The sequence below is a fragment of the Taudactylus pleione genome, unplaced genomic scaffold (assembly GCF_031769625.1).
Source record: "Taudactylus pleione unplaced genomic scaffold, aTauple2 ptg000061l, whole genome shotgun sequence".
NCBI lineage: Eukaryota > Metazoa > Chordata > Amphibia > Anura > Myobatrachidae > Taudactylus > Taudactylus pleione.
Window position 1 is genome coordinate 14652299 of NW_028284463.1, and position 121896 is coordinate 14774194.

The 121896-nt window shown below is 45.0% G+C and overlaps 2 protein-coding genes across 2 annotated transcripts; both read left to right on the top strand.

The window, feature by feature from the left end:
- Positions 1-35509: 35509 nt before the first annotated feature.
- On the top strand, positions 35510-55203 carry LOC148535092 (NADPH oxidase organizer 1-like). The gene is made up of 8 exons (XM_088464782.1): positions 35510-35611; positions 41673-41753; positions 43277-43352; positions 47251-47431; positions 48243-48433; positions 49537-49650; positions 51242-51359; positions 52212-55203. Exons 1-8 carry the CDS (start codon positions 35510-35512, stop codon positions 52750-52752), a joined length of 1404 nt encoding a protein of 467 aa, XP_088320908.1. The 3' UTR covers positions 52753-55203.
- Positions 55204-76855: 21652 nt separating this feature from the next.
- LOC148535093 (NADPH oxidase organizer 1-like) lies at positions 76856-121678 on the top strand. Its single transcript, XM_088464783.1, has 8 exons — positions 76856-76915; positions 79931-80011; positions 84829-84904; positions 95147-95324; positions 113174-113373; positions 113460-113570; positions 116989-117106; positions 120640-121678. The coding sequence occupies exons 1-8, from the start codon at positions 76856-76858 to the stop codon at positions 121268-121270; spliced, it is 1455 nt and encodes a 484-aa protein (XP_088320909.1). The 3' UTR covers positions 121271-121678.
- Positions 121679-121896: the final 218 nt, after the last annotated feature.

Here is a 121896-nt window from a genome sequence, read left to right on the forward strand (position 1 = left end):
CAGGAGCTCATGCCTTAGGCAGGAATAGGAGGGTTGCGTGGCTGGGGAGTTTAGTATAAATAGTGGCTGGCAGCCGTTGCTGTCCAGTCTGCTGTTTAGATGACAACGGTGATTCATTATCTTCAATGTAAGACATAGTTCATCTTCATCTTCTCTGGGGAGCTCTCGTTTCAATAATGCCCAAGTCTTTCAATTTACATTGCAGGCACCCTACTGCAGTCTCAAGTCCATGCACAAGCCAAAGAGCCTTTATCTAGGTCTTGATTTATATACCATAGTCTGGGTGTTGGCTTTCCGGATATTAAGCCCATATTAGTTGCATACTGGGTCTCAAGCACTGATTGGTACAACATAGCATGGACCATTCTTATCTCTTGCACATGCTCAGTAAGCACTAAGATATACTCAGACATAGAAATACAGTTATGATGTCCTAGAATGTCTGGAATTAAACTCTGTTTCAAAGCCCCTTTGTGTAGAATATGGACATCGCTGTCAGTAACCCATAATGCTTAGCATCTCTACACAGCTTACAATGGTCACCCCACTGGAATGTGGCTAACTGTCTACAACTAACACTATATAAGGTCTTAAAGGCTCATTATACATCTTTGCTAATGACAGGTACAAGTTGGCCCCTCAATATATGTCTTGTCTGACCCCAAAGGTGATCTGACCAGTCTATGCATAGACTGGAACTACACCTCTCCAGAGCCAAGTCCACTGACTTATCAGCAGTGCTGCGCCAGAGCTATTAGAGGTGGCAGCTGGGAGTCAGCTGGATAGCGGCCAGTGTCAGGCATTTCGGGAGCCTCTGGTGAGCGGCACTATAGCAGCGTAGTGCGGAGGCTTTCAGCAGTGGCAGTGATGGGGCAGGAGGACCAACAGTGGTGATCCAGGAGCCGTGTCTTTTGCCAAGGAAGCTGCGTCATTGGACGAAGTTGGGCAGCAGATAGTCACTTCCGGGGTGAGCTGCTAGACCTCAGGTTGTGGGGGAGTTCTGGGAACACTCCTCTAAACAGAAGGATCAGCTGCCAATCATAGCTCGCATAGACGATCAAGTGGAGCGAATACAAAAGGCGTGGTAACTGTGAGTAATACTGAAATATGATCCACTCACATAGCTGCACTACCCACAATATTACTATAGTAGCAGGATCAGTGGGGATAATACAATTAGACTGCACCAGAACGGTTGCTGCTAGATCCTAGGATCTCTCTGATGTTGCAACCACGTGACAGCTTTGGCAGTGACGGACTGCTCCAGTGTTACCATCCACGTGGGCATAGAGGGGGAATCTACTTTTGAGGCTCTCTATGCTCGCCACAGTGCCCGAAGTGCGGCGAGCAAAGCGAGTCCGTGTGGGGACAGTTTTGCCCTCCCGTTTGGATCTTTGCCCCTCCCCCTTTGGTCGCGGGTCACGTGGGTGTGACACCAGACGTCCTTTACAGCACCCAATTCTGGACCTTAACATATTGGAATTGATTCCTAGGGCTATATACTTCAGTCTGGTGGCTCTACTAGTTAATTACAGCTCAGTCTGTCAGCTGCCAAGGCACTTTGCATTGCAACATTGTAACTGTAGTATTACTGCCTGAAGAAATACAGTATATCCAAAATAGAAATATAGTTGGCTTCAGGGTATTTAAAGTCCAGGACATGAAAACTTTAGGATACTAGTCTGATTGTGATAGCAGTTTCCTTTACCTTGATGTGGTGAGGGGAGACCTGTACTGTAACTTATAAAACAGGTTGGTTATTCCTGATGTTGGTGAAGGCTGGAAACCTGTCTTAAAGATGTGACGTCGGATACACCCCTGACTGCCCTTTGGAGCAATTCTCTTGACTAAGTGCAATGCGTTCTCATTTAAATTCATCAGAGCCGTAACTAGACCTTTTGGTGCCCTGTGCCAGAGAGAGCATTGCCATATTGTTTTCCAAATAGGGACATGATAGTGCACCTGAGAAAGGGCCATGGCTTTATGGAGAAGGGCCAAGGAAGAGATAGGGGAGGTCAGGAGATGCCGATGATAAAAGAAAAGGAAGCTACAAGTGAGAATGATAATAAACAGGAAAATTGACAGGCCCAAACAGCGCCCCCTGCCCTGCGGTGCCCTGTGCCATGGCACTGGTCGCACTACCCTAGTTACGGCCCTGAAATTCAGTCACTCTGTGGTACTTGCAAAATGCAGTCTGAAAGGACTAACAGGGATCTGTTAATCAGCAACCTCTGTGATGTCAGAGCTGCTCCATGATGAAAGCTGGAGCCAGTGTGACAGTTTATGGCAGTGATTCCCAACCACGGTCCTCAAGGCACACTAACAGTCCTGGTTTTAGTGATATCCATGTTTCAGCACAGGTGGCTAAATCAAAATAACTGAAGTACTAATTGAGTCACTTGTGTTCAAGTGTGGCTATCCTTAAAACATGGACCGTTAGTGTGTCTTGAGGACCGTGGTTGGGAACCCCTGGTCTATGGTGTCAGAGTGCTGATGTTACCTGGAGGGTTCAGTGTCAGAAGCAGGCTCCCTCACACACATGCTGCACTCCTTACAGAAGACCTGGGCTGCAGTCGGAATCTCTGAGCACAGTCACCACCCTACTCACATGTCGCTACTACAGGGGTCGGGTCCGGTGGCCCTCTGCCCACCTTTAGATAGGGATGGCAATTGGAGTGTCCTCCTTTGATGGTTGCCATCGAAGGTGTAAGTGAACACACCATCAATGGTACAACAAACTATGGGCCTGATTTAGAGATGGACGTAATGCAGATATTTATGCAGAATGAACGATTATTTGCCATTGCGCATGCCCGTAAGCCACACTGTACACACGCAGCAATTGAATTGTGATTATGCTCGCACAGAGTATTCACTCATAAAATGAGTGACAGGTAGTCAGAGGGGCTGCTTAGAAATATGTAGGTGAGTCTGACCACTTAAACACTGTTTGCTGGGCATGCATAAATTAGCCACTGCATCTTTGCTTGCAGCAGGACAGCTCTCTGCGTGTCAGGAGGGACGCTGTGTTTGCGGCATGTTAGACTTACTCAGAAGACTGATGGCTGTTTGATCTGCGTTCAATGTTTTCGAAGTTTCCAGTTTTGGGCTACCGTCGATGTCAAGAAACCATCTGATGCTCCACCATCGATAGTAAAACCACCTACTATCAACGAATGACCGTCAATGGTTTCTAACCTACAACTGTCGATGGCCATCCCTAGTCACAAGTGCCGGAAGATGTCAGATCTTACTGCTGGGCGGCTCCGCTGCTGCTCTCCTGAAAGACAGCGCTGCCTGCAGATCTCCTCACAGAAGCAAGTAGGCTCCTCCGCTATCTCAGACCTTTGTGCTGCTCCCTTAGGTCACTTTGTCGCAGAACCATCTTAACGGTCTCTATGCCTTTCCCTGATGGCTATCTTCCCGCTGGATCCACGCAACCACTGGCTGTCAACTGGTCCTATCCCGGCCAGTGGGATAGATATATGAAGCAGTCAAAAGATTAGGGAAGTCTGCCATGGCAACCAATCAGCTTTGAGGTTGCATTTATGAAGCACATTCTATAAAATAATAGGTAGGAGCTGATTGGTTGCCATGGGTAACCACCGGCACACTTCTTCACTTTTTTCACTGCTTCATACATCTACCCCCAGAGTGCGGGAAGGGTCCCCCCAATCCGTTCACTTCTGTGGAGGCTTCTGTTAACAGTCTCTGATAACTTATGAAGGGCATTTAGGTGGGGGATCCACATTAACCACCCTCTGGGAGGCAGAAAACACCCAAATAAAGTGAACTAACAAACAGTGGGGTGTATTACTACATTCCCTGGCCATTGTATCACATCATATATTGTATAATTATACATCATCTTAGGTATGTACACCCATGGTCACACACTTGGCCTCTGGTGGGGTACCACAACATTATATCAATATATCTAGGACTTACTGTACCTATAATAGTCCCCACTTTAATATGTAGACAGCAATGTAGGAACCTGCACTGATTAAAGTCACCTAAGGGCAGGTGTGATTGGTGCTAATACCAAGCAGGAGTCTCGTTACTTCATGTACATAAAGTATTACCAAACTGTTCTGAACATTAAATATATTTTGCTAGTAACAGTTTTTATTCTTTCCCTCTTCCTCCTCTAATTGCCAATTCCTGGCTTCTCTGAAATGTTTACTGACCTCTGGCAGCTCTCAGGGGTGCACGGCGAGGTCCTGCTTTTCCACTCAGTGCAGAATACCAATGAGGTTTATACCTGAACTGTTCTGCCCCATTAGCTCATTAATACAATATAACCTTTCAGCAGTGGGTTCATTCCCTGAGTGGTGTACGGTATGGTCAGAAATCTAAAAGTGATAACTGAGGTAGTAAAACAATGGCAAACGGAAAAAAAATCACATTTTACAAAGATTCTGCCTCTGATGTTTCATCATTAGTAGTCATCAACATAACAGGCGGTAGCTGCCAGAATTTTTAGGAAGTGAAACAAGATTTTGGGGTCTATGTACTAAGCAGTGATAAGTGACAGAGTGAAAAGTGATAAGTCTGTGATAAGTGCCAGCCAATCAGCTCCCAGCTGTCATTTTTCAAACACAGCCTGTGAGATGACAGTTGGAAGCTGATTTTCTGGCACTTATCACAGACATCACTTTTCACTCTGTCACTTATCAGTGCTTAGTACATAGACCCCTTTGTCTGAAATGCCCGTGGACTGATCAAGGTATTAATACGCCCATGACACTCCCATAACACGCCCATAAGACGGCCTCTTTCTGCGTTCACTTCAGGTCACCTCCCAGAACATCCATTATTCATAGTGGCCTTTTCGAATGTTACCGATCTTGTACGCAACTGTGATCGCCATCGTACAGTTAGGTTCGTGGATGCGCAGTACGGGCTTCTCTTAGTTCCATGTCGTCTGAATGACTGGCCAATTCCATATTTCTTACCTATGAATATCTGCAGGTGTTCACCAATGTCTGGGTGCCTCTAGTCACATTCCGTGTTTCACTGATCTCTAAGGGGGTAAATAAATCAACACCTCTAGAGAGGACCAGTTTGGGTACTGCCCATAGGAACCAATCAGCTGCTAGCTATCATTTATCTAGTACATTCTATAAAATGATATCTACACTCTGATTGGTTGCTATGGGGAACACCTCATCTTGTCCTCTATTTATCATAATCTGTAACTCAGATGTGGATATGGTGTGATAATATCGCCAGCATTCGCCATGCGATATTTGGATACATCACAAGGATGTATCAATATATCACATGTAGGGACCGAGCTTGGGAGAAAACTTCGTCCCTGTGAATCCTCTTTACCTACTTTTACGGGTATTTTCTGCAAAACATACCCAGACAGTGTGACTGCGCTTGTGCTGCCGGCTCTCACCCCCGCCCCCCTTCGATGCCCGTGGCACTCACGCCCGATTAGAACAATAGAATTGCTCTATTGGGTGCCCATTACTGAGCAGCATGCAAAAAACCAATTGAATCTCCCCCTAAGGGTTGTAAAATATACTTTTAGGATTTCTTTATTTCCCACTGTACTGTATTCAGCAGAACTCAACTAGCCCATAATCCCAGCACATAATCGATCCACCCCTATGCTTGATGGTTGTCAGGATGTTGTTTTATTCTGTTGGAATCCAGGAGGATCTTTGTTGTTGTGGTCAGTTACATGTTTGGTCATCAGCCCACACAACGTGTTCCAAAGCACTTCTGGCTCATCCGAGTCATACTTGCCGACTCTCCCAGAATGTACAGTAGACTCCCCAAATAGCCAGTGACCTAGCAATCTCCCTGATGCTCAGCTAGCATGAGATATGGCAGGCATAACACAGCGCCGTAACGCAGTTCGCTCTGTCATGCTCCAACCTCTATGGTGCAATTGCGCACTTTGCGTCATCACACTGTAGTGTGCTGAGCGATGCAAATTACGTCATGAAGTAGCAGCTGACCTGACTTTACAGGACTCCCCCCTCCCATACTGGAACTCAGAAATGTAGTCCAGCATGATCTTAGGGGTTGTGTACGGGATGCCGACTGGGATACCGACACCTGTCAGTAAGTGCCCTAACCCCACCCCTACCCCTAAACCTCCCTCCCCACAGCCTAAACCTAGCCCTCACCTCCTGCAACCTAAACCTCACCCCCTGCAGCCTAACCCTCACCCAGAGCAGCCTAACCCTCACCCCCTGCAGCCTAACCCTCACCCCCAGCAGCCTAACCCTCACCCCCAGCAGCCTAACCCTATCCCTCACCCCCTGCAGCCCAACCCTCACCCCCTGCAGCCTAACCCTCACCCCCAGCAGCCTAACCCTCACCCCCAGCAGCCTAACCCTCACCCCCTGCAGCCTAAACCTAACCCTCACCCCCTGCAGCCTAAACCTAACCCTCACCCCCAGCAGCCTAGACCTAACCCTCACCCCCTGCAGCCTAAACCTAACCCTCACCCCCTGCAGCCTAAACCTAACCCTCACCCCCTGCAGCCTAACCCTCACCCCCAGCAGCCTAACCCTCAGCCCCTGCAGCCTAACCCTCACCCCAGCAGCCTAACCCTCACCCCAGCAGCCTAACCCTCACCCCCTGCAGCCTAACCCTCACCCCCTGCAGCCTAACCCTCACCCCCAGCAGCCTAACCCTCACCCCCTGCAGCCTAACCCTCACCCCCAGCAGCCTAACCCTCACCCCCTGCAGCCTAACCCTCACCCCTGGCAGCCTAACCCTCACCCTCACCCCAGCAGCCTAATTGTAACCCTCACCCCCTGCAGCCTAACCCTCACCCCCAGCAGCCTAACCCTCACCCCCTGCAGCCTAAACCTAACCCTCACCCCCAGCAGCCTAACCCTCACCCCCTGCAGCCTAACCCTCACCCCCTGCAGCCTAACCCTCACCCCCAGCAGCCTAACCCTCACCCCCTGCAGCCTAACCCTCACCCCCAGCAGCCTAACCCTCACCCCCTGCAGCCTAAACCTAGCCCTCACCCCCAGCAGCCTAATTGTAACCCTCCCGTTAGTGCCTAAACCTAACCCTCACCCCCAGCAGCCTAACCCTCACCCTCTGCAGCCTAAACCTAACCCTCACCCCCAGCAGCCTAATTGTAACCCTCCCGTTAGTGCCTAAACCTAACCCTCGCCCTAACTGCATTACTTACTGTTGGGATGCTGGCACCGGACTCTGGGCCTGGATCGCTATTCTGTTTATACGCACACAACGCAGGTGCTAATATCAGTGGTGATATGTAAATGTTGCATTCACATTGCGATCTCAGTCTGACATCAGGACGTCCACTTCCCCTTACTCACATCCGTATACTTTGGCAACATAACAAAATAATCGGTAACATCGGATCCATACGCAGTTAGTGCAGGTCAGACCTCACTCAGGAGTTGCTTACTTCAGCGCACGCTATGAGGCCTCAGGGGACGTCTGGTATCGCAGTGGATAATTTATGCATGCCCCCGCAACGGCGTTGAAACGCACTGGCTCGCCTGCGTTCGCCCGACATCCACTCATCACCACCCACAAACAGCACTTCCTGTCAATCACTCTGCCATGGGTCTGCGTATCCTCTGCGATCGCAGTCCCATTCGCACTGTCTGGTTTGCGCATGTGCACTGCGATCCATATGCCTTCACATGCGAATTAATCAGCTGATTGCGTGTGTATAAGCAACTGCGTTCCTTACTGAACGAGGCCCTCTGACTGGTGTCGGGATTCTGGCACCGGGATTCTAAGCACCGGCTTCCTGACCGCCGGGATACCAGCTATATCCTGATCTTAGTATTGTTTTGCATACTTTAGACACTGCGGTTCGTGATGAGGGTTAGTTCTGACAACACTTCTTTAAAGCTTATTAATACACAAAGTGAAATACATAAAATGACGTGTAGGGGGGGTGAGCGGATTCGGTTCTAATCGGTTCCGTTCGGATTTAAAAACCGAATCTTATTGGGTATCAACTGTCACGAGTTTTGGATAGCCAATAAGATTCGGTTTTTAAATCCGAACGGAACCGAGTAGAACCGAACCTGCTCACCGGGCCCAGGTCATATCATCAGCAGAGAGATGAATACACGAAAATATGAAAGAACAATCATAATATGACAATAAACAATAATGGACAAGTGTTCCATGTACATGACCTATGTGGTGAAAGATGGAAGTAAACATAACTACCCACGAATTATGATGTAACAAGAGACAGGGAAGGAAAGGAGGGGATGAGGGTGGAAGGTAGAAAGAAAGAGGCCTAATCTGGGTCCCCAGGATACAGTAGTGTGGAGGAATGAAAAGCTTTTTAAAGCAGCGTAAACCCTATACACAATGACTTATAGACAAACCAATCACACCAAACCTGTATCCATTTATGAGAGGTATTATGTAACTGAGCAGAGGATGTCTCCATGGATGCCAATTGTTACATTTTATTCAGGAGCTATTGACAGGAAGGAGGGTTTGGGCATTTCCATTGTCCAGCAATCAAGCATCTAGTCATATTCAGGATGTACTGTATGTAGAGCTTGTCAGCATATTTATCCAAACCTTCCAGTGGGCAGCCAAGGAGAAAAGACGAAGGAGACGTGAATATTGGTACTTTAAGTAATTCAGAAAGCAGATGAAAAACCACATCCCAAAATTGGGCTATTTTCAGGCATGGCTATTTATATTGGGCTATTTTCAGGCATGACCACCACATATGCCCCTCCAACACCGGTCTGAGGCACATCCATACATTCTCTGTAACCAAGTGGGTACAGTGACGTGCAGTGAGGTCAGTGGTTGGGGAGGCACACCTGTACAAAAACACAGTTCTTATACCAAAACTCTGGAGCATGACACGGAGTATGATAGGGGAGGGAGTATGACAGAGGAGGCTCTGCCTCACCTGCCCAACCTGACTGCACATCCCTGCTAGAGACCATCTATAATAGATCCTATATGCAATATCCTTAACTAAGGAGGGGATAGAAGGCTTAGACACCCTTTCTCTAACCACGGACCAAGTGTTTTCATCTAGTGGGGTTCCCAAGTCTCTCACCCACTGAAACCCATGGTTTGGTGTGACAGGCTGCCTAGAATGGAGCAAAAAATTATAGAGGACAGAGATAAGTCCCTTCAGGAGAGGGTTAGTTAGACATAGAGAGTCTCAAGGGGAGTCAGAGATCTCTGGATGGAGCAAGGGGGCAGAGAGTAAGAAAAGTGTCTTACTCGGAGATAAGCAAAAGGACTGATAGATGGTATCCCAAATTTGTTCTGTAAAGAACCTTGAGGAGCACATCGACCAGTCCAGGAGATCAGACACCACCCTGACACCTACCTCCATCCACAGAGAGATGCAAGTTCAACAGAAATCTGAGGGAATATCTGGACATTCAGATCATTGTTGTGGAAGCCACCCTGCCCTGTGGGCCACTAATCTGGTGTCAGCGAAGCCTTTCTGCAGATCTTCTGCAGTAATATGTGGGTGATGCTTTCCATTCAGTTCTATTACATATTTGTCTTGGTCCTGCAGATCTTTAACAGTTCTCTTCAAATGCTGTTTCTTAGTGATGTTTCTAACAGTTAATTATCTTTATTAATTTATTTATTTGTTTATCAAGTCCTCGGTCAGCTGCTTAGTCCATAGCTGTTGCTGCAAACTAGCTGACTGACTGGACATCGGAGTGGGACCTTGTTGGCCCACCTGCCACCATTTTGTTCTTTATAACCACAGGAGGTCCAGCCGCGATCGGGAGAAGGGGACTGCTGAGATGGAAAAATCTGCGACTCTGTCTCTTCTGATGATGTATTGGGGGATGGGGAAGGCAGGCTCTGTTGATTGGCTCCCATATGTACAGGAGATATGCACATCTTCAGTTACACCCCCCTTGTATTTAAAACACACATTTCTCAGCAGGGACTTGAGTGGTCAGCTTAAACCTTTGCCGCTAAGCAGATCTATGTAGTGTGTGACTGCATGCAGTGTGTGGCTTTGGCTGCACACTACATAGATAGCTACAATGGCTTTGAACTGACAGTTATACCTAGCTTCATATAGCTAGAATTTCCAGGCTTCCTATGCACAAGCCATGTGTTCGGTGTCTGACTGTAATGTATGAGGTTTGGTTATGGTCTCACCAGAACTTAAACAAGCTCAAATGATATTCTCTATGAGGTGATCTGAAGTTCAAATTCTTTGTCACTGATTCCAACAACCCGGCTGGTCCGTTTACTTCACTGATAAAATCACCTTCTCTTTCACTCAAATTCAGCATCCAACATCAAGGAAGGGGAGAAAATTGGAGAACAGGCCGCTCTCCTAGTGTATTACATTTTTTATATAATAGGCAAAACAAAAATAATATACTGCAGACAGGGTGAGCTGTATTTAGAAACACATGTACTTAAAAGAAATTCCCCATGGGCGTCAAGTGCTCATATTAGAAGAAGGTGGACAGCTCAGCATATAAGTAGATGATTCTCTTACCAGAACTTGGTCTCCATTATCTGGCTTTCCTCTTGCTTTTCTTAGAATTCACAGAGACTCTGCTGCTCTAGTTCTAGTCAATCAACGCGTTTCACTCAATAGTTGGTCTTTCTCAAGACTGAACTGGATTCTTCCGAGCTGAAAATTTAAGCTCCCTTCTTAATAAATGAGATTCTTCTGCTGTGTGTGAAAGGGAACTGCCCATATATTACCATACATATGTTGCTAAAAAGTTATTCCTTTTATGTTATTAATTATTAAGTCTTTGAAAATAATATGTTAAAATATCTTAAAACTTTGCCACATTATGTGGTTTAAAATACGACATATTTTCACTTGCTACTCTACGCGATTCATATCGTAACAACATAACCAGCCTCATATTGCCACCGAAATTAAGTATATATATATGGGCAGTGCAGAATTAACAACAGGGTGGCTGGGGAGGTCGCCCGGAGGCTCCCAAACACTGTAGGGCCCCCCACAAAGAGCTACATCACCAGCGTGGAGGGTACTGTGGCATCATTGGAACTGGGGTCTCTGTGTGGCATAATGTGAACTGGGGTCTCTTTGTGGCATAATGTGAACTGGGGGGCACTACAGTGTGTATAACACATTTGTAGTGCTGGGAGTGCGACCTTTAAATTGCATACAAAGGCCACAAAAATAAATCAACAAATTCAGGATAAATATTATTCTAAAAAGAACCAACGCACGCTCATTGGCTGTGACCCACATGTGTCATAGCCAATGAGCGGGCGCTACATGTAAAGCGGCCTCTGATTGGCTGTCAGCCCATGGGAATGTCAGATGACTGTCATTTTGCGAGGTATAAGTATGTGTGGTAATTTGTCTGGCATGGAACAGTATTCATTTTTTTTGCCACGTGTTGTGGATGCTACGGAGACTGGCGCAAGGAAGAAGGTGACAATATTATCTTTTTCCAGGTACTCCCATTGGATTTCTACTTGGAGAAGGAGACAGATCACCTGGCAGCAGGTATGTGTGAGGTAGGTGTATGTAATAACGTTATACTTGACATGGTGTGTGAGTGTTGTGGTTATTTAACAATTTATTTTACAGTGGGGGTACGGGTGCCGCCCACCTGCTGGCACTTGTAGTTCCACAAGTGCCGAAGGGCAGGCATGCTGGCACCTGTAGTTCCACTGTAAAATACAATTGTCTCTCTATTTTTACACTACTGTTACCCCCATACCCACAGCCCAGGGGTGCGGGGAAGAGCCCCGGGTTTCAGACTAAGCCTGGGGTGCCTCGTGAGAGGGGGGGGGGCTTTATTGGGGGGTCCCCACCTCCCCTGAGATCCCCGGCTTGGGTTGACCAGCTTGGTGGTGATAATGCTTTCGCCGGGGAGACCCAGTGATAGGATCCCTTAGCTGTGGCATTACACCCTGGTCAGGTTTTGGTCTGGTGCTGGTTTTAAATATAGGGGGACCCCTACACAAATGTTTTCCCCTATATTTAAAACCAGGAATGACCAGCAGCCAGGTGCTGGTTCCTACAATACGGGGGCCCCTGCACATTTTCCCTCGTATCCCCGTATTTTTAGGAACCAGGACTGGGTGAGCAGCCTGGGGCTGGTTATGTCTTTGGTCGGGGTAACCCTATGTTTTTTGTTTTATTTTTATTTCTAACCATTTTCACACTGTTTCCATGCAGAAACATACACAAACCACACTGATCTGTGTATGTTTCAGGGAAACTCGCAGCTCAGGAGGTGGTCTATTTGCAACTTCTATTTACTCCCCGACTTGCCTGCAAAACGGCCGAATGGTACAAAACGAATAATGGTAAATTCCTGTGTTATGCTGAAGTGAATGAAAAGTACTTCCGTATTGAGTCAATGGTGTATTCTTTGAGAAAAAAAAAAGGGCCGAATTTGCGGGATTAACAAGGCCGAATTCACCCCCCTAAATGAAAAAACACCCGATTTTAACAATAGTAAATACCCGTGTTGATACACGATTGCAATTGCAATGTCGGACCAATACGAATCTTAGTAAATTTACCCCTTAATGTTAAGTCCACTGTAAACCAACACAGTAATATCTAAAATATAAAAAGCATGGCCAACAAAATAAACAGATTCCCACTGTTCCACAGTATCAACCCAAAGCTCAGAAACCATAATAAGAGACAACCAAAGTGAAGAAAGGTAAAGGAAGGACCCTGTAAGAGTCTGGCAGTTCCCCAAATGTGAAAGTACAGTTAGAAAGTGGCGTTATTTTGTATGACCTCTAAATTAAACCAAAAGGTTAGGGAAAAGCAGCGTGGTAGGGAGTCTTTGATGTGTGGGGGGGGAGGAGACGAATATACAGAATCCATGTTTCAAAGCAACGTTCTGCCCTTCCCTCCTTATTAATGGTAGTCTCTCTCCAATCCATTGAAAATAAGGAAAACCCTGGGGTAACATTAAAAAAATATCAGGGACATCAGTAGATATCCATTGAGAGAGGAGTAGGGGTTTTTCTAGCAGCGGCTGCTATTTTGATCAATAATATCTAATTACCTGGAGATAAACCAGGGGAATAAGCAGAGGAGAAAGAGCTCCAAAGAGCTCATTCAGGGGTAACTGTAAACTATGGACTTCATTCAGAGCCGCTCGCTATTTGCGCTCGTTCGTTCCAAAACAAGGGGTGGCTATTCAAATGATCCGTTCGCTCATTGCGGTCTGTTCACACTTCTAAGTCTGAACGAGCGAACAAAACTTGCGGTTGTAATTTTGAAAAATACGCCCCCTGGCCGCTCGCACCATACGTCATGTCCGCTATTTATGTGATTCATCGAGTACATCGACCTGCGTATGAACTGGTCGCTATTCTTATGGTTGGTTTTTCCTACCACTATATTGCGAGCAGTTCTGACTATCAAATAACCAAGTGATGTGGTCAATGACGCTGCTGTATTAATTATGCACACCCTTAAAACGCCCGTTTTGACCTTTAAGCACGCCTGCGTTCTGATCTCCACTCCCTGTTTTCAAGCACCTTCCCGTTACCACCCACATACGCCTCCTCCTGTCACTCAAAGTAGCAGTCATTCGCTTTATATAGCGAACAAACGATTTTCGGCCGCACTGACTGGTTCGCGCATGCGTATTACAATCCGTACGCATGCGCAGTTGTGCGAACATCACTCAGTGCGAACGAGCGGCCGCTTATGAGCGGCTCTGAATCAGGCCCTATATCCCAAGTTCGGAACCCTTGGACAGGACCATAGACAATGGTAGATGTTCGCCCCTAGGCTGCGGTGTTTATAGCAGTGTCACCTATGAGAAATTTCAACTTGGGAGTAAAATAGGTCCTATGAAGTGTTGTATGTTATTTCTGCAGAAGAATTGGAAACTGCTGTAATTGTTTATTCATCCTCTATTGTGTACTTTGATACAATTTTGCTACACAACTTTCAGCCTATGTAGTTTTGTTTTGGTTCTATAGCTTATTGGAGTCTTTGACATTTTCATCAATAGTTTAGAGCAGGGGTGGCCAGACTTTTGGACTCGGTGACCTACTTTTAAAACTAAAAAGCTTTCATGATCTAAAAGCCTGAAAAAGGGGGCATGGTATGCAAAAAATGGTGCGTGACCTCGCAGCAAGGGGCATGGGGTCTGTCCTGCCGAAATCACACATAGGGGTCTATTTACTAAGCTGTGTTAGGAGAAAAAGTGAATAAGGTACCAGTCAATCAGCTCCTAACTGCCATTTTCAAACACAGCCTGTGACATGGCAGTTAGGAGCTGATTGGCTGGCACCTTATCACCGTTCACTTTATATCCTAACACAGTTTAGTAAGTAGACCCCATAATATTCCCAATTCAAATTACGCCACACAGCAGCACAATGACCACTGTAGTATTGCTGCTTATGCAATGCCCCTAGTAGTGCCCATTATGCAGTTCCCCCTGTAGTAGTGCCCCTTATGCAATGCCCCCTGTAGTTGTGCCCCTTATGCAATGCCCCCTGTAGTTGTGCCACTTATGCAATGCCCTCTGTAGTTGTGCCCATTATGGAATGTCCCCAGTAGTTGTGCCCCTTATGCAATGCCTCCCTGTAGATGTGACCATTATGACATGCCCCATGTAGTTGTGCCCCTTCTTTAATACCCCCTGTAGTTGTGCTCCTTATACAATGCCCCCTGTAGTTGTGCTCCTTATACAATGCCCCCTGCAGTTGTGCCCATTATGCAATGCCCCCTGTAGTTGTGCCCCTTATGCAATGCCCCCCGTAGTTGAGCCTATTATGCAATGTACTCTGCAGTTGTGCCATTATGCAATGCCTCCTGTAGTTGTGCCCCTTCTGCAATACCCCCTGTAGTTGTGCCATTATGCAACACCCCCTGTAGTTGTGCCATTATGCAATGCCCCCTATAGTTGTGCCATTATTCAATGCCTCCAGTAATTATTCCCCTTGTGCAATGCCCCCTGTCGTTGTGCCTCTTATACAATGCCCCCTGTAGTTGTGCCCCTTCTGCAATGCCCCCTGTAGTTGTGCCATTATGCAGTGCCCCCAGTAGTTGTGCCCCTTATGGAATGCCCCCTGTAGTCACACCCCCTAAAGTAGTGCCCCCAGTACTAGCTCCCCCTCCCAGTGCAGAACAGCCCACCCACACCCCTCTGAAGAAACTTACCTGTCCTCACGCTAGCACTGCTTCATGCCACCGGGGCTCCCAAGTCCCACCGTCGCTGCCTGCTGGATCTAACTAGATCTAGCAGGCGCGCAGACTCCTCACATCGCGGGTGACGTCATGACATCACCCTCGCACTGCATCACTGGAAATGCTGGTCTCTGAAGTGATCAGAAGTCTCTTTAGCCTCTGATCACTTCAGAGGCCAGCATTCCCAGTTGCTGTGATTAAGTTGGTCGCGATCTACCGGCAGGAGCCCCACAAGCTACTGGTAGATCACGAAGGACCTTTTGGCCAGGCCAGGTTTAGAGTGTTCCATTTTTCTCCGCCAAGCCATCTTTGTGTCATTTATGTCTACTTTAATGCTGATCTTATTCCTCTCTAGGGGCGGAATGCGTCAAGTATCGCATTTTGCATGTGATGCATCCCGCCACTGATCTCATGCACAGCGGCATTTAGTAACGCCGTATGATTGCACAACTACATTAAAATTACAAAGGATAATAAGAGCTATAAATAACAACTTCTAGGTTTATGCCCCGGGAGTCCTCCTGAGCATATACGGCCATCGGCCAACACATAGGCGAGCCACGGTGGACACTAGGATGGATCCTCCCAAGGAACAATGCGGAAAGAAGTCCATAAGCTTCTATTAGGCGACGCTATCTATAGATGGTGCTGCCTATCGGGTCCAAGTTCCTGAGAGTTTGGCTTACCAGAGATTGGGGCATATGCGGAATGCGGTCAAACCTCTGAAAGCGCCATTTTTGGAGGTCTGACCGCATTTAGGTGTTAATCCATCCTGCCTTATATGTTTGTCATACACAATCTGTCTGTGGGGGAGATGTACTAAGCCTTGGAGAGAGTTAAAGTGGACGGAGATAAAGTACCAACCATTCAGCTCCTAACTGTCACTTTACAGGCTTTGTTTGAAAAATGACAGTTAGGACTTGATTGGTTGGTACTTTATCTCCGTCCACTTCATCTCTCTCCAAGGCTTAGTACATAGACCCCTGTATGTTACACTCTGTCACCAAACATAGGGGTCAATCCTATTAGGTGCGAATGGCGAGCAGTGAGATTGTTTCTTGAACCTCGCACACTTCGCAGCGAAGCGCACTCCCGAGAATTCCCCAATCCAATTAAAAATGACTATTCGCGGTAATCATATCGGAGGGGTGCGAATTGACTGCCAAATGAGATTTGTGAGAAATGCATGAAAATGTGGGGAGACCATCCAGGACCCCCCAAAATTGATAATTTCGTTAGCAGGACCATATAGAAGGCATTTTGTAGGCAAGGAAGGTACTGGAAGTTTTTAAATGGTGTCAAATGGCTGATTTGTGCTTTATTTTTTTGAACGCAAGAAAATTATAAAAAAAACAATCTTTTTTCGTTTAATCTCAAACGAATTAAACGAAAAATGCAAAAAAAAAAGTAGGAAAAAAGGGTGATTTTTGGGTACTTTGAGGGCACAGTGAAAAATTTTAAAAAAATTATAAAAAGAATTATTTTTCAACTAAAAAATGAGTGTAATTAAATTTTGGGGTGCCTAAAGTAACAAAAAAGTTGATTTGGGGGTAATTTGAGGACATTTTTTTTTTACCCTCAAAAATTACATGTACTCATTGGAAACTTTCAAAAGCCTAATTAGTCCAACTTCCAAATGCCTAATTAGTCATTAGGGGGTGTCCAAGGGGTTCAGCGCAGTATCCCGACATTTTAACCTTAAAATAAAGATTTTCCTTTCCATCTCTCACCCTCAGGGAGGTGCAAGTGGAAAGTTGCGAATTCGGTCTGACCGATTCAGTGCGAGTTGCTAATTGGATTGCAAAATTAATTCGCTATGTGAATTCGAAGTGAAATTAGCAAATCGCACCTCGCCACTCGCACCTAATAGAACTGATAAGGTGTTAGGTGTATGTTATACACCTAACATAGACTATTAAAAAAAAAAAAAAAACTTTTCTTCTAAACTTCTGAACTATTATGTATAATTCTTCTAAACTTACTGTACTTCCAGGATTCATCCGGAGGACATTGTTGTGATGCTGAGCCCTCCACTGTGGAATATATCAATTGGAATCTGTAAGTTTGACATCAATTGTTGTCAAAATCTGTCCATCATTTATATATACAGTATATCGTTACTTGTCAGAGATGAGCTTCATGACTGATGGAATATCTGACATCGATATTGTACATATTATTGTTTAAACATTCACAAAACTCTTTTTGCCACAAAGGCCATGAATAGATTTGCATAACTAGGGGCTAGGGGCAAACCCCCCCCCCCCATCGCTGTGCCCTGAAAATAAAAATGTGTTCTTAAAGTAAAATTAATCTTTTAGGTATGACTGGGCATCTTTACCTAGAGGCTGTTAGTGGTAGTCTATGTAAACAGAGAGGTTGGCTATTATCGATTGAACTCTTCCATAATGGGTCTTCCAGACAGGGCCGGGTACTATTTACTAGGGACTGGGCTGGTTGGAGGGGCCCGGCTGGGGCCAGGGTCAGCTGCTGAAAGGTACATTATCCCCATATGCAGTGCTTCTGAGACAGGGGCAAATACAAGGGAGGGGTGATCAGTGCGATCACCCCCACCTGTAAACCTTCTCCTCTGCCCACTATCGCTGGCGGTGGTATAGCAGCAGCAGTGGCACAGAGAGAGAGAGAGCAGACCGCTGCTGATCAGTGACAGCAGCCTCCCTGGACCCTCCCTTATCAATGTGATGGAAATCTTTACAAAAAGAGAAATATCTTTCTGATACTGGGGCCTCAAATATTAGAATTTATAATATCGTTCATTATTTTATTATGCAGCATTTATTCTATTTATAAGTACTGTATGAACGTGTGTAATGTTATAGTAAGTTATAAACAGCACAGTCAGTGAAGAACATGGAGTAAGAGACTGAACAAAGAGTCTAATACGCTGGTTATAAGCCCTTATAACCCAAAAAGTCCTTTAAGTTGGCAATCTTTCAAAGTACTTTTCAGGTACACTTTCTCCCCCCATAAACAGGTGCATCTGACCCCTAAACGGGTGCATTCTCATAGAATAGAACCAACACCAGCACCGATTGTCATTGATGACTTGGGCAGACAGGAGAACATTATCCTCACAGTGGTTGATACAATTGTGCCTACAAAGGAGACAATACAAGAGGACATTTTTGAGCCAGAGGAACGGGAGCAGCCGCAGGCTACACCCACACCCATCAGTGGAATGATTGGCTGACTCCCTGCAGACCTTCCGGGACGTGAAGGTGAAATTTATGGAAGTGCAAACTAACTAACTTAACAATTTTACCACACAGATTTGCAAATGTAACCTCACTAATAGAGTAACCCAAGGTACTCGCACCTGAATGGCTACAAATCTGGATCGTCAACTCATGGACATAAATAGCACTATTAATTCACGTCTTTTGGACATTTCATAAGCTATTAGAGCCCAAAGTACCACACCACCAACCTCTACAACCAATACTCTCCCCTCCAAGGCGCACTGCTAGAACACGTGGCAGTGTACGTAACGGGCTAGGAAGGGACACAGGTAGCACCCAACACACCAAAAACTTATTGTTGTACCATGTTGTGCTAAATATAGTTTGCTGTAATTTGGTGTGTAAAGAAGTAAAGTAAAAATTTTGGCAAAAACATTTGTGACTGTTATATGTCACATATTCAGATAAGGACTTGTGTGTATATACAGTATAGTAAACAGTAAGTTATTGTATGGATATTTTACACATGGTATAAGTTATTTACATGACCGTAGGCTTTTTAACATTACAAATGTGTGTTCTAATCCTAATTTTTTTTTTTAATAACTTGTTTGTTACCTGTCACTATTTTAAATACTTACCATAATCAGTTTTCAAAAGTTACATGACAGCACCTCACATGGGTAGATCTTAATTCCCTCTATGTTAAAAGTTGAAAAAATTACTTTACAGCCCTGTTAAAAATCAACATTTTCACACTAACAGTAACTCAAACTTACATGTAAAGTACTGGCCAAGATCCTCTATCGAACTTCATAACCCCTCTCTGTATTGCCTATGTCTACAGATGTTGAAGGGTCACTTATGGCTGTATGAACCCCAGATCAAATGTATCTTGACCCAGGGTGATGTTATGTAGCATACAATATGCTGAAACAATGTCACCCACCTTCTTGGGCCCGTAGAGCAGGATCCTCCTGGAATGATCCAGACACCGGAACCTACTCTTCAAAAGCCCAAAGGTATGCTCAATACCATTCCTTGTGCTGATGTGAGTATCATTATGTGCTGAGCCAAGTCATGTGGTCTCAACAGAGGTATCACGAGCCAGGTGTGACACCCATATCCTGAATCACCAGGGACATTTTAATGTGTGAAAATGACCAAATTATAAGAGAACATGTTTGATTAAAAGCATGTTACATGAGGGATGTGTTATGCAGATTGGTAAGGAACAGTAACAGGTTAATGTGGTAACTATTTAAAGCCCCATCACAGTAAATCCTTCACAACACACATGCATTAAAAATAACACATATAAACCAAAAATCACTGCGCTGGATTTTTCTATGTATATATATGTAAATAGTAAAACCACAGTTAGAGTCTGCTTCCTATTAAGGCACACAAGAGGCTTGTATATCAAATAGCATTTATTACTGTATAAAAATATGTAGATCTTAAAATCAATGCACAATCACAGGAATAGGCCTATTCAACAGCAATCTGTACTTATAAAATGCATATATCAGTTTGGAATTTAATAAAAAGCAATGTTACAAGGTTAAGTCTCCAATTGATACTATGTTTTAGTGTTAGTAATATGAAACAATTGCATGCAAACAATCAGAAGTTAGTGCTCAGACTGCGTTACTCAAACAGGTTATAATATCCAAAGCAGGTTTATAAGGAGAAATGCCTTTAGGCGGCGTTTAGAACAATGGCCCTCATTCAGAGCCGTACGCTCTGAGCAGAGCGCACGCTCTGAATGAGGGCCGCCCTCCATAAAAATGGAGCGTCCTCCTGGACACTCGTATAGCTGTGGGTCACCACCCACAGCCTATACGAGCGTGCAGTTTGATGGCCGCGATGGTCGTGACCATCGCGACTATCGAAACTGCGAGCCGGAGCCTGCGGTTGAGGTTTTCAACCGCAAGCTCCGGAGTGATTTTGGCTCTATCAGAGCCAAAATCACTCCCACTGACATCACTAATGATGTCAGTGGGCCGGCTTCTGACGGGAGGCGTTCCCGTGGGAACACCCCCGTCAGGGAGGCACGCCCACCAAAGGGGGCGTGCTGTCAATCAACATCGACAGCACGCCCCCTTTGATCAGACACAACAAGCGAAGGACTTTCCTTCGCTCGTCGCGTCTGGCGCATGCGCACGACGGAGCTCCCTCCGTCGTGCGCATGCTCAGTGCAGAACATCGACACACTTGCGAGCGGACAGCCGCTCGCGAGTGGGTCTGAATCAGGGCCAATGTCCAGTGTTTGTAGCACTTTTCACTGGTGTCCCAGTAAGACAATTAATAGTGCTAATTCGTTAAATAAAGGTTAATTAAATATATTTACCCTTCCAGGTTTTTATGTATTATCTCTGCCGGGCAAGTGATGTAGCCGCTTTTCATGACTGATGGAATAGCTGAGATCAAAAGGATTTACTGCGCTGATATACTTTCACAAAATTATAAATTATACTGATAATGTTAAACAAATTGATTTATTAATACACATACAAATACATAGAAAAGTAATAATAATAATAATAATAATAATAATAATAATAAAATAAATAAATTGGCAGACGGTGTTGGTCTGTACAGGAATTGCTGCCAGTAAGGTGACGTAACCAACAGACCTGATCTGACTTGGACTGATATCGATATCGTTATAATTACCATTATCTTTCAAATCGTTTTTAAATGGTCCCTACCAACTTACCTTCGACCAGCGATGCGCGATATCGTCCATCGGCCGTGCATGCCGGTCGACTTGCGCGATTTTGAGCAAGTTACTACAGGGACCCGCGATCGACGATCACAGATCGCTATAGTAGTCGGTAAATTGGTGGTGTGCTGGATGATCGATATTGATCATCCAGCATACCAGGGAGGGTGCATAACGATCTGTCAGCGATATCGTATTGCTGACAGATCGCTACATGTGTACGCACCTTAAGTTTGCACCCAGTCTCCTTTTGACTGGAAGCGACTTGTCTCATTGCTGTATATGTGCTGCTAACAACACGAGAAATACACACATATATATGCAGACCTGTCAGCGATGGCCCCATTTATTCATTTAGTATTATATACTGTGTCCGTGTGTGCTGAAGGGAATCCCCAGCTCGCAAAGATCCTTTCAACCTGATACTCTAACTCGCCACTATGTATCATCTGCGCGTGGGAACTTAGAACCTTGGTTCACTTCTCAACATTTTATAGCAACAAAGTGTTCTTCTATTACATAAGGAAATCGGCCGAGTTCAACACAAATACCACTCTATATTCACCTGGATAACCATAAGATTTTTTAGGTACCGTATGTACTGTAATACTATATGATTTAGGTATTTTTTATTTTTATTATTATTATTACTGTTATATATATATATATATTTGTATGTGTATTAATAAATCAATTTATTCAACATTATCAGTATAATTTATAATTTTGTGAAGGTATATCACCGCAGTAAATCCTTTTGATTTCTGTTCTAGTGAGGTTGGCAATGACCTCCTAATTAGTACTGCTGCAATAATGGCTTCTGTCCCTTTGGTCTAGCACCTGGGTGTTCCTATTTACTGATGAAATAACTGAGATCTATATATCTATATTATATACTTTTCGCCTCAAATTGAATACCGGCCAGTAGATAGAGAACACTTTTTCGTCAAACTTAATTTGACAGGTACCACGCCCCCAACTCCTCCCCTAACTCCTCCCCCTGGCACTCCCACTTTACCACCCCTTTTGATATCTTTTTGATAGGGTTTTGTTATAAAAATTTAAATCAAATGTATATAAATGCAATAGGATTTGATATAAAATGATATTGGGTTCAATGCTTAAACAGGCAGTATTGTTGTTAAACCTTCGTGATATCTATAAAAGTTAATACATCTTTATTTAGCAGGTCACTATGCCAACGAACAAAATATTAGAAAAAGAAAATGATAAATGCATAACTGCAATAGGGACATTTTAATAACCCTTAGATGGTGCAGAAGCAGCACCTCTAAATGATTAATATTGAAATAATTGTAAAATGCTTGTTCTATTTCACCAGTGCTTGGGGGATGTAAATTCTCACAGATGGCATTGCAATGTGGGAAACAGGAATCAGTGCACAGAATACCTACAGATATATAGATTTTTACAGGACTTCATATACAGCTATAATAACACATATCATTGAACGATTAAGTGTACGCCGTGTGATGTGAACGCCTCTAATGCTTTGAGCATTTTTAAGACGACGTACGGCGAATACTTTAAAGCTAATAAAATACAGCCTCGATTAGCCATTGGTGCGCACTTACGCATCTCCAAATATAAGGATATTGGCCCTCATTCAGAGCCGGACGCTCTGAGCACGCTCGCTCTGAATGAGGGCCGTCCTCCATAAAAATGGAGCGTCCTCCTGGACGCTCGTATAGCTGTGGGTCACCACCCACAGCACATACGAGCATGCAGGATGATGGTCGCGATGTCTTGACCATCGCGACCATCGCCAGTGCGACCAGAAGCCTGTGGTCGGGGTTTTCGACCACAAGCCCTGGAGTGATTTTGGCTCTATCAGAGTCAAAATCACTCCTACTGACATCACTAGTGATGTCAGTGGGGCCGGCTTCTGACGGTAGGCGTTCCCTTGGGAACGCCTCCGTCTGGCAGGCACGCCCACCAAAGGGGGCGTGCTGTCAATCAACATCGACAGCACGCCCCCTTTGATCAGACACAATGAGCGAAGGAAAGTCCTTCGCTCGTCGCGTCTGGCGCATGCGCACTACGGAGCTCCCTCCGTCGTGCGCATGCGCAGTGCACAACATCGACCCACTTGCGAGCGGACAGCCACTTGCGAGTGGGTCTGAATCAGGCCCATAGTTCAGAAAGGTTATGAACAGAATTATTCTGAGGAAATATTCGTCATACAGGCTGTGAACACCAAAGGGCTTAGGCCGCTTTATACGTTGGCGGATCTGTACGGTGAAGTTATAACTGGCAGTTTTTACCCCGAAGAACTTCAAAGCATTCCCAAAAACTATAACAGAACTTACAAGGTGGAAAAGATTTTAAAAAATAAGACGGTCGGCTGTCGGAAATACGCGTTGGTCAAGTGGCGCGGATACCCCGCAAAATTTAACAGCTGGGTCGCTGCATCAGAGATAAAAGATATATAAAACACAACATCTACTAAACAAGGAGAGATGGATGACAGATCGTTCTACATATCCTTACCCAGCAATGCCTCGGCGGACACATTCCCACAAAATAAGATTTCTAACTATACAACAAAACTTGCAAAACCGATACACTTAAACGGCGAATGGGAGGTAGCTCTTACAGAAATACAATACCCCCACACCTGGAATACTTTGGATATACACGATTGTGTGTTGCAAATAACAAAGTGGGGTAGCCAGCGCTTGGATATCACGAGGGTGTGCATTAAACCCGGTTTTTATGAAACAATCGAGGCGCTACTTGTGGTAATCAATGCAGAAATTGCGCAACATAAACTGGAGGGAGGGTTAGAAGTATGGTACGATCCGCTCGAACGCAGCGTATCTTTCGACAATAAGCCCTTCTACCAGATCACAGCAGGCGCTAAGCTGACAAGAACACTGGGTTTACAACCTAAAACTATGTTTTTAAAGCCATGCGCCGACATCAACGGAGGACAATATACGTTGTACGTGTACACAGACATTATCGAACACCAGAGGGTCGTGATAGTTATGTCCCATTGCTACGCACGGTTGAAATTAAGGGGTGTAACAACGAAATGGTCACAATTCGATACGAGAAGCCAGATTACGTACCTTTGTGCAAAGCGCATTTTGACACGATTACCGTAGAGATAAAGAACGACCAGAATGAGAACATAGCATTGACGTTTGGGAAAGTGATCGTAAAACTACACTTTAGACGACGCAAAAACGATTTTTATTAACCGGGCAGAATGGTTGCTGTTAAAAATTATGGCGATCCGGCGCTGTACGCGCAATATTATAAAGTGCAAGCCGGTAACGGATTACCCGGTTTGCACGGCAGCGCTTACATGTACGGCTGCGGTTTAGGTGGTATTTTTCGAAGCCTTTTCAGAAAAGTGGTGCTTCTTTTCCGGAAAGGTCTAGAGTTAGCTAAACCGCACGTGAAGACCGCGGTGCGCAATATCGCAAAAGACGTTATTGGACACGCCACAACAGCGGTGGTGAATAAAATACACGAGGCGAACCAATCCAAACAAGATGGTTCAGGGATAATATATACACGAAAAGGCGTGTCTAAAAGAAAACGGAAGCATATGATAGCACTTCCTCCTTGGGGCATCCCCCTTTTTTAAATAAAAGCAGGAGACGCCGCAGCTTAAAGAAGAAGAAGAGAGAACCGAAGCGCGGTGCTGGTGATATTTTTTAAACAACATGTCTTTCATACACACCGAGTCCGTAGAATGCACAAAATCAGAGCTGGATCTTTTTGACGTGCCCCCGACACAAACTAGCGTAGAGAAAAGTCTATACGTCGAAGTTCAGCCTTTAGCGGCGTTATCCGACACAGTGCCGCTTGTATTTTAAAGGCATCCGCTTCAGCAGACATTAAGCAGAATGAGTCTTTGTTTCTGGTGAGTTTAATCTTCAGGTCAATGGCGTTTAAAATTAGTTTATGCTGGTGGAAAAGGTCGCAGTGAAGCGGCCCTAGCAATTCAACCGTGCGACTCTGCACGGTCGCTCCTGCTCGTTTTCTGAAACCAGTGTTAGGGCCGTCCAGAACCCTGTGGTTATGTTCTCCAGCCACATCTTTATAAAATAATCCTGTGGTGTGCTTTGTTGACAAAGCGTCGGAGCTATAATTCAATATAGTCTCAATGTACGCGCGGTAAGCGTAAAGATTGTTGGATTGTGATATGAGTCTGTCGCCCAAAGTAACATCCACTTGGCTGAATAATGTCGCTATGCGGTAATTAATAAGGGCGACCCGGGCCCCTTGGGCTATCGCCGTGTTATCGGTTCGTACGATCTTGCACGTCACGTACAGCAGGGTGTTGTTCAGATCGTAGTAGTGTTCGCCGCTAGCCGCTATAAAAAATTCAAGCGGCACTGTGTCGGATAACGCCGCTAAAGGCTGAACTTCGACGTATAGACTTTTCTCTACGCTAGTTTGTGTCGGGGGCACGTCAAAAAGATCCAGCTCTGATTTTGCGCATTCTACGGACTCGGTGTGTATGAAAGACATGTTGTTTAAAAAATATCACCAGCACCGCGCTTCGGTTCTCTCTTCTTCTTCTTTAAGCTGCGGCGTCTCCTGCTTTTATTTAAAAAAGGCATGCCCCAAGGCGGAAACGCTATCGTGCGCTTCCGTTTTCTTTTAGACACGCCTTTTCTTGTATATATTATTCCTGAACCATCTTGTTTGGATTGGTTCGCCTTGTGTATTTTATTCACCACCGCTGTTGTGGCGTGTCCAATAACGTCTTTCGCGATATTGCGCACCGCGGTCTTCACGTGCGGTTTAGCTAACTCTAGACCTCTCCGGAAAAGAGGCACCGCTTTTCTGAAAAGGCTTTGAAAAATACCGCCTAAACCGCAGCCGTACATGTAAGCGCTGCCGTGAAAACCGTGTAATCCGTTACCGGCTTGCGCTTTATAATATTGCGCGTACAGCGCCAGATCGCCATCATTTTTAACAGCAACCATTCTGCCTGGTTAATAAACATCGTTTTTGCGTCGTCTAAAGTGTAGTTTTACGTTCGCTTTCCCAAACTTCAATGCTATGTTCTCATTCTGGTCGTTCTTTATCTCTACGGTAATCGTGTCAAAATGCGCTTTGTACAAAGGTACGTAATCTGGCTTCTCGTATCGAATTGTGACCATTTCGTTGTTACACCCCTTAATTTCAACCGTGCGTAGCAATGGGACATAACTATCACCGACCCTCTGGTGTTCGATAATGTCTGTGTACACGTACAACGTATATTGTCCTCCGTCGATGTCGGCGCATGGCTTTAAAAACATAGTTTTAGGTTGTAAACCCAGTGTTCTTGTCAGCTTAGCGCCTGCTGTGATCTGGTAGAAGGGCTTATTGTCGAAGGATACGCTGCGTTCGAGCGGATCGTACCATAGTTCTAACCCTTCCTCCAGTTTATGTCGCGCAATTTCTGCATTGATTACCACAAGTAGCGCCTCGTTTGTTTCATAAAAACCGGGTTTAATGCACACCCTCGTGATATCCAAGCGCTGGCTATCCCACTTTGTTATTTGCAACACACAATCGTGTATATCCAAAGTATTCCAGGTGTGGGGGTATTGTATTTCTGTAAGAGCTACCTCCCATTCGCCGTTTAAGTGTATCGGTTTTGCAAGTTTTGTTTTATAGTTAGAAATCTTATTTTGTGGGAATGTGTCCGCCGAGGCATTGCTGGGTAAGGATATGTAGAACGATCTGTCATCCATTTCTCCTTGTTTAGTAGATGTTGTGTTTTATTTTTCTTTTATCTCCGATGCAGCGACCCAGCTGTTAAATTTTGCGGGGTATCCGCGCCACTTAACCAACGCGTATTTCCGACCGCTGACCGTCTTATTTTTAAAAATCTTTTCCACCTTGTAAGTTCTGTTATAGTTTTTGGGAATGCTTTGAAGTTCTTCGGGGTAAAAACTGCCAGTTATAACTTCACCGTACAGATCCGCCAACGTATAAAGCGGCCTAAGCCCTTTGGTGTTCACAGCCTGTATGACGAATATTTCCTCAGAATAATTCTGTTCATAGCCTTTCTGAAATATATCCTTATATTTGGAGATGCGTACGTGCGCACCGATGGCTAATCGAGGCTGTATTTTATTAGCTTTAAAGTATTCGCCGCACGTCGTCTTAAAAATGCTCAAATCATTAGAGGCGTTCACATCACACGGCGTACACTTAATCGTTCTATGATACGTGTTTTTTTGCTGTATATGAAGTCCTGTAAAATCTATATATCTGTAGGTATTCTGCGCACTGATTCCTGTTTCCCACATTGCAATGCCATCTGTGAGAATTTACATCCCCCAAGCACTGGTGAAATAGAACAAGCATTTTACAATTATTTCAATATTAATCATTTAGAGGTGCTGCTTCTGCACCATCTAAGGGTTATTAAAATGTCCCTATTGCAGTTATGCATTTATCATTTTCTTTTGTAATATTTTGTTCGTAGGCATAGTGGCCTGCTAAATAAAGATGTATTTACTTTTTATAGCTATCACGAAGGTTTAACAACAATACTTTCAATATTAATCATTTAGAGGTGCTGCTTCTGCACCATCTAAAGGTTATTAACATGTCCCTATTGCAGTTATGCATTTATCATTTTCTTTTCTAATATTTTGTTCGTTGGCATAGTGACCTGCTAAATAAAGATGTATTAACTTTTATAGATATCACGAAGGTTTAACAACAATACTGCCTGTTTAAGCATTGAACCCAATATCATTTTATATCAAATCCTATCGCATTTATATACATTTGATTTAAATTTTTATAACAAAACCCTATCAAAAAGATATCGAAAGGGGTGGTAAAGTGGGAGTGCCGGGGGGAGGAGTTAGGGGAGGAGTTGGGGGCGTGGTACCTGTCAAATTAAGTTTGACGAAAAAGTGTTCTCTATCTACTCGGGCCTAAGGCCCGTATTCAATTTGAGGAGAAAAGTCAGAGGTCGGACTTTTCGCCAACATCGCCATTTTGTCTGGGATAAAGTATCAGGCGCGTGCCCGCTTTATCCCAGTATTCAATTAGGCAAAAACGGGACCCGGCGGAAAGGTAAGTATCAAATTCCTGGGAATTTTCAGGAAATCATCCTGGCCCCCCCCTAAAGATGTCCTGACATGGGGGATCACTATGGGTACCGCGATTTGGCCTGCTGAAGGTAATCTGTTTTTTTAAATAGCCACGGCAGGTGCATAAATGTGGCTTTGCTAAAGTGGTGAGGAATAGCTCTTAGCCTTTTTTTGGGTGGGGGAAATAACTATGCCCATCAAATTTGGGGTACACGAAAATGGATGCAAGCATATTTTTAAGTCCCTAAAGTTATTTTTAAAAATTCTTCAAAAATGCACCTGCCGCTATCACCCACAATGAAGAAAACACCTGCCGCATACTTATGGACCCTCCCTGAAAAGGCTGTAGGCTATTTTTTTTCAGCCTGCACCCCTTAACCCCAATTCTGCACTTTTTTTCGCCATGTATTACATGGTAAAAACTTATCCCCGTTTTTTAACAAAGACTTTTCGCACCTGCGAAAAGTCTTTGTAATTGAATATGGGGATAAGTGAAACAGGCGAAAATGACGTCATCAGCGATAAATTATTGCCGATAATGGGTTTTCGCAGACTAATTGAATACGGGCCTATAATGTATGAAACTGATGTTCTCAAACTATTTCATTCTGAATCCACCTACAAAGCTTTGGGTACTAACCCCACTTAGAAAATTAAGAGAGAGCTTGAGATCTTATTGAAAAATAAATACATAAGAATTTTATAGACCAAGTTACCTTTGAGTTCTTAAATGCACTTGATCCACCAATACCAGCACTATATACAGTGCATTACCTAATGTGCACAGAGATATAAAACATCCCCCCTTGAAGCAGAGTTGTCAATAGCTCTTGTGGGCCCGGGTACTGGGGGAGGCGTGCCCAAATCTGGGCGGTGTGGCCACACCCTCTCCATTTTTTTTTTTTATTTTAAATACAGGGACGCGCTCCAGGGGGAAGTGTGGAGGGAATGTGATCAGTGCCATCGCCCCTACCGGTAAAGCTTCTCGGCCCACTACCGCTGGTCACTGTATAGCAGCAGCACATGGGCAGCAAGAGAGAGAGAAAGAAGGAGAGAGACTGGACTGATAGCAATCTTTACAAATAGAGAAATGTCTTACTGAAACCGGGGTCCCAAATATTACAATTTATAGCATCAGTAATTATTTTGTTATGCAGCATATATTCTATTTCTGAGTATGAACATGTGTAATGTTATACTGAAATATAAACAACGCAGTCAGTGAAGAACATGAAGTAAGAGACTGTACAAAGAGTCTAATACGCTGGTCATAAGCCTTTACTGTATATCCCAAAAGGTCCTATAAGTTGCCAACCTTTCAAAATACTTTATAGTTACACTTTGCCCCTAAACAGGTGCATCTGAGCCCTAAACAGGTGTATCTGATCCCTAAACAGGTGCATCTGAGCCCTAAACAGGTGTATCTGATCCCTAAACAGGTGCATCTGAGCCCTAAACATGTGTAATGTTATACTGAAATATAAACAATGCAGTCAGTGAAGAACATGGAGTAAGAGACTGTACAAAGAGTCTAATACGCTGGTCATAAGCCTTTACTGTATATCCCAAAAGGTCCTATAAGTTGCCAACCCTTCAAAATACTTTATAGTTACACTTTGCCCCTAAACAGGTGCATCTGAGCCCTAAACAGGTGTATCTGATCCCTAAACAGGTGCATCTGAGCCCTAAACAGGTGTATCTGATCCCTAAACAGGTGCATCTGAGCCCTAAACAGGTGTATCTGATCCCTAAACAGGTGCATCTGAGCCCTAAACAGGAGTATTGAGCCCTAAACAGGTGCATTGAGCCCTAAACAGGAGTATTGAGCCCTAAACAGGTGCATCTGAGCCCTAAACAGGTGTATTGAGCCCTAAACAGGTGCATCTGAGCCCTAAACAGGTGTATTGAGCCATAAACAGGTGCATCTGAGCCCTAAACAGGTGCATCTGAGCCCTAAACAGGAGTATTGAGCCCTAAACAGGTGCATTGAGCCCTAAACAGGAGTATTGAGCCCTAAACAGGTGCACTGAGCCCTAAACAGGAGTATTGAGCCCTAAACAGGTGCATATGAGCCCTAAACAGGTGTATTGAGCCCTAAACAGGTGCATCTGAGCCCTAAACAGGTGCATCTGAGCCCTAAACAGGAGTATTGAGCCCTAAACAGGTGCATTGAGCCCTAAACAGGAGTATGAGCCCTAAACAGGTGCACTGAGCCCTAAACAGGAGTATTGAGCCCTAAACAGGTGCATCTGAACCCTAAACAGGTGTAATGAGCCCTAAACAGGTGCATTTGAGCCCTAAACAGGTGTATCTGATCCCTAAACGGGTGCATCTGAGCCCTAAACAGGAATATTGAGCCCTAAACAGGTGCATTGAGCCCTAAACAGGAGTATTGAGTCCTAAACAGGTGCATCTGAGCCCTAAACAGGTGTATTGAGCCCTAAACAGGTGCATCTGAGCCCTAAACAGGTGTATTGAGCCCTAAACAGGTGCATCTGAGCCCTAAACATGTGTATCTGAGCCCTAAACAGGTGTATCTGATCCCTAAACAGGTGCATCTGAGCCCTAAACAGGAGTATTGAGCCCTAAACAGGTGCATTGAGCCCTAAACAGGAGTATTGAGCCCTAAACAGGTGCATCTGAGCCCTAAACAAGTGTATTGAGCCCTAAACAGGTGCATCTGAGCCCTAAACAGGTGTATTGAGCCCTAAACAGGTGCATCTGAGCCCTAAACATGTGTATCTGAGCCCTAAACAGGTGTATCTGATCCCTAAACAGGTGCATCTGAGCCCTAAACAGGAGTATTGAGCCCTAAACAGGTGCATTGAGCCCTAAACAGGAGTATTGAGCCATAAACAGGTGCACTGAGCCCTAAACAGGAGTATTGAGCCCTAAACAGGTGCATCTGAGCCCTAAACAGGTGTATTGAGCCCTAAACAGGTGCATCTGAGCCCTAAACAGGTGTATTGAGCCCTAAACAGGTGCATCTGAGCCCTAAACAGGTGTATTGAGCCCTAAACAGGTGCATCTGAGCCCTAAACATGTGTATCTGAGCCCTAAACAGGTGTATCTGATCCCTAAACAGGTGCATTAGAGCCCTAAACAGGAGTATTGAGCCCTAACAGGTGCATTGAGCCCTAAACAGGTGCATCTGAGCCCTAAACAGGTGTACTGAGCACTAAACAAGTGCATCTGAGCCCTAAACAGGTGTATTGAGCCCTAAACAAGTGCATCTGAGCCCTAAACAGGTGTATTGAGCCCTAAACAGGTGCATCTGAGCAATAAACATGTGTATCTGAGCCCTAAACAGGTGTATCTGAGCCCTAAACAGGTGTATCTGATCCCTAAACAGATGCATCTGAGCCCTAAACAGGTGTATTGAGCCCTAAACAGGCGTACTGAGCCCTAAACAGGTGTATTGAGCCCTAAACAGGTGCATCTGAGCTCTAAACAGGTGTATTGAGCCCTAAACAGGTGCATCTGAGCCCTAAACAGGAGTATTGAGCCCTAAACAGGTGCATCTGAGCCCTAAACAGGTGTATTGAGCCCTAAACAAGTGCATCTGAGCCCTAAACAGGTGTATTGAGCCCTAAACAGGTGCATCTGAGCCCTAAACAGGTGCATCTGAGCTCGAAACAGGTGTAATGAGCCCTAAACAGGTGCATCTGAGCCCTAAACAGGTGTATTGAGCCCTAAACAGGTGTATTGAGCCCAGTGGCATAACTAGGGTATTTTGAGCCCAGGGCAAATTTGAAAAGGGAGACCCCCCCCGCCTTCGGCGCGCGCAGAAAAAAATGGGCGTGGTCACTTAAAAATGGGGCGTGTCAACATGACACACCCCTTTATTTTCACGCTCAACATTCCTATCCATATGCACCTTAACCCCAGTAGTGCCCCTTATACAGTACCCCCAGTATGCAGTTGTGGTCCCTCTTACGCAGGCCCATACTAGTGCCCATTATACAGTATCCCCAGCAGTGGTCCCCCTTATACAGCCCCCAATTAGTTCCCCTTATTCAGTGCCCCCAGTTTTGGTCCCTCCAAATGCAGTGCCCCATGTAGTGTTCCCCCTTATGCAGTGCCCCAGTAGCAGTCCCCACAATGCAGTGTGCCCAGTAGTGGTATCCCCTTATGCAGTGCCCTTTATATAGTGCCCCCAGTAGTAGTCCCCCCCTATGCAGTGCCCTTTATATAGTGCCCCCAGCAGTAGTCCCCCCCCATGCAGTTTTCCCAGTAGTGGTCCCCCTTAGGCAGGCACCCAGTAGTGATCCCCCCCTATCTAGTGCCCCCTGTAGTGGTCCCCCCAGTGCAGTGCCCCTAGCAGTAAGCCCCTTATATAGTGCCCCTAGCAGTAGTCCCCCCCCATGCAGTGCCCCCAGTAGTGGTCCCCCTGATGCAGGCCCCCAGTAGTGATCCCCCCTATCCAGTGCCCCCTGTAGTGGTCCTTCCTATTATTGCCCCCAGTAGTGGTCCCCCCAGTGCAGTGCCCCTAGTAGTAGGCCCCTTTTATAATGCCCCCAGTAGTAGTTCCCCTCCCACAAGTAGTAGTCCCCAGTAGAGGTTCCCCCTCCCGATTAAGTGCCCCCAGTAGTAGCCCCCCCCAGTAGAGGTCCTCCCAGTAATGGTGCCCCCAGTAGTAGCCCCCACCCCCAGAAGAGGTCCCCCCAGTAGTAGCCACACCCCCCCCCCCGTTGTGCCCCCGGTAGTGCAGACAGGTTTCAAAAATATATATACAAATATACTTACCTGAATCCACGCTGCTGCTCCGGACCGCGACACCGCTTCCACCGACGACGACCGCCAGTCCTCCCGGGCTGGCGCGCTCAGCATTATGGGAGAGACGTCATGATGTCATGACGTCTGTCCCATTACCCATTGCAGGAGCCGGACGGAAGCCCGGCTCTTGCAGTGGGTGCTGCAGCAGTCAATGAGAGTCTATCTGAATTTCATTGGCTATTGTTTAACACACGCATCGCCGCCAGCGCTGGCGGCGATGCATGTGTTATGCACAGCCTGAGCCTGCCTCCTGGCACTATTTGGCAAGCTCTCAGGGGGAGGGAACGGGCTCAGCTGTGCAGCACAGGACCGACGCTGGAAGCCTAGCGCCAGTCCTGTGCAAATGTGTAGCGCTGACCGCACTCACTGCGGTCGGCGCTACACTGGCTAACTAGGGCGGGCCGGACCGTGGCCAGCGGTGCCCCACCGCGCCGCCAGTCCCACGGCGCCCAGGGCACACACCCTGCTCGACCCCCCCTAGTTACGCCACTGATTGAGCCCAAAACAGGTGCATCTGAGCCCTAAATAGGTGCATCTGGGCCCTAAACAGGTGTATTGAGCCCTGAACAGGTGCATCTGAACCCTAAACAGGTGTATTGTGCTCTAAACAGGTGTATTGAGCCATAAACAGGTGTATTGAGCCCTAAACATGTGCATCTGAGCCCTAAACAGGTGCATCTGAGCCCTAAACAGGTGTATTGAGCCCTAAACATGTGCATCTGAGCCCTAAACAGGTGCATCTGAGCCCTAAACATGTGCATCTGAGCCCTAAACAGGTGTATTGAGCCCTAAACAGGTGTATTGAGCCCTAAACAGGTGCATTGAGCCCTAAACAGGTGTATTGAGCCCTAAACAGGTGCATTGAGCCCTAAACATGTGTTTTGAGCCCTAAACAGGTGTATTGAGCCCTAAACAGGTGCATCTGAGCCCTAAACAGGTGCATTGAGCCCTAAACATGTGTTTTGAGCCCTAAACAGGTGCATCTGAGCCCTAAACAGGTGCATCTGAGCCCTAAACAGGTGTATTGAGCCAGGCTGTGGAGGGTCCAGGAGACTGCTGCTACTGAGCATAATTAGGATATTTTTATTGTTCTTTAAATTTTTCAATGCCAAACCCTCTTTCTTTGTTACATTCCATACAATTTGGGATTATGTTTTATGTGAACCAATTCCTTGCACACCGTCCTCTTTAATGTGTATTTTTGGGGGGAAAAAACTGGAAGCAAATAACAATGAGTCTCTGGCTATAATTCTGTGTGTTAGTAATATAGTGAATTGTTGTTTTTCATATGGCCGAGAAATCTGAGGATAATATACATTCACATTAGGGGGGGGGGGGTATATTTACTAAAGTGGTTCCTATGAGAATATTATACCTGTGGCAAAGTTTTAAGATATTTTAACATTGTATTTGCATAGACTTAATAATTAATAATATAAAAGGAATATCTTTCACTGACATTTTTATGGTAATATGTGGGCAGTTCCCCATGACACACAGCAGTAAAATATTATTAAGGAGCTTTAACATTCAGCCTCAAAGAACCCAACTCAGTCTTGGGAAAGATCAGCTGTTGAGTGAAACGCGTTGACTGACTAGAACCAGTGCAGCAGAGTCTCCTGCCGAGAGGGGCAGATTATACACAGCATCGGATGCAGATCATGCTAACATCGACTCCCTGTGTGAGTCTATGGGAATTGAACCCAAGACATCAGTGCTGCAAGGCTGTAATGCTAACCACTACACCATCTGCGCTGCCCATATATATGTCATCCTGTACGCAGTATATTATTTTTTTATGTTTTGTCTTTTAAATAAAAAATGTAATACACTAGGACAGCAGTCTGTTCTGCCATTTTCTCCCTTTCCCTGAGGTTGGACACTGAAATCGTGTGAAAGAGGAGGTGATTTTATTAATGATGCAAACGAACTGACCAAGTTGTTGAAATCAGTGACAAAGGGATCTACTTAATAAACAAAAATATGGCTTTCCCCCAGCATTTTATCTGCCTCTTCAGTCTTGTGCATTAATGTGCAGAAATGTGTTTGATAAATACACAATAGAGGAATAAAATGTCTCAGCGTCGCCATCTCCTGGTCACAGTTAGTATGTCCCAGCCAAGCCTCAGCTGTGACATCCAGTTCTATCACAACCTGAAGAGATTCAGACATATTACTGCACCCAGACTATAATATTATCCCTTTAATAGAGTTATAGATTTAAATATAAATAAAGGTTTAATGATCTGTAAATCTAAATAGGTTTTTAAAGAAATAACTGAAATGACAATCTTGGGGCTCTCTGCTATCCCAGGAACGTCCCCTGGATGTGATTTATGGCAGTCAGCACAGATTACTATCAGCTCTGTTACTGTGCAGCAGGAAGGGCAGAGTACAATCATTTTCCTTTTATCTGTTTCCCAAAGGTACCAGAAACTATTCTAACACTCTAAGTGAAAGTAGGAAGAATAGCTGAGCCCTGATTGGCCTGTGCAAGGGAAGCCACGCCACGCCCCCAGTCTTATAGATAATTAGCTGTCAGAGAAGGTTCCCTGCAGCATTAATGGAAGAAGTCAGCAGCATTACTGCAAGTATGGGTCACAGCAGCAGGCGGCATCCTGTGGATGTTGAAGCCATTGGATTAATGCAGAATGGCAACCATAAGGTGAGACTGAGTATTTCCTATCTCCAGCTGGATAGAGAGCATCTCCTGCATTCATTTATTAATTGTATATAGCCATTTCTGTGTTGAGGGATCTATGTCAGCCTGGATAAGAAATGATGTCTGTCTCTTTCTTGCTAAACACAGCTGTTATGCAATAATGCATATTACCAACCAGCAGTTGCTTTTCTAAAGGGGCTGCTCTGGGGTATGCAGAAACAGGAATGAATCAGTGAAATAATTTCAGAAATGAATAAGATAATTTCTGCACACTAATCGATAGCAATCGATAGTGCGGAAGCTGCTGTAAATCTTGTATCTGCTAAGTAGTGTTTCTGACTGGCATGTACCAAATGTTTTATATGGGGATGTGTCCTGCAGCTCAGGGGAATAGGAACTTCCCAAATAGTCCCAGGGTATACAGCAAGATAGATTCGTCTATCCCCAGCGCTGGACTAGGGACCCCCCCCAAAAAAATTATATGATAGATGTATGATGTACCCCCCAAAAATGTGCAAACCCAAAATAATTCAGGGATCTAATTTCAGGGTAATTCTAATAAACAATGTTTAAAAGTGGGAGATAGACTAATTACTCATTTTCATGAGATCAAGTACTAGAAAGATCATCCAATAGTAAAATATTATTTCATTTAGAGTAGACCATAGGAGTATATTTACTAAAGGTCAATTTTAATCGATTTTCAACGATTTAAAATCGTTCAACATCGATGTTGTGTGTCTGAGGCCAAATCACACATTTACTAATACTTCAAAAAAAAAAACTAGCTCAAAGTTGTCTGTTAGTGAATGTGTGATTTAGCCCCAGAAACACGATTTTAAAATCGATCAAATTCGATAAAAACAGACCTTTAGTACAGAGGTTCCCAAACGTGGTCCTCAAGGCTCCCCAACAGTTCAGGTTTTAGAGCTATCCATGGTTGAGCACAGGTGACTTAAGCTGACCATACACCAGACCAAGGAGGTAATTCAGCAAGGCACACAGGCAGCTTCACAATTCTGTCCTTGCTATTATGCAAATGGAGCAGGAGGTGTATGATAACCCCCTCCTGCATTTGCGATCCCAGCACTGCGACGTGATAGTGGACAGCGTCGGGCAGCCAGCCAGCTGAGTAAGCCTCAGCTTACTCAGGCTGGCCAGCTTGCGAGCCCAGGACACTGCGTCAGTCGACGCAGTCTCTGGGCTTGCCACTCCTGGAAAACGGGGCACACACGCCCTCATTACTGGGAACGCCAGCTGCCCCTGAATAAGGCCCCAACTTTTCTTCATCCATCCAACTAGTTGGTTGGTCAGAATGAAAATTGGGTAATGCATGGGAGGAAATTGCAATCGGCAATTTGCTCCCATGATTGGAGGAAAGTTGGTCTGGTGTATGCCCAGCATTAGTACCTCAGACAATTTGATTTGACCACCTGTGCTCAACCTTGTATATCGCTAAAACATGAACTGTTGGGGAGCCTTGAAGACCACATTTGGGAACCTCTGCATTAGTAAATATACCTCATAGTGGGCGAGATGCACTAAACGGAAAATGTGGTAAAAACCCTGTTTCCGGGGTTTTACCGCATTTTCCGTATGCACTAATGTCCTGGCCGCCGTAATGCTAGCCGCCGGCCATGATGCTGTAATGCTACAGTACAGCACCGAGCAGGAGTCTGCATTTTGGTGTCACCCCTCAGTGGGTGCGGCCCGCACCCCCCTTGTGACACTACTGCTCCGATGGCGAATCTGTATGCAACAGAGGAACGAAAAGCTGAGCTTTCCATTCTTCTATGAATCGCACTCCCTATACAATAGTACGGTGATGCGATGCAGGCATGGAGCCGGGGAGCCACTGGTAAAGTTATACATTCTCTACGGTAACTTGCTCCATGAATTGCTGGAAGAGAAGAGCCCTGATTTCAGCTAAGCAGGGCTCTTCTCTGCTTCATGAATAGACCCCTTAGAGCTGTAAGCCATTGCTACTGCAGCTGCAATTTCCGCAGCTGTGGATGTGTGAAAATATGCTAATGGGACATCCGCCAGAACTCGTACTGAGACGCCAACCGGAGCCATCGCAGCTGTCCACGACTGTGTATACATACGCAGCATCGGATGCAGATCATGCTAACATCGACTCCCTGTGTGAGTCTATGGGAATTCAGAATGGCCGCAGTAACCGAGACGCCGGACCCGTTAACTGCGCACGGGATCACAGACACAGACGGAAACATGCCTAGAAAATGTCTGGAACACGCCGTCGTTTTAGCTGTCACTCCCCGTTACCTCCCATAAAACGTTCACTTCATGTCAATCACTTGTAAATGAATCCTCGCTGCTCCGTAATCGCAATCCTCCGTAATCGCAATTCAATCGCCACACGTGCGAAATGCGGCCGTGAAGCAGACCACCGATAATCGCGCAATTGCGTGAACATCGTAATAGTGCACCACTCTGCATTAGGCCCATAGTTATTATGCAAACAGGTTACAACAGGTAACGATTAGGGATATATTTACTAAAGTGCTGGTTTTTAGAAGTGGAGTTGTTGCCCATAGCAACCAATCAGAATCTAGCTATTATCTTCTAGAAGGTGCTAGATAAATGAGCAGTAAAATCTGATTGGTTGTTATGGGCAACATCTCCACTTCTATAAACCCGCACTTTAGTAAATATACCCTGTAGAGAGGTGCTAAGCTCTTCATTCTCATAAATAGGAATAATGTTTGCCATTAAGTAACCATCTAGTATAAATGTGCAAAAGTGATTATAAAAGTAAAACCGTTTCTGAACCAATCCGTCACTCTCGGCATAATGCAAACAGGTTACAACAGGTAGAGAGTGTTAATCTCTTCATACACACAGAGTAAACCATTGATAGAGAGTGTTACATTAGTTACCGACTTGGAAACATTTATTTTATGTGGAACATTTTGATCCTATAATACAATAACAATAGATCCATATGTCTATTTATAGAGGTCGCTCCGATTGACTCGGAGTTTATACAGGATTGTTTTCCCATGTTTAATCACTTATTGGCTATGTCATTTATTACGGTTGCAATCTTGTTTTTCTTTTTCATTGTTTTAAATATTTTAGTAATAAATGACCTTATATGTAATAACAGCTCCTGTGAGGATCATTTAAGAATTTTTTGTTGAATGTTATTTTAAGTGCTGACAAACATTGGGGTCTATGTACTAAGCTTTGGACAGAGATAAAGTGGAAGGCGATAAAATACCAACCACTCAGCTCCTAACTGTCACTTTACAGGTTGTGTTTTAAAATTACATTTAGGAGCTGATTGGCTGGTACTTTATCTCCATTCTCTCCCCAAGGCTTAGTACGTAGACACCATTCTCTTTTATCTCTCACTTTTTTGGGATGGGAGCCAGCGGGGCTCCCTTTGTGGTCAGCTGCTATGAATAACACAAGTCAGCTTCTATCTATAAATGCACTTTAAAAAAAATAAAAAAATAGAATTAATCTGAAATTAGAGCCCTCAACTATTTAGGGTGTGCACTTTTTTGGGGGTTACATCATACATCTGTCATATCATTTTTTTAGAGGTCCCTAGTCCAGTGCTGGATGTAAACAAATCTATCTTGCTGTGCATTTTGTACCAACGTGTAACTTTAGATGAGTACCGGCACCTTTTTTCATAGAAAAAACATTGCCAACTGCTGATCTGTTTTTATCTTCACATAACACTGCACACATCACATTACAACACTGGGCAGCACAGTGACAAGGTGGTTAGCATTGCTGCCTCACGGCACAGGGCTCACGGGTCTGATTATCACCTGACACTATTCCCCTGCGCTATGGAAAACAGACGTTTCCCATATATGGGTAGGAGGATGCTACGTGCCCTATTACATCCATAGTTAAACCTGTACATGTGGAGGGCTCACATATGAAAGCGGTGAGTCCCCGCTTTCAAATTATGTGACCCCTTTACCAGACAACAGGGGCAGAACTATGGGAGACACTGGAGGCGCCTGCCGCCGGGCTCCAGCTCTGAAGGTGCTCCTCCTCCATTGTCCACAACATATTCACCTCCCTTTGGGGGAGATTTAATAAAGCTTGGAGAGAGATAAAATTGGAGATAAATAGCACCAACCAATCAGCTCTTAACTGTCATTTTTCAAACACCGCCTGTAAAGTGACAGTTAGAAGCTGATTGGCTGGTGCTAATTACCTCCAATTTTATCTCTCTCCAAGCTTTATTAAATCTCCCCCTTAGGGCTGTAACTATGTACCCGGAGTGTACCGTCACAGCCGCCCAATACATGGCACCCCTTCCTGGCACCTGAGAAGCCACCATACACTAGTGGAGAGCTCCATGTCAGACCATCAGCTGCTGCCTTCATCTCTCTATAGCCTGTCTGCACGCAAATTGCTACATTACAGTGTGAGCTGCTGTGACGGGGGAGAGGCACCAAATTATAACTTGCCTCTGGGCGTCTGGGATGAACTTACACCACTGCCAGACAATATTGCCCAGTGCTACGGCCAAAAATAGTTTTTCGTAGTTGGGGAAAGGGCCCAGTGCGCCCTATATCTCCCATACTAGCCCCATACACATAGAATCCTGATTTTTACTATTTTGAAAAGATGGATTATTGGTGCGAAACAAGAACCGCAAAGTATTTCTTTGTGATGTTTATAAGATAAAGAAAAAAATATTACATTTACTTTTGGTTCCTTTCTTGAAATTAAAACAAAACAAAACAAAAAAACAAACACTTTTTTGCCTATTTGGAGTAAAAACAAGGTGTAACATTTGTGTGCCACTTAAAGCACCCTGCTTACCGGAAGCAAAGGCCGTGGGGCAGTGACGATGCCCCCCATAGAGGCCCATGCAGTAATGGTGCCCCCCATAGAAGCCCATGCAGTAACGATGCCCCCCATAGAGGCCCATGCAGTAACGGTGCCCCCCATAGAGGCCCATGCAGCGGGACCAGTAGCACATAAAAAAATCAGTGATATTGTTGTTGGAATGTGACGAGCACTACCGTCAGAAAATGGCCTCAGCCCCAGGATATGTCTGACATTTACAATGGAATTAGTTACTAAACAAACTACAGCATATTAGGTCTAACCGTATAGTAAACACCAGGAATACCAACACTTGTCACTTATTTTCTGGATATTTAAGAATAAGGAATAAGGGGATCACAAGTAGGGCACAATTAACCAGATTGGGGGGAAGGGGATAAAATGCTATTAATTTCATTTAGCACCCTAAATAACTGGATGGGTAGAAGTGACAAAACGAAAATTGACGTCACACGCTGTACATCTCGTACCCGGTATGCAGCTAGGAAGCCGACGGTCGAAATGCCGACCGCCGGCTTCCTGACTGTGCAATCCCATCAGGGGACTAATGATAGGCATCGAAATCCCGACGTCTACCATTATCCCTACGCCGGGAGCCTGACGCCCGGCATACCGAACGAAGGTAAGCTGGGCAGCAGCCGTGGACAGCCGTGGGGGGGGTTAGGTTAGGGGCTTCCGGGGGGGCTTAGGGTTAGGCACCCCCCTCAGGAAGGTTGGCTAGTGGAAGGGGGGGTTAGGCAGCCCGGGGGAGGGGAGGTTAGGGTTAGGCACCCCCGGGAGGGTTGTTTAGGCTGCGGGGATGGGCTGGGTTAGGTTTAGGCACTTACGGGGGGGGGGTTAGACACTATGGGGGGAGGTTAGGGTTAGGCAGCACCCCTAACGGAGGGTTAGGGGAGGGAGAGGGTTAGGTATAGTTACTTTACTTACCTATTGGGATCTTCACTGCTGCCGGTCTTCCGGCGTCAGGATTTGAACATAGGTCCGGCGGTCATTCATACCGATCCCCTCGTACCCGTCCCATGTACACAAAGGGGTTATTTGTGCTATTACAAAGTCAATTATTTTTTTTATTAATGGACAAATACTGGTCTCATTTCTTCTGAATGTCAGTAAATTTACTAACAGTTGGAAACCATGATTTGCATAGGTATATTTGTGATTGGCGTTTCTTTGTTATCGCTTAGGCTACATTATGCTTTTCTTCTTACTTGTTTCCCAGATGTACATGTTTTCGGTTATGTGGTCTGACCACAACAAGGTCCTTATCTACAGAACGTTTGGAGAGTTTAAGAAGTTCCAGGTAAGACTGTCTATGTAATGTCCACGTACAATGGTGCCGTATTGGATCCATCCTATTGAAGTACCATGCGATTAAAGTGTCGGTGCGGGTTGCTGGTTGCATGAACAGGGTCCCAGAATTTCTACTGCGCAATCTAACCCATCATGCACTAGTTTGGCGGGATAATTCTGGTGCATATAATAAACTAGTTGTGGGCATGTGAATACCTGCATCATTTATAGCACAAGTTTATTTAAGCCCAGTTCTCCGCAACCCTTATGGATGCAATGTGACAAAGTTTCCAAGCCTCATGCAATATAACGGTCCACGGCCTATACAGCACTTTTCGTCGTAACAGGGCTCAAATGTGTCCTGTGCATGTCTGCCCGCTGTGCGTCAGGCATCATGATATCACGCAGAGGGGGCGGGGCTTACAGCATCCGGAAGTAAAGCGCTGGCTGATGGTCTTGAGGATGCTCTGATTGGCTGTACAGGCTGCAGGGTGCCTGTCTAGAACATATAAAAGCCGCTCCAGTGGCGCTGCTGCGGTAATCCTGGCTGCAAGGTTCCATTTAAAGCACCCTGCTTACCGGAAGCAAGGGCCGTGAGGCAGCAACGGTTCTGCCCATAGAGGCCCATGTGGCGGGACCAGTCGGAAACCCCTAGTTATGGCCTTGGCTGCAATATGTTTGTTAGCTCGGAAGCTTTGGCTGTATACTGTGGATGCATTGTAACCTGTTACTCAGGGCCATGGCTGGTTAATATATGGATGCGCAGAATTCAGATTACCGGGCTGACACTAACTTGGGAGCATATCATGGGAAAGCCAGTAACTTTGCACCTGGAACAAACCATGTTGCACTGCAAGAGGAGCGAATACATTTATTATATCTGCATGCAGGGTAAATACTGGCTGCTTTTGCATGTAGTCTAGGAATGCTGGGCAGCTTTATTATTACACTGCAATTTTGATCTGAGTTAGGACACACCCCTCCCAAATCTGTCTGCACATGTTACATCTGCCCCACCTGCAGCGCAGCCTGGTGTTACCCAGGTGCACAGGTACTTGTTACATCTGCCCCACCTGCGGCGCAGCATGGTGTTACCCAGGTGCACAGGTACTTGTTACATCTGCCCCACCTGCGGCGCAGCATGGTGTTACCCAGGTGCACAGGTACTTGTTACATCTGCCCCACCTGCGGCGCAGCATGGTGTTACCCAGGTGCACAGGTACTTGTTACATCTGCCCCACCTGCGGCGCAGCATGGTGTTACCCAGGTGCACAGGTACTTGTTACATCTGCCCCACCTGCGGCGCAGCATGGTGTTACCCAGGTGCACAGGTACTTGTTACATCTGCCCCACCTGCGGCGCAGCATGGTGTTACCCAGGTGCACAGGTACTTCTTGTTTTGCTTCCAACACAGAGTCAGCCGTTACAGTATGTACTTGGACGCTGTGTATTTCTTACTTCTGTGGTATCATTGAGGCGGACGCTATGAACGCTATTCCCGATCTGACGTAAAGGTTTGTCTCCTGTGCACAGACAGATCTTAAGAAGAAATTCCCTTTGGAAGCCGGGCTCTTGAACAAGTCAGAAAGAACTCTGCCCAAGCTGAGAGGTGAGAACAATTGCAGGTGGGAGGGCCATGGGTCATATTCATTGATTTGTGAGAATTCCATCCTGACATTGACTGTTCTCCTAAGGTAATTCATTGGGCTACTTGACTAACAACCCTGCTCTGCGCAGTGACAGAAACAATTCATTAATCACACTTCTATTGCGGAACTCTTGTGTCTATAGATTTCAGTTGTCAAGTCTTGTTTACCTGTCCTTTAGCCCACATCCAATCCAATTATAGCTGTCATCTGTCTACTGCAGTTTATACAATGAGAGCAAACATCACATTGGCTGTAGAAACTTCCTTTTATGTAGAGTGTATTATAATGGAGAATAATATTTACTTAAGGACCACAAGATATCCGAGGACAAAAAGGGCAATAAACGACCTGATTCAGAGATGGACGCAGTTCATGCACGGCGGCATTTCCTCACAGATACGCAAGTGCGAAAATCTGCAAATGTCACCTGGAGCGTTCCTCTTGTGTACAACCGTGCGACAGACTGCGCTAACCCTGCCACGCCCACTTTGCATATGTGATCAGGGCCGGATTATAGATGGGGCAGCCGCTTACTATCCAGAACCGGCGTACAGCATTTAGCTGTCTCCGCTCCAGTCCATGGTCTCCTCCTCGGCGGCTCTCCTGTTCCCTTCCGGGCTATTTCACACACGCTGGTTTTCACCAGACGGCAAAAATCCGGGCTTTTTTTTTGTGTGTGGATATTTTCCTTTCACACACAACGGTTCTGTGCCATGTGTGATGGTTTTGCCGTGTGTATGTTTTCATTTCCAATCTTTAACATTGAAACCATTTACGGCAGCCGTCTATTTCAGTGGATATTCCCGGCTGTAGCATGGTGACCCTGCCGTCTGAAAGGACCCATTTATTTTCATACTTCAATAAAAATAGTATTCGGCAAAAAAACGTCCGGATTTTTGCCGTCCGGTGAAAACTGGCATGTGTGACCTGTTACAGCAGCCACCAAGGAGCTTCACTGTATAGAGTAACAGTACAGTCTCGCGAGATTTGATGTCGTCATCACACGAGACTGACTGTTCGGAGAGGTGAGGCTGTGAGACAGTGCGCAGAGCTGAGACGGCGAACATTCTCAAGATATCGCCACTGTGGCTGCGGTGCTGCGTAAGAGAACATGTCCATGCCCCTCCCATAACACGCCCATGACACTCCCATAACATGAACATGACACTCCCATAACACACCCATGCCCCTCCCATAACATGCCATGCCCCTCCCATAACACGCACATGCCCCGCCCATGACACTCCCATAACACGCCCATGACACTCCATTAACACGAACACGACACCTCCTCCTTTTGTGGTCCCATTAGGTCACCTCCCAGTCTCCACCTTGTAACGCCCATAAACTGCAGACGCCATCTCAAGTCATAGTAATGTCGTACGCAGATGCATACGCCATCACACACATTGGTTCATGCGTGCGCATTTCCCGTTTTCTAGACTTTTCCAGCATGTGCAGTAGCAAAACTTTGCCCACCTGCGCAGACATCGGCGATGCCTGCACCCTCTGAATCAGGTCCAAAGCCACTTGTCCAGGGATCCCTTATTGTGAACATGTTATAGAGGCTTGGGGGCCCCCTGGGTGTCACTTTCCTGGCCAATCACAGCCTGGTGCTGATTGAGGTGCAGCCGAAATAATGCAGGAAGCAACACAATAAAATGTAACAGGACATATTACACAACATTATTGTGTAGACTGTGAAGGAAGTGAGATAAAACAAAATGCCTTAACGCATTGAATATTGAATATTTTCTATATTAGGTCAGTGCTTAATGGCTGATACTCCCAGAAGCTACACACCCTCTATATGGAAGTGTGCATTCGTGTATTAATGTTACTTAGCAAGGAAGACCGTTCTGCCTCACATATTACACACTGTGAGTCTGATTCTAAGGTGCTCGCTAACGGCACGCAACGGCAACATTCACACAGTTAGCCGATGTCGGTAGTACAGCGCATTATGCGCCTGTGTCCCGATGGCTACCACCGGGAGACACAGAGCAAATTTGGACGCAGGAGCCCTGGCATTCAGTGTACATTCCTGGGACGTAACCGGGTGGCTAGGGAGACGCAGCGTGGCGGTGACAGCCTTGTGGCTCATGCCAGCATTGATGGTGCGACAGATGGTGCGTATAAGGATGCACCTAGACAAAATAGCGCTGCAGCCAGTGAGCGTATTAGTAGCAGATCATCGGCCGGGGCATTGTCCTAAAGCAGGGTCTGCCGGCAGACTTCTCCCATGCTGACAGTCTAAGGGGTATATTTACTAAAGTGGGGGTGTTTAGAAGTGGAGATGTTGCCCATAGCAACCAATCAGGTTCTACTTATCGTTTATCTAGCACCTTCTAGATGAAAATAGCTAGAATCTGATTGGTTGCTATGGGCAACATCTACACTTCTAAAAACCAACCCCCTAAAACTCTGATAGGAGATTAATGATTTTAAGCTGACTATCTATAGTGAACTTTTATATTACATGTTGTATACTGGTATTAGCCAATTTTATAGTCATGTTGAAAAAAATCATATAATTTTATAGTCATTACCGTATGGGGAACCTTTTTTCTGCTGAGGGTCATTTTGATATATATGACATTATTCGCAGGCCCGGTACAGGCCACGCCCCCTCCGTGTGAGGTCACATGGGAGTGGGGCCACAATCGCCGGTGATTACAGCAATGCCCGGAGCATCCAGAAGATGCAGCGGTGTGACCGCCTGAAGCATCCTAAGGACGCTCCTGGGAGTACTGATGCATAGATTCTGGCTGCAGGGTACCATTCTAGGCACCCCGCTAGCCAGATGAGGCTGTCAGAAAAAAAGCTCAGAGGGCCAGACCAAATGATTCCACAGGCCTTATACGGCCCCCGAGCCTGAGGTTCCCCATCCCTGCAATATATGAATAAACAATACATTCATTTTAACATATATCCTGATTTGCTGTTCATTTATCAGTATCAGCGGGGCATATGTAGATAGCTCTTTTATTTCTGCTAAATTGTTAGACTTGCCATTTCTAAGACAGGTAACTGAATTACCAAATACTTACAATTTTATGGATCTAGGGGCCTGATTCAGAGCCGGACGCTATTTGTGCTCACTCGTTCAGAAAAAGGGGCCGGCTATTTAAATTGAGCGCTCGCTCTTTGCGGTCTGTTGACGCCTCTATGTCTGAGCGAGCGAATGAAACATGCGCTTGCTATTTTGTAAAGACGCCCCCTGGCCGCTCACATCATACGTCATCTCCGCTATTTATTTGATTAATCGAGTACATCAAAAGGCGTCCGAACTGCTCGCAGTGCTTGTGGTAGGATTTTCCTACTGCAATCATGCGAACAGTTCAGGCTAAGAAACAACCAAGTGACATGGTCGATGACGCTGTTTTGTTAATTATGCACACCCTTAAAACGGCCGTTTTGACCGTTTGGCACGCCTGCGTTCGGATCTCCACTCCCCGTTTTCAAGCACCTTCCCCTGTTACCACCCACAAACGCCTCATCCTGTCACTCAAATTAGCAGGCACTCGCAATTTTGCGAACACACGTTTTCCGACCGCACTGATTGGTTGGCGCATGCGCATTACGACCCATACGCATGCGCAGATGTGCGAACATCGCTCGGAGCGAACGAGCGGCCGCTTAAGAGCGGCTCTGAATCAGGCCCTAGGTCGGATAATGGTTTAAAAAGTGTAGCTGCAATAATCAAACGCTACCACTAGATGGCACTGTTGTCCATTAGATCATGGGGGATGATTCAGAGTTATACGCTAGCTGCGAATTTGTACGTCCTGCCTGAGTAAGCTGACGTTCTTTTCCATCCACTATGAGCTTTGTGAAAATTTAATTTTTTTTTTCTAGCTGCTCCGAGAACATTTGTAAAGAAAGCAAAAACCAGGAAGTCTCTAGAAACACTGAAGAAGCTGGAGACCTATTCACAAACGTTGCTGAAGCTGGACGCCAAGATCTCGCAGTGCGATTTTGTGCTGCAGTTTTTCACTCTGCACAGCAACGACCTCAACCCATCGATCACAGAAGACAGGTAATGCTCCGAGCAGGTCTCTCACCCTGAGTAAATTGCGCACCACCAAATCTTCATGGTTATTCCCAATTAGAGATGCTAAAACGGCTGCATATCGGTTCTTAAACCGGTTGGTACACAATTGTGAATACCGTCTATTCTCAAATTTTAGATCAATAAAAAATAAAATCAATCTAAGGGGCCTATGTATCAAAGCTGAGAGAGATAAAAATGTGAGTGATAAAGTACTAACCAATCAGCTTCCAATTTACATTTGGCAGGCTGTGTTTAAAAATGATAGTTAGGAGCTGATTGGTTGCTAATTTATTTGTTACAATTTTATCTCTTTCCCAGCTTTGATACATAGGCCCCTAAATCCGAGATAGTCAAACAAGTTCAAGGTGGTCCGTATATAAACATGGAACATACATCTCTACGGCGAGGTCTTCATGTCCAGGTTTCTGACCCAGCAGATGTAATGCGTATGCAAAGCCATCGGATGAGCTAATGGCCACTATCGGAGAGGCACACTTTATATCCAATCTGCGGGTCGGATCCAATCGGTTATCTATCGGGGCCACGCTTTCCGCAGCTTGATACATCCGGCCAGATCGCAGCCAATGGGGACTGCTGTGCCGAGGGAACGACTCTGAAGATAAACACGGGAGATACTAAAATGATGCCGAAACTTTTTAGGAGGTTTTACTGCAAATTCACGTTGATTCATGGGGCCCATAGGGGTTGTTTTCTAGCCGTGTACCTGCTTACAGGAGTATTTGCTTTTCCTGGTGTTACCATCAGACTGAGTCCGTGTTCTGTGCTTTTCCTCCAGTCTATTCATCATGCCATCTGAGAGGAAGGAGGAAAGCCGCATTGCCCCAGATCATGTCCCAAATATCTCCGGACCTATGATCTCACACAGTTACCTCTGTACGGCAGACTACGAAACAGTCGATCTGAGGAACAGGATATTTAGGGTGAAGCGCCACGGGCTCCTGGACGTGCTGTTAAAGGAGAACACTGGTAAGTGACACCGTGAGGAGCATTGGGCGCTGAACGAGTCAGCACACCAGACGACCGACGGGTAAAACAGGCTGGGCGATTTGAAATTAATTAATATACATTGGACGTCAGATGGGGCACGTTGTTGATTCCACTGCCTGAGATCAGCAGAACGACGGTCTGGACAGTCGAATACGTTTTTGCGGTTTGAGCCAATATGCGCAGGAATGCGTTTTCACTGAACCAATTATTTCACAAAAGGGGGATAGCCAATAAGTATGGAGGATTCTGAAAACTTAGTAACATTTTTTTCTATAGCAGCAGGTTAGATGTTCATCTCAATATCTCTGATGGAATGACTATACAGTTTAACACTATATTCTATTTGTCGCTGTGTTTAGGATGTAAATAATATAATTTCTTTAGCCTGTAAAATGCTTTTTGTCATGTTTCTTAGGAAAATTCTCCGTCATTCTCTAGTCTCCTAAACCATGACCTCATATAACGCCTTAGACCAGAGTTTCCCAAACTCCGCCATTACAGCCCCGGTTTTAAGGATATCCATACTCGAGTCCGGATGGTTAAATCAAATTGACTGAGGTACTAATTAAGTCACCTGTACTCAAGCTTGGATATCTTAAAACCTGGACTGAAATAGGGAAGTTTGGGAAGCTCTGCCTTAAACTAATACATGAAGAAATTGTAAATAGAAATGGTGATATAATGTTACTGAATACAAAGATTGATAATCCTAGAGACAAGTTAAGGCAAAGGTTTCCCAAACTCTGCCATTACAGTCCAGGTTTTAAGGATATCCATGCTTGAGCACAGGTGACTTATTTAGCACCTTAATCAATTTGGTTTAACCATCTGGGCACAAGCGTGGATATCCCTAAAACCTGGACTGTAATGGCGGAGTTTGGCAACCCTGATTTAAGGCACAATATCCAATCCCCCAAATAACAAAATGTGTCTCTATGTCGTCCCTGGTTCCACGGGAAATTGTATTGCCCATGTTGGCTCCTTCCATTGGCGTAGGTGACAAGAAAACATTTACTTCTGCCAAACTCTACCGAATAGGTGAATAATAATTGCACTGTGCGTTTATCTTCCCCGTACGGCAGGCTGGTGGCTGGTGGAGAATGAAGAGCGGCAGTTGGCTTGGTTTCCAGCTCCTTACCTGAAGGACCACAGGAACACTGCGGACCATGGCAGGGCTGAGGAATGGCAAGAAGAGGGTATGAGGGCACTTATAAATATATCCGTGGCTTGTTTGTGGTGACTACACACGCCTCTATACCTCGTCATCTGGCTCTGCTGAAATATAGTTGTCATCCAATATGTATCAGAGACATTACATAAGCCTTTATATGTCCCTGTGTTTGTACAATGTCCCCGTGTAATCGTTTCCACTGCTGTTTGTGTTCATGTGCGTAGTTACACTATGACATTACCTGCTAGAAGACCTGCAGAAGAATGCTTTATAAAGCACATTTATTCCTATTAGGCTGTGGTTTGTCTGCTGGGAGTGATGCACATGTTATTAGAGGTCACATTTTTGGAGACTGAAAACCCAGCACCAATATGCTGTACACCCAGCTCACCCAGGCCACCTGTTGCTGCCTATGAAATGTCCAATGCGTAATATGAATGTATTACCAATGAAGGACAGGGACACCATTTCCATAGCTTATTTAACTCAGGGCTTGATTTCGAAGACTGACGCAGTGCTGACATTTACGCAGTTGAGCGACATTTTGCAACTGGGCATGCCCTTACTGCGCACAAGTAACGCAATTGTCCTATACCATTTGCAATTGCGTACGGCATCGCTAACACTTGAGAAGGGGATTGCAATCCCTGGGCGTAACAGAGTGGGGACTGGGAAGTGACCTAAACTGATCGCAAAAAGGGGCCGTTTCATGGGCGTGTTAGGGGAGTGTCAGGGGGCGTGTCTGGGAACTCTTCTACTTTGCACAACCAATGCCTCAGTGGCCATGTTTAGTTGGATTAGAGGAGAGCAGCAAGAGTAGACCTTAGGTCACTGCAAATGCCAATGGTGCCACCAATGTTACATATCCGTATGTTAGAGTGTTTACAATCTCCAGCGGGAAATGCACAGAGACCACGCAGCCTGAAAGTGGACGTCTCCCCGCTCGTACGCACCATCCCGCACGTAGGGAAAGCTGAAATCAGCATTTGTATATTCCTAAAATCCGCTATTGCGAGCAATGCTGCATTACCAACCATCTCTGAATGAGTCCCTCAAACAGACATTAAGGATTATTTTCCTTAATGCAACCTTCTGCCTGGCTGCTATTGTTTGTTAGACACACTGTGTCTTTGTGTGTATCTAACTCTTACCTGCTATGGTTACATTCATGGGTGGAACAGTGCATCATTGCGCCCATAGCTAAACTTACGAGAGCTTGCTAATGCCACTTTAGCCTCTGGTGCCCCCTGATGTGTTCTGACCAGAGCAGAGAGGGGACCTCTCCTGAGAATATGCGGCCTGGCACGTTCTGCCATTGCACATGTGCCACCCACAAGAGGATGGAGGACAGGGGCCTTGGGTGTGAGGGTCTCCCCTCAACTCCTGGCCCCACAATGGCCACATGCATGGTAGTTCCACCGCAATTGACATACAGCCTGAATGCTTTCTTCCCCTCTATTGCCAGCACTAGTAGATAGGTATAAGCTGTATCTGAGCTGGGTTACACCAAACTGTGCAGAGTTACAGTGATGCCAGTAGAGCCGGTCCACCAAATGCTCTGTGGTCATGGTTCTGACCCTGGTTTTCGCATTAAATCTGTGTGTCTCTTCTACCAGGTACATTGTTCATAGTGATAAAGAACTACGAAGAGCAGAACAGTGATGAGATTTCTGCCACAGTCGGGGTTGTGGTGGAAGTGCTGAAGAAATCAGACTATGGATGGTGGCTGATCAGGTGAGGACTTGTTGTGTCTGATCCAACTCATGGTTCCCAAGCGTAGGGTCTCCGCAGGTCGTCTTGCTGGGGGGTAAGCGGAGAGTTTGGAAGATTTGGCGCCCACTAGAGATAAATTGATTTTCCTGCAGCCATTATTATATGGCAAATCCTTTCTTTTTTTTGTGTGGTCACTAAAGTGCCCCTCCTTCTCCATCCCAATACCAACCAGTCATTGGTCCACAGCCTTTCTGTAACCTGATTTCTGCCTCGCAGGGGGACCCTGATACATTTATAAACATTTGGGCCCATGGAGAGACACTTCCACATGTAGTAGTAACTCGATGGGGTTGGAGCTAAAATAAAAACACTGATGTGTTGTGGGATATCAATGTCTTGGCTCTATATAGCTGACTTATTTCTTTCATACAATTTGACTGATTCAGCAGTGGGCGGAATAGCAAAAAACTACTATTAATGCAGCGGCACGGTGGCCCCTTAAATCTAAACTGCCATATTATAAAGGGCTGGCTGCGGATGGTGATAGCAATCTTTGGAGAGCGCTGGCATCTGTAATCAGCCCGCAGACTCAATGAGGTTGCCAGTTCCTGGCGCCCTGGTTGCAGCACAGTGTTCAAAGTGCTTCACCGACGGATTCCTCTGGTGATAATGAAATCCTGCGACGTCACCCCAGTGATACCACAAGGACTACATCCGGCAGATGAAGCCCCAAATGCAACTCATGGCTGCACCCAATGGCATCATGGACGTTGGTTAGGACGTATAGTAGTCACAAAAATAAAAAGTGCTGTAAAATTGAGTATATCATATCTAATTGTCTCTAATGTTGGTCTCCTGTTGTTTTTGCCACAGCTACAACAAAAGGATTGGCTACATCCCTTCCCTCTACTTGAAACCATACACACACCCATACGAGAAGATCCAGAACATCCTCAACAGAGAACAATGTGTGTCTACCCCCAGCCTGCATGATGGGAAGTGTTTTAGAGATGCTCATTCGTTTCTACATTACAGACTGTCCTTAGATGACCAGGGAGAGAAGGAAAGCATCTCAGGAGGCAGAGACAGGTCCCGATCTCTGGGGGCAGCATCACTCTGCTCTGAAGCCAGGTCTGACCGGGATTCAGACATAGACAGCACAATAGGGAGCAGCAGTAGATCAAACTCCACCTACAGTGAGAGCTCTTCATTAGCCAACTCCAACCCATCGCTGTCAGCAAAGACATCTTTGTCTGATATGCCCAAAGTTCCTCCAAGACCCAACCCTGATGAGATCATACAGAAGTGCAGCACAGTCACCAAGAAGAAATTGCAAAAGTCTCTAGCGGGCGTCGGGACCCTAGAAATCTCCGGTCCCGTCTGTAGGTCACAACCTTCCAGGTCGGAAAGATGAGATTGCTGCTGTTCCAATCTCTCCCCCAGGGAACTGACACGGACGATGAACAGTTCATCCTCCTGTGATGTCCCAATATTAATGGATAGTACTCACAGGATGGAGGTTCAGGTGGTTATCAGGTGTGGACTATTCTCGTACGCTGAACTTCTTTCTTCTTCTTTTTTTCTTTTACACCTTACCAGAGAGGCAAGGTTCCCACACAGCACAGACACAAGGGCTGACAACTGACTAGCAGACTTTAGTACAGAAAATTGTCCAGTCTTACAAGAACTTATCGACAGACTTAGGGCCAGCTTCAGTCCTTTTGCCAGGAGAATGCCCTCCTCATCATTCCAGCTCCATTGCCGACTGAAATAACAGTCCCTGGCGGGGTTTTTTTATATACTTATTTCCGCAAGCCAGCTCTCCTTCCCGCTCTACGCTCATTGGACCACCCCACAAGCCATTTTCTAGCATACTCATGGCTAAGGTCCTCGAGCTGCGCTAAAAGTCTGCCCAGCAAGAGCCCAGGCTTGCAGAGGGCCGCTGCACCATTACAAACACCATCAATGGGGTCAATACCAGTTTAACATCCAGTACTTGCAAGGCATCATATAGAGTAGAGTTCATCCTGAATTTACAGGGCATTACACTCCATCTATAAGCCATTAGTTATTTCAGCAAAGTGTGTCTGAGAAGTGTGTACTTATTATTTAGCGGTAAGGCTACAAGTTGTAGTAGAATTTTATCTACCAAAAATGTTAGGGGGGCGGAATGCATGACGTATCGCAATTTGCATGCGACGCATCCCGCAACTCGTTGTGTGCATGCTGGCATTAATTACGCTGGTATGCATGAACAGAAACGCAAAGGACCGCTCTCTCTGTAAGAGTTGTCCTTTGCGAGTGAGGGGCTTCCAGGCCTATGACCCAGAGTCTGTCTGATGTCATTCTGCGCATGTGGGGAGTGCTGGGAGGGAACCAATTGGATCCCTCTCACATCACTCTCTGAAGAGAAGCCCATATGCATTGCATTCCTGGGGCTTGGTGCCTATGAGAAATGCGGTCAAACCCCTAAAAACTGCATTTTTGGAGTTTGCATTCCTTACATCGCTGCCCTAGATGTGATAAAAGTCCTGATTCTGAGTCTCACGCGATGCCGATTTTTCACAGAGCGAACGTCATTTTGCCTCTGAGCATGAAAATCCCTAAAAATTGGTATGGCACATGAGTCCCGTGGTGTACGCATAGAGGTGCAGTTGCGATTGAGAGGCACGGTGTGTGAAATGTATTGGGCGGTCACTGGGAGGTTGCGGTAAGCGGGCGCACAGAAATGTACCATGTTATGGGGGCGTTGTGGATGTGTGGCCGAACCGGTTGCGAACTCAGATGTTTAATGACTGACATTGGAGGCCATACTCTGATGAAGATTGCGCACCTAGCAGGGGGGGGGGTAGTGCAAATGTCAATGTTGCCACCAATGGTGCTGTTTAATGAGGCACCAATCAGTCCTTTTAGCTGCACACCTGTACACCAGGGGAAGAGCTGATACTAGTATTAACATAAAGACGCAGACGCCAGTATGCCATAGACGCTAAAGGGGTTGCAGCAGCACGTGACTCAGAATAAGCCCAATATAGTGGATAGTAATATTAAACCCTTGTAGGGTGTTTCTTCATAGGTATGAAGTGTATAATGTCTGTTTCTTCATAGGTATGAAGTATATAATGTCTGTTTCTTCATAGGTATGAAGTGTATAATGTCTGTTTCCTCATAGGTATGAAGTGTATAATGTCTGTTTCTTCATAGGTATGAAGTGTATAATGTCTGTTTCTTCATAGGTATGAAGTGTATAATGTCTGTTTCCTCATAGGTATGAAGTGTATAATGTCTGTTTCTTCATAGGTATGAAGTATATAATGTCTGTTTCTTCATAGGTATGAAGTATATAATGTCTGTTTCTTCATAGGTATGAAGTATATAATGTCTGTTTCTTCATAGGTATGAAGTGTATAATGTCTGTTTCGTCATAGGTATGAAGTGTATAATGTTGTGGCATTTTCGTAAAAATAGACAAGAAGTTCTCAATCTGGGAGTCATTTCTGTCGTCAGTATAGCATAGCCCTACAGGTGCATTTTTACTTGGTGACCACCAAACTATAGACAGTGATAGCACCACCACAACTTCACTTTACCATTTCAATGGTCCTTCTCTTAACATCGCTTTCAATGTACAGTCTCTTTCATGCCACAGAATGTTCCTTTAGGAAAGGGAAAACAATACAATGAGCAGGGAGCGGTTTTATCTGTTGTTGCAGGCGAGGCTGTCCCATGCACAGGCATAAAGTGTGAGCAAATACATTGACGTACACAGAGGTGCAGGTCACATATATATGAATGTATTGGTGTATTCCACAGCTATGCACAAATCTGGTAAATAGTTGTGTATTGTAGAAAAAAGCTTCCTGTTAATGCTGTATTACTTAATAAAGACAATACATCAAAATCCTTGGTTCTGTTACCAGTCCTTGTCCCCCCAAAAAATAACAGTTTATTCCGCTATGTGAAACGTCTTTGGGGCCGACAGTGAGATGAACTTACACCAGTTGCTATGAGCAGATACAGACCGGCACAGAAACTCATGTACGCCTGTCCAAGCGTCACCATTTGCGTGAGTCACAGTTGTGGTGCAATCATACGTCGCACCAACACCAAAATGCTTCTGATTGGTTGATTACAAATCAGATTTGTCATGGCCCTTCTTCATGAGGCCACTCCCCTTTTGGGGGCACTCGTCTTATGTCCCTACAAATAGCGGGGATGGGTGCCTGGCATAAACCTGTCACATATTCTCTTTCTAGCCCAGGGATCCAAAATGTCTAGTGACTGCTCTGTGTACATCTACATGCGGACCAGACAGGGACGCCTGTTTCTCTTGCACCTAGATTGGGGCTGGTGCGCGGGCCGATACTAATGATGGCAGCTGCGTCTGTGAACGCTAGAACTGTGGGTGGGATTGGCTTGCACTCCCAGATGCACACATTTGAGACTTAAGGCGTGAACACATTAGACGATATGTCACCCGATCCGCATCACTGGGTACACACATCGGTAAGTGTGTACCCCTGCCTTAGGGCATAATTCAGAGATGAATGCGGTGCCGATGTTTACGCGGTTGAGGAATTATCGATGGTCTGCTCCTGTGTCAAGTGACATTACAGATACCGCTCGCTGTGAGGATTTATTCACAAATTGATTGACAGGCATAGACCGTTTGTGGGCTGCAGCGGGGAGGTGGCGTCCCAAACGCAGGAGTGTCATAGACGTCTCTGGGCGTATCTCTACCTGCACCTCTGATCCTGTATGCAGTGGAAATTGGTCCAGCGTATCAATTCCGGTGGCCATTCTGTGCGACTATAGGGTTACTCAGAAGGCCGGTAATGGACTGAGCACATGGGTGTAAGTGTATGTGACGTGTGCCTGGCGTAAACCTGCCACATATACTACTGGTGCCAGCACATGGGTGTAAGTGTATGTGACGTGTGCCTGGTGTAAACCTGCCACATATACTACTGGTGCCAGCACATGGGTGTAAGTGTATGGGACGTGTGCCTGGTGTAAACCTGGCGCATATACTACTGGTGCCAACATATGGGTGTAAGTGTATGTGACGTGTGCCTGGCATAAACCTGCCACATATACTACTGGTGCCAGCACATGGGTGTAAGTGTATGTGACGTGTGCCTGGCGTAAACCTGCCACATATACTACTGGTGCCAGCACATGGGTGTAAGTGTATGTGACGTGTGCCTGGTGTAAACCTGGCGCATATACTACTGGTGCCAGCACATGGGTGTAAGTGTATGTGACGTGTGCCTGGTGTAAACCTGGCGCATATACTACTGGTGCCAGCACATGGGTGTAAGTGTATGTGACGTGTGCCTGGCGTAAACCTACCACATATACTACTGGTGCCAGCACATGGGTGTAAGTGTATGTGACGTGTGCCTGGCGTAAACCTGCCACATATACTACTGGTGCCAGCACATGGGTGTAAGTGTATGTGACGTGTGCCTGGCGTAAACCTGCCACATATACTACTGGTGCCAGCACATGGGTGTAAGTGTATGTGACGTGTACCTGGCGCATATACTACTGGTGCCAGCACATGGGTGTAAGTGTATGTGACGTGTGCCTGGCGTAAACCTGCCACATATACTACTGGTGCCAGCACATGGGTGTAAGTGTATGTGACGTGTACCTGGCGCATATACTACTGGTGCCAGCACATGGGTGTAAGTACATGTGACGTGTGCCTGGCTTAAACCTGCCACATATACTACTGGTGCCAGCACATGGGTGTAAGTGTATGTGACGTGTGCCTGGCGTAAACCTGCCACATATACTACTGGTGCCAGCACATGGGTGTAAGTGTATGTGACGTGTGCCTGGTGTAAATCTGCCACGTATTCTACTGGGGAGAGCACATGGGTGTAAGGGTATGTGACGTGTGCCTGGCGTAAACCTGCCACGTATTCTACTGGGGAGAGCACATGGATGTAAGTGTATGTGACGTGTGCCTGGCGTAAACCTGGCGCATATACTACTGGTGCCAGCACATGGGTGTGAGCTGAGAAACGCGTACAGACTAGTTGAGAACAAAGGGACAGCTGCCCATTTGAAGTTTGGATCGTTGCAGCTTTATTAACTATACCCGGAGCGGTGAGACACTGTGAGTGATATAGGTCCATTTTGCTGAACTTTGCACAGCTAAGCCTCCTGTGAATCAGGTCACATTTATACACTCACCAGTCCTAGAATTCAGTGGTAAATATACCCTCCTGCTGGAAAAGACTTATTATATTTTCTCTCTTGGATAAAAGACTGTTTCCAGCTAAGACTTTCTTGAATGATATAAATGAGTCATGTGTCACTAAGGGATTGAGACTTACATTCCGTTGTGGAATAATAGGAAACTCTTCCTTGAGAATTGTAACTTGTTTCAAGCTTACTGGCTACATTCTGATAGAGGAAGTGATTGCTGGCTACACATTCCCTATGAATTTTTAATTAGACCTTTTTGTGTTTTACGTCCTATTGCATCACAGCAGATGCAATGAACGACCCATGGGCACAAGCGATTGCGTATACACACTATGCAATCCAGGGGCACCGAGAGGTGGGGGGAGTGGGTACTAATCACCCGGGCCTGGGCTTGCTGAAGGGGCCTGGTGCTGCCCCCCCTCCCTCTTACATCACAGCAGCCCAACACACACTGCTGTGTGCTGGGCTGCACTGGGAGACTGCTCCCGACTGTTACGCAGAAGCCGCAGCAGTCTCCTATGCCTGTGGGGGGGGGCATTTACATTGATCGTGCCCCCCCGCTGGCTATGCACCGGGCTGAGAGGCTCACAGCGTTGCTGCTGCAAAAAAATAAATTCATAAGGTTGCATGGCAACGCCTCCTGCGATTAGGCCACACCCCTTTTGTTGGTGCGCCTGATGCAATGTGCATGATATATCATTCCGATCACTTAGTGAGTGCCTGGCCAACCTGTGGCTCTCCAGCTGTTGTGAAACTACGCGTCCCAGCATGCCCTGCCACAGCTTTAACATTTCCTAATAGCAAAACCGTGGCAGGACATGCTGGGACTTGTAGTTTCACAACAGCTGGAGAGCCTCAGATTGGCCAGGCCTGACTTAGTGTGTGCCCAGCGTAACATATCACTCATCTCTGTGCTGCCGGGTACCCTGCTCCTTTTACTATACAACTCTCTGTGGCTTCCTGCTGTCTGGTCTATTCTCCTACTCACATCATGTCACTGCCCTATCACATGCAGCTCTGGGCCTGATTCTGACCCACTTGCGAGCGCTGTATGCTCGCAAGCGGGACGATGGTGCCGAAGTGCACATGCGTACGACGGAGGGATCTCCGTCGTGCGCATGCGCGAGACCCGGCGAGCAACGGGGAATCCGTCGCTCGGGGGCTCGCAGCAAAGGGGGCATGCTGTCGAAGTTGAGTGACAGCACGGCCCCTTTGGTTGGTGTGCTGGGGGCGTGGCTGCCAGATGGAGTCGTTCCCATGGGAACGCCCTCCGTCTGGGTCCGGCCCCACTGACATCACTAGTGATGTCAGTGGGAGTGATTTTGGCTCTGATAGGACCAAAATCACTCCAGGGCTTGCGGCAGCGAGACCCTACCGCAGGGTCTCGTCGCAAGCCCGATGGTCGCGATGGTCTTGACCATCGCGACCATCATCATGGACGCTCGCTATAACCCACAGCTATGCGAGCGTCCAAGAGACAGCTCCAAGAACAGGTAGGAGGGCCCTGATTCAGAGCGAGCGCTCTGGTCAGAGCGTTCGGCTCTGAATCAGGCCCTCTGTCCTCAGTCACGTCACTCAGCTCCCGATATAATCTGTGCTGCCCTGGCAATAGGGCCAGCTGGGACCTGTAGTCTGCTAAAGAAATATATATATAGACACAGATCGTTTATGAGAAAAAAATAAAAAGACTTTAATAAATAAAAACAGAGACACAGTTTACTTTTAAAACACTTACCGAGTCCAGAGTTCCTTAAGTGGTCGGAAAAGAAAGTGTAATGCTCCTTCCCACCCAAAAAGAAATGCCTGGGCCCTTTAGATGGAGATAGCAATTGTAACATACCGGCTACATTGTGCAATATTTACCGCATAGGGATCAGAAGATAATGGGCACACAAAAGCGCGGGCAGCAGCATCTATTAGCGGTCGCCTGTCTGGGTAAGGACTGAGACACCCACTTTTAGCGCTTATGCACACTGTAATACTGATAGGTCCGTTCTTATACCAGCGGACGCACCATGGAAACTGCACTAGCCATATGACCACGGCCTCCCATGCCTGCGGCTGTGAATGCAGCTGCTTGCACTGACACGCCCAGAACATGCCATAACACGCCCACTGAATGGCGCATGTTTGCGTGCGCTACTAGCCACTAGCCCGTCACGGCCCAGGAAAGCCCATCACCTTTCCCCCACATATCTGATACTGTCTGAATAAATGACCACAGCCCCTTTAGGCGCACACTCTGTTACACATGCGCTGTGGGGGGTTTCAGGAATTTTTGCGCCTGCGTAGGTACAACAAATAATCACTGAACTACGAGTACATCGGCATTGCGTGAAGATTGCCTGCGACTCAGAATCAGGCCCAGGGGGAGATGTATCAAGCCTCGGAGAAAGATAAAGTGGAGAGAGATAAAGTGAAGAGAGTTAAAGTACCAACCAATCAGCTCCTAACTGCGATTCAATGAAATAGCATTTTCCTCACACGGTAAATCATGGGTTAATGCGCGAAAACCCACTGATTCCACCTAAACTGCAGGATCAGTAGGTGTCCCCGCACGTTGAACCCCCGATGGTGCCTTTTTCTCGATGACTTTTCTTTGCAGCTTCCGAAGCTGCGAGGTAAAAGGTCCACCTAGGGGAAATGACGCGCGGGTTTAACCCCACTGGATGAATTGCTGGTAATTAGCCGCTGGTAATTAGCCGATGATACTTCCCTTGGTATGGGCGTAACTACCATAGGTCCAAGGGGTTCTGCTGATATGGGCCCTTCTTCCTTGTCAAAGTTACAGGTGTTATATACATTTTTCACCATTGGGCTGGTATATAGGGGCTCTTAAAAACTTTTGCTATGGGGTCTTCAAGTACCTAGTTCAGTGGCAAACGCAGGATTTCTAGAGGGGGGTTTCCAAATGCCTGATTTTAGAGTGAGTGTGGCCAGTCCATGAAGAGAGCAGAATTAGCACTTACACAGCTTTAATATGCATCATACAAAGTGTATTATGTGTCATAATCCAGCGTATACAGGACCAGTGATCTCAGTAAGCCATTATATCCGGCAGTAGGACCATCCTGCCTGAGCTGAATGTTATTTATGTCAGATGTGGGCACCATTCCAGAGCATGGGAGCAAGTCCAGGAGTCTGGAAGCAGCAGAAGAACCTAGCACTGCCCTGGGCATATACAGTCAGGTGCATAAATATTGGGACATTGACAGAATTTTCATATTTTGGCCTCTATTCACCACCACAATGGCTTTGAAATGAAACAAACAAGATGTGCTTTAGCTGCAGACTTTCAGATTTAATTTGAGGGTAATTACATCCAAATCAGGTGAACGGTGTAGGAATTACAACGGTTTCTATATGTGCCTCCCACTTTTTATGGGGCCAAAAGTAATGGGACTATCAACTCAAAAGCTATTTCATGGACAGGTGTGGGCTATTCCCTCGTTATTTCATTATCAATTAAGCAGGTAAAAGGTCTGGAGTTGATTCTAGGTGTGACATTTCCATTTGGAATCAGTTGCTGTCGACTCTCAATATGAGATCCAAAGAGCTGTCACTATCAGTGAAGCAAGCCATCATTAGGCTGAAAAATCAAAACAAACCCATCAGAGAGATAGCAAAAACATTAGGTGTGGCCAAATCAACTGTTTGGAATATTCTTAAAAAGAAAGAACGCATCGGAGAGCTCAGAAACACCAAAAAAGACCCAGAAGACCACGGAAAACAACTGTGGTGGATGACAGAAGAATTATTTCCCTGGTGAAGAAAAACCCCTTCACAACAGTTGGCCAAATCAAGAACACTCTCCAGGAGGTAGGTGTATATGTGTCAAAGTCAACAATCAAGAGAAGACTTCACAAGAGTGAATATAGAGGGTTCACCACAAGATGTAAACCATTGATGAACCACAAAAACAGAAAGACCAGATTAGAGTTTGCCAAACAACATCTAAAAAAGCCATTACAGTTCTGGAACAACATCCTATGGACAGATGAGACAAAGATCAACTTGTACCAGAGTGATGGGAAGAGAAGAGTATGGAGAAGGAAAGGAACTGCTCATGATCCAAAACATACCACCTCATCAGTGAAGCATGGTGGTGGTAGTGTCATGGCGTGAGCATGTATGGCTGCCAGTGGAACTGGTTCCCTTGTATTTATTGATGATGTGACTGCTGACAAAAGAAGCAGAATGAATTCTGAAGTGTTTCGGGCAATATTATATGCTCATATTCAGTCAAATGCTTCAGGACTCATTGGACGGCGCTTCACAGTGCAGATGGACAATGACCCGAAGCATACTGCACGAGCAACCAAAGAGTTTTTTAAGGCTAAAAAGTGGAATGTTATGCAATGGCCAAGTGAATCGCCTGACCTGAATCCGATTGAGCATGCATTTCACTTGATGAAGACAAAACTGAAGGGAAAATGCCCCAAGAACAAGCAGGAACTGAAGACATTTGCAGTAGAGGCCTGGCAGAGCATCACCAGGGATGATACCCTGCGTCTGGTGATGTCTATGCATTCCAGACTTCAGGCTGTAATTACCTGCAAAGGATTTGCAACAAAGTATTAAAAAGTGAAAGTTAGATTTAGGATTGTTTAGTTTGTCCTATTACTTTTGGCCCCTTAAAAAGTGGGAGGCACATATACAAACCGTTGTAATTCCTACACCGTTCACCTGATTTGGATGTAATTACCCTCAAATTAAATCTGAAAGTCTGCAGTTAAAGCACATCTTGTTTGTTTCATTTCAAAGCCATTGTGGTGGTGAATAGAGGCCAAAATATGAAAATTATGTCAATGTCCCAATATTTATGCACCTGACTGTATGTACATATTGGGCTCTATAGCAGCACATCCCTAACAGTTAAAAATACACAGGTAAACCTTGCGCAAGACCTCAAAAGGGGAGTTATTCTCAAATAGTGGTATGCTTCTAGTAACCACAAAATTAATATGAGAAAGTCCACAAACTTGATGTTACTGTATTAGTTTCTCTTAGTTCAATCAGTACATGTATGAATCCTCTTCTTAAAAATTCACTGGTCTGCCCAAATATTACAAAAGTCACTCGCTGTTGTCTTCAAACACACTAAAAAGGCCTCTTGTTCCTCAAAGACAAATAAGGGAAACACACCTTGACAAAGGCTCTTTGTTAGCTGAAACGCGTTGGTGATTGTCCTGAGGAGTAGCTGTTCCAGACCATGGCAGAGTGGGTGGATTCTTGAGCCCAGGAGGTACCCTGTTATTACAAACAAATATGCTTGATGGTGTTTTTATACACCTTTATGTCTGGTACGCAGCCTCATTATTTTAACACATTGTTGTCATAATAAAACTGTATCACACTATTGTTTCCCTTATTTCTGTTTGAGGAACAAGAGGCCTTTTAGTGTGTTTGAAGACAACAGCGAGTGACTTTTGTAATATTTGGGCAGACCAGTGAATTTTTAAGAAGAGGATTCATACATATACTGATTGAACTAAGAGGAACTAATACAGTAACATCAAGTTTGTGGACTTTCTCGTATTAATTTTGTGGTTACTAGAAGCATACCACTATTTGAGAATAACTCTCCTGTGAGGTTTTGCGCAAGGTTTACCTGTGTATTTTTATCTGTTGAATTTTTGGTGTATTGTGGGTGACACCTTATTAACCTGTTGAAGCATTCTCTCATACATGTGAAGCACTCGGATTAATGATATCTTTTTTATTGCACATCCCTAACAGTGCATGGTTTCCAGATCTCCTAGATGGTGCACAGGTGATTTATTACTGGCTGATACATGTTAAAAGATCCACAGTTGGTGCTAATTATTTCATTTGTGATAGTGAGAATAAAGGCCCCCATACATCAGAGATTGATTGCAGCAATCGTGCTATTTGCAATCGACTGTGTATAAAAATCTTTCCCTTTTTCAATCGATTGCAGACTGCAGAATTGCCACAATCGATTGAAAGAGGAAAAGATTTTTATACACAATCGATTGCAAATTGCACGATTGCTGCAATCAATCTCTGATGTATGGGGGCCTTTACATGCAGCACTTGTAAAATTCTATTATATAACTATTTCTATTGTAGTCATGGTGTGGGCTGGGGAGGGGGGTTTCCATGCAGACGGAAACCCTTCCTGCGTTTGCCTATGACCTAGTTACGCCCCTGCCCCTGGGTCTTGCAGCCATATTTTTGCACGTTACGCTGCCATTGTGCCTTGTCAGCATGGGAATGGGTTTGAAATACCGACGACAGCCCAATAGTAGGACATCCCGACGCCAGCTGGTAAGTACCCTAACCCTCCCTTAGTGGTGCCTAACCCTAAAACTCCCGGGGGGGTGCCTAACCCTAACCTAAACCTGACCCCTCCCCCCTTCCCGCACCCTAAACCTAACTATGGCTACAAGAGCTCCCTCATCCTTTTGGCAGCAAAGAAGGAAACAATTATTCAACCAATAATAAAGAAAGTAGTAATTCCCCCTGTGTAGTTTTCCCCAGTCGCTTGTGTGTGTATGTAAGGAGCAATGACAGACAATGAGAGTACATATGCAGGAGCGCATTCAGAAAATGAAAGTTATTGTGCTCGCTGCTCACACATCTCGCCCTTCCAGTCAGACTCGTAATAAAGATCAGGCGATTAGCACACTTTTATTTTTGTATAGTGTTTATTGGAGACCCATGAAGTAGGAGTATTGTTATAATGCATGTTGTTCTGTGATCATGTTTAGTTACTTTGTTTCCTTTGTATTTATATCTTATACACCTTGTGCTATATGTAGCACAGCTGGATAAGTGGGTAGTTTTATTCATTTATATATATTATTTATATACACACATATTACTTCTATATTTGGGGTAAACGGAATTTGAGTGCAAAATATTATAATCAGTATATTAGGAAACATTTTCATCTATTGGCTGCTTTGGTTGTGTGGTGTATTTTACGCTAATTGTTTAATCAAGGATTGACATATAGATGTCTGAGAAATGTATTAATTGAGATTATCTACATGTCACAGGTATTTATCTGTGGGTTGGGTATGATATGCCGACAGTCATAACGTCGGCAATCTTTATGTCGGCATGAGAGCGCCAACATGGTGATAATGTAGTTGATTACCATGTCGAAATTCATTATGTAGACAGTGATGAATTGTTTCGACATTTTAGAATGCTGACATGTCGTCCCTGGTGGCCCAGCAGTGACTTACCTGCTCCTGACGGCGCTAGAGGCGTCTTCCGGGTCGCGGCGGTCATGTGTCATTTCTGGGTCAGACATCCAATGCTGCAGTGTTACAGTGAGTATCTCTCCCCTAACCCCTACCACTAACCATCCCTCTAGTGCTTAACCCAAACCTTCCCTATTGCTTGTCAACATTCTGACAATTTGACATTTTCCTGCTGACTTTCGACACCATTGCCTGCCAACATTTTGAAAATGTTAACATCATAACTGTCGACATTGTATGTCGAAATTGTCAAACTTTTGACTATATCCCTTTATCTGTCTGTAAGTTGTATTATCGGTATATAATCGGGAAGCCGGCTGCCGGAATCCCGACAGCTGGCTTCCCGACTGCTTTATCCCGGCATGGGATAAATGACCGGCGTCTAATTCTAGACGCCTGTCATTTTCCCGACGCCGGGAGACCGGCGCCCAGCATCCCGTTCGAAGGGATGCCGGGCGCCGCGAGCAGACAGCCGCGGGGGTGAGGGTTAGGTTTAGGGCACCCAGGGGGGACTTTGGGTTAGGCACCCCCACGGGAGGGTTAGGCTAGGGGGAGGGAGGGTTAGGCACCCCCAGGGGGGACTTAGGGTTAGGCAGCGGGGAAGGGGGGAGCTAGGGTAAGGCACTTAGAGGGGGTTTAGGGTTAGGCACTTGGGGGGGAGGTTAGGGTTAGGCACCCCTAAGGAGGGATAGGGTTAGGTCAGGGCTGAAACTAGGATTATTGTCACCCGGGGCAAGACAGTAATTTGGCGCCCCCCTGGTAATTCCCCCATAGTAATGTCCCCTTCAGCAGTGCACCTTTAGTAATGCCCCTGTAGTAGTGCCCATATAGTAATGCCCTTGTAGTAGTGCCCATATGGTAATGGCCCCATAGTAATGCGCCTGTAGTGCCCTTATATTGCCCTTATAGTAATGCCCCTGCAGTGCCCTTATAGTAATGCCCTTGTACTGCCGCTTTTTACACACACGCCCGGCCGCTTCTTGGAACTATGGAAGAGAGATGTCATGAGGTCTCTCCCATAGTGCCCGGGCCGTGGGGAGAGCCGGAAGCTGGAGTTCCGGAGAGAACTCCGGCTTCTGCGGCGCTGCAGAGTCGTGCGGCCGCTGGTAATAACATTTCAGCGGGCATCCAGCTTGGAGCTTCACTGCGGCGCCGGGCTGGAGGACACTGGCGCCAGAGGCAGCAGCGCACCCGGTGCATGTGCACCTCCAGCCCCCCCCCCTAGTTGCGGCCCTGGTTAGGTTAGGTTAGTAGATACTTACCTTAGGGACAATCGGGATTTCCAGCACTGTCGGGCTTCCGCTGCCGGGCTCTGCTGTTTTGTCGGGCTGCCGCTGCCGGGAATCGAACTCCCGGCTATGCGGCAGCCGGGATTTCATACCGATTCTGTATTATCTGTGTGAGTTTACATTACAGTGAGACGGATGATTGTTTCTTAGTGGAAGAGCTACCTGCACAGGTGTCTCAGGTGATTCCTGATTTTGCATAAGACAAAAGCTATGGGGTACATTTACTAAATTGAGAGTTTTTAGAAGTGGTCACGCATTTGATGAAATTGCAGCAATGAAACGCGTTGGGTTTGTCCTTCCATGCTTTCTGTCTGGTGGATTCCATGGAGTGATTTAGAATAGTCCAGGGGTTGGACTGGAAGCATTTTAGTTGGGAGATGGTGCTTGGGAATGGCTCCAATTTGGCTTAGCACTTCATAGTCAAATATACAGGACACACTCATATAACAAATATGTGACAAATCTGCACGTAACTTTGATTTCTCAATCCTGACTTTCCTTAGTAAATGATGATTCATAAATCCATTTTATCAAGACCTAGGAAAAACAGCAAATAGTATAGATGGACAGTGAGTCACTAGTGTGCTAAAACGATTTCCATTTATTAACCACTTAACTGGCTGATATTTTTTTTTTAAATGTCCCCAAAATTGTCTATGTTATGTAATTAAGAGATATTTAAACCCAATTCAACATAATGTTATTATATAATTATACAGATTTGCTAATAAAATCATACTGAATAAGGGTTAAATAGTCCTAACAATTTTGGGGACATAGCTGTGGTGGGTGATCTCTTAGGGTGACCCCCTTCAGCAGCCCCCTTCTCTCACATGGGTGCCATGCGCACATGAATCACTTCACACCAACCATGCATTGCTCGCGCCCCTAGCTCCTGCTACATGTGCAATAGGCAACAAAAATAAGGGGTGCCCTCCTAAAAGTAAAATATATCTGACTTTGCTTCCTGTGGTATTGCAGAGGGAGTTCTGGGACATAAATCCGGAAGTCTCTCTATCGCAAAAGAACAGCTCTTATCGGGAGAGCTGTCCTGTGCTCTTTTCTAGGTACATACCGGTGATGCTGTACATTCTGCCGATAAGTGGCGGAATGTACAGCATTGTGGATGCGATGCTTAGTGCATCCCGCTCTAAATCTGCTCACAAAAATCAGGAGAAATTATTTAGTTTATCTAAATAAATATATATATATACTGTATATACACACACACATACTGTAAAACCACTCTGCCAGTGGTGTCACTAGGGGGATGTGGACCGCACCGGGTGTCACCCTCTGAGGGTAAATAAATTTCTAGCTCTGCAAATCAAAATATCAGTTTTGTATATGGCGCTATACAAAGTGCAGGAGTGTGCCTTGCTTGTATTCAGTAGGTCATGCCTTGACCTGCCAGGTGCCTCCAATCATAACACATGTTGCAGTTTCGCCCTGGGGAGCAGTTGCAGGGCACACATCCTGGGGCTGCCTGTTTCCTGCCACTGCTCTAATCCATACCCATCTCCACATAAACAGGTATACGGGATGGCACTGTCGTTCCAGTGCCTAACTGATCTTTATTTTCAGTTCTTATTCTGTGTCACTGTAACGATCTCCAGGTAAAGGAAGATACTCCACTCTGCTGAGTGTGCATAAGGTGGTAGGTAATAGTACATTTTCTTGGAAAAAATAAAAGTTGGTTCTGGACCTGCTCTGGGTATTTGGAGAATTTTTGGAAGTTCCTATAACTTTCCAGTCCATTGAACACAAACAAGCCCTCTAAGATCAGCCACCCAGATAACCCAGCAATACTTTACAGGCAACCTTTAATCATAGCAATTGCTTTTGTTTGCCACTTAATTTATATCAAACATACGTATTACACCACGCTGTACAGAGAGTATGTAATCAGCGCCTGCGCCACTAAAGTCTCAACCACACAATACAGCTCTTATTGATATAAATGCATCTGTTTCACATGTGTGAATGTGCCCTGACTTTAGTGGGGCCCATGGCACTTAAAAACATTGGGCCTGATTCAGAGCCGTTCGCTATTTGTGGTCGTTCGTTCAAAAACAAGGGGTGGCTATTCAAATGATCCGTTCGCAAATTGCAGTCTGTTGCCACCTCTAAGTCTGAACAAGCGAGCAAAACATACGCTCGTTTATTTGATAAAAACGCCCCCCTGGCCGCACGCACCATACGTCATGTCCGCTATTTATTAGATTAATCGAGTACATCGTACAGCGTATGAACTGCTCGCTATTCTGTGGTTGGTGTTTTCAACCGCTATTTTGCGAGCAGTTCTGAGTTAAAAAAAAACAAGTGACGTGGTCAATGACGCTGCTGTATTAATTATGCACACCCTTATAGCGCCCGTTTTGACCTTTAAGCACGCCTGCGTTCGGATCTCCACTCCCCGTTTTCAAGCACCTTCCCCTGTTACCACCCACATATGCCTCATTCTGTCACTCAAAATAGTAGGCCCTCGCTATATTGCGTACCAACGATTTTCGGCCGCACTGACTGGTTCGCGCATGCGTACTAAAAACCGTACGCATGCGCAGATGTGCGAACATCGCTCGGAACGAGCGTACTGCCGCTAGCGAGTGGCTCTGAATGAGGGCCATAGTGTCAAATATGAATTAGGTAGTAAGATGAATTGTATCATTAAATGCCTTTTTAATTTAAATACCCAAATACAATACAAATACAGAGATCATCCCAGTGACCACCATACTGTACAATGACCAACCCAGTGACCACCATACAATACACAGAGCATCCCAAAAACACCAAACAGTACCCAGAGCATCCCCGTGATCACCATACTGTACAATGACCAACCCAATTGACCACCATACAATACACACGCCAAACAGGACATAGAGCATCCCAGTGATCACCAAACCGTACACAAAGCAACCCAGTGACTGCCAAACAGTACACAAAGCATCCCTGTGACTGCCATAAATGACCTTGCCAATCTGATCCTCATCATTAATTAACCCCTCCTCAAAAATAAAGTACTCTTTCAACATTTCCACCTCAAATCAATGGGAATCTAGCACCGGTCTCTGATTCTCATTCATTTTTCATTCTCTCTCAACCATATAAACTAGCTCAGGCATCACAGACCATAACCAAAATCCCTATAATCCTCCATTTGGATTCAGCAAATGGACCAGCAGTCAGTAAAAATAATGAAGCTATATTTTCTCCTGTCTGTCAAACAAAAGTTTAAACCAGTGGTTCCCAAAGTGTGCGACGCGGCACCCTGGGATGCGGCAGCACTGTCACCAGGAGCCGCGGCTGGAGGGGGAAGCAGGTGTCAATTTTGTTTTCCCCAGTGCATCGTGTATGGAGCCATAGTCAGAGTGGAGGCGGCGTTTAGGCGCTGTCACTGGGCTGCCTGTGTTGATGCTGCGGCTGGAGGATCTGAGGAGCTGAAGGACCGTCCGCGGCGCTGGATCTCTGTAGGAAAGGTAAGTAAAGTTGGCTCCTGTGGAAAGAATAGGAGGGGGAGGGGCGGATATGACCTGCACTGGTATAAGTACTGTCTGTATACTGTAAGGAGTTGTCCCACATAGGGAACTATAGGGAGATGGGGATGGCTGCAATGAAACACAGGAAGACACATGGGGGGGCTGCACAGGGAGACACATGGAGGGTACTACTAAGGGAGTCACATGGAGGGTGCTACTAAGGAAGACACATGGATGGGGCTGCACAGGGAGACACATGGAGGGTGCTGCACAGGGAGACACATGGAGGGTGCTACTAAGGGAGACACATGGAGGGGGCTGCACAGGGAGACACATGGAGGGGGCTGCACAGGGAGACACATGGAGAGGGCTGCACAGGGAAACAAATGGAGGGGGCTGCACAGGGAGCCACATGGAGGATGCTACTAAGGGAGACACATGGAGGGGGCTGCACAGGGAGACACATGGAGGGGGCTGCACAAGGAGACACATGGAGGGGGCTGCACAGGGAGACACATGGATGGGGCTGCACAGGGAAACACATGGAGGGGGCTGCAAAGGGAGACACATGGAGGATGCTACTAAGGGAGACACATGGAGGGGGCTGCACAGGGAGACACATGGAGGGGGCTACACAAGGAGACACATGGAGGGGGCTGCACAGGGAGACACATGGAGGGGGCTGCACAGGGAGACACATGGAGGGGGCTGCACAGGGAAACACATGGAGGGGGCTGCACAGGGAAACACATGGAGGGGGCTGCAAAGGGAGACACATGGAGGATGCTACTAAGGGAGACACATGGAGGGGGCTGCACAGGGAGGCACATGGAGGGGGCTCCATAGGGAGACACATGGAGGGTGGTGCAATGAGAGACACACGGAGGGTGGTGCAATGAGAGACACATGGAGGGGGCTTTGAAGGAAGACGCAAGGAGTAGGGGGCTGCAATGAGAGACACATGGAGGAGGACACATTTTGTTGCATATTGTTTTTATTTTGTTCTTATTCCTGTTAATGCGTGCTGTAAGCTGTTTGTTGAAAGAATTATAATTGAAAGAAATATATATATAAATAAATTCATTTTCCTCGGATTTATGTGTTTTCATTTTGCAAACAAGTTAATAAGTAGTTCTGTCCTGACTTAAATACTAATTACGTTATTTTGACCCATCTACTTTAAAAAAGGGATCGGTCGGTAATTATTTTGGCTTGGGGTGCCTTGAAAAAATCATGGAGACCCCAAGGGTGCCTTGAATTGAAAAAGTTTGGGGAACCACTGGTTTAAACTATTAGGGGTAACTTCACTAAGATTTGTGTTGGTCCGAGATTACAATCTCAGGTGAAAATATAATTTTTTTGCTCTTTGGGAATTTACTATTATTAAAATCGGGTTATTTTTTTTATCTTTTGGGGATGAAATTGGGCGTGTTAATACCGCAAATTCTGAAGTTTTTTTTAACTAGAAATGAATACACCATCGATTGAAATCGTAATTAATTTTCATTCACTTCAGCATAAATCGGTAATTTACCATTAATCGTTTTGCTGCATTCGACTGTTTTAGCAGCTAAATCAGGGACTAAATAGAAGTTACAAATGCACCACCTCCGGAGCTGCGAGTTTCCATCAAACATACACAGAGCAGTGTGATTTGTGTATGTTTAATATTGGAAACATTGTTTTAAGAGTTCATTTTTTTTTTAAATGACGTGGGGTCCCCCCTCAAAAGCATAACCAGCCCCGGACTGGTCAGCCAGACCTGGTTCCTAAAATGACAGGGAAAAAAACGTGTAGGGTTCCCCCCTTACTTTTGGAACCAGCACCTGGCTGCAGGGCCAGTCCTGGTTTTAAATATTGGGGGGAAAAATGCATAGGGTCCCCCTATATTTAAAACCAGCACAATACCCAAACCGACCAGGGTGTAATGCCACAGTCAGGAGACCCTATCACTGGGTCGTCAGGGCCAAAGCATTAACACCCCAAGCCTGTCAGCCAAAGCCGAGGATCTCAGGGGAGGTGGGGACCCCCCAAGAAGGGGTCCCCTCTCTCCCAAAACCCCAGGCTTAGGCTGAAGCCCAGGGCTCTTCCCCACATCCCTGGGCTGTTGGTACAGGGGTAATAATGTGGTATACAGTTCAAAACTATTGTAATTATTACATATCTACACCTCACTCACACATACCTGCTGCCAGATGGTCTGTCCTCTTGTCCAAGTAGAAGCCAATGGGAGTACCTGGAATAAAGATCCCATACTCACCTCTATTCTGGCGCCGCTCTCCGTAGCATCCCCGGACTTGGCAAAATAACAAAATGACTCGATCCTGGCAAAACCGAGTGCTTGGTAAATTCCCGATTTTATAAGTGAATAAAATGGCCGTTTTTGATCGATCCTATCCTTGTTTAAAAACGGGACAAATCGGGACAAAAACTTATCTTAGTAAATTTACCCCTTAGAGAAAAAAGGTTTACTCTTGACAAGACAAAAAAAAATACACCTCAAAAGGTCACATATTGCAGAATCCCTTACTGACAATATGTCAGTCCTGAAATGTTCCCAGCCCTGGTTTGGAGACACATTTAGACGTAAGCTGACAGGTCTCACTGTCTAAGTAAATAAAGCAGGACCATAGCCTCTCCCGTCAGCCTCACTTACCTGTTGCTGATCAGTGGAGGGGAAGCAGGCTGCCGAAGCCCCTACTGTGCACAGCCTACAACAGAAAGCCCCTTCAATCCCCCTGTCCTGTCTCTCCAGTCACCAAGAAGGGTAAGTGGCAGAATCACGTACCTCTGCATAGGCGCATGTGGCCGCTGTTTTGGGCATACACAGAGCGGTTTTACATACGTTATGCTATACACATGGGCTCAGTGTTCAGTCTGCGGCAACTTCACAATGCACTGGTCAGATTCAACCCGTGACTCCACTGCTATGTGGTAGGAATGCTATTCACTGAGCCACGTAACATTGGGGAGGATGTATTATAGCAGCACTGATCATGCCGCTGTAACTGTTCCTGCTTCACCTCTTTACTGAGGCGAAGCAGGAATCACTACCAGTGAGATGTGTGAACATCTCACCTGCCGGAGTGGGGGAGTAAACACCCTTCCTCCGGCGATCCCTGCCAGAGCCCACAGCGCATCAGCTTAGCACTGATTGCGCTATGTCTCACCTCCCGGCCGGCTCCACTGGGCATGTGCGGGATCTCATGTGCAGCCCCCGAAACTGGCAGCCGCCGCAGCAGAGACAGTGCTGTCCCTGCTGTGGTGACAGGGCGACGACAGCTACAGCTAATACCACTTCTCCCCATATCGCCGGTTAATACATCTCCCCCTTTTGACTAGTGTCAATTTCCACAAATATTTACCATCAGCACAATGTTGTACAAGTACATCGGTTGCACCATCGAGACTTGCGCCTGCCCAACAGCAGGGACAGATAGTCTGAGTACGTCTTTCTATGTGACCGACTCAGTGTCTCTGTAGGTAGCGACTATCAGCGACACTCCCATAAGACACAACATCTCTGTGCGCTCTTATAACAAACCCCCCTGTTACCTCCCAGGCACTGTCCAGGAACACCCCTCACATTTCTGCTACCGTGCGTCCAAATCTGAGCAAAATCGAGGCGCAGGCTCGTGCGCAGACAAAAGAGCATTGGCCGATTGCGTGTATCAGGCTCATTATGATAAATGATAGTGTGACGTGATTTACAATAGATTGCAAAATAAAGTCTTTCCTGTCACCAGTTGTTCTGTGATGGCTGCAGCTTCAGGTCCATCAGGTCCACTGAGAAAAAATCCTACACTGCCCCGAAATATCAGAAGCACTGATGGCATTTCCAATTCCAACAGAGCATTCAAAAGTTTAGTCCTGCAGTATTAGGTCTGGGTTGGGTACAGGATGACGGTGCTCGGGAGGCCGACAGTCAGAATCCCGACACTGGTATCCCGACAGGGTAGGGATACTGACACCTGTCTGTAGGTATCCTAACCCTCCCCGTCTCCTTATCCTAACCCTCCCTCCCCGGTGCCTAAACCTAACCCTCCCTCACCGCAGCCTAACCCAACCCCCTTATTGCCTAACCCTACCCCTAGTGTCTAACCCTAGCCCCCAACTCTAACGCTAACCGTCCCCCCAAGGGCAAACGCAGGATTTGTTATGGGGGGTTTCCATAGTATATATATATATATATATATATGTAGTGTGTATACACATACATATATAGATACACAAAATATATAGAGTCATATACACAAACACACATACACATATATACACACATATATGTCACACATACCTTACTTGCACACACATATATACACACAACTGTGTCACATATACACAAACTTACCTTGCAGCAGATCTGACCGGGACAGGACCTAGCAGATTGGCAGCACATTCTTAAGCCCCGCCCCCTCGTGGCAAATTGCAGCGATTCACGGGTCAATGGAGAGGGGGTGGGGCCAAATGACTTGATTCTAATGAAATCGCGTCATGTTGGCTCCGCCTCATCCATATTGACCCGCGAAGCGTGGCAATTTGCTGCAATGGGGCATGGCTTAATAACATGGTTCCTGCAGTTTATCTGTCAGGGGGGTTTCTGGGCACTCAGAAACCCCCCTTGCGTGCGCTACTGCCCCTAACCCCGCTACTTACCTTCGGGATGCCAGAGCTGGGATTCTGACAAGAGTCGGTATTATGACCGCATCATTTAGGTTTTGTTTTGGCAGATTGGGTGCCTAACACAAATAACTTAAGTGTACAGTACCTTCTTACCAGGTGCACCCACAATTCTCCAAGATCCCACAGTTTCCTGCTTTGTGTCACTAATACAGTGCCCTGTGACTACACCTGGGCTCACTAACCATGTTGCTGGCATTTAAAGCACTGGTGAAAAATGTAGTTCACATCTGTTCTATATTGTTATAGGCCATTAAACTTCACTTCTAAGGAAACAGTGTTATACTGAAACATTTGCTAAAATCTGTTCAGACCGTAAGAAGAACCAAACTATAAACATTATGCAACGGGCGATATATCATATAACGTAATAGGTGCATATATATAGATCTTTATAACAGCAATATTAACAGCATTCTATTGATGTGGCCAATTAGAAAACACTCTAAATATCGGTCCTCAGTGGCAGAGTGACTTCAGTAAATAAACTGGCACCAGGGCATTGCCAATGACCATCTCCAGCAGGACCCATTCCAGCCAAGGCTTTGCTTCTCAGACATTTTGCTTTTGTAATAACTTGTGCTGAATTGCAATGATGATCCTTAGTGAGACCCCAGGCCCAGATTTATCAATGATATTCTTGTTATCACCGGTTACTAACCTTAAATGGTGCTCCAACCAATCAGCTCCTGTCGGTTTTCAAACACATGATGGTTAGCAGCTAATTGCTTAGAGCACCATTTAAGATTAGTAAAGAGTGATAACAAGAATATCACTCGTTGATAAACCTGGGCCTTGGCAATTCCCGAAAAGATAATTTACCTGCACTATTTCCGGTTCTCCGGCGGTTGGACGTATATCACTGCTGCCGTAAGTTGGCAGTACCAAGGACAGCAATGCAGGTATCACCAACCATTCCCTTTTTATTAATTTATTTTTATTGGGTATTTTATCAGTAATATAACAGAAGGGGGTACAGGAGGAATACGAGGTGTAGGGAGTGCAGCATCTAACAGAGAAGAAGCAATACATAGGAATGTGCCTGGAAACATAACACTGCAGGAGCACTCTGATACTCTGATACAAAACATAACTCAATAAGGAACAAGAAATACAACATACTATAGTATAAACATTACATACATTGGGGGAGGAGGTAGGAGGGGGATCGGGGGAAGAAAAGGCAAAGAATAGGAAGGGAGGGGATAAGGTTATTCGATAAAGAAGAAACAGCATGGGGGGGTCTCATAAGTCAGTCTAAGGGGGAGCAAACCTAGGAAAGAAATACAGTGGAGAGAGATAAAGGACCAACCAATCAGCACCTAACTGTCTTTTTTCAATCACATGACAGTTAGATGCTGACGGGTTAGTACTTTATCTCCCTCAATTTTATCTCTATCCAAGGTTTGATACATATCCCCCTTTAGAGAGGATATGCAACTCTATAATAAGTATACTATGGAGTCCATATGGTAGCAAATGTATGCGATAGACTTGGCCAGATGCTATTGATAATGGACAGCAATGACAGAGCTCCTGGCAAAGCGTATCTATAATGGGTGCAGGGTGTGTGGGGAATACGGGCCCCTGGGTCCAGGGGGGCCCCACACCGCACACTCTGCACCCATAATATTACTTACCTCTCCGGAGTCCCATGTCGGTGCGGGGGTCCGGCGCTGTAAAACGACTGGAAAATGCCCACAGTGGCCATTTTCCCGTCGTTTGCGCATGCGCAGTACAGGGAAAATGGCCACCGCAGCCATTTTCCCAGTGACCTGTGCAGACACTATAGACTCTGGGCACAATCTAGTGCCCAGAGTCTATAACTCCGGCGCTGGCCGCGCACAGCTCAGTGCACTGCCGGCCGCTGGGCGGAGAGGTGGGTGCCAGTGTCGGAGACTGCACACGGGCCCCCTCCTCTCTAGAAACGCCTCTGGCTCCGGGTACTTCCAGATAAGGGCTATGGCAATTTTTGACACTTAAAATGTGAGTTGTAAGTTTCTGGGTATGTTTGGGTGTATCTGGGAGGCTACACAATCATAGTGAGTAGAAGAGGTTGTCTGGGGGCTCACGTCCCAGTAACCGCTGGACTTTCCTTGGTCCTGCTGACTCTGGGGGAGATGTATCAAATCATTTAAATAGATCGGGTGGATAATTTGCCCATAGCAACCAATTAGCTTACAGCAATCATTTTATAAGATGTACTGGTAACTACCAATCAGCTTGTACCATTGAGCAGGTTTGAAACATCTCCCCCTATCTATTTTTCAGACATCAGGGGGTCTGCCGATGTCCCAGGAGTGTGACCTCTGAGGACTGTATTTACAGCTTAATTCAGCATAGGTATTGCAAAATAGGAAATTACCTTGGAAAATAATAGGTGGACTTTATGACATGTTTGGTTTTCGTGCAGTATTTGGATTGGCACCGGATTTACGGATATCTACTCATCTTTATGTGCATAATAGAGAATTTTCTCTGGAAGCTGTAAACAATAGAGGGGGCTGTGTACTCAGTGGCTGTTCAAGCTCAGCCAGCCCTCCTCCTCTGAGTATGAAACCCAGTGCTGTACAGGTGAGCAGCCCAGACACAGGTGAGAGCACAGGAGAAACATGAGTCGATACCCAGTGGAAGCGAAAGCCGTTGGACTAGTCCAGCATGGGAGGCAAAAGGTAAGACTCACTGCCATGCAATTTTATGCCAGTACAGTTGCCATTCCTCACCCTCTCTTCTCTCCTCATGTTCCCGCTGCCATGTTGAAATTCAACTAGAGCAAATATATTTACTGTTGTGTGCAGGGTATAGTAAATACTTTTGCATGTAGCCCACAAATGCAGCTTTATTTTTACACTGCAATTTAGATTTGACTTTGGATATGCCCCTCTCACATATAGGACCTCATTCAGACCCGGTCATAAGCGATGAGCGCTCGCAACCGGGTCGATGTTTAGGCCCTCCGCACGCGCAGCAGCCGCACTGCGCGTGTGCAAGCCCCGGAGCGAGAGAGAAAATCTCTCGCTCCGGAGCTCACTACAAAAGTGTGGCTGTCGATGTTGATCGACAGCTCGCCCCGTTTTGTAGGCGGGGCGGGGAGGTAGCTACACAAACGGAGGCTTTCCTGACGGAACGCCTGCCGTTTTGTGGGCGGCCGCACTGACACCAGTAATGATGTCAGTGGGGAGCTTCCTGCTCGATCAGAGCAGGAAGCTCCCTGGGGCTTGCGGTTGCCGAGACCCAACCATAGGGTCTCGTCGCAAGCCCCGATGGTCGCGATGGTCTTGACCATTGCGACCATCACCCTGGTCGGTCGCTAAAGCTGTGGGTGGTAACCCACAGCTTAGCTAGCGACCAGGAGGCCGCACTTGAAAAGTGAAGCGGTCGCCCTCATTCAGAGCGAGCGGTCACTTCTTGCGACCGCCTCTGAATGAGGGCCTCTATGCACATTGTATATCTGTCCCTCCTGCAGTGCGGCATGGTGTTACCAAGGTGCAAAGTTACTGGCTCTTCTCTGCTTTTTTCCCCGACTCAGAAGAATCAGCTTACAAAGTGCAAATGTAACGGGTATATTTACTAAAAGTCGATTCTAATCTATTCATAATCGATACAAATCGATCAATGTCGATGTTGTGTTTTTGGTACTAAGGGCCTGATTCAGAGCCGCTCGTAAGTGGCCGCTCGTTTGTTCCGAGCGATGTTTGCCCAACTGCGCATGCGTACGGATTTTAATACGCATGCGCGAACCAGTCAGTGCGGCCCAAAATCGTTTGTTCGCTAAATAGCGAATGCCTGCTATTTTGAGTGACAGGAGGAGGCGTATGTGGGTGGTAACAGGGGAAGGTGCTTGAAAACGGGGAGTGGAGATCCGAACGCAGGCATGCTTAAAGGTCAAAACGGGCGTTTTATGGGTGTGCATAATTAATACAGCAGCGTCATTGACCACGTCACTGGGTTATTTTATAGTCAGAACTGCTCGCAAGATTGTGGTAGGAAAAACCAACCACAAGAATAGCGAGTAGTTTATACGCTGGTCGATGTACTCGATTAATCTAATAAATAGCGGACATGACGTAGGATGCGAGCGGCCAGGGGGTGTAGTTATCCAAAAAACGACCGCAAGTTTTGTTCGCTTGTTCAGACATGGAGGCGTCAACAGACCGCAAAGAGCGAACGGTTCATTTGAATAGCCACCCCCTTTTCCTGAACGACCGTCCGCAAATAGCGTCCGGCTCTGAATCAGGCCCTAAATCTTACATGACTAGCAGATGATTTTTGATTTGATTGTTAGAGTAACTGTGTGATTTAGGGCCTGATTCAGAGCCGTTCGCTATTTGCGGTCGTTCGTTCAAAAACAAGGGGTGGCTATTCAAATGATCCGTTCGCAAAATTGCAGTCTGTTCACACCTCTAAGTCTGAACGAGCGAGCAAAACATACGCTCGTTTATTTGATAAAAACGCCCCCTGGCCGCTCGCACCATACGTCATGTCCGCTATTTATTACGCACGCAATTACGCACGCAATCAGCTGAATGTTTAGTTCTGCGCATATGTATGCATCGCAGTGCGTGTGCTCAAACCGGCCACTGTGATTGGGACATGCGTTCGCAGTGACTATGCCGACTCATCGCATAGTGATTGTGTGTACACAGCAACTGGGGCCAATTATTGTTTAAAAACCAGTCTGATCTGCTCGGCTGACCTGGCCTGGAGCAGGACATTTTGATTGACAGGTCTGGACCGTTTGCGGGCAGCAATGGGGGGGGGGGTCGTTGGAGACTCAGACCTCAAACGTGAATGTTTTTGGGACCTGCAAGACCATAGAGTTACTCAGAATCCCCGATTATCGACCTATATTCCTCCGATGCTGCGTCTTTGTGGTGGATCTGCAAAGCCGCCGGTGGGCATCTCAATTGAAAATCCTGGTAGCTGCGAAATTTGCATATTTAAACGTCGCCTGTGATAGAAATCCTTCAGATAGGAGATAATTGAGCAGCGTGTACACTGGACATCGGATGCGCGCAAAAAGTTATGGATAGTTTCTCATATCCATAGTCTCAAATTTTTGAAATACAAAAGAGGGCCTGATTCAGACCCGCTCGCGAGCGCTGAGCGTTCGCAAGCGGGCCGATGTTGGGCAAGTGCGCATGCGCACGACGGAGGCTGTTCCGTCGTGCGCATGCGCAAGACCCGGATAGCGACGGCCAAGCCGTCGCTCCGGGTCTCGCACCAAAGGGGCGTGCTGTCGATGGTGAGTGACAGCACGCCCCCTTTGGTGGGCGTGCCGGGGGCATGGCTGCCCAGACGGAAGCGTTCCCATGGGAACGCCTACCGTCTGGGTCCGGCCCCACTGACATCACTAGTGATGTCAGTGGGAGTGCTTTTGGCTCAGAGCTCAGATAGAGCCAAAAGCACTTCAGGGCTTGCGGCAGACAAGACACTACCGCAAGGGTCTCGTCGCAAGCCCGAGCTCGTCGCAAGACCATCGCAAGACCATCATCATGGACACTCGCATAAGCTGTGGATGGTAACCCACAGCTATGCGAGCGTCCAAGAGGTCGCACTATTAAAAAAAAAAAACGCCCTGATTCAGAGCGGGCGCTCGTTCAGAGCGTCCGGCTCTGAATCAGGCCCAGAGTTTTAAACTTTAATTGTTTTCAATGAAAATGACATTTTGTTTCCTGTGTTTGCAGCTCTACATGTTCTGCATTCTGTGGTCTGATCGAAACAACATCCGTATTTACAGAACATATGACAATTTTAAGGATCTTTCCGTAAGTGACATAAACTGGCTGGGTGTTACACAGACACTGGGGTGAGGGCTAATATTACAGTATTAATAATAGCATTGACATTGTGCTGAGAATTAGCAATTTACCTAATTTGATTTGCACAGTTACTGTTTCAACATTTTGATGTCAGACCGTCTAATTCTATTTTATAAGATAACATTTGTTAGTATTAATACTATTATATATCTGTATGTGCATGGACGGGGAGGGCCACAAATTTCTAGGTCACACTGAAGAGTGACATCTACATTCGTGCCACAAAATTAATATAAAAAATAAATGTAAAGTATATGTAAATAAACCTTATTGCACGCCTACCTACTTTTCTCATGTCCTCCAATGTTATTAGGCCCCGCCCCTACTGCTGCAAAATGCCGCGATTCATAGGCCATTGGTGTTTTTGCGGGATTTTAGCCGCGCCCCCTCTATACGGACTGCGATTTACTTCCCCATTCTGCCCACGTCACTAGGAAGTGGGAGGGATGCAGGAGATCCGGCCACTCTCCTGGGGGTGAGAGGGTGTACCCGAAAATCGAGAGCCTCCCGCAACTTACAGAAGAGTAGGTAAGTATGCCACATTGTACCTGAAGCACACACTGCCAGCGGTTCTTTATATAAAAAACACCCTTTTTCCACCTGTTCTCTTCAACCATTGTAGTTCACTTACCTTAGGACTCCTTTCCTCTTCATTATTTTTTTAGTCTACCATCTTACTAAGGACCTCATTCAGAGTCGGTCGTAAGCGGCCGCTTGGTCGTACGCATCCGATGTTTCCAAACCACGCATGCGTACGATTAGTTGTGCGCATTTGCTTACGAGACCTTGCGATCCAAAATGCTGTCGATCGTACGGCTTACGAGCAGGAAGTGGCTTCCGAGAGTTGATTGACATGAAAGGCCGTTTGTGGGTGTTGACGGGGGTGGTGGTCTGAAAACGCAGGTGTTCCTCACCGTTTTCAGGGCGTTTCAGGGGCGTACATAAATTACCTGCTACGACCGACATAGAAGGCCGGAAATAGTAAAACGTCAGTCTGCGAGCAGGTTCGAGGCCTGGCTGATCTTACAGCTTAAGGTTGGGTACGTGCTCTCTCAAGCCCCAGAGTACAATCGATACTATCGAATGTTACTGATGTTCAGAGTGATGTTTCTATTTTGAGCCACACAATGCAAGCAGCTAATAATCGTTTGTTGTAGCTAATAACACTGCTAATTGGCATGTAAATTGATTCAGCTGAGTTTGCATTAGCGAATAATAAGAATAAATAATTTTCAGGGGGATGGCTTATTCTATGCTGTTTTTTGGGTAATTTTTGGAGTAATTTGCACACAACACAAGCGTCCGCAACCATCAGCTGGGGCTGCTGCCTGCTCCCGTCTCCTCTCTGATGCTGCCGGAATCCAGGGGGCAGATGGAACTTAGGACCTGAGTCAGGGCTCTGAATCAGGGCGTCCCTATTTTTTTTAATTCCGGCCTCCAGGCCGCTCGCACAGCTGTGGGTGACCACCCACAGCTTGTGCGAGCGGCCTGGCGATGGTCGCGATTATTGCGACCATCGGCATTGCGAGGAGACCCTTGTGGTAGGGTCTCAACACTCGCAATGCCAAGTGGACTTCCGGCTCTAACAGAGCCGGAAGTCCACTAGTGACATCACGAGTGATGTCAGTGGTGCCTCCCACAAACGGCAGGCATTCCTTCGGGAACGCTTCCGTTTGTTCAGCCACCCCCCCTACCCGCCTACAAAATGGGGCGAGCTATCGATCAACATCGACAGCCGCCCCGTTTTGCTGCGAGCTCCGGAGCGAGTGAAATTCTCAGTCGCTACGGGGCTCGCACACGCTCATTGCGCACGTGAAAAAGATTTGCTTAGGAATAGGTGTCGATAAAAAAGTGCAAAATTGCTATTTTGGGGTGCACTCTGCACCCTTGGGACAGTCCGCCAAAGGATAGCTGCATCAAAAAATCCCCCCCAAAAAGTGAGGAACACCCCAAAAAAAGCACTTTGAAAATGGGGGCAAAAAAGTGCAAAATGTGGGTACGAACTTTTAAACTAGCGAAATAGACTTTTGGGGGTCTGCAAGTATGGGTGAGGTGTTTTTTTGATTGCAGGTGTTTGCTAGAGGTGCGTTTTTTAGGATTTTTTAAACTTTACTGTAGCTGCTTTAAACCATGCTTGTACCCATTATCATGTACCCCAAATTTGACAGGACTACTTATTTTTCCCAAATGCTTAATGCTATTCTTCACCACTAGTGCAAAGACGCTAATTAGAAGAAATTGATACACCTTAAGAACCCCAAATAGCTTTATTAGGGCTATTCGGGGGCTTGTATATTGATCCCCAATGTTAGTGCATCTTTTAGGGGGTGTCAGGCTGATTTCCCCTAATCTGACAGCACTTTTTGCCTGGTTTGAATTCGCCGGGCTGCGTTTTCGCGTGTTTTGGAATTGAATACGGCGAATAGCGGGGGCGCGCACGATAAGTTTCCACAGCTAAAATACGCGATGTAGGCGAAAAGTCCGGCATGCGAAAAAGTATCGCAAGTGCAAAACTAATTGAATACGGCCCTAAGTGTTTAGTAAGGTCTACAGAGTGTGGCACTGGAAATGGTTTTGGTTCTGTATCACCAGTTTCTGCCCATAATTGGTACTATAGTGTGTACTATAGCGGGTAAACTTGTTATCCCTTTTAAATCTCCGCTTATCATTTACCTAAATATTAATGGAACAATGCTATAAAATGTCAGATGCATTTACGTATAAAAATTTAGATTATATGATTAGAGGGGACAAAATCTCAGATCTAAAACATGTAATTTTAATAACAAATGCAACATAATAACAAATGCAACACATCTACGAATACAAACATGCATCACAGACAGAGAATAAAATGATTTCAGTAACATGAATATATTGCATTGAATGACATGTATTATATAGGAAAAATGTCTAACTGCGGACTAAGCAAATCAAAAAAATAATAAATTGATCATTGGTCACAAGACCAAGTTAAATATTGGATCAATTATTATTTTTTTATTTGTTTAGTCTGTAGTCAGACATAGGAGTGCCCCTTTTAAATTAATTTGAAATACAATAGGTGCAGACGAAAATGAATTATGTGATGACCACAGGTCTTAGCACCCTACTTAGCAACTAGTTGATATTTAAACTGACAGGCTTATTCACAGCCTTATTCGCCTCTGATGAAGTTGCGGGAGAAACACAACGAAACACGTCAGGTGTTTTTGGTGCCAGGCAGTGGACCAACCAGATGGACCTGTGATATATTCCTAACCAGAACATCTAATTCCATTTGATATCGTTAAAGACCAGCCCCAGGACTTCATACCTATCATCATGTGCATTTACTCTTTGCTAAATGGTTTCTGGGCACATCTGCTTGGACTGGCACAGGCTTCTCCCTCTAACGCTGGATACTGGCTACAAAATTATTCCATTTCCATCTGGATGCACTTTTATCCTATTTTAGTTATCCCTGAATATGGCAGGAACTCAATATTCACCTTACTCGCTTGGGACTTATCAGGAACACTGTTCAGTTTGTGCAAAAAAAAAAATGTTTTTCTGTTAGCTAGGAGACCATTCAATGCAATATATTATAGTTATTGTGATCATTTTATTCTCTGTGTGATCCATGTGTGTATCTGTAGCCATGTTGCATTTGTTATTAAAATTATTTTTTTATTTCTGAGACGTGTTCCACACTGACAAAATAATTTATATTTTAATACGTACATTCATCTGACATTTCATAGCGCTGATCCTTTTCCATTAATTATTGTTCACTCAGTTTGAGCTAGGAGATTGACACCCTCCCTCCTTAGAGAAGCTGTTACGCTGACGCTCTGCAAGCAGCATCTAAGGGTCCTTTGTCTCACTCTCCTTGGTATTTAACCAAACATATGGTTACAACTTGTGATCCATAACCAAGAGCACAAGAGGGGAATATGTGTGTGAGGGGAGGGGGGGGCATAGTACTACTAACACCTGTCCAGGGAACTACAGACTAGGCAAATCATTGGTCACGTGACCAGCATTTTGTACCGTTTATAGATTAAAAGGTCCACTTTAAGGTGTTGGTACTTTTAATGCATAAACGTTACAGGGACATCCTGCCAAGGACTTGTAGCCACATCCCCCTTGGAGCAATGGTTGCACGCTGACTAACACTGCATCAAGATTCTCAGATGTGAGAACAGAGGCATTCACAAGACAGCCCCCACCATCAGCAAACACCCTAAGGCGCCATTTGCCTTGTTGAGGCTGTGTAACAAGTGGTAGCCATTGTGGCATGAGGCGATATCTGCGAGAATGAATCCTACCCCCATGTCATAATGATGTCGCTAGTCCCTAATGAATTGATAGGCTGAATATTGGTCCAGGCCACAAAATGGCTGCCGGCATTATGTTTAGGTGTGACTGGTCCTTGCTCATAAACTGGGACAGACTTAGGCCTACACTATTTAGACCTTACTATAAAAGTATAGAGTTTTGCAGACTATTTTTATGTACAGTACAATATGAATATACACTGTAATGTACCATGTAATGAGAAAGACCCCAAAGAGGCCCCAGGACAAGATATGTGGCTGTTTTTTCCAATAACATGGAGTTCCTGCATGAGAAGATTAATATTTCCACATGAGTATAAGAGACAATTGTCTGGCCACCGATCACCTTTCCATGGACAGCAACAACGGGTGTAATGTATCCCCCTAGTAATTATTGGTTGAGGACGAATCTAATCCATTTTCTGTTCTTCTTTGTTCATTTAGAAATTACTTATGAAAAAATTTCCGCTGGAGTCCGGGCTGGTGAATAAGTCTGAGCGAGTTCTTCCCATACTTAAAGGTAAGAGGCATATTTCCTCAGGAGACACAAAATACAGGTATGCTACAGTATGCCTGACAGCGTCACAGACAGATGCTTCTGAAAAATGCAGTTATGTCGGTGTAGTAAATTTATTTATTATTTATTACCAGTTATTTAGATAGCGCACACATATTCCGCAGAGCTTTACAGAGAATATTTAGCCATTCACATCAGTCCCTGCCCCAGTGGAGCTTACAATCTATGGCCCTCATTCAGAGCCGCTCGCTATTTGCGGTCGTTCATTTTCTAAAAAGGGGTGGCTATTCAAATGAACCGTTCGCACTTTGCGGTCTGTTCACGCCTCTAAGTCTGAACGAGCGAGCAAAACATGCAAACGTAAATTTGAAAAATACGCCCCCTGGCCGCTCGCACCATACGTCATGTCCGCTATTTATTAGATTAATCGAGTACATCGACCAGCGTATGAACTGCTCGCTATTCTTGTGGTTGGTTTTTGCTACCACAATTTTGCGAGCAGTTCTGGCTATAAAATAACCCAGTGACGTGGTCAATGACGCTGCTGGATTAATTATGCACTCCCTTAAAACGCCTGTTTTGACCTTTAAGCACGCCTGCGATCGGATTTCCACTCCCCGTTTTCAAGCACCTTACCCTGTTACCACCCACATACGCCTCATTCTTTCACTCAAATTAGCAGGCATTCGCTATTTTGCGAGCACATGAATTTCGGCCGCACTGACTGGTTCGCGCAAGCGTATAACGATCCCTACGCATGCGCAGTTGGGCAAACATCGCTCGGAGCTAACGAGCTGCCGCTTACGAGTGGCTCTGAATCAGACCCTATGTTCCTTATCACATGCACACACACATACACACTAGGGGTAATTTGTGTTGGGAGCCAATTAACCTACCAGTATATTTTTGGAGTGTGGGAGGAAACCGGAGTACCCGGAGGAACACGCGCAAGCACAGGGAGAATATACAAACTCCACACAGTTAGGGCCGTGGTGGGAATCGAACCCACGACATCAGTGCTGTGAGGCAGTAATGCTAACCATTACACCGTCTGTGCTGCCATAAATAAACATTTAGCTGGAGCTAGCCGCACACAGCATGTGCACCATATGCAGACACTGTAAGCACGGCCTCACAATCCCACGTTATGCCTCTCACATAAACAAAATAGCAAGAATTGGGAAACTGCTCCTAATGGGAAGCCTTTTACTAATACTGAGCACCGTGAATGGAAAATATAAATTGTTTAACACTAAAAAAATTGAACAATGCCAAAAGAAGAACATATGCGTAATGTAAGCGGAGAAAGTGACGTGCGGGATAAGTGACATACTTACATGGATAAAAAAATGGAAAATATATGGAAATCTTAATATTTATCCCAAATGATTATTTATGAAATAGTAAAACACACAGTAAAACACACAGCTGCCCAGAGCTTTTCCGATTGGTCAGACGCGTTTCACTGTCCGTCACTCACAGATGCACACCCACATTCCTGTTTTCCAAATGGCTGGTGGAAAATGTCTTTGCCCCCACATTTGCAAGTTCAGCAGTCCAAATAGAAATGTGTGAGGTAAAAGGAGGGAAAGCTTCACTATAAGTTTTACTATCCTCCTCGTTTATTCATTGCGGCTTTCAGATTTTCTGCTACTATAGCTCTCAGTTTAGAATTATCGGGGGGTATTTATCAAGCCCTGCACTTGTGTGCCGATAAGTATAATTTATTATCGCCATAATTTTCAGGGCAATTCATCAGTATTACTCTGAGTTATAGGATTCCTCTCCAGCTGTGGATCCTCCATTTCTATGGCTCTTTAGGGAAATCTTTTTCCAGTGCATCCTTCATGGACGCACTGACCGATATTTTTGTTATCCATTCCGGGTTCAGTCAGAGAGGAGCTGCTGCTCTCAGGTTTGGGGGGGGGCGGGGCCAGACTATAGCCATCATTAGGCCCCGCCTCATTTGCAGAAACCCCGCAGTTTACGGGTCTGTGCGGAGGGGTGTGGTTAAATGAAGCAAAATCGTAACAACACAGCGGTGCACACCCTGTGCCAGCCACGCCACCTGAACCTGTGTGTCATAATGTCATGCATAGGGGGCAGGGGCATCGGCCCCGGGGAAGTAGAGCCAGGGGCATATCTATAATAGGTGCAGGGTGTGCGGTTCCCCACAACCTGCACCCATATTTTTATACTTACCTCTCCAAAGTCCTGTGTCGGCTGTATCAGCGCCACACAAAACCCCTGGAAAATGGCCATGTCAGCCATTTTTCTGGTGTTTTGCGCATGCGCAGTAGGGAAATCGCTGGGAAATTGGCGCAGCAGTGCGCATGCACAATAGACTCTGGGTACAGACAAGTGCCAAGAGTCTACTGCTTCGTCAGTGCGCTGCCAGCCACCGGGGAGAGAGGAGGGGGCCCCCGGGCAGGGAATGAACACAGGCCCCCTCCTCTCTTAATACACCCCTGAGTAGAGCACCGCCCAGAGCATCCCTTGAACGCTCCAGGCGGTTCTGCACTAGTGCTACTGGCTGCAGGGTGCTGTTCCAGGAGATGAAAGGAAAACTGTTATACTTGACAGATCTAACATGGATCTTCTCAGAGCCAGTTGCTCAGACTTCTACAAGGGGAGGTTCCATATGCAGATGTCTTGTATACTGCATATGCTGCTTCGTCCTAGTCAGTGTAATGGTGTCTGGGGGGAGAGGTACCACTACTGACCATTCCTTGCTCTTTCTCTGGGGTCCTGGATCCACAAGCCGGCCACAGTCAGGAATGTGCGTCTGCTATATATAGCCACATGGCGACTAGGAGCCCATCATGTCAAATGGCTAAGAAGTATTCATTTATTTCAAGACAGTTTATTCACCTTATACATACACTATTAGCTCCATGGTATCTTTTTCTTTATCTAAACAGTTTATTCACCTTATACATACACTATTAGCTCCATGGTATCTTTTTCTTTATCTAAACAGTTTATTCACCTTATACATACACTATTAGCTCCATGGTATCTTTTTCTTTATCTAAACAGTTTATTCACCTTATACAGTACATACACTATTAGCTCCATGGTATCTTTTTCTTTATCTAAACAGTTTATTCACCTTATACATACACTATTAGCTCCATGGTATCTTTTTCTTTATCTAAACAGTTTATTCACCTAATACAGTACATACACTATTAGCTCCATGGTATCTTTTTCTTTATCTAAACAGTTTATTCACCTTATACAGTACATACACTATTAGCTCCATGGTATCTTTTTCTTTATCTAAACAGTTTATTCACCTTATACATACACTATTAGCTCCATGGTATCTTTTTCTTTATCTAAACAGTTTATTCACCTTATACATACACTATTAGCTCCATGGTATCTTTTTCTTTATCTAAAAAGTTTATTCACCTTATACATACACTATTAGCTCCATGGTATCTTTTTCTTTATCTAAACAGTTTATTCACCTTATACATACACTATTAGCTCCATGGTATCTTTTTCTTTATCTAAACAGTTTATTCACCTTATACAGTACATACACTATTAGCTCCATGGTATCTTTTTCTTTATCTAAACAGTTTATTCACCTTATACATACACTATTAGCTCCATGGTATCTTTTTCTTTATCTAAACAGTTTATTCACCTAATACAGTACATACACTATTAGCTCCATGGTATCTTTTTCTTTATCTAAACAGTTTATTCACCTTATACAGTACATACACTATTAGCTCCATGGTATCTTTTTCTTTATCTAAACAGTTTATTCACCTTATACATACACTATTAGCTCCATGGTATCTTTTTCTTTATCTAAACAGTTTATTCACCTTATACAGTACATACACTATTAGCTCCATGGTATCTTTTTCTTTATCTAAACAGTTTATTCACCTTATACAGTACATACACTATTAGCTCCATGGTATCTTTTTCTTTATCTAAACAGTTTATTCACCTTATACATACACTATTAGCTCCATGGTATCTTTTTCTTTATCTAAACAGTTTATTCACCTTATACAGTACATACACTATTAGCTCCATGGTATCTTTTTCTTTATCTAAACAGTTTATTCACCTTATACATACACTATTAGCTCCATGGTATCTTTTTCTTTATCTAAACAGTTTATTCACCTTATACATACACTATTAGCTCCATGGTATCTTTTTCTTTATCTAAAAAGTTTATTCACCTTATACATACACTATTAGCTCCATGGTATCTTTTTCTTTATCTAAACAGTTTATTCACCTTATACATACACTATTAGCTCCATGGTATCTTTTTCTTTATCTAAACAGTTTATTCACCTTATACATACACTATTAGCTCCATAGTATCTTTTTCTTTATCTAAACAGTTTATTCACCTTATACATACACTATTAGCTCCATGGCATCTTTTTCTTTATCTAAACAGTTTATTCACCTTATACATACACTATTAGCTCCATAGTATCTTTTTCTTTATCTAAACAGTTTATTCACCTTATACATACACTATTAGCTCCATGGTATCTTTTTCTTTATCTAAACAGTTTATTCACCTTATACATACACTATTAGCTCCATGGTATCTTTTTCTTTATCTAAACAGTTTATTCACCTTATACATACACTATTAGCTCCATGGTATCTTTTTCTTTATCTAAACAGTTTATTCACCTTATACATACACGATTAGCTCCATGGTATCTTTTTCTTTATCTAAACAGTTTATTCACCTTATACATACACTATTAGCTCCATGGTATCTTTTTCTTTATCTAAACAGTTTATTCACCTTATACATACACTATTAGCTCCATAGTATCTTTTTCTTTATCTAAACAGTTTATTCACCTTATACATACACTATTAGCTCCATGGTATCTTTTTCTTTATCTAAACAGTTTATTCACCTTATACATACACTATTAGCTCCATGGTATCTTTTTCTTTATCTAAACAGTTTATTCACCTTATACATACACTATTAGCTCCATGGTATCTTTTTCTTTATCTAAACAGTTTATTAGAGGTTTGAAGGTAACACCCTTCCCCACATCCTGCTTTCTCTTTACTGTAGGTTTATTTTGTTGTTTTATTTATACATTTATTTGAATAGTCTGTAACTATATGTACTGTATCAGCTTTACCACCAGGAAATGTTCCGATGCAATAAATTTTATAGCGCAAGTGTTGAGCAATGTGTAAATGGGAGATCTGAGGAGCCAGAGAGCAAACTGTTGTGAACTATTGACTTTACTTATTCTCTGCACCTTATTATTATACAAATATGTTATTAGATGATTTGGTCTGTTCATTTGTTGACCTTAAGTCAGTTTGAAGGAGCCACAAAGGTGATCATGGCTAGTACCCGGGGGTGGAAACTCGTAAAGGAGAGCAGGGCCTCAGAACTTTAGGGGAGAATAGGGGCATCGATCTGCTATAATGTTGGAGGTGCTTTTGTAGTTATTGCAGTCACATTGCTGGTTCTATAGCCGAAATATAAACAAGAAATAGAGAAGAATTATCTCTCACTGGCGCACTAAAAGAATATGTATAAAATATAACTTTTATTTCTTAATTAAAATGCCTGCCTCTGCAGTGAAATATTAAAAGCAACATTTAACATACAAAGAAACATTGTGAAGTTGGTGAACATAAAATAAAGAAAATAATTTTAAAAAGTCTATCTCACTATCCTGTTATTTACTTCTTAATGCTATTAACAGTACAGAGTATCATTGATCTCTAATATTGAATAGGTGCGCATTTGAAACGGTTAGGAAATTATGGGGGGTATATAGTCAAATCCCGTGTTACATTTATTTCAATTTATATTACTAGTATATCTTTCCTAAATACAGACAACTTAAGTAATTTCCAACAGTACAAATATTCTGATTAATCGAGCATTGTTTATAATGCTCATTTACTAGCCATAAATGTACTTCCTCAGATTTGTAGTATAAGCAATCTGTGAAGTCCGTGGGGTATGCAGTCGGGAGGCCGGTGGACCTAATCTCGACAGCCGGCTCCCTGACTGCTTAATCCCGGCGAGGGTTAAATGACAGGCGTCTAAATCTAGACGCCTGTCATTTTACCGACGCCGGGAGACCGGCACCTGGCATCCCGATCGAATGGACGCCGGGTGCCGAGCATGGATAGCCGCAGGGGGGAGGGTTCGGTGTAGGGTTCCCGGGGGGGATTTAGGGTTAGGCACCCCCCCCGGTAGGTTAGGTGAAGACTAAGGGAAGGGGGGTCAGCGTTAGGCACCCCCGGGGGGGATTTAGAGTTAGGCACCCCCCGGGGGACAAAGGTTTAGGCAGCGGGAGGATTAGGGTTAGGCACCCCTATAGGGACGGTTAGGGCGTAGAATTAGGATAGAGAATACTTACCTTGGAGGCTGTGTTTTCATAATTATTTATCACATACTGTGAGTTTTATATATTTTGAAACAGTATCAGTTCACCTTAGATTAGAATGTTTACATATGATTGAACTGGTAATATTATTTCACTTTACAAGTATCACATCCACATAAGCTACAATTGCAAACAGAACTGATATCATAGGCGAGTATTGTGTAACTGAGCTATTTTAAAGCTCATTCCTCAGATCTTCATACTTAAGTGAGCATAGGCCCTCATTCAGAGCCGCTCGTAAGCGGCCGCTCGTTCGTTATGAGCGATGTTCGCACATCTGCGCATGCATACGAATTGTAATACGCATGCGCGAACCAGTCAGTACGGCCGAAAATCGTTTGTTCGCTATATAGCGAGTGCCTGCTATTTTGAGTGACAGGAGGAGGCGTATGTGGGTGGTAACAGGGGAAGGTGCTTGAAAACGGAGAGTGGAGATCAGAACGCAGGCGTGCTTAAAGGTCAAAACGGGCGTTTTAAGGGTGTGCATAATTAAAACAGCAGCGTCATTGACCACGTCACTTGGTTGTTTTATAGTCAGAACTGCTCGCAAGATAGCGGTAGGAAAAACCAACCACAAGAATAGCGAGCAGTTGATACGCTGGTCAATGTACTCGATTAATCTAATAAATAGCGGACATGACGTATGATGCGAGCGGCCAAGGGGCGTATTTTCCAAATTTACGACCGCAAGTTTTCTTCGCTCGTTCAGACCTAGAGGTGTGAACAGACCACAAAGAGCGAACGGTTCATTTGAATAGCCACCCCCTTTTTCTGAACGAGCGAGCGCAAATAGCGTCCGGCTCTGAATCAGACCCATAGAACAGTATATGTATAAAGCTGCTGTTAATTGGTAAGGGACATTCTCCAGTATATCTTTAAGTATTAGTCATGGGTTGAATCATATCATTTTATTTATACTTGAAACACCATTCTTTTACAAGTCTGGGGCTTTGTGAGTATAATTCGTAATCAATTATCAGTATGTGTATCGCCACTATGGTTAGTACACGAGCATTATAATCTATGATAGATTAATCAGAATATTTGTACTGTTAGAATTTAAATTAAATGTCTGTATTTAGGAAAGATATACTAGTAATATAAATTGAAATAAATATAACACGGGATTTGACTATATACCCCCCACAATTTACTAAACGTTTCAAATGCGCACCTATTCAATATTAGAGATCAATGATACTCTGTACTGTTAATAGCATTAAGAAGTAAATAACAGACAGAGTTTTTAAAATTAGTTTATTTATTATATGTTCACCAACTTCACAATTTTTCTTTATGTTAAAAGTTGCTTTTAATATTTCACTGCAGAGGCGGCATTTTAATTAAGAAATAAAAGTTATATTTTATACCTATTCTTTCAGTGCGCCAGTGAGAGACAATTCTTCTCTATTTCTTGTTTATATTTTGACTGACCCATTGTCCATGGCAGCACCCCCAAGATAGAAAAATAAATGATTGCTCACTAGATATTGGGGCCACAACCACAATTGATATAAATCACCTAAAAGTGCAGAAGATTTTTCCTCTCTTCCTTTCCCTGTTAATAAAGTGGTTCTATAACCACCGTGGCTCTACAGCAATCTGAAATAAAATCAAAATAATTTATAATATTTAAAAAAATACCGTTATCATGTAGACAGTGATGAAATGTCGACATGTTCGAATGTCAACAGAGGTGACTTACCTTCTCTTGGTGGCTGTAGCAATTTCAGTGGCATCTTCCGGGTCTCGGCGTTGGTCATGTGACCATCAATTCTTGATCAGAGCTCTGATCCTCCAGCATTCCTGTAAGAATTTCTTCCCTATCCCTAACACTAATCCCTACCTCTAACTCTCCCTCTAGTGCCTAATTCTAACACCCCTCCTCACACAGCCTGACCCTAACCTCTCCTTGCAGCCTAGCCCTAACCTTCCCCTGCAACCTAACCCTAACTTTCCCCCGCAGTCTAACCCTAAGCTCCCCTTTCACAGCCTTACCCTAACCTCCCCCCCCCCGCAGCCTAACCCTCACCTTCCTCTGCAGCCTATTGCTAACCTTCCCCTGCAGCCTAACCCTAACCTTTCCCTGCAGTCTAATCCTAAATGTTCCCTGCAGTCTAACCCTAACCTCCCCTTCCATAGCCTTACCCTAACCTCCCCCCGCAGCCTAACCCTTGCCTTCCTCTGCAACCTAACCCTAACCTTCCCCTGCAGCCTAACACTCACCTTTCTCTGCAACCTAACACTTACCTCCCCCCGCAGCCTAATACTCATCTCCTCCTGCAACCTAACCCTAACCTCCCCCTGCAACCTAACCCTAACCTTCCCCCTGCAACTTAACCCTAACCTTCCCCCTGCAACCTAACCCTAACCTTCCCCTGCAGCCTAACACTCACCTTCCTCTGCAGCCTAACCCTCCCAAGCAGCCTAACACTCACCTCCCCCCGCAGCCTAACACTCACCTCCCACCGCAGCCTAACACTCACCTCCTCCTGCAACCTAACCCTAACCTCCCCCTGCAACCTAACCCTAACCTCCTCCTGCAACCTAACCCTAACCTTCCCCTGCAACCTAACCCTAACCTTCCCCCTGCAACCTAACCCTAACCTCCCCCTGCAGCCTAACCCCAACCTTCCCCTGAGCCTAACCCAAACCTCCCTCCCACAGCCTAACACTTACCTTCCTCTGCAGCCTAACCCTAACCTTCCCCTGCAGCCTAACCTTTCCCCACAGTCTAACCCTAGCCTTATCCCTGCAGCCTAACCCTAACTTTTCCCTGCAGTCTAACCCTAACCTTATACCCTCAGCCTACCCCTAATGTTGACATTCTGACAATGTAGACATTTCATCTGTCAACATTCTGAGAACATTGATCAGTTGTCTGCTGACATTTTAACAATGTCAACATCATAACTGTTGACATTACTGCCAACCTCTTGACTTCATCCTGGCACATATACCCTAGTTTACGTGCTCCTTTTTACTAACAGGATATTCATCCAATCAAACCTTTGCGAGATATAAGTGGAAAAGCTTTGCATAGCAACCAATCAGTTTCTCTAATTCTGGATACAAACCGGCAGATATACTGGCAGATCAATTGATCGGCCAATATATCTTGTGTGCGTCGGCCAGTGTGTACCAGTGATATGTCTGTGAACAACGTTGTGTATATATATATATATATATATATCTGTAGATATATCTGTCCATCGTGCTGTATATATGGCAGAGGTCGCGGGGAGGGGAGCGCGACCCCTGGCCAGGTTGACCCACAGCCGATGACAGGTGATAGTGGTTCAGTGTGTATGAACAACCATCATCTGTAGATATATCTGTTAGGTGTGTGCCCAGCTTGACTGTAATTTTATAGACTGCACTAGATGAATGATTGCTAGGAGCTGGGCAACTTCTCCACTTTACCTCTCTGGACGGTTAGATACAGAGTAAACCTGCCTAACTAGCAGGATAGATACAACAAGCAACAAGTTTTATTTATCTAATTATCAGTTGAATAAGATGAATAATAAATAATTTGGTAAAATAAACCGTTATCTGTTCATATTTAACTTATTACTATTCAGTGTCGACGCGTTTCACCAGCAGGAAACGCTCTTGGGTATATTTACAATCATCAGTGCTAATTTAAAAATAAAACATATGCTCTGTCTATAACTGGAATATACTGTACACTCTCTTTCACTTACATAGCCCTAATAAATCAAAACAGATCTTAAGAACCAATGCATCCTGGGCCAGGTGATTACAGATAGAACCCACTCAACTGTCTTTGTTCATTTATTCTTTTTTAAAGATGTCCTGTTGCTGTTCCGGAGCAGATTCTCCACCCGTTTTCTGGACAGGCTCCGTCTATTAGAGATTTACTCCCAGGAGCTCCTTCAAACAGACTCCAAGATTTCCCAGTGCGTGGACGTTATCCAGTTTTTCTCTCCGAACAACCAGGATCTGACGCCCTCCTTCCCCGAAAACAGGTCTGAGACACAGTACACTAGATCTAGTAACACACAGAGGAGCAAGTTCTGTAGCACTGGAGGCATCAGCACTTTTGCAGTACAAAATCAGGTCATGTGAAAAACAGGACAGTCAGGCGGTGAAAATTGTGTTCGTTATTGTCTCTCCATTCAGAAAACACTGTGGGGGAGATGTATCAAACCGTAGCGAGAGATAAAGTGGTGAAGTTGCTCAATGTGACCAATCAGTTTCTAACTGTCATTTATCAAGTTCATAAACCTTCTATTGGATCAGGGGCGTCATGTGTGCCAATCACTAAACAACTATAATATAATAATAAATAAAAACACAGAGATGTAGATTTGGCAGAAAAACTGTTAAATATATATTTATATAAATAAATAAATAAATAAATAAATAAACAGCTAAGTTAAAGTATGATGGCAGAGAAAGGAAGCCAAAATCAGCACAATCTACAATAACAAACAGCAACATGCACTGCAGGCGAATACCGCCCAAGATGCACAAACACAACTATAACACAACCAAGTATGCACTCAATCTAATTTGACTACCCATCTGGTTGGGTGATGATGCCTCCCGTCAGGCTGGTACAGCCAACTAATCAGCCAACGAAGGGAGCACACCCAACACCTGGACTGGTGACCTTTCTGGTCGCAAAATAGGCAAAAATAAACTACTAAACCAACAAAAACTAAAAGGGAGGGATGAGAAGACTGGAACACTTGGCCCACAGCCCAAGCTTTTAAATAAACTCAAACAAAGACAACCCCTACTCACTCACAACACCTTAGGCCAACCAAGTCCAGTGATCTACACCCATTCCAGACCCCTTCCCAGAGGATTAAAACCACCTCTTTTTATGATCGGTAGTACCTGATTGGTTGCTTTTGGGGAACTCTTCCACCTGCCCTCTCTAGAAGGTTGAATACTTAGAGGGTGATTTATCAGGCAGTGAAAATAGGGGAGAAGTGGACAGTTACAGAAGTTGCCCAACCAATCAGCTTTGAGGTAGCATTTTTCAAGTACACTCTAACCTACAGAATGATAGGTTAAAGTTGATTGGTTGCTATGAGCAACTTTTTCACTGATCCACTCCTTCACTCTTTACACTGCTTGATACATCTCCCCCAAGTGGTTTTGAATCTGTATTTTTTTTTTTTTTTTTTAAATGACAAAAACAGCTAAAATCACATAGTTTGGGCCTGTTTTTGTTCATACAGTATTATTAACCTCAATAACATTCATTTACAGCCATTTTCAGTCACTTTTGACCACCTCACAATATTGTTTCATCTTGGAAAAAAAATGTAGGTAAAGGAGAATGGCGCTGCAAGCAGAACTCTGCCAACCCACACCAAAAAAACCTATCCCACTACAGGGCCGCAACTGAGGGGGGGGGGGGGCTGGAGGTGCACGTGCACCGGGTGAGCCCCTGCAACCGGTGCCAGTGACCTCCAGCCCAGCGCTGCAGAGAGGCTCCTAGCCGGATGTCCGCTGGTAATACATATTACCAGCGGGCGCCCAGCTCCTTCTCTGCAGCGACGCGGTGTAGCCGGAGCCGGAGGCTGGAGTTCTCTCCCAGACTCCAGCTTCCGGCTCTCCCCATGGGCATTATGGTTGAGACGTCATGACGTCTCCCCCATAGTTCCGAGGAGCAGCCGGCGGACCGGATGCGACGCTGGATGCAGGAGCAGGGTTCGAGATAAGCATTTTTTTTAATAAGCTGCACTACAGGGGCATTACTATGGGGCATGGGCAATAAGGGGCATTACTAATGGGGCATGAGCACTACAGGGGCATTTCTATTGGGGCATGGGTGCTACAGAGGCATTACTATGAGAGCATGGGCACTACAGAGGCATTACTATGAGAGCATGGGCACTACAGGGGCATTACCACAAGGGCATTAATATGGGAGCATGGGCACTACAGGGGCATTACTGTATGGTGGGCACTATAGGGGCATTACTATGGGGTATTAACATATGGGCATTACTATGGGGGCATTACAATATGGGCACTACTACAGGGGTATTACTATATGGGCACTGCTATGAGGGCATTACTATGGGGCACTACTATCATATGGGCACTACTACAGGGGCATTACTATATGGGCACTACTACAGGGGCATTACCTCAGGGGGCATTACTATAAGTGCACTGCTGCAGGGGGAATTACCAGGGGGGGCGCCAAATTACTGTCTTGCCCCTGGTGACAAAAATCCTAGTTTCGGCCCTGCCCACTAGGTCTATAAGCAATTCAGAATAGCATGTAGTAGGAGTGAATAGGGGCGCTGTCTGTTGGTGTAACCAGGCAAATGCTCAAGGAAAAATACTTATCTTTCGATGTATAAGATAGTGTTTTTCCTTGTATCATTGACACTCTACTTGCTGTCTTTCTTAAAGTTCATCCATCCAGGATAAGTTCATATATGTATGAAAATAGACATAATACAAAGAAAAATGTGTAGTTTCTTTCAATAAAATCAACTTTCTATAACTGAAAATGAATGTACTAGGACTCTGTTGTACTCCTAGGAAATAGATGCATTGGAAATGTACACATAATTTCCTCTAGGAGAAAATAGGTATTCAAATATTACCACTTATGGGGGTATAAAATGCACGGTATCTTTAAGGGAGAAAGGCTCATGTATAGCCCAAAGACGTCCACTAGGTGTCACAAATCACACACCTGGCTTACATGTATATGATGCAGTGGAGACCTTAAAAAGGTTTCTTTCATCAGTAGATTTCTGATATACAGGAAATTTCCACATGGGACAAGATATCAATGTATACGTACCCGTTCTCACACTGTGCGGTGCGTGGTCACTCTCACCAAAGTATACCATGTGGATTTTTCCTGTGTATCAGAAATCTACTGATGAAAGAAACCTTTTTAAGGTCTCCACTGCATCATATACATGTAAGCCAGGTGTGTGATTTGTGACACCTAGTGGACGTCTTTGGGCTATACATGAGCCTTTCTCCCTTAAAGATACCGTTACGGGCATTGACTCGCACCTCAGGTGTGTAAGTGAGGTGCGTCTTATACCCCCATAAGTGGTAATATTTGAATACCTATTTTCTCCTAGAGGAAATTATGTGTACATTTCAATGCATCTATTTCCTAGGAGTACAATAGAGACCTAGTACATTCATCTTCTATTATAGAAAGTTGATTTTATTGAAGGAAACTACACATTTTTCTTTGTATTATGTCTATTTTCATATACATATGAACAATCCAGGATGGATGAACTTTAAGAAAGACAGCAAGTAGAGTGTCAACGATACAAGGAAAAACACTATCTTATACATCGAAAGATAGGTATTTTTCCTTGAGCATTTGCCTGGTTACTCCAACAGACAGCGCCCCTATTCACTCCTACTACATTGTTTCCATCTTGTTTAAGCCAAAAGGTTGCACAAAGCTAGCTGGCTGACTAAACTACGCGACAGCACTGGGTGGCATAAACATGTGGTAGTTCAACTTCAAACATGGCACATCTAAGAAACAGAGTGGCACTGCAGTGGCAGACAGGATGGCAGTTTAATATAAACTAATATATATACGATGCTATAGAATGTTTCCATTAATTAAGACTAGTTCAGAGGCCCAAAGGCAGTACAGGGAAATGGAGGTGGAGTAACTAGTGGAAGAGAGCTTGACTGTGTAAATGATTGATTGATTAAATAATCATTATTGTATTACTGCTATAAAAAAAAAACAAAGCAGAGAAGTGGAAAAATGCTTTTAAAAAACAAGCACCCAAAATGGTGCATTAATTAATTGATTAATTGATTGAATAATTAATTATAATTGATTGAAAGATTACATTGTCAGTAAGCAAGGATTCCTCACAAGGGTTTAAAGAGGGGCAAATAAACTTAATAGTTGCACTGCAGAGAAGCCAACTCCAAATCAACCTACTAATAAAATTAGGTATCTGTATGTCCATACTGCAATAACACCGTATTGACATACAGATACCTAATTTTATTGATTAACCTATGGACATTGGAAGATCCTCCAGCCACACTCACAGGTGAACTCGACTGTTCAATATTTATCTTTGGGGTCTTTTTTAATCATTTTATACATAATTTTTACAAAAAGAAGTTTTATCAATCTGTTGTATATATTGGATTTTTTGGTATATACTCTTCCCACTTTTCCTTTGCCCTCACTTGTCCACCCCTTCAATCCTTGTGTTTGAATATTTAGTAACATACATATACTGTATTTTGTTATGGTTATATTTGCCAATTTTTTTTACCACGCCATATGTATTCAAGTAAAGTATGAATAAAATGCTTATATTTAATATCCATAAAATTTATGGTTCATTGTCACATGCCCAGCTGTACTACCAGACCAGCCATAGCATGATTTAATTCCTTTATTAATAGATTTGACATATAACAATTAGGGGTTGAGCTGGAATTAAAAACAACGCTAGACGATTACAGTACATATGATTGAGCTCATGCTGATTTCAGTATCACTGCCTGAAATTTTTAGAATACACAAAAACATTTTGATTTTGCTAAAAGACATATAAAAAAAACGAATAAGAAAAAAATAATGGCGCTGTGGAACACAATACCCAATGACCTCGTACGAACCTAGGGGGCGATTCAGACCTGGTCACTAGGGTGCGTTCACTCGTAGGTGGCCGATTTTCGCTTTCTGCGCATGCATATGCCTCGCAGTGCGCGAGCGCAAGCCAGTCTTATCGATCGGAAAGTGACCCCACGCCAGCCTTATTTCACTCTCTAGCTTGAGTGACAGATAGTGCTGTTTGTGGGTAGTGACAGGGGCTGGTCTTTGAAAATGGGGGGAGTGGATGTGCAAACGCAGGCGTGCCTGTGCGTTCTAACAGCGTTTCATGGGCGTGCATAACTAACATGGAAGCATCATTGTACACGTCACCTGGTTGTATTTCAGACTGCAGTGAACGCAGTGCTTACGGCAGGGTAGTGTCGGCCTCAAGGGCTGCGAGCAGCTCCAATGACTCTCGATGTTACTGATAAAGCATACACTTCCTGGAGATAATGTGTGCTGCGAAGGAAAAGTGGGCGTCTTTAGACTGGCGTGCTTTCGCTCTGCCGTCGCTCTCTAATACATGGTGGGCGTCCTCTTGTCTGGCCGTGCGAGCGCTTCTTATGCATATATTAGCAGCTGAGCGGCTGCGTGCGAACGCATCTAGCGTGCGGGTCTGAATCAGGCCTCTAGTTCATATAAATATATGTGAGAACAAAAAATTCTATTAAAAAATTATTTGCATTTATTTATATATATGATAAATCAATCAATACTCATCTATATAAAAAGCATCAATAAAAGATCACACGTGCATATAAAAATATATTAATATAAGACATTATAGAATAATAAAAGAAAAAAAACAAATAAATGCTAAAATAGCTGTTTGATATCCGTATTCATATGGCACAGCACATTATCAGACAGTTTAGCAAATGGCAACTTTGTATCAATTAATGATGCAATAAATAATGCTGAAACAATGTTTCTTCATACAACCTGGGATTGCCATGATTTAATACAATATTCATTTGTTTTAAGAGGGCTATCAAGCGCCACAATTTCAAAAATAGTCACTGCACGTTTGTTTTTAAAAAAAAAAATATATATATATACTGTGTATATATATATATATATATATATATATATATATATATATATCAACTTTGGGCTGCAAATGAAGATTGGCAAGTAAGCAGGGACCACTTTTAGGACTTCCCAAACTAATTTTGTTATAAAGTAGTAAACAGCCTCTGAGTCAGGCTTTTTAAAGGGGATGTAGTAACGAGACGGCCGCGGGTCTCAATACCGACATTGGAATCCCAGCAAGGCACTTAAGATAGGCATCGAAATATCGACGCCTATCTTAATCCGGGAAGCCCTCAGCATCAGCTGCGCACGGGGGGGTTAGGTTTAGGGAGTCTAGTGGGGATAGGGTTAGGTTTGGGGGGGGGAGATTAGATTAGGGTTAGGCACCCCTAGGGAGAAGGGTTAGGGTTAGGCACCACTAGGGGGAGGTTAGGGTTAGGCACCTCACCGGAAAGGTTAGGTTTAGGGCGCAGTAAGAGGGGGCTAGGGTTAGGCACTAGGTGGGGGAGGTTAGAGTTAGGCACCACTAAGGGAGGGTTAGGGTTAGGGGCGGGGGTAGGGATCTTCTCCCTTTGAGCTGCCGGCGTCAGTATATGAACTGGCGGCAATTCAGCCCCCGTGACTTCATACCCATTCTTTTTAAAGTATACATGTGTAATAGTAATGCCTGAAGCCGTGTTCGGCTAGAGCAGAGATTTTCAACCTTTTTCAACTGGAGGCACACTACACAAGATTTTAAAATTGCCGAAGCACACCATCCTTTACCAAATATAATAAAACAACTATGCCACATTGCTCCCCACAGAAAACAACTATTCCACATTGCTAACTATGCCACATTGCTCCCCACAGAAAACAACTATTCCACATTGCTAACTATTCCACATTGCTCCCCACAGAAAACAATTATTCCACATTGCTCCCCACAGAAAACAACTACTCCACATTGCTCCCCACAGAAAACAACGATTCCACATTGCTCCCCACAGAAAACAACTATTCCACATTGCTCCCCACAGAAAACAATTATTCCACATTGCTCCCCACAGAAAACAACTATTTCACATTGCTCCCCACAGAAAACAACTATTCCACATTGCTCCCCACAGAAAACAACTATTCCACATTGCTCCCCACAGAAAACAACCATTCCACATTGCTCCCCACAGAAAACAACTATTCCACATTGCTCCCCACAGAAAACAACTATTCCACATTGCTCCCAACAGAAAAAAATGCTACATTGCTCCCCACAGAAAACAACTATTCCACATTGCTCCCCACAGAAAAAACAACCATGCCACATTGCTCCCCACAGAAAACAACTATGCCACATTGCTCCTCACAGAAAACAACTATGCCACATTGCTTTCAACAGAATTTCTCCCCACAGAAAATAACTGCCACATTGCTCCCCACAGAAAACAACTGCCACATTGCTCCCCACAGAAAAAAAAACGTGGCTGGCCCCCACAGAAACAAAAACACTCCCACAGAACACACAAAACACATTGCTCCCCACTAAAAAATAAAACATGGCTGGTCCTCACTAAAAAATAAAACATGGCTGGTCCCCACTAAGAAAAAAAAAACATGACTGGACCCCACCGACACAAACAAAACCCACATTGCTCCCCACCTTGTCAATTACACACTGCAGCAGGCGAGCGTGCAGGCGTGCTTCCAGGCAGGCTGATGGGCAGGAGGTAAACAGAGAGAGAGAGTGTGGGCTGGCTGATTGGCGCAGGGAGCTGGCTGGCAGAGCAGGCGGGAGGGCAGCGGCCAATGCGGCATGCGTGACCTGTGATGTCACACCACTGCATCTTTGAAGATCACTGCCCGGGCACGCCTGAGTCTCCCAGAGGAGCTCAGCAGCCCGGTCGCTGCAGTACTGTGAAATGTGCCCGGCGGCTCTGTCCGCCGCGGCACACTTCACAACCTACCATGGCACACTAGTGTGCCACGGCAAAGTGGTTGAAAACCGCTGGACTAGAGGCTAGCGGGTCTCAATGCCTGATTACAGAAATAAGCCGGGATGTTCTCTGTTGATTGACCAGAATGTCTCACAGTCTCACCGGGGGCTGGTGTTCAATAAGGTGAAAGTCAAAGCATGGTAACCCAAGACTCAGCAAGAAGGAGTCTGGTCACTTAGCGTGGTAAGGTCCATTTGAACTCATTCAGCTCTTTCCTGCCCTGTCCCGGCTCTAGTAAGTGCAAAAAGAGTCTGGTCACCCAGCGTGGATTAATCCACCTTATCTCACCACGGCCTCAGCTCAGTACCGCTTTCAGTAATCGCCGCAGTGTCCCGGTTTCAGTCTATAAAGCGGTGTGGTCAGGTGGAAATAAAAACGTTGATGCTGCTTTACCCACAGGGTTGATCAAAAATGTATAATTTCTAACGCGTTTCTTCCCAACAGGGATTTCCACTGACAAAAAAAAAAAAACTTGCCACCAACTGCAACACACTCAGGTCACACTGCGCGGAGACACAGAGCTTTTATATGTACATGATCAAACGCACAGGGGGACAGCTCACAGATGTAGTACAAGAAGAAATGTACGTGAACAAATGCACTGGGGGACAGCGCACACTGGTTGTAGAAACAAAAATTTTACTTTTGATTGCTTTTTTTTACTTTTCTGCAAATTACTACTGTGGAGTCACACCGCTTATATGGTCGCAGTGGGGTATGGCCTGTGGAGTCACAGTGCAGCACTACTGTGTGAGCTACACTAGTAAGGGAGTGGATGGACACAGCAGCAGCAACTGCACACAGGGAGTAGATGGATACAGCATTGCAGCAAGCCACTGGAGATGGAGAGGAAGGACACAGCACAGCAGAAAATGGACATAGGGATTGGATGGACACAGCACAGCAGCAGCCACTGGAGGGGGAGATGATGCTGAACTGATGAGGTAGGATCGGATAGGAGCCGATGTTAGTAGATTCGTATTGGAACTGATGTTTGGAGTTATGGGATTGGGACAGTTGTTTGGAGGGGATGCAATCAGGATACCGGTGGGTGCTATCCCGCCCGCCGATGTCCCGACACTAACGTCCCGACATGGGACTAAAGATAGGCGTCCAAATCCCGATATCTATCATTAGCCCCACCACGGAATTCCGACACCTGGCATATCAAATGAAGATAAGCTGGGTGTCTTAGCGTGTAGCTGCAGGGGGGGGGAGGGTTAAGTTTAGGGACCCTCGGGGGGACTTAGGGTTAGTCAACCGCCGGGAAGATTAGGGTTTGGGGGTTTAGGGTTAGGCACTTCTAGGGGGGTTAGGGTTAGACACCTTCTTGGAGGGTTAGGTTTAGGGTGCGGGGAGGGGGGGTTAGGTTTAGGCACTAACAGGGGGAGGTTAGGGTTAGGCACCCCTAAGGGAGGGTTAGGATTAGGGGGGGTTTGAGGGGAGGGTTAGGGTACTTACCTGTTGCTGTCGGGATTTCGAACCGCTGGGCTGCCATTGTCGGTATTTCATACAGCCGCCAGCATTACATACCGATTCCATTTGGAGGTATCAGATTGGGACCGATGTTTGGAGGTATCGGGCTGGAACCAATGGTAACAGGTATCAGCTGGCACCGATGGTAACAGGTATCGGCTGGAAATGATAGTAACACTAGAAGCAAGTCCTTTAGTTAAACCAGACTGGAACACTGAGATAGATGGAGACTTGCATTCACCAGACTGGAACTGTACAGATACAGAGTACCTGGGAGCACAACACAGAACTGTAACTTCAGCTGAAGCGACGTTGTACTGGCAATTTGGGCCAGTCAGGAAGTTGAACTTATAGGGCTGAGTGATCAGTGATTGGATGCTGTAGTCAGCTGGTCTGCGAGCAACGCTCTGAGTGGTGGAGGTGAGTCAGGTGACTGAATCCAACATGGCTGCGCCCATACTGAGTTTTGGCGGGAACTCTGCCATGCAGCCTGAGGGCTAGCATGCTGAGTAAACACACTGAGCACAGAGCAGGAACAGTGTGGACAGACCTCATGCGTCATCCGGGAGTGATGTGCAGTCACAGCACGAACTAACTGACCTCAGTGCTGGCCGGGACAAACACCGCAGAGGTAATACACAAGAGAAACTAATAGAATATGGAAGAAATTAGTCAGGATCATAGGCGTCTTTATAATGGGTCCAGGGGGCCCACACTGCACACCCTGCACCCATAGGTATTTATACTTACCTCCCGAAGTGCTGCTCCGCAGCGCCGGACCGGCGCTGTAGAGCAGCAAACACTCATTGGGAAAATGGCAGCGGCCATTTTCCCAGTGATCTGCACATGCGCAGAAAAGATGTCCTCTGGAAATTAGGCACGGGCACCATTTTCTCGGGGACCTGAGCATGCGCAGTAGATTCTGTCATGAAGCCAGAATCTACAGCACGCTGAGCCGCTGACAGAGAGGAGGGGGCCCAAACGGAGGCTGCACACAGGTCCCCTCCTCTCTTAAAATGCCCCTGGTCAGGATCGCGACATTTAGGCCACTACATAATTCCCCATCACTCTTACAGAATGTCTACTTATTTCAGGCTCCCTTCAACAATATTAACTCTACAAATAACAATATTGGTATTTAAAAACTTAAAATAGGAATCTGTCCTATTACATATTAAATAGAAGATGGTACTAACCAGGTAAGAGAGCTGCTGCTATCTGTATCTGTTACTCCTAGGTGCCAGTATATTAACTTATTAAATGCAGGAGATTTTGAAGCAGCCACGATTAGGGTAACTTTTGAGCAGGGATGCACATTAAATTGTTAACCGTCAATGGTCTCCGTTGATGGTGCCATCGGTAGTGACCAATAGTGTTAGGAAACCATCCAGAGTAAACCATTGCGTTGAACCATCTGTGGGTAGCGCAGGTGGGCACACATGATAGTGGCGGCCCAATTAGAGAAGGCGGGCGGAGCTAAGCGATGTTCGACGGGCGGAAAAACACGTTGCCTCATCGCCATCTGAACTCCACCATCAATGGAAAAACATTGACCATCAGAAGCAGACGATCAATGTGTGCTACACACTGATGGTCGGTGTCTATCCCTACTTTTGAGAAGATGGTGAGGTGTAAGGAGGTAAGGATTCCCACATCTTCCCTCAGACTAGCAATCCCCTAGGTTTAGGAACACACCTGCTTATTCTCAACATGGCTCCAACAAAGAACAACATACAGGTTCTCTCCATCTTTTAATCACTGTCTTGGCTGCTCACTGGGGTGCTTTTAAATTTACTTACCATCCTCTAGAGCACAGGTTCTCAAACTCATTCCTCAGGGAGCACTAACAGTGCATGGTTTCCATTTTTCCTAGTTGGTGCACAGGTGTAGTCATTACTGGCTGATACATTTTAAAAGATCCACAGGTGGAGCTAATTATTTCACTTGTGATTCTGTGAGGAGACCTGGAAAATATGCACTGTTAGTGCTCCCTCAGGAATGAGGGCCTGATTCAGACCCGCTCGCTGGTGAGTGACAGCACGCCCCCTTTGGTGGGCGTGCCAGGGGCGTGGCTGCCAGACGGAGGCGTTCCCATGGGAATGCCTACCGTCTGGGTCCGGCCCCACTGACATCACTAGTGATGTCAGTGGGAGTGATTTTGGCTCTGATAGAGCCAAAATCACTCCAGGGCTTGCGGTCACCGAGACCCTACCGCAGGGTCTCGTCGCAAGCCCGATGGTCGCGATGGTCTTGACCATCGCGACCATCATCATGGACGCTCGCATAAGCTGTGGGTGGTAACCCACAGCTATGTGAGCGTCCAAAAGGCCGGACGGAAAAAAAAAAAAACACGCCCTGATTCAGAGCGGGCGCTCGTTCAGAGCGTCCGGCTCTGAATCAGGCCCTGAGTTTGGGAAACACTGCTCTAAATAACACTAGAAAAAGGAAGTGTTCTGAAAAGACTCAGCCAAAAGACAAACGTTATCCAGCTGTCCACAGCAATACACAAACATATGAACCTTTGTTGGAGTTAAAGACATAGGGGCCTATTCATCATCATTGAAATGGCCGATCAACCATGTGGAAATGCTAGTTTCCATATATTTTAGATAATGGGCCATTCATCATCAGGGGTCCCTTAAGACCACCTGATATTCAGCAAACTCCGAAAACGCAAAATTTTTTGATGGGAAGAAGTACTTCCTTACCTGCGCTACTAATCTTGGGGGCAGCTGGTTTTCGGAGCAGCTGTCCCTGCACTGGAGTAGTGATGAACTGCTCCGGTGATAAGTCTATCCCGCAGCAAGGTGGATATTTAATCATCGGGGGGCCATACTGCCTCCGATGCTGAATAGGCCCCCAAATAAATAAATAAGGGTACTTGTGTGAGCCGGGGCAGAACTGTGTATCGCTGGGCCTCATAGTAAAATTTGGGGGAGGGTCTAGCAGCTACCCGGGCCAAGCCCTGGAATGCTTCACAGAGGATGCTTAATATTTGAAAGTATTCCTGAAAACTGGGGTTTTTTTTGTGGGGGATGTCCCACAAATATTTGTTGATAAATATGTACCCTAGAATTAAATCGGCTATTTTTTAATTTTCACTGCAAGGCTATAAAACTGTTGGCTCGCAATACTTAAAGGCTTTTTTTGCGTGTGTGGCCCCCACCTACATTAATAGTAATGTATTATTAAATAATATAGCGTTTAGTTATAATATACACCCGACTTTCGTCATTGCACTATGGGGTAAATTTACTAAGTTGGGAGTTCTATTTAAGAAGTGATGTTGCCCATAGCAACCAATCAGATTCTACTTCTCAATTATCTTACACCATCTAGAAGATAATATCTGGAATCTGATTGGTTGCTATAGGCAACATAATTCCTTAATAGAACTCCCATCTAAGGGTAATTTCTCTGCTGAAATCTGTGTGTGATTTTCTTGTGTAATTCTGCAAAAAATTGTTGTATGACCTCACAAGGTGTCATTCGTGCTGCTGGCGTGCATAATATATAGGTTCATAGTCATACGTGACTTCCACTACCTATTGCCTATTGAATGGCGCAATCCGACTGCTGGTGATGGGTTATTTCAAAATAACTAATGTCATATGTTGGAAATTCTGAATGTGTTGCAAAATGTGCAAAAGATCATTGTAAGAGCTGAAACCAGCCAATCGGGACCTATAGAGGTGCCCTGATATGGAAAGTGATCCCAACCTATATCTACTAATGTGTCTTACAGCATAGTTGTAGTATTTATGTAGATTGCATGCATGTGTAGTGACAGTGTAATGTCACATTCTGAATAATCAGTGGCCTGTTTCCTATGTGTATCCTCTTCCTCTATGGTGAAATTACACGGTATTACAATACATACCATAGATGTTGTCAGTCAGCTTAATTACTGTATGTCACTGGGGAGATGTCACTGGGGAGATGTCACTGGGGAGACGTCACTGGGGAGATGTCACTGGGGAGATGTCACTGCTGGGGAGATGTCACTGGGGAGATGTCACTGAGGACATGTCACTGCTCTTTCACCAGACAAAATGACAAGCTAAAGAAAAACCCTGTTTAGATCCCGCACAGATACAAAAATGAATACCCTAATGTCCAGGGATATTGGACCTCATTCAGACCCGCTCGCAAGCGCTGAGCGCTCACAAGCGGGTCAATGTTTAGGCACGCGCAGCGGCCGCACTGCGCGTGCGCAAGCCCCGAGCGAGAAATTCTCTCGCTCCGGAGCTCACTATAAAAGGGCCGGCTGTCGATGTTGATCGACAGCTCGCGCCGTTTTGTAAGCGTGGCGGGGGGGTGGTTTCACAAACGGAGGCGTTCCTTAAGGAACGCCTGCCGTTTTGTGGGCGGCCGCACTGACATCAGCAGTGATGTCAGTGGGGAGCTTCCTGCTTGATCAGAGCTGGAACCTCCCTGGGGCTTGCGGTTGCCGAGACCCAACCTTAGGGTCTCATCGCAAGCCCCGATGGTCGCGATGGTCTTGACCATCGCAACCATCAACCTGGTTGGTCGCTAAAGCTGTGGGTGGTAACTCACTGCTTAGCTAGCGACCAGGAGGCTGCACTTCAAAATACAAGCGACCGCCCACATTCAGAACGAGTGCTCACATTTTGTGAGCGCCTCTGAATGAGGGCCATTATGTCTTAAATTATGTAAGACCCTCTACAACTCCTATATATTCTTAGACCCCTTACAATAATAGGTAGGTTTTCTAGAGGTGCCCCCAGACCATCTCCTAATATTACATCAAAGTATTACCAAACCAAAAGAAAGGAAAAGAGAAGATATAATGGTCTAGTGCACTAATGGGTCATAATGATATGTTCTGTAATCATATATATCCCCAAGAAAAAAAGGGGTAGAAGATACATAAAAAAATAACTTTTATTAATAAATTTAAAACATGTAGTGTTTAGACTTGTGGCAAAATATATTTAAAACATTTTTAGAAAGAAAAAATAGAAAGTAGAATGTGAGAAAAAAGATAAATATCAATCATGTGATTAAAATATTTCCTGTTACCGTCGCTCCGCATCGGACACTATTGTTGTTATGTGTAAACAGCCGGTCACCATACTGAACATTTTTGTTGCATACTGATACTAACACATACACGTAACACACGGTATAGATTACCCATGTAGGGTGTGCCTGTCGCCCCTTAGCATTGTAAGGGTGACTGTGCTGACGTTTTTTGGAGGGCAGCTGTTTCTCTAAATCCCAATTACCTTGGAGAATGAGTCAACACACGCAATAGCCATTTACTGTTACTCTCTAAGGTGATACAAATTCTAATACATATGTAACAAGTCTGATGATATAACAAACTACTTGGATTTACTCTAGAGAAAGTATCTTATTTAGATACTAATCAAGATATACATATTAATAGCGCTGGAAACATACTATATAATAGGATCTTAACCATCGACAGTAACAGGAAATATTTTAATCACATAATTGATATTTATATTTTTTCTCACATTCTACTTTCTATTTTTTCTTTATAAAAATTTTTTCAATATATTTTGCCACAAGTCTAAACACTACATGTTTTAAATTTATTAATAAAAGTTATTTTTTTATGTATCTTCTACCCCTTTTTCTCGGGGATATATATGATTACAGAACATATCATTATGACCCATTAGTGCACTAGACCATTACTGTATATCTTCGCTTTTCCTCTCTTTTGGTTTGGTAATACTAAAATGACAAGCTATTTGGTGCTAATTTGGTCAGTTGTTAGAGGCAGTGCTTACAGTGGTCCTAGGGACATGGTGGAAATACACCTACCCCAAACCACCCTCCCCCCGCCCTTGGCGCTTTTTCAATAAAATGACAGCGCACAGCGTAGATGCAAAAAGGGGCATGGTCTCAAAAGAAAGGGGCGTGGTCACACAACAGTATCCCCAATTCAAATTACGCCACACAGTAGCACAGTCTTATTCACATTTCACCACACATAGGGGTCTATGTACTAAGCAGTGATAAGAGACAGAGTGAAAAGTGATAAGTCAGTGATAAGGTGCCAACCAATCACCTCCCAACTGTCATCTCACAGGCTGTGTTTGAAAAATGACAGTTAGGAGCTGATTGGCTGGCACCTTATCACTTTCTTTATCACTTTTCACTCTGTCTCTTATCACTGCTTAGTACATAGGGCCTGATTCAGAGCCGCTCGTAAGCGGCCGCTCGTTCGCACTGAGCGATGTAGGCACAACTGCGCATGTGTACGGATTGTAATACGCATGCGCGAACCAGTCAGTGCGGACGAAAATCGTGTTCGCTATATAGCGAATGCCTGCTACTTTGAGTGACAGGAGGAGGCGTATGTGGGTGGTAACAGGGGAAGGTGCTTGAAAACGGGGAGTGGAGATCAGAACGCAGGCGTGCTTAAAGGTCAAAACGGGCGTTTTAAGGGTGTGCATAATTAATACAGCAGCGTCATTGACCACGTCACTTGGTTATTTTATAGTCTGAACTGCTCGCAATATAGTGGTTGGAAAAACCAACCACAAGAATAGCGAGCAGTTCATACGCTGTTCGATGTACTCGATTAATCTATTAAATAGCGGACATGACGTATGGTGCGAGCGGCCAGGGGGCATATTTTTCAAAATTACAACCGCAAGTTTTGCTCGCTCGTTCAGACTTAGAGGCGAGAACAGACCGCAAAGAGCGAACGGTTCATTTGAATAGCCACCCCTTGTTTTTGAACGAAGGACCGCAAATAGCGAGCGGCTCTGAATGAGGTCCATAGACCCCATAGGGCCCCTGATTCACATTACACCACATAGTAGTGTCTCTTATTCATGTTATGACACACAGTAGTGCCCCTTTTACACAATGCTCACATTACTGCCCCTTATACACAATGCCCACAGCAGTAGTGCCCCTAATACGCATAATGCCCACAGCAGTTGTACCCATTACACATAATGCCCATAGCAGGAGTGCAATGTAATCACACAAAGTGGGGAAGGTGGGGGCAGTGGGAGCAGGGTGAACACACACAGTGGGGAGGGGGGGGGGCATTGGGAGAACACAGAGGTATTTTATAAAATATAAACACTTCATAATCATAAGGTGTAGCAGGCGGCACACAGTGGGGCTGGGGTAGGGGGCAATCATAGCGGGAACCGTCCGGGAAGAGACCGACATCACAAACAAAACAAACACAACATCAGTAACTGGCTTCACTAGTACTTAATCAGGCAGCGAGTGGCGCGCAGCTGCCTGTGTACCTACAACTTGTCACTGTCATGTAGGGATGGCCATCGACCATCAATGATTCATAATCCTTGATGGTCTATGGTCAATGTTGAATGCTTTTGCCATCGATGGCAGAGAACCAGATGGTTTCCCTCCATCGGTGTCTAAGCATAACCAAATGTTTTTGTTTTGTTTTTTACAAGGTGCCGGGACTCGGAGCATAACTCCACAATGACACCCACGAAGCCCTGCCCCCAGGTTTTGATTGGCCCATGGGCCAGTCAGTCGCAGAACATAGATGACCATCGGTTGGTGAAACCATCGATGGTCATCCATTTAATCGTTTGTAGCCATCGATGGCTACTTGCTATTTTGCCATCGATGGTAACCATCAACGAGCCGACTGGACAAACTTAGCCAGTAAAAAACTGAACTCATTCAGACTGACTACCGCAGGCCTGCAGCCCACAGCTGCCAGTTTTTAAAGCCAGGCAAGGTGGGCGGACGGAGGCGGAACTGGTTCCGCCTCCAATTAGAACTGACGGAATGCAGTTCTGGCCCACTTTAACCCCTGGTTAGAGGAGCGCCAAACTGCTGCTTATGTGGATTCTGGGGTTAAAGTAGAAGATCTGTACAAGTTTGCGGAGAAAGGAGGCCGCACAGGGCCGGTGCTACCATTAGGCAACCTTAGGCAGCCGCCTAAGGGCGCCGGCCACTGGAGGGCACCGCTGAGTCTGCAAATGAATGGCATAATTCATGGCTGAGTGGCATATAATGAATTGGCGGCAGTGTTATGAGGTACATTATGATTTTGGCGCTCTGCTGTGTGTAATAATCTATATAGTATATTGTGAATTTGGGACACTGCTGTGTGGCATGTTATTTAACTGGGGAGACTGATGCGTGGCATATTATGAATTGAAGGGAGCAGGGGCGGTTGGTGAAATGTTGCCTAGAGCGCCCGGAAACCTTGCACCAGCCCTGAGGCGGCACGGTTATGTGCCTTCTGGTGGAGAGGCATGGCTGTGAGGAGAATGGTGGTCACACATCACATAGGCATAGAAAGGGCATGTTTATGTAACTGGGAAGAGACAAAGAATAGCACAGAGAGGGATACACGCCTGCCCAAGCCGCATAATCCGTGGAGGTTTATTGGCAGGTGCAAATACACGCTGGATGACAGTGGCTAACACTAGCGAAACGCTTGTGATTGGCTGATTGCGGAAGCACTGTTGGTATGAATAGGTGCTTTGTTCATGTTACGTTTTTGTGCACGTGTTTAAGTCATTTATTTATTTGCACAATTCGGGTGGATTCGGATTTCTGAAGAACTAAACCGCACATCTCCAGTTTTTAAGCTTTTTTTTTTTTTTTGGGATGTTTAAAGTGTTGTCAGTAAGACAAATGGCTGAAAACATGGATAATTTAAATTGAATATCTCCCTAAAGTTTAGTTTACTGCTCTCAGGAATAACGGGTGGCCCTGTTTTTCGTGAACTGACCTTTCACGTTTGCAGCCTAGTGATATTGCCACCGGAGAACGACCAAGGGCAGAAGCAGGTGACCTCTCCGCCAAAGATCTATCAGCCCACAACACAGCCCATCATATCGGAAACGTACCTCTGCATCGACACATTCGAAACCAAAGATACCAAGAACAGGTCGTTTAAGGTCAAGAAGAACGAAAGCCTTGATGTCCTCATCAAAGATACCACGGGTAGGCGCTATACTTGGAGATAAAATGTATGGATGAATGTATTTGAGATCAATACATCACAGTACGTGTCTGTCACTTACTTGTAGGCTGGTGGCTGGTGGAGAATGAAGATAAATGTTTGGCATGGTTCCCGGCTCCTTACCTGATAAAGTCAGAGCCTAGAAATGGTGACCGGAGGAGGAAGTCATGCAGTAATGGTGAGTCTCCTGGCAACATGCACCTTAACGGCTGAAGTGAAGCCTCCTTAGTGCAAAACACGATATAAGCACACAAGGTCCACATCAAGGGCGCCTGCAAAATGGGGCGTCAGATTTTCATCACCCTTAAATCATTACATAGGGGTCTAGTTACTAAGCAGTGTTAGGAGACAGAGTGAAAAGTGATAAGAAAGTGAGAAGGTGCCAACCAATCAGCTCCCAACTGTCATCTCACAGGCTGTGGGCCTAATTCAGACCCGCTCGCAAGCGCTATGCGCTCGCAAGCGGGTCGATGGCCGGGCAGTGCACAAACTGTGCGTGCGCGAGCCCCACAGCGAGTGAGCAATCACTCGCTGCGGGACTCACTACAAGACGGGGAGGCTGTCGATGTTGATCGACAGCTCGCCCCATTTTGTAGGCGGGGAGGGGGGGTAGCTGGCCAAACGGAGGCGTTCCCAAAGGAACGCCTGCCGTTTGGGGGCGGCCCTACTTACATCACGAGCTTCCTGCACTATTAGAGCAGGAAGCTCACTGGGGCTTGCGGGAACGAGACCCTACCACAAGGGTCTCGTCACAAGCCAGATGGTTGCGATGGTCGAGAAATGCACAGGTAGTCGTTTTCACAAAGTACATTATAAAATTGTCTGACACTAAAGCTGGCCACACATCTAAAGATTATCTGTCCAACCAGCCAACTAGTTGATTGGTTGGAATGAAAATCTGGTAAGGTATACAATCAGCAATTTGCTCCCAAACGCTGGAAAATAGACCAAAACTGTTGTTTGAACAAATAGTTTAGATCAAGCATTTAACAAAACTTGTCTGAATTACCATTTTCATCTGTTTTCTGGCATTTAGGAGCAAATTGCTGACCATCAGTTACTCTCATACTTTACCAGATTTTCATTCCAACCAATCAACTAGTTGGATAGTTGGATGCAAGTTGGTCTAGTGTGTGGCCAGCTTAAGGTGGTAGGTGGCAGCTGTGTGCAAACAGAGATCCACAAGGCAGAATGGCTTAACAAGGGAAATTGGTTTATTAATCAGGTAGAAACAGGTAGCATGATAACACAGGGTTAACAGCAGATACGGTTTGACAGGATTGTCCAATTGCATCCACGAGCATCAGGGTCATGCGCAGAAGCGCCGTGCCAGAGATCGCTCCTTTGTGGAGACAGCCACTGGGTCCTAGTGCCCGGTAGCTACTGGCCATACTGGCGGTGCGGATCGCCTCTAACATATAATACAATCAGATGTTTGCTTTTGTTTTGTAAACTGTGCCAGAAAAGGGTGTTCAAATCTGATTGGATGCTGCAGGAAACACCAATGTTGCTACCAGCGGCGGCTCCTACCATTAGATTTGAGGGCTGCCGCTGCATAGGATTCCTCATGATGACGTCACTCAGCCGTTAGATTGATCTTGACCACCGCCAGCATCAATTTCCGCGCATGAACAGTCGAACTAAAGCTGCTTCTAGGGACTGCATAGTCTCAGGGCCAGATTAACAATGGGGCGGATGGAGCTACAGCTCCAGGCCTCCACATAAAACTAGGCCCATTGTCATGACAAAATGTTGTTGACTGGCCATCTGCTCACCACACGGGCAGCCATAAAATTGTATTTCTATTTACCTCACAAAATGAAGGATTTTTTTTCTATTACATATTAGCGAGACATTGGAGCAGAGAGTATAGGGGGTACACGCCCACATGGCACTGGCCACACCCACACAGCACTGGTCATGCCTCCTCTGCTTCTCATAAAAGGCCCTTTGGTCATTTTCAGCTCCAGGCCCATGTGGCCATCAATCCGGCCCTGCATAGTCTGCAGCCCCTAGAAGCACTGTAAAGCCAATTGTTAGCAGTGTGAGCTTCCTGCTGGGCGTTCTTAGTGCTGCTAATCGCACATTGGATTGGGAGTCCCAGGGGGAGGAGTTTCCTTCCTCTGGGACTGGCAGCCTGGTATGAGATTAGCACTAAGAGCTTCCATTAGGAAGAAGCCACTACTTATATTTAGGGGTCGGTATATCTGCTGCAGGCAGGCTCCAGGGCCATCTCCGTCCACTCCTTCACTGCCAGCAAATGCTGCCGGGATCAGGGCTTACTGGGGAAGGTGTGAGGTGGAGAATTTTACTGGAGGGTAAAATCCGCTACTGGTTGATATTGATACACAGTAACCTATGGAAGTTTTCACACATGTCCTCAATGTAGTTCTTCTCTCAAACGGTTTTGGAATATACAGCAGAGCCATCATCCTACCATTCCCTGTAACCATATTGCACCCCCTTACTCCAAGGTTAATTAAAACGTGTACATAGCACATTATATGCCCACCCCATAAGACTACAGTCCTGCTGCTACTTTATAAGTCCTTATGGTATTTACAAAGACCCCAGCCAGCTCTCATTAATATTAGCCAGACACATAGCATATTGATAGAAGGTTATTCCTGGATATAACAGCTAGGATTTAAGGTCTATGACAGAGGTTCCCAAACGCGGTCCTCAAGGCTCCCCAACAGTTCAGGTTTTAGAGATATCCATGGTTGAACACAGGTGACTTAATTAGTATCTCAGTCAATTTGATTTAACCATCTGTGCTCAACCATGGATATAACTAAAACCTGCACTGTTGGGGAGCCTTGAGGACTGTGTTTGGGAACCTCTGGTTTATGGCCTTTACCCATGACCAGGGTTCTACCAAAGGGCAAATCCTCGTACAGCACACATAGCTATAATACTAAAAGGCCACAGCTTGTTTCACATTATCAGGACCACATCCCTACTTTATAATTGCTCCTGGCTCTAATTAGACTACAGGTTGGTCAAAAAGTCTCCATACACAGTATGGAAAATCCACACACAGGGAGAGGTAACACTTTGATCAAACTGTAAATTTATTTACAATGGACTTTATTCACAAAACGCAGACACCCTCTACGAATACTTTTGAAAAGATACGGAACATTAATCACCTAAAGTAGCCTATACGAGATACAGTTTCACACACAACGCCAGATGTATCAACGCGAGTTCACCAGGAATGGGGGAGTCACATCCGTATGTGTTTTCAGAATTATCATATAGAACATATTTAATGAATAAAGTTACATTTCATTAAAAAAGTGTTACCTTTCCTTATATACTGAATGTTCCCCCTATGTATGGAGACATTTGAACCAACCTCTAGAATAACTTTGTCAGTAGGGATGAAAATAGAACTGAATGAGAGGCTTGCCCCACCCCCCATATTAGCAATATGAAGGACCCCGAGGTAAGAGAAGTCAGTGCTAGCAGTCCCAAAAAGTTAAACTGGCCGGCCCATCAGTTTTGGCCCCCGCCCCCAGGCCCATTGTGCTCTTTTTTTTCTGTCACTTTACATTTCTAATGATGTAATATGTAACATATCATTTCTCTAGGTACATTTTACTATGCAGAGAAGGCATACGAGGCTCAGAACTCAGATGAAGTCTCTCTTCAAGTCGGGGTTGTTGTGGAAGTGATTGAAGAATCTGATATTGGGTGGTGGCTCATCTGGTAAGAGCTCCTCTGTGATCTCATAATCACTGATCCATTCATATGGGAAGTGTAAGTTAGCCCTTGCAGTTCCAGGACATTGAGGGGTCTATTTACTAAGCAATGTTAGGAGACAGAGTGAAAAGTGATAAGGTGCCAGCCAATCAGCTCCCAACTGTCATCTCACAGGCTGTGTTTGAAAAATGACAGTTGGGAGCTGATTGGCTGACACCTTATCACTTTTCACTCTGTCTCCTAACACTGCTTAGTAAATAGACCCCTAAGACATATTGGGGATGATTCATAGGTGCACACTATAGTCGTAGCAGGCGGCGTATTTTATCGCAGCTGCTACTGCTCTTTATTCTAATGCCGCAGAGGGAAACCACCGGCCGCTGTGCCCGGCGGCTTCCCTGCGCCCACCCCTTAGTCTCCCCCATTGTTACTCTCCAGTATTCAGCAGTACATGCTTTGCTCAAGTAATAATTCATCAAACATTTCAGACCCCTGTTGGACCCTTTTTCACATTACCAACGTCATTACACGTTTAGAAACTGCCTCATGGGAAATTACAGAATGATGGGGGATTTTTAGAGGTTTCAATTAAGTTTAGCGCTAACTTTAGAGAGAATGGCGTTGAATAATGAAGTCATAAATATTACAATGGCAGGTTTACTTTAATCCTTCTGCTGAGAGGACACAAGCACAGGTAACATGGGTGACAAGTGGTAAGTCAGTGTGAGAGAAGCAAAGAATGTCATTATATGCCTGCTACTATATATATATACCCGTGCCAGGAAAACTGAGACAGCCGCTTCCACTCCCAGTACATGCCACCACATCCCCACATTAACTGGGGTGATATATTCCGCAGTTGTAGTACTATATCTAAGCAGAGACCTCTGCGGTCCATTGTCGTATAATTCGCAGTGAAGATGGCAGCGTACCACGATTAAAGCAACTTATAGGGGTCTATTCAGCATTGATTTTTTTTTACATAAAAAATACGGAAACTATGATTTCCGTATTTTTTTATGTAAATCCCCTATTGAGCAATGGGATAATGGAGAAGATAACGCAATTATCTTCTCCATTGATTCCCATCTCGCTGACTACCGCACTGTAGGGATCAGCCATTGATCTCTACAGTGCTTTAACGCTTTTTACTATTCAGCAAAGCAAAACGCGTTAAATCACTCCAAAAATATTTCCTTTATATAACGCCATTTCAGAATGGCGTTATAGGAGGAAAATTCTTACATTTCTCGAAAACTGCAGGAACAGAGGGAAATTTTCCCATAAGTCCCTGCAGCATTTCTTAACTCTGCCCAGTCTCCGTGCCTGGTTTTCTGGTGGTCACCGACAGGTAAGTCCTATTAGAGCAGGTTAAACCTGCCGAAAGTGATTGACATGTGTATACAGGCTTTATACTAGCCTGTATACATGTATATTTATGTGCGATTATATTTAACATTTATATATATATATATATATATATATATGTTATATATAAAAGCACATAAATATACATGTATACAGGCTAGTATAAAGCCTGTATACACGTGTCAAGCAGTTCAGACAGGATGAAGCTGTACTTAGCCCGTCAGCGGTCACCGCAAGCAGGGACGGAGACTGTTCCCAAGTGCATGACTGAGCATGTGCAGAGGAACAAACATAAGGGATTGTTTACAGAATCCTGAAAACATCCCTTCTGTGACATCGCAGGGACAGCGCGTTACCGCAACCACTGTCCCTGCTCAAAATATTGCTGAATATAATATTCTGGACAACATCGTCACTGTTGCTGAATAGACCCCTAAATGAGGCTTGACAGTAGGTCTCCAAAATCAACACGAAATCTGGATTTTTACATGCAACAATTTCAAGGGTGTACTGTGTACTGTGACAGCACAGCATCAGGGAAGACATTCAACGCGCAACACTGCTGTGGCCAACGGAAAACTGTGCACAGTCATGGACAGCGGCTTCAGGGACGCATTGTAAAATCTGACCAGCGTGGGACATTGCGATAGATAGATAGATAGATAGATAGATAGATATGATATAGATAGATATATAGATATTAGATAGATATGAGATATGAGATAGATATATATTAGATATATATTAGATAGAGAGATAGATAGATAGATATGAGATAGATAGATAGATAGATAGATATGAGAGAGATAGATAGATAGATATTAGATAGATAGATAGATATTAGATAGATAGATATGAGATAGATAGATATGAGATAGATAGATATGAGATAGATAGATAGATAGATAGATAGATAGATAGATAGATAGATAGATAGATAGATAGACATTAGATAGATAGATAGATAGATAGATAGATATGAGATAGATAGATAGATAGATAGATATGAGATAGATAGATAGATAGATAGATAGACATTAGATAGATAGATAGATAGATAGATAGATAGATAGATAGATAGATAGATAGATAGATAGATATGAGATAGATAGATAGATAGATAGATAGATGGATGTGGTATCTATCTACAAGTCCATAATCCCCATCTCCGGGGTACAAGGCCTTGGTGTCATTGTGGTAGCTCAGCCACCTATAGCAAACCAATGTGTTTCATCATAAACTACTTTCTCAGGGATGTGGCTTTAGAAAAAAATAGGTACCAATATGTATATAGTCTTGTGAGTCTCAGTGTCCTCCACATGCTTTTGCAAATAAAAAAAAAATATATATATATATATATATATATATATATATATACACACACACAGTCTAAAAACACATCTTCCAATGTATCACGGCTATAGTGAATGAGTTATGTGAATACCCTGCGTATACCCCCAAGGTAAGCAGGAAAAAGCGCCTTTGGTCAAGCTAGGTGAGTGGGTGGGGCTTGCGCACACAATAACATAACACCTCAGGGGAAATGTACTAATCTCCGGTTGTTAAACCGCCATTTTAGCAGTTATTTTCTGACTGGCCAATCCGCACTGGCCGCCTCATCCGCCATCATTAGTATCTGCACGTGCACCAGCTCCATGCTGGGTGCAAGAGACACATCAGAAACAGGAATATATGCAAATATGCGTAAGTTAGATTTTGCACATGCGTTCTGTGCAACAACCTCACCATTTGCGTTCATGAACAGCGATCCCTGTGACAGATAATCAGCCCCTTAATGTGCAATTGGGTATAACTGACAAATAGGGAAATTTCATAGTGAAAAAAAAAATCCAGGATATGCCTTTAAAAAATATATAATAATAATAGTAATAATAATAATAATAATAATAATAATAATAATAATAATAATAATAATCAAGCAAAGTTGGAAACTATTCTAAAGAAATTATTTCTCGTGTGGTTGGCAATTCTGATTGGTTAAATACTGAGGCATTGCAGGACTTGCTCCACTCAAAGTGCTGACACAATACAGCTTGTTATTTTATTACGTTTGATATTATTTTTATGGCTTTATTCATCTTTGTATACTTGTACATCTATGTTCTATGATAAGTAAGTGCTGACAAAGTGATATTTTCTGCCTCCCCTAGTTACAATGGAAGATTTGGATATGTTCCGTCAATGTTCCTCAAGCCATACAAAAATCCTCACCAGAACTTGCAGGCCACCTTCAACCAGGATAGATTTGGCTCTACTCCCAATATTTTCAAGGCTGTAAGCAATCTAGATATCAATAATGGTCTTACCCTGGACCAGGTGCACAATGGAGCCAGGGTGGCCGGCAACCACAGGCCCCGACTACAGAGAATGAAATCTAGATCTTTGACTGGTCTCGTAGCCCTATCTGACTCATCTGATCAGAATTTGGTCAAGTCTAGCAGAGAAGGCAAGGTGTTTGTAGAGTGGTGCAAGAAAGACATTGGGGTTTTGAGTACTCCTTTGGTAACAGAGAAGCCTGTAGGCCCGCACACACAGACCGTATTGCGTGATTGCCACGACCTGTGTACGGAGGATTGCATAGCAAGCCAAGCTGATATTATGAAAGGAAAGGATAGGGCGGATTCTGGATTTGATTCAACGCATTCATCGCCACGAATCTCTGATTCTTCAGATAATGGTGTCTCCACGCCACCACCTGTGCCCCAGAGGCCTTCACTGCAGGAGATACACTCTAGATGCACCACCATAACCAGGATGGCTGTGCTTCAACAAAATGTCTGAACCTACGCTAAGGAAGGAGTAAAATTATGCCCCCCATTGTCTCGTGGCTTTTCAAGGACTATCACCTTTCTTCTACCTGAAATCTTTAACTGTCAAAGCTTATCTTCCCATAATTATGGGGATAAATGGTGGGCAGTTTTATCGACTAAAGAAAAGTGAAAATTTGTCCTTCTGTCTGTCTTTCTATACAAATCCACAGTTTACAAGCCAAGATCGTGACATTTTACATAAGAATGCATTAGAACATGGCGGATGCAACTAAAAAAAATTGAAATCGAAATTAATTACTGTTCATTTTTAAATAATTAAAAAACACAATTTTTGCATAGCATTCGCCCTCTACAGGTCAGGTACGGAATTAGAAAAGGATTTAGGGCCTGATTCAAAGCCGCTCGCTGTTTGTGAGTGCTCGCTCTGAATCAGGGCGGGGATTTTTTTTTTTTTTTCGGCCTCCAGGTCGCTCGCTAAGCTGTGGGTGACCACCCACAGATTTTGTGAGCAGCTTGGCGATGGTCGCGATTATCGTGACCATCAGGTTTGCGAGGAGACCCTGTGGTAGGGTCTCAGCTCTTGCAAGCCCAAGTGGACTTCCTGCTCTAATAGAGCAGGAAGTCCACTACTGACAT

What these genes read in the sequence shown, in the direction of transcription:
- LOC148535092 (XM_088464782.1), top strand. Translation starts at nt 35,510, where the DNA reads ATGGAAGAAGTCAGCAGCATTACTGCAAGTATGGGTCACAGCAGCAGG. An exon ending in TGCAGAATGGCAACCATAAG is followed by an intron (nt 35,612 to 41,672) that starts GTGAGACTGAGT and finishes CTTGTTTCCCAG; the next exon opens with ATGTACATGTTTTCGGTTAT. An exon ending in CCATCGATCACAGAAGACAG is followed by an intron (nt 47,432 to 48,242) that starts GTAATGCTCCGA and finishes CTTTTCCTCCAG; the next exon opens with TCTATTCATCATGCCATCTG.
- LOC148535093 (XM_088464783.1), top strand. Translation starts at nt 76,856, where the DNA reads ATGAGTCGATACCCAGTGGAAGCGAAAGCCGTTGGACTAGTCCAGCAT. An exon ending in ACAATTTTAAGGATCTTTCC is followed by an intron (nt 80,012 to 84,828) that starts GTAAGTGACATA and finishes TTGTTCATTTAG; the next exon opens with AAATTACTTATGAAAAAATT. An exon ending in CCCTCCTTCCCCGAAAACAG is followed by an intron (nt 95,325 to 113,173) that starts GTCTGAGACACA and finishes TCACGTTTGCAG; the next exon opens with CCTAGTGATATTGCCACCGG.